The sequence below is a fragment of the Pseudoliparis swirei genome, chromosome 4 (assembly GCF_029220125.1).
Source record: "Pseudoliparis swirei isolate HS2019 ecotype Mariana Trench chromosome 4, NWPU_hadal_v1, whole genome shotgun sequence".
NCBI classification, from domain to species: domain Eukaryota; kingdom Metazoa; phylum Chordata; class Actinopteri; order Perciformes; family Liparidae; genus Pseudoliparis; species Pseudoliparis swirei.
Window position 1 is genome coordinate 10,186,901 of NC_079391.1, and position 121,896 is coordinate 10,308,796.

Below are 121,896 nucleotides of genomic sequence, written 5' to 3' on the forward strand. Positions count from 1 at the left end.
GCTGCACACTTAGCGGGTTATCGTTATGAGGTTTTTATTACGGACAAATAATCCCGTAGACGGCCTCAACTTCATGCGACTGTATAAAATTGGATCTCGACAGTGAAATCTGAAGGTGAAGTCAAAGAGCGAGGCATAGACGTGTCTGTGTGTAGTACATCACTCTGGCAGTCATGTGGTGAATATTGTGTTTCCTGTCTCCTCCTTAACTGTTTTGGTAATTGGCTTATGTTAACCCTGTGACCCAGTGACTGCAGGCCGAGGCCTGGCTTGTGTGTGTGTGTGTGCGCGTGTGTGTGTGGGTGTGTGTAACAGACGACTTAGTGAGTATGTTTTTCATACAAGCTATAATTTGATTACTGATAAGATAAGGGAGACAATTTGTGGTAACTAATAAACCGAGATTTGTGATTTGTGAGGTAATGCATGATTTACAGGTAACATGTTATATTTACTGTGTTGAGACATTTTATTGGATCTTACGTTGAACAGGTTTTTGTGTCATGTTGTTTCCTTAATCTGTGTGTTTCTTAACTTAAGTTCTGATTTACCTACATTTTTAATATACCACAAAATGAAGTTGTTGTTTCAGAACAAGGTAGATAATTTATTAAAAATAAGATTATATATCACTTATAATTTTAACAATAATTAGATGGTATTATATAATATAATAACACCACTTATTAGTCGCACATTAATTCATTATTTCATGTATTAGTTTTAACTTTTAATTCTATGTTTCCTTTACCATTGCCATGCAGCTGTGCTGTATGTGTATGAATGCGCTTTGCAAAAAGTGTAAAATCAAAAGTAAATAAATACAAATCTAACTATGGTGGATGGATGCCGCGCTACTTTGCAACATATATTCAAATATATTCGTAGTTCAATTCCACGAAGATAAGGTGTTTACATGACCGTCGCAATATTGGGAGTGTCGCTTTAATCTGGTGATAGTAGAAATATGAACTTGCCTGTAAAGACACTGATTCAGTAAATGAGAACACATGATAAAAAAAAAGAAGTGTCTTGGAGCAGATGTTGACATTGAGGTTGCATCAAGTCTTGGTTCTGTGAGCCGGGTGGCTGCATCCGCTCTTCCTTAGTGCTGAAGCTGCTGTCTGACTCAACTGAATCAAGTTAAAGCTACAACTTCCGGCCCTGACACTGGTCTCTGGGTTAGACTGAGAGTTTGCCTTTCTATAAAGAAGGTCAGGCTTAGTATCCTATACCTACTCACTCTCCATTGCTCGTTCTGCATACAGTGTCAGCTAAATGCATATTTGTAACTCTATAATAGCAAAATGTAATGTGGCTCCAAGATCCCTGGTCTGCAATGATTTGTATTTTCCATTTCATGTACACAAGGATATCAATTATTGTAACTAAATGCCATGATTACAAGTAAACATCTACTGTGTGGGCATGTGCGTGTGTGCATGCAGTTAGTCAGAGCATGGGAAAGCTGGGGGGCTGAGACTGGGGCCAGTTAGCGCTGCTGAGTGGTTGGAGAAACAGAACAAATGAGCAATTAGGGAGCTCCTCTGTACTCCTCTTTTGTCCTGGGAGGATGATTAGATTGTCTGCGACGTGCTAGCAGACAGAGGGCTTTCCTTCTCATCTCCACCCCTCTGTTCCATCTACTCTTGATCCGCATTCAAGCTTCCAAGACTTGTGGCTAAAAGGGTTTAATGCATGTTGAAATTGAGACAATAATGTGTCTAGATTGAGATATTAATTCAAATGCAAAGGAGATGCCCAATAATACAGGAGAATATGTTGTATTTCGACTGCTGACATGAAAGTGAAAGTTAATATAGAAGCCAGTCTGCAGTTACGTTAATACATTTGCTCATGAAACTTTTCAGACTTTTTTTTTAGAAGAGAATCAGTCTAGTTTCGTTAAAAAAGTAAATACATAACATTCTGCAATACATACAATAATCCAGTTCAAGATTCGCCTCATCACCTACAAAGCCCTTCGCAACCTCGTCCCTCCATACCTTTCTGACCTCCTGCACCAACACGCTCCCACCAGCAACCTCGGATCTTACAGTCGCCAACCTCCCCACCCACCGTCTCCATTGCTGCCCCCTCCCTCTGGAACTCTCTCCCCCATCACCTCAGATATTCTCCGTCATTCGCTACTTTCAAAACAGCACTTAAATCTATCTAATTAAATTTTCTTTTAATCTGTGATGCTATGTAAAATGTTTTTGTTGTTGTTGGTTATTACTGTTATGCAATCTCTTTTGAGCAAATTGTTATTGCTTCTATTCTTACAGTTTTTATGTAAAGTGCCTCGAGTACCTTTTAAGGAGCTACATAAATAAAATTTATCATTATTATTATTATTATTAATAATAATAAAACAACACGGTATATGTAAATATAGTAACTATGCATTAATACATTGCAAACACAGTGAAGAGATCATTCTTTAATTAAATCTCCTCCTCTTAAGTAAAAAACAATAGCATCAGTAGAAACAGCTCCTATTGGCACAAGATGTTTCCTAAGAGGGAACATTGGATGCATATGTATTTTGCAGGCACTGGTATTCAATGAAACAGCAGAGTGAGAATTACATCACAAGGAGCCAGCAGTCCAATCGTGTGACGTTTCAGTCAGTCTCCAATTAGGCGCACTCAGACATGGAGGCCAGGCCAAACACAACAACTCTTTGTTTCCTCTGGCACTGACCACTCAACAGCGCCGGCCTCTCATCAGCTCTGATCTGTAACACTCGGCCGTCCTGTGAAACTAATCTAAGACTGAGTGAGTCCATGTGTCTGAGTGTGTTTTAGGTGTAGCATTTGAGTGTTCTTATTTAGAGACTGTTGAGCTTCATGTTGCACACGACAAACCTCCACACTGTGAGAGACAGGAAACGTTTGCAATTGAGAAGAAAATCATATCAAAGTAAAAGGAAATGAAATGCAACAGTTTGAAATCCAACATCTGCTGAACGAATCACAGTCAGAGCAGCATCACATCCTGAATGACTGAAATCAACAATCTGCAGCAGGATTTTCAATTTCATCTGTGATCAGTGTCGTTTTATCTTTTCACATCACATGCCAGACGAAACAAAGCCACCTCCATGGAAAAAGCATTTCCCCACTGTCAGTTGATGAATCATTCTTCCGTGCTGTGTATGGCGTCGTTGCCATGGTAGTGCGGAGGTGAGCTATTATGGTCCATCCACTGGGAACAGGACACAGCAGAGAGATATGGCCATATCTGCATCCACAGAGTCCATGACCCCAGTGTGTAAACAGTAGGCTCAAGTGTTGTGTTGAGACAGGAGAGGACAGAAGAAAGTTGTTATTAGGCCCTAAAACACAACCAGAAATAGCATCCTATCACACCGCTCACTGTAGTAAAAAAAAAGAAAAAAAGAAGGAAAATCTTGATGATTTACAGACTCAGAAGTGACTAAGAGGATAACCCGACAAACCAAGCAAGAGAAGCCAGGGTGTGTCACTGCACTTCCTCACTGAATGCACCAATTATGCCAAATCAAGAGAACAATTCTTACAAAAATCCAATATCAGGTGTCCAGAAATCCCCCATCGGACAAATGAGGGTAAACTTCTTAATTTTTTTCTCAGAGGAAAAACAGATAAACTGGGAAAACCGCTCTTTTGTTCCACTGTTATTCATCTTCTTGTGATACTTTACCTATTTTTGGTTCTCATGAGAATTCAGTAATATCTAAGCTGACCTTGGCAATCATGAAGCGTTAACATGTATGCCAATAAAGCTGATTTGATTATAAGAAAGAGAGATGCCCCTTCACCATTCCAGAAGTAAGATAGTTACAAAGAAACAGGGGAAATCAGAGACAGAAATACTGAGAGACGGATAAAGCAATGGAAATAGAGAGAGAGAGAGGGAGATCAGTACGACTCGGCCGCTCTCCTGGGTGGTCTCAGTTCGGAGGAGGAGAGGACAGGCAAACAGGCAGATGTAAACTGTAAAGCAGCACTACTCTACAATAGCACAACATGCCGCTGGCATTGGCACCAGAAACAACATAAGACTACTGCACTGATATTTAAGGGAAGACACGGTGATGATGACATAAATTAAATAAAACGCCGAGCAAAGAAACAACACAAATGTGATGAGTCACAAGCGTCCAGGAAGAGGGGGAGGGAGGAGAGGACTTCATGAAAAGTCGAATAGTTCTTGTAGTAAACTCTGCATACGCAGGTCATATAATAGCCTGCAAGCCGTTGGCTGACGAAAGAGATCAGACTGCCACACGTGCACACATGCATACGGAGAACTACAGCAAGTAGGAAATGACACAATTTGCTTGTGATTCCAACTGTCAAACACGAGGACGTTGACCTCGGCTGAAAGGGAGCAGTGTAATCGTATAGCAATCAAAATTAAACAGAGCCACGGCCCAGCAGTTTACCTCTGCAGCATCACGGAGCTATGGGAAGGGGAGCTGGGGGCGGCTCAGAGTGTGTGTGGGGGGGCTTCGGTGACAAATCTTTTTGCCACCAAAATGACCTTTTGGGAAACATGGGTGTTTAGCTGTATCTTCTCTTGGAAGGAGACATGTTGAACGGGCTGGGAGAGATTTGGGAGCAGAGCTGGCTGGCAGGCTGGCAGGCAGGCACTCATCATCCTTTACCACAGGAAATTAAAGTAAACAATCAAGACCTCACATCCTGTCCATGAGACCACGCTACGCTCTGATCAGTTTGTGACCGTGTGTGAGCGAGTATTTCTGTGCATGTGTGCACCTATGAGAGAACCGGAGTTAACCAGTTCTAGCGGGTCCATGTGCCCTTTCTTCTTGTCACTTGAGGATCCGTGTGCTTTAGCATGTTGTCTTCTTCATGTAGGCTTTACTTTTTAATTCTCAGAGGGTTTGTTAACTTAATATATATGATTATAGATAGAATTGACTAGTTTTACTTGAAATGTATTATACTGATTATATCATAAAAGTATAATAATATGAATTATTGTGCACAACCACAAAGACTGCTTCCAAACTTGTCTATATTAGTAAAATAATTAATGTCCAGTAGTATAATATCTTCCCCTCTTTCCTACTTTGAAAATAATAACCTCAGTTAACCTAAGTTGCTCACTGAATTTAAATAATTCTCACTTGCATTGTAATTCAACTACATTCTTGAATTTACCAGCCAAGTTGGTTTTGTTATGTCACTATGATTTGATAAAGAAGATTTTTTTTTAACAATTGTCATTTCTAAAATCAAAATATAATTATGTTCAAATCCCAAAATGTAATTGGTACCCGGACCATTTCACGCTGCCTGTGTACGTGATAGACTTCAACAGATGTACCACCACTCTGATGTGATGAAGGTAAGTGGACTGCTTGTGTCCCCGTTGCTCGAAACGTATGTTCTGTGGATGATCCAGAGTGATGGATGCTTTATGAAAAAAGATATTGCTGCTGATTTAAAACAATGTTGAGTATTTTTCTGAGCACCAAACATGCAATCCTATTTACTACCATTTCTTTGAGGTGAATGCAGAAATTATAAGAGACGGATATCTCAAAACCTGGGTGCAAACAACGACTTTATGCATGCTTAAATGAGGACAGGCTGTATCTTATCAATTGGTATGACCATCCCTTGGTAAAAAGAAGGCGTAATATATTATGAATTAAACAAACAGAGAAAATAACATGACGCTCTGATAATCTGAATCCTTGGCCAGCAGTGCTGTAGAACTCAAAACAACGTATAGTTAACTTGATTGTGAAACTGCTGATGTTTGTCCAGCCTCACGTTTTGATGTCTCTCCTTTCCTCAGCTCTTCCTCCTCACCTTCACGTCCTGCCTTCTTACACCGCCTACTTCCCCTGGCTTCTTCTGTCCTCCCTCCTTCCTTGACTCTGCCTCCCTTGCCTCCCACTCAGGGGTTCTCAGGTTACCACGCGTCACTGATCCAGACAAGCTGGGGATTCTTTCATCGAGCAAATTACAGGCAATTAGGAGCCCAAAGGATAACATTTAGTGTGCAGGGGACGGCCGACGCAAGAGGAGAGAGGCTTGCACTGTGGAACACCCAGATCCTGCACAGGGAAGGGAGACAATTGTGTGTTTGTGTTGTATTAGGTGTGTGTGTGTGTAGATGCGTAGGCCATGTTCCTATAACCACCTCTCTGGTCCAGAAGACATAGTCATGCAACAACCCTCCCTTCTGCAGTGCTGGGACAGACACACAGCCACATACACTCCAGAGAAAGAAAGTCAATCCAGAGTGAGTAGTACTGAAGGGACAGAGACCGTCACAATGGGAGTGCCACACACACACACACACACAGGAGTGTTTAGAGTAGCAGCATGGTTAAGTGAACCACAGCCATATAAACTGAAGCATTCTTTAGGCCCTCTGCAGCTTCAATCCAATATGTCTCTCAGTTGTGTGTGTGTGTGTGTGTGTGTGTGTGTGTGTGTGAGAGGGAAGAGATTGAGTGTGAGTGCAGTATGTGCTGCCATCATGCATTTACCAATCTGAACCGACAGGCAGAGAAGACTGAGCAGATTAAATCTGAATTGGATGAATAAAGGGGAATGGAAAAATGTATCTCAGCATCTTCTCACGACCGGGTTTGATTTCTCAGAGTATCTCAAATAAGTCCAATTTGTGCTGCAGGGAGCTTTGTGCTAAATGCACATTTGGCTTGTGTTCTGTTTGAGTGGAGTTCAGAAGGTCAGCCTCATCTCACTGAGCACTGCTAATAAGCTGAGGTTTCATCAAACAATGAGGAGAATATTAGAAAGTGACTCCAGATGGTTATTTGACCATTTGTCACACAGGGAAAAGGCTGCATATGTCTTTGAAATCCACAACAAAGCCTCAGAGAAACAAAGTCTTGACGGATTTCTCACACAAACAAACTTTGTGACAACTTCAAGCACTGTGCTCTCTGGACAACCACTTGACACACATGGACACCACTCATTTGGCAACAAGATCTGGTACGTGCTCGATGAGGAACCAGCAAACTATCACAGCAAATTACTCCTCGCTAGAAAGAGGTGAGAAAGGAAGAGATAGAGAGAGAGAGAGAGAGCAAGAGAGGATGAGTGCACAAAGGATGGTGCACTCTCCAGCTGTGAACAAACCGGGACCTGGAAGAGCTAACATCATAATTCCAGACCTATCATTGTAATCACAGCTCCATCACAAAATGGATTTTGTCAGGGCACGCCAAGTCCACTAAGAGCTGCTCCAGTTAAACATTAAGCAGCTGGTCTCTCTCTTTCTCTCTCACTCTCTCTTACACACACACACACACACACATACACACATTATGCAAAGACACACAAAAACATGGCATGGCTTTTTTGTGTATTTGTGAAGGATAAGAAGCCTTTGCAGCAGAGTGAGTATCCTCGTTTGTGTGTGTGTGTGTGTGTGTGTGTGTGTGTGTGTGTGTGTGTGTGTGTGTGTGTGTGTGTGTGTGTGTGTGTGTGTGTGTGTGTGTGTGTGTGTGTGTGTGTGTGTGTGTGTGTGTGTGTGTGTGTGTGTGTGTGTGTGTGTGTTTCTAGTGAGGCCTGGAGCTGGTTTGGATTAGCTCTGTGTCTTGTTCAATCTGACAACAGTGGCGTGCGCCCTGGTGGCCTGCACTATTGCAGCAGTGAGTATGTGCATATATGGCTGCATGTGTGTGTGTGTGTGTGTGTGTGTGCGTACCGCATTTGCATGTGTGCTTGTGCGTGAACTTGCCAGCCGCGTCACCGCTGACTGGGAATGCAGGGAATGCTCCTGGCTCTTACCCCACCCCTTGTCCTGCTTGCCCGGCCCACTCCAGAGGGACATTGATGGGGAGTGATGGGGGTGCTCGTAGGGGGTGGGGGTAGTGACAGTTCAGTAACACTCACCAGAGCCCGCCGTCCCATGTCGCAGAGTGGCATCGCCCACCCTCAGTGCCAGAAGGGAGAGTTTATTTGTGTAGCTCCTGCTCTCCCTAGCACCGGCTACAGAGGACCACCGAGCGCGGGGTCTCTCGCTCCCTCCGCCCTAAGCCTCTTCTCCCTCGGCCGGAAAGAGATTTATTGGGGAGGGGGGAATGAGAGAAGAAAAAAAATGCTTGTGACCTCCACTTAGCTAGAAGTAAACATACGGCTATGGTAGTTTAATCAAAAGTGCACGCTCTTCTCTAACTGTCAGAACAGTGGGGTTACGGGGGTCCTCCACACAGCCAGGTTGTTGCTAAACTGGTGGCTTGTTGAGAGCAGTGGACGGGAAATTAACTTTACTGAGAACTGAATATAAAAAATAACATATACACTTGTGGCATCTGGTTTGAAAAGCGGTGATCTATTTTATGATTGAATCAAAAGTTTAAGATTAGAAATGTCATATCAGTTTACTGATTACAGCTGTGTGTAAGAGCGCAACTCTTTTTTGAGAATATCTGCAACTTAAATCACACCAATCTTCGGGGATAACCATTAAAACACACACCGCTACATCTGTTTGACATCATATTTATTTAGCATGGATTTACTCTTCACCACCTGTTTAGCTTTTTCAGTTCAGAGATGTTAGAGTCAATCTGTGGGTAAATGGCTTGACAGACTTTAAGGTTTATGATTAATATATTGCACTATGTATGCAGTGATGTTTGTATTTGAGCATGTAGTTGAGTTTGCAGCTCATATTTTGTATAGCATGCACATATAGATAATATTAAAAGCAGAATCATATTGACAGAAATTCTAGAAAAAATTGTTTATTTTGTTACTTTTCCAGACAATATATGATTTCTCTCTGGAGAAAGTGTTACTATTGATTTAAATATTAAAAGCTGAAGACAGACTATAATTTAGTGTGTTGTATACGTGCGTACAGTTTAATCATTTAGTTGTATGTTACACATAAATGTAATTATCAATTTCTGAATAATTTAATACAATATCACGAAACCCTGAATATTAAACATACAGCTGTTTGTTTTTCCAGTAAAATGTCTAAAACACAGGTGGATGACCCGGCTGATACAGAGCGGGAGTGAGACATCAGTGTACAAGGCCAGTGATTACACCACTGTGCACTGCACTGCCAACAATTACAATGCTTTTCATATATCAGGGAATAAGAAGTTTTTTCCATTGTGGCTGTACAGCCAACTCTTCTATCCTATTCACTCCAACACGGTAAAGTCACTGATCCATATATCTCAGCCCCTTTATCTCCATCCAGCAACTTCCAGTTCACAAATGAACAACAACAGCAACTTTACAACCAGCTTCCCCTTTCTGCTGTGTTGTGTGTATGCCGGCCTCCTCTGAGCTCCTCCCGTCTCCCTGTTTGTCTTTACTTTCTGACACTTTCTTGGTTATGAATTCCATCCGTGTGGTGCGATGTCCATGTGCATCTGCAAACCAAACTGCCTGTCTGAGAATGCACACCGCTCTGTACACCACCAGCACCGAATCAACAGGCTCCTGCGTCTCTGGGGAGCTGGTGGACGCAGATCCAGCTCTCCGACCAGATCCCCTCACAGGGCAGTGGTTGTGAGTGGCCTGAGCCTGGCCTTCCTGTCTAGACCAGTGGAGATGGGGTTAATGATGAAATGCTCAACGCCGTCTGTGAGCTGTCTGAACATCCATCTTCAACTTGAAGCAGACCATCACACCTCAACATACACCTCTGTTCCTTACATCCCTCCGCTCGCTTTCCCCCTACACCCCCTGTCTCCTTTTCCCCCACCCTCCATCCTTGACCGCTAATTTATATTCACGGACACCATGGAATTCTTCCTCCCCCGCCTGGCCCCCACGTCTCTTTTCCTCTCACGCATGCGCTCTGTCTTTTCACCGAGAAGAAACATTTATGAGACAGTCTTAGAATAAATGGTGGTCAGCAGTTCAGCATGTTGGCTTGTCCAGCTCTGTAAATATGGATGACTGAACCCAGCCAGAGGGAAAATGTGTGAGTGTCTAAAACAGCGGCTGAACGGCTCCGCCAGCAAGAGCACCTGGACGGTGTTAATCACAGTTTAACATAAACACAGCTTCAAAAGGGCTGCGCACGTACGACCAAGTGCACGTGCACACAAACCGTCTCCGTTCTGCGCGGGGACACGTACATGCAGAGCGCCACACAGACACTTGCTGATGTAATACACATTGCACCCACGCAAAAGCAACCATGATGTCGCTTTTGCTTTCTGGAGCCACCAATGAAGGCAGGACATCACAACCCACTCGCCTGACATTCATAGAGGCCTTTTCTTTACATTCAACGATTCATATTGTGTAGGCTACAGTTATAAAAACCATGCAACAAGTTACACAACGATATGCTATTGTCACAAATTATGAGTTCAAAATGACAATAATAATTAAATATGACATTTTCATCTCACTATAAATCATAGATTAACGCATTTAGTCATTGGAATCGGATATTATTTTTCTACTCTACAGTACACTCACACACATTTTAACACAGCATGCTTATTTCTTTGTCAAACTGATACCCTTTTGCACCAAAGAATTTTAAAAAAAAGGTCCCATGGAACTTGGCCATATAGTATCTATCTCTCTGGGACCTGGACTCATAACAGATCATCCACACTGTCACATACGACACAGTCAGCTCTGTAAGTAAACACATGGTGTCACACATCAGCCCATCGGCCAAAGCTCTGCAGGCTCTCCAGAGGAGGGGGCCCTCGGGCCAGCGTCTCTATCCAGCCGGGGTCTGTGTTTGTCGGGCAAACAGGAGTACACGGCTGGCCTGGGCGCTGAAAACGACCATGCTTTATTGCCTAGAGTCTAGGCTGAAATAAACACTGTTAGCATGCCACGAGACGGTTGTGTGTGTGTGTGAGGGTGTGCGTGCATGTGTGTGTGTGTGTGTGTGTGTGCTCAGTCAAAGATAAAGACATATTATCTGTTTAAACTCCCTCAGTGCAGCCAGGCCACACAGCAGGCCGGCTGCCTATTTTATTTCAGTTTACACAATCTGGCCTTTTCCTCATATCTGTAATACTTAACATTTTTGAAAGACTTCGACTTTAAATTTCCACTCCTATTTCAAGTATCCAAACTGTAGTAATATTAGAGTCGGATTAGTGCTGACAAATACACATTTCAAGTTAAAATGTAATTAATATTTTTCTAGACTTGGTGTGGCGTATTTCAGACACAACTGAAATGGATGGAAGTGCGTGAGGATAACATTTTGGATCAAAAACCTTCATTAGCGCTTCCTGTTCCTGTCATGTTGATCTGTTCTGCTCTCCTGTATTTTTCCTATCAGACTTACCAGATGACATTCTCTGAATTGTTTGCTTACCCTTCTTTGTAATAAGCCCACAATGTGGAAACCACAGTGTCCAAGCCTCAACCCAAACAGGCTTGTTTTTTAGGACCGGGTCTAGTTTCACTGGACAGGAGAGTGGCGGGTGCAGTCAGACCAGGTTTTAAGGCAGTGTTAAAATAAGAATTCAGACCCGTTTACGACTAAGTAAAAGTAGCGACACCACAGTGTCATAATACTCCATCAGTAGGAGTCCTGCATTCAAAGAAAAAGCACAGAAATATTCATCATCAAAATATACTCAAAGCATCAATATTAAAAATGACATTATTAAACCATTGCCACAACATTGTTTTTATTTGTACTGATGCATTAACACATAAGTAACACTCAAATGTCATATTAGTGTTGATAACAAAAAAATACTCTATATAACATTGGTTTGTTTAATCTAAAACGCTATATTCCAATTACCATATTGTTATCGTACATTTGTATACTTGAACTATTTAGCTTTAAAGTAATAGCTAACTAAAGCTGTGTCATAAATACAATGGAACGGAAGTATACAGTGGTATTAAATCAAAGTACCTAAGAATTATACTTATAATAAATGTACTTTCCACTTATGATTCCTGGTGATTCTTCGCATGTCTTTGCCTCTGCAAGTTTCACAGAGAAAACCAAATCCTTTTAATTTTTTTACAGTTTTAAGATGCTATCATATGTTATGTTTTTTCTAGTGCTGTGAAAAATAACGCGTTAACTCAGTTAATTAAATTACAGGTTTAACTAGTTTTGTTTTTTTAACGCATTTAACGCATGCGCAGAATGAGCTTCCAATCCGTCTGTTGTTGGTCGTCTCGAACCAGCAGCATGTCATTCTGTCTCAAGTGTCGCGTTAACACGACTCCGATCTCCGTCTCGCGCGCCGCAGAGCTCGGATGCCGGCGTGTGCGCGCACATCTTGACGAAAAAAAGTCACTTGCACCCCCACCCCCACCTCTTCAATCTGAACTATGTCCGCTCTCATGCAGACGGTCTGTTCATCGGTAATGATCCTTCCGCAGGTTCACCTACGGAAACCTTGTTACGACTTTTACTTCCTGTAGATCAGGGTCTCAACACGTCGATCGCGACCTGCCAGTCGATCGCGGCGTAGTGTTGGTAGATCGCATGACATTAAAAAGATTGGCCCGCCCCCTGACATGTTCTCTATAGCACGTCTTTGTTCTTTTATTCAACTAAACGTCTGTTGTTGATCGTATCTCCACAGCAGCATGTCATTTCTGTCTCTTCGCGTTGCGTTAACACTTATCGATCTCCGTCTCGCGCGCCGCAGAGCTCCGTGCGCGCGCATCGGAACCGAGCAAAAAAAAAGTCACTTGTCAATCTGTCCACCTGTCTGGGCCGGTGAGGTTTCAGCTTTGCAGCGTGTCCCCGCCGTCCCTTTCATCAGGCCCAGTTCATGAAGAAAACCCACACAGTCAGTTTGCCTCAGCAGCTGCTAAAGGAAGACTAGAGGCCTTTAGATTGTATTATGGTGGAGTTAATGGTTGACAAACAAGAGAAAAATGTTCTGTTTAACCCTCCTGTTACCTTTACATTTACTAACATATTTTACCCTCGGGGTCAATTTGACCCCAGTAATTAAAACCTCCAGAAAATTATTAGAATTAATATTGCTTCCCAAGTTTAAGTGTGAGGTACTTTATGTTTGTTTGTTGACTACCTAAATAGCCCTTTAAATAAATAAAAAAGTTGATATTTCTGATAAGAGTAGACTTAAGACCTTCCTCTTTGACAGAGCTTATAGTTATGGCTGAATCAGGTTTGCCCTGGTCCAGCCCCTTGATATGCTGCTATAGGCTTATAGCTGCCGGGGGACGTTTTAGGATGCACTGAGTACCTATCTCCTCTTTTTTCTCTCCTTAAGGATGAATTTTCATCTTTCAATCACACGTTACTAACTCTGCTTTCTCCCCGGAAGTCCTTTTGACTTTACGTCTCATGGGGTCATCGGACCCTATGAGACGGCATAGATCCTATCTGCCTGATGGATCGTCTGGGTCGTGGAATTCCTGCTCATGACTACGCCACTGTCCTGTTGAGACTCCGCCCACTCCTCCTCCCCACCGCCATCTGCCTGATGGATCGTGGAGGTCTCCATCGTGGAATATGCCTACTATGAACTATTCATACACTCTGTCATATTCATTGAATGTATTTTAACTCTAAATCTGTCCTTCTGTACACATTACATCTATTGCATCTGTCCATCCTAGGAGAGGGATCCTCCTCTGTTGCTCTCCTGCAGGTTTCTTCCCTTTTTTTCCCCCTGAAGGGTTATTTGGGAGTTTTTCCTGGTCCGATGTGAGGTTTTGGGGCAGGGATGTCTATGTGTACAGATTGTAAAGCACTCCGAGACAAATTTGTAATTTGTGAAATTGGGCTATACAAATAAACTGAATTGAATATGTTTGACACAGTGAAAAACAGCCTGGGGTCAAATTGACCGCAAAGAACACCGACATTAAACATTGAATGGGGTCAAATTGACCCGAAAGGTAACGGGAGGGTTAAACATTCTGTTTAGGATGAAGATGTATTAATGTTCCATATGGAAGAAAACTGCTAAATAACTGCTGAGTTGCAGCACCATTGTATAGAAGAATGTATAAATGTATATATCCGTCTTTTGTCATAAATCTCTATGTTCTCACAAAATATACCGAGAATATCGGTAATATGTGATTAATCATGATTAATCCACAGAAACCTGTGATTAACCCGATTAAAATTTTTAATCGTTTCACAGGCCTAGTTTTTTCTTGTATAGTAGGGACCATGTTTTATGCTCTCTTACAGAGAAACTCAGACTGAACCTGTGACCTTAACTTTATGGGGAGCCCTGTCGTGGTTTCACTTCTCCAGCTGGAGTCTCTTCCCTCCCAGCCCGTTAGCACTCTGTTCATCCAGCTGTGTCTCCGTCAGGCAACAGGCCTCATCCACAACACTTTACCAGCACCTCCCGCTTCGCTTCGCACATGAAGACCAACCACACAGGCAGAGAGCTAGTGAACTAGAAGGAATGAGTTAGACACCCTCACATGCATTGCAGACATGCACATTAGGTGACCCGTGTGGTTGTGAGGCCCGGACCTGCCCTGTCTACTCACACATTGATTAACCCGAATAGTGTTTGGCCATTAGAGGCGATCTGCAGAAATCAAAACAATATGTGAACTCTGTGATTAGTGTCAAAATTGTTACAATGCCTTTCACTCAGAAATCAGAGCTTGGTGGATTCCAGTCCTGCTCCCTATATCTCTGGTATGAAATACAAATACTCTACGATGAGGGAGAGAAGCACAGGAGAGATGCAGGCTGGGGGTTTTCGAGCAGCTACATTTTTTCCATGTCAATTCGGAGAACATGTCACCCTGCTGCTCCCTCCCTCCTACCTTCTCTCTCTTTCTCTCACAGATACACACACACAATCAGTTCTGAAAATATTTCTCTAGCGTCAAATATTCAGGGGCTACTGAGGGAACACAATCTCCCCGGCGGGAGGCAGATCGGAGGAGAAGTCTGCACTCTACCTGTTTTACTGTCAGACCTCCCTGAAATCCACTTGCTGCCTTTCACCTGTAAAGCCAGCCGCTCCGCATGGATACCATCCAATAACCCCACTGGGCAAAGGGCTGCTATACAACCGAGGCGTTCTGCCGGTGCAGACAGAGACCCCCAACTCTGAACATCAGCCAGAGACATAAATGCCTCCTGTATAATTTAAGGCATATAAAAAAAACAAAAGCCAAGGACAGGAAAGAAGGAGAGACCGTAGGGTTACAATGGCAGGGGTGATGGATGGATGGGCAGGTAACAGGAAGGACTACGACCACACTGCGTGGGTGATGAGGACACAGACATGGCACAATGGCGTATTTACACTGGGCGTGATTTCTCTGCCCCATCCCCACCTCTGACTCAACGACAATGTGCTGGAAACAGCAATAAGGTCACTTTCCATTTCATCTTGACCAGACGGCTCTCCTCACGGTCTAATACACATCACTTTAGAAGAGCCTCTGACCTTGAGTTGAATATTTGACTTGGAGCTGCCCCCCCCCCCTGGAGACTGACATTTATTGTGTAGCATAATAATCTAAATTGCAGAGTCACAATTGAGATATGATATCATGTAGCTCTCTCAGGGCTGACTGGCTGGCAAGAAGACAGAGGCCGAGCAGGAAGTTAGCGATAGGAACAAATTGTTAAGAGGAAGGAAATGTTTAAGTCCAGAGGGATGATAGCTGTTGATTCTGCCGTAACACACCTCTTGGGAGAAGTTAGGATAGCATCAAAGCAAACTGTGCTACCACTCTGAATTCAGTTTTTTTATTTTTTATTTTATTATCTTGGTAGGAAACATACCAACTGATGATACTTTGTGCTTAACTAAATCCTCTACTTTAACAACTGTGCACCACTTTGCTGTAATGTCACTTGAGTAACTACAGCTATATGACCAGAGCTCTGTTCCTTCATTCCTTCGTGGTTGTCAGGTTGGTATCTCCCAGCGAAGTTACAGATCCCGTTTACAAACAGCGTTTACTTGAATCATTCTGTTAAACTCTCCTTGCTCCTACTTTGCGCCTACAGTTCCTCTTCTTGTACTTTAATGTACAGAATCTGAACACGTCTGATGCACACATAATTGGAGGTCTAAAACGGATCTAATGGGGAGGAAAATCTGTGAAATTAGGAAAAGACATTGTCTGAAGAAGAACTGTATTATGCATCACAATTCATATTAACTGTCGACACTTCATTACAAAAGTTTTTTTGAATTATTGGTTGATGCTTTTATTTTTGTTGCAAAAACTCAAGGTAATGTACCTTGTTCTAAAACAAATTATATTGCTTTTTCGGCACATAATATTCACGATTTGTGTGAAAGTACTGACAAAAACAACGGTTCGGAAAATATATCTACAAGATATAAGAAAAGCCTTTACTGACAAGTTGTTGTTGCAAAAATACGGTGCTCAGGCTGGAAGGAGCCCATGTGGGCTGCAGCCCCACAGTGGAGGGCAGAGCCGATGGAGGTCTGGAGCTCTCCTCTCCACAGGTTTAGTCGACATGACGAGAACACGGCCACCATCAACGCCATCAGCACCAGCACGGTGCCGCGCCATGTGCACCCTCGTACCCGCCAAGGGTCACTAGAGGGCAACACCAACTTCAACAGGCCCAAATGGAGGCGTGAAGAGGCCGGAATACATTTCACTGGTTGCAGAACCAGGAGACACAACAAACACATAACATTTAATCTAATGAAGAAAATATGTTCTGTTTAATGTGAGTTTAATTTATGTTTCAATGCAGTAAAAGAAAGTACTGAAGTGACACTACGAAGTGAATGCACGTTGATGTTACTGACCGCTCCGACATAACGTATTACATTTATAAATGGTGACCGGTACTGTGCGTGTGGAGCATCATATGGACACCTGTTGTACTTTAGTTGGATTAGATTAGATTAGATATTCCTTTATTCGTCCCACAGTGGGGACATTTCAGAATCACAGCAACGGGTGCACATTAGAGCATTAAAAAAATAAAAAAATAAAACACAAAAACAATACTAAATACTAAATATACAGAGGAAACAAAATATATACACAAGGCAGTGACCAAAGTGAATTTCCAGCAGGTTTAAGTGTTACACATGTTACAAAGAACCCCGACATAAAAAGAGCACAAGAAATGTTCTGTGTCTGCGTCGTTCACTCGCTGCATATGGCATATTCATCTTTCACAGTTCAGAAGGGAGTGAAAACGCATACATGTGCACACACCGTATGTCTGTGTTTGTGTGTGTGAATGGTAGCAGCTATATTATGAGGAGCCTCACTAAGGTGTTAGGGGTTAAGAAACCGATATGGAGCAGAGCGGGCTCTTAAGGTCCACCTCCCAGCAGGCCACTCACAGTTCACTACACATGGCACACAGGGGTGCTCTTTCTCTTTATCACTTTCTGTCTTTCTATCTGTGTCTCACACACTCCGTCTCTTCCTCCACTCGGCCTCTGAAATATATCACGGGTAAGATCCAAGTTTCTCCAAATTCACCAGAATGTGCACACCTATTATCACGCCAGATGTTTCCACACACGCATACACACACATCTGGTGTCTGCACACCTCAGCCATAATTTAAGAGCCACTTGAAAAACACTATCTTTCTTTCCTTTTCATTCTCTCTGTCCTTTTGTGATTCACGTGGGAGAGCAGTGGCGTCCAAAGTCGCATGTAATGGTAGAATTCCAGCAGCCTCACTCGGATGTCCCCTCTTCCTGCTATTCTATAAATGTCACCAGGCCTTTTGGAAGGGGGCTCTGTTGGGAGCCTTGCTGGCGAGAGATTTGTCTTTGCACACTCACGCACACTTGGCGTGCACATATACATGCATATACACAAGTTGCACAGATGCCTGACACACACATACACACCCAAAGAGGGATACATGTCAGGGATCAGTTGCAGGGTCTGGGTATGACTGTGAGGAATGCCAGCCGAGGGCTGTGGTCTGACACCTCTCGCTGTCTGTGTCGCTGTCAGCCATGGGAAACACTGCGGCCCAGGAGAGCCCCGGCCAGAGGGTGACGTGATGGGGCAGGATGTGTTTCCAGTGCTGATGTTTAACCATGCATTATGGACATGCTCAGAGACCTGTGGAGGAAATTCTCAGCACCCCTTGACCTATTTGTCTCGTGGGTGTCGGGAGCAGTGTGGCCCAGCCGGCCACAAAAACACACACAGTATCCAAATATCAGGTCCTCCACCATGAAGTTTTATCTTCAACCTCTTATCTGTCATCTGTACCTGGAATCTTCTCATTTTTTTGGGATATTTACTGTGATTTTGTTAGGCTAATTACACTATAAGTGAAACTCCCCTCGGTGATGTGTACGGCTTAATAATTCATCCAGCTCTACAGTGTTATGACTGCTCCCTGATGCTCTATAGAAAGCCAAACCTGTGATAAAAGCATCACCGTCATTTACTTTTTCAAAAGCAATCTGGAATTTTGATTGTTCCCATCGCGCCGCGCGTTGATTTCGTCCGACAAGAACACGAATGGTTCCTGTCCTAAATAGACCGTGACAATCCTTCAGAGTCTCACAACACAGCCACACGTTTTCAATCACAATCTGTACCCTTTCCATTCATTTTCTTCTCTGACTCTCACACAGTGTAGATTATCACCCCCTCTCTCTAACCTATCCCCACTCTCTTCCCTGCCCCTGAACTCCTCTTTCTTGCCCTCTGATAGAATTAGGGAGTCCTTGAACCATGGTGATCATGCTTCCTGAAGCAATTACTATTAAGCAGCAGTGGCAGAGAACAAGGCAAGGGAGTGCATTACAGAGGCGGGAGGCTGTTTATAAGGAGCCAAGCCAGAGGTGCTTTCGGCAGGCTGGCAGAAAGAGGGTGGGGTCAGTCGGAGTGTGGGGGCAGAGGGCTTAGGGGGCACCAATTTGTTGGATCCAAGCTGTAAGGATTTAGCCACACGGTATGAAATGTTAGGACACGTTACATTACAGACAGATGTACCTCAGCTTCTCACGGAAAATCTGAGTTCTGGTTACACACATTGTATACAGAAAGACAAGGAATGAAGACAGATGGGTTGAACAATGGTTCCTCCAATTTACAGTATTTGAAAGTTGCATAAAAAATGGAGATGTTCTCTCATTTCATCTACTGGCATTGTAAGCATTTTCCCCCCAAGATTTCCAAAATCTAGGAAACATCAGATGCTTATTCAAACAGTTGTATAGCACCCTTGCATGTGTCAAAGGCCCACAGTCTAAAAATAAGTGATACCATTTCGTGCACTATAAATAATGCCGATTTATTTCTGAAAACCCCCAAAAAAGTTGTGCAACGTTTTTTCAAACAAAATTCAAAACCAGGCCATTATTCTCTCTCTTCTCTCCTGTCAATAAATCCACCTCATCCATCCCAGTCGTACACCATGGTGTTCAACATCATGGTCTTCAGGACAAATTCAAGCGTAAAGCAGCTGTTTATTTTTGGATTGGTCTTTGTTAAATCTAATTTGTGCAGGATGGGTGCTGGGAGACCCAGGAATCCCCTGCAGCCTTGGAGGAGGAAGAAGAGGAATGTGACCCGCAGAGGTCAGCAGTCCCCTCTCCTGGGTTATAGGGGCTCCTGCACAAGGGCTGGGCCAGGGTCACAGGTCAGTAGGCTTGCTCATTCGGCTCTTCCCTGGCGCCTGCCGGCACAGCCCTCAATTTGTAAAGCGGTAGAGGGTGACCCCAGAGGGCCTCTCCTGGCTTCCCTGACCAAACATAGTTCTTAAATACTACCAGCCTCCCCCTGATTCCCTTGTCTCCCCTTGACTCCCCTGTCCCAAAACCAGGACCTAGTCTAACACATAGGGCACACACACACACACACACACACACACGCACACACACAAACACACTCAACACCGATCCATCCTCAATAAGAGGAATTACCCCAGGCAAGGGCAGAAGAAAAGGGGGGGGGGGGGGAGCAGGTATGCTGCCATCTCCGCCTCATTACTCAGTGGATTTATGTAGGATCATATGCACTGTGTGTAGCGGCGCACTTGGGCGCTTAACTCCTTGACCTGCACTGTAAATAAGTAAATTAATAAATACAAAGTCAGGCTGTCCGGGGATAGAGGTCGATCAGAGAAACGTGAAAGGGTAACAGAGCAGAAGAGGTTGTCATTGACACCAGATCTAAGCTTCAAGGACAATTCTAACCATTGTATATCAATCAATAAATGTGTTTATTAAATTAAATGAAATAAAAATGTCCTTCATACTTAAATTTAAAAAGCTGTCAGAACAGCTACCCTCCATGATGTGCTGCAGTTTAAGCAAAAGTAACATCCAACGTCTGACTGTCTGCTTCTGAGTGAGTTGCCGCTCTGTCTGTTTCCACTGATGAGAGGGACTGAGCTGTTTCTGATACTGACTGTTACAGAGAGGCCAATTATCCTGGCCAATGAGGACAGGCCTCTGACAGCATAATTACAGGCAGCCTTTACTGGGAGCAACCATATGCCTGGGTATGGCTACCAGTCGCCCAACAGTTGGGAATAGGAGACGAGAGGAAGGCAGAATCGGGACATGGGGGTGGGTCTGAAGGTGTCTTAATCCACCAGGACCCAATGTCCTGTCTTGTCCCAGACTTTTGGGGCCTCTCCATGAGCTGCTGAAAGTCGGAGCTGGGGCCTGATTTGGCCCAGCTGGAGGAAGCGGGCGATCAGAGTTCAGTTGGTGCAGACAGAAGTAAAGTAAACAGCCGTGGTCACTGGGCAGGCCGTTAGCAGGCCTCGGACAGATGAGCAGGGGGCCGGGAAGACCACACACATGCACGTACAGCCAGACCACACAGGGGCCGGGGCTCAGGGGCCCACGCACGCAAGCACACACCCCATCAGCAGGGTTCCCCTGTGAGCAAAAGCATGCTGCAGGTCAGGGCGGAGCAACATGGAGCACAGAGGAACAACACACTGGCACAGAGCTGGCTTTGGACCCTCCGGTTGTGCGGAGGAACCTTTACATCGCCTGAGTATGAGCGAGGCGCTGACGGACCCCGACCCAGTGACTGGAGACGCAGTCCTGGAGTAGAGCTGCAAGAGAGAGTAAACACAAACACTGCTGTTCCTCGGCCAAATCTTAAAGTGCAGTTTGGAGAGTGTGTCTGCCTCCATGTTGGCGGCACGCACTCTCTTCCAGGGAAAACCCACACGTTCATTAGCTGGGAAATCACATCATGTTGAGAAAACAAAATTCAAATAAGCAATTGTCAACAAGATTTATTTTTTATTCCAATTATTTGCTTTACCAAATGTCCCAAAAGCTGAATTGAGGGATATTGTTTATCATTTCATCAATTATTGATATTTACATTCAGAGTATATTATGTTTCATATGAAAATAGTTCCATCCTTTCTATCAATAATTATTACAACTTAATCAAATATGGCAATATTTTTCTTTCAAAGCTCTTTAAATCCAAACTTACGTTTTATAGACTGAAAATGGGAACAAGAAAAAAGACACTGTGTAGGGGGATAAACACAAAGCAACTGTCCCGACCACATACATTAGACATTAATAAATCTATAAATATAGCATGCAATACAATGCTGTTTTATTGTACCTTCCCTCATATTTCTAATATAAAAAATCCAAAACACTGAAGAAAAGCTTATCACACGACAGAAAACTCTCTCTCTCTCTCACACACGCACACATACACACACACAGATACACGCACACACTCAGTTAGGACTTTGACACATTAACATGCAAAAGCTAGAAGAAAAAAAACATACGCACACTGTCTCTCCCTTTTTCTCTCCATATAACCATCAGTCTCTTTCTTTATCTGGACAGTGTCAGAATGACCCATGGGAGAGTCTGTATGTGTGTGTGTGTGTGTGTGTGTGTGTGTGTGTGTGTGTGTGTGTGTGTGTGTGTGTGTGTGTATAGGTATGTGTGTGTGTATAGGTATGTGTGTGTGTGTATGTGTGTGTGGGTGTATATTAGGGTGGAGTGAGGAGTAATGCGTTCAATCACAATTACTCCCCACGCCACCAGTCATGCCGCCTGCCTCACATCACCTGACCACTTACACATATGAACACACACACACGCACGCACACAGACACACACACACACTGAAACACAGGTCAGCATTTCTATTGGAAAGACATGATGTACTCTGAGTTGGTCAGTGGGTCCCAGCTCACCTCCACCGAGGATCGAGTGCAGCTGTCAGAGGGATCAGGCCGAGCGGGGCTGGGCTGCACCATCTGCCTGCTTACAACACACACCCTCCTCTGTGTCAGTAATCCTCAGCACCGTGCCTCCCTCTTCTTTCATCGCTTATCTCCACATTTAATATCGCATTTATGATAACGACTGACAGGTAGCTTGGGCTGCAATCCATCCATATCTGGCCTTTAGCTCATAATGGTACGAGTTGCATTCTTCCTTTCTCCTCAGGGCCCTGCTAGCCTTGATAAATCCTGATCACAGGGTGGGCTAACCACTTGCTAAAAGTTTTTCTGGCTGTAAACTAGGGCAGTTGAGAAACAAGTATGAGATATGGTGCTAATGAACTATGCAGGCCACGTTAGTCTGTGAGTGTATTGTGTGTTTGTATGAGAGGAGGCACACGCAGCAGTATTGTATTGTATTGTCGTCGTCGTTTAGCTGACCTATAAATGCTCTATGAAAAGGTCTTTTTAGGTAAAAGGAAGGACTCCTTCATAAAGTCTGATTGAACTCTGAAGCTGATGCTGACGTGAGCTATTCGGTGTTCTGCAGATAAGCAGAAGTTGACAGTTTGTGTCTGGGGGTCAAGCCTGACAAGGACGTGGGTTTAGTTTCTGGGCAGGAGTCTGGGGTCACCGGGGCAAGATATGGCTCTGATTTGAGGTCATGGATGCATGTTTGAGAAAAAAGTATCGGCTGTGGTCTATTGTGTCGCAGACCGAAGATTAAACGGTGTAGCGGTGAGATTAGGGTCAGGGTTGTGGGAAGTTTGGGGCGTCTGTGGTGCTGAGGAGCAGCGGCAGCGAGAGTCGGGAGGAGCTGGACACTTGTCTGCCGGGTAAGGAGCTGGTGAAGGTCACGCAGGAGTGAAATATGGCTGTCAGGTAGAGGGGAAGAATAACACAGACTCTGTCCTTCCTGCTTTGCCACAAGAGCGTCTGGGTCCCCGCCGGGTGACATAGTGGGGTCAAGCCCTGTACGCAGGCTGAGACCACGCTGTCTCTCACAAGTGCATACATGACTCACACTCGCGGACGAGACCATCATCCCATGAAAAAATATACAAAAAGGTTCTTTGAAGTGTCCCTGAGAAGGTTTGGTCAATAAGACAAAAGCTCTGCTGCAAGAAAGACACTGTGATCAAAATAACTATGTAATTGTATTTTTTAGAAAGAATGATAATAAAAAATACAGATAAAGTGGACATTAACTGACTTTCTAATCAGTCAATGAAAATGTGTTTTAAAATTTATAATACTTCCTGATAATCCAAGTAGTATGTCTTTATTTTATTATTACTATTATTATACATTATACATTATTCTATATTAAGCTTAAGATATTTTCCAGACTTTAACATTTTAAACTGAATTGGCAAAAGTAATATTTATTTTCTGAAAGCTATATGAGGGCTAGGTAGACATACAATAGACACTCTTCACAATTTACATGACATTTACACTTCATCTATTTTTTCTATTTATTAATGGAGCATACAGAAGCTTCAAACGTTTCAGATGACAAGGGAATAAGTCTTTTCTTTTTTTCAGACATGCTGTGGTGAGACTGAGCCTGATTGGTGGTGAGGGGTGTTGGCTCTGATTCCTCTATTGTTTGATCACAGGAGAAGTCCTCAGCTCACTAAATTGCTCATTAATGTGACTCGCACGTAGGCGACTTCCTTTTGACCCCGACATCCTCCTGCGTGTTCCTCTTTGGAGGACCGACTGGCGAGGAAACCTTGCTGAGGGAGTAGAGCTGCAGCACAGGAAGGCTCGAGAGAAAGAGAGAGAGAGAGAGGGAGGGAGAGAGAGAGAGAGAGAGGTGACTTTAATATTTCAAACATGGGCAGTTGGTCCTAAAATACAACAACACTTCCCGTGGATGCTGCCAAATGCTGCGTAGATGTAACGGGTCCTGTGTCCCATTGACACACCTTGATGCTGGCCTCTGAAAAATCCCACAATTCTTATTTAATTCTTATTCAAACATCATATTATGTAATTATCATCAGATTATATAATTATCATCAGGTGATGTAATTATGTGTGAATGTCACTGCAAAATAAGTGTCTGAATGTTTTTTTTGTCATTATTTTCCAAAAAAAGATTTAACGAGTAAATTTAAAAAAGAGTGATGAGCTTTGACAGCATGAAATATAAAATGATTCATATTGTTTTAAATATTATTATTAATACTGTAATTTTCTGTTGATATACAGTATTATACTCTGATATCAAATTGATCATTTATTGATATCAATACAAGTAAATATCATCTATTAGTAATAGTTGTTGTTGCAATATTTCTTCTGTAGTTTCTAAAAGTAATTATAAAATATTCATTTACGACTAGCAGTAATCCTCTTCATAATGGTTCAGGGGTAAAATCCATATTCTGAGTCATCATTTAGGTTTATCAGACGGATGGACTCAAACTCATGTGTCTGGTTTTGAGATGTGATGAAACGCGTCCAATGTATTGCTGTCTAAAATGTCCAGTATAGCAACAACGTTTTGCACGGGTCATAACCAACACATGACGCATGAAACATTTAAAGTCTGCTCTTAAAATAGCACCCGCGCTGGAGCTAAAAAACAGCCAGCTGTCTGTTTCACGGCCTTGTCAAATAAATAAATTAGCTGTAGGCCTTTGTGTGTTCTGAAAATGCATGGATTTATTTATTCATATTTTTATTCATCATCAAAATAGAAAAAAAACAAGCATGTTGCAATTATTTATGTGAACACAGAATAATACTGTTGCAGTGATCATTGACTCCTTCAGTTGTCAACATGTAAATTAACAAATTTAAAGACATTCAGACCAGACCATTTAAAAAAAAAATTATTCATCAATATATGAAATGTATTGAACCTGAATTAGAGTATTTACTCTTTAGGTCAAGGTCATCTTTACACTTTAAACAACAGTTAATTTAGCTCTCAGACAAATGTCCAGCCCATGTTCCAGCAAATCAAACAATAAACCCAATACTACAACAAAAAGATAAGCAAAATAGAAATGTCCATCTTGCACTTTGCAGTGGGTGGATGCTCTTTAAAAATAAATAAAACATGTTTTCTCTTTTAGTAAACAGACCACATTCATTCAGTGTGCTACTGTCTCACTTAACAGGGATTAAAATGTTTTAACCCAATAACTCTTCAAATAGAGCCCAGTTTAATTTCTTAGCTGGTTTCATTACTCATAATAGATCTGTCAGTAGTCTGTCTGTAAACTCTAAGACAGACGATATTGGACAAATAAAAGCAACAGTGACAACCGACTGTACGGCCCACTAAATGCCATCATGTGTGCGTATATGTATGCACATGATGGCGGTGAGTGTGCAACTGAGCGAGCAGTGAGTGAGTGTACGGTTTACTAATAGATCCCTCTAGATGGCGTTAACATGCTTTGAGGCTTGGTGGATTATGAAAACATACAGTTCACTGAGAAAGAAAATCCTAATTACTGCTCTGTTCTTTTTTATTTTTCAATTAAAAAAAATAGTAATGTGTGAAGAATGTGTTTGGCACAGGCAACAGCTGATAAGTTGCTTGTTGAAGAAGTTATTGTGAGGGCTCAAGTGCAGCATAGCATCAAAAAAGATATGATTAATAGGAAAACAATACTCAGCACTGTGAATTACATAGAAATTACATAAACAAAGACAATATAATAAATTCTATGACCATTTAGCACAATCTAGAGCATCTCTATATTTCTCTCTCTCACACCCACACACACAAACACACACATTGACCGGGTCATTGCTCGGAGACATTTTGTTGTGCCTGTTGCCCTTTCTCATATTTTCACATATCTTCCGCACTAAATGCTCATAATTGATGCATCTGTCGGTCAGCTGGCAGCCCATGATTGGGCTAAAACAGTCCTGCGAAGAGAGAGAAGGGGGGTGCGGTTCATGAAGTGGAGTCTCACAGACCCCTACCATCTAATGATTTGGGGTCCCAGGCTCCATGGCTGTGTGGTCCTGAACAGACACAGCAGGCTCAGTGAAAGCCGCCCCCCCCCCCCCATGGGACAGAAACAACATTCATTCTCTGGATCAAATAGCAGCATAACGCTCTAGTCGACATCAGATCTCATTGGGACACAAAAGCACTGTTGTGTCACTCAATATCAAACAGAGACGCGCATTTAGACAACATACAAGGTCGGTGTCACCACACTGTGGAAACACGTTGACTTTGAGAAAGCATTTCACCCAGTAGATCATATAGCCTATCTCCTTTTGGAATTTGAGGTAAATTAATATCAACTTTATACCTTTTTTTCAACGCTTATTTTTAATTTTTAAAATGTGTTAAATGCTGGTCTTTCTCATGTGTGCAAGATTCCTTTTTTCCTTCATCTATATATAGAAACAATAATGGACTAGAATCCTGAGGCATCCAGAGATGGAATAAAAGCCAAAGGGATCTGAGTGATTGCTACTATAAAACATCTCCCAGGCCTTGTAGAGCTGTAAAGGACAAAGAGAGATAGTCAGACAGGTCTGTTCTCAGCCTGCAAACAGGCGTCTGGTTGCCTTCAACACAGCTCTGTCTCTCTCCCTCTATTTTATTTTCTATCTTTCCCCAACTTTCTCTTTTTATCGTCTCTTTTTTTAACACGTAACTCCTTTTCTGAACTGTTTCTCCGTGTCTCTCTTGGTCTGTGTCTTTCCTTGTAGGAACCGTCCAGCATTGGTCTGGCAGGGCTATTTAAGGATATGCATATGTGTGTGTGTGTGTGTGTGTGTGTGTGTGTGTGTGTGCGTGGTGATTGGTGGGGGTTATTTCAGAAGTCCGGGGAAACAGTAACCAGAGAGTGTCCCTGATGTGTCAGATGGGGTCACAGAGAATCGGAGGTCTTCTGTGACCCATCACGGAGCGGAGCGGTCGACAGGGAGTTTTTATCACACCGCACTGCCATTCACAAATCACCTTCTCCACACGCACACACACTGACTGACACACACGCACATGCATGCATGTAAAGCAATGACAGGCGTTCCTCCTGGTTTTCTGTATAAACAGCTGTTGACACCACGTGTCACGGGCTAAAACTTTATAATTCAAGCTTCATTTGTTATTCATGGAGTTCCCCTTTCGAAGGGACACAAACCACACGCAAGCATGAGTAGCCACAAACACGCATGACTCAAACAACTACACAGATTGACGTCACGATCAGAAATGATGCGGCGTTAGCGTGCAGTTAAAATGAAGCTGAAAGTAAATGCAAGGCTCAAATGTGTGTTTGCCGCACGTCACGTCAATATCAAGGCACACGGAGGCAATTTCAGAGTTTCCAAATCAAAGTTTTTCTTCACATGCAAAAGCTGTCAAGAGTAATGAGAGTAGTGAGTCACAACCACACAATTTAAATGTACCCCACATTCTAGTGCACTCATTACGGACAGAAAGTGGATTAATTATTATGTGTGTGAGCGTCAAGTATTTTTATTGTAGTCTTGTATTTGTGTTTTGTGCGTGTGTCTGCCAATATGGTGTGTGTGTGTGTGTGTGTGTGTGTGTGTGTGTGTGTGTGTGTGTGTGTGTGTGTTTGGCTGTGTGCGGCGGTTGGGAGAGCGACACACTATGAGGAGAATTCATGTTAGTCAGCTCTCAGAAAGGTCTCAAATGTCTGTTTTCCTGACGTGTGATCCATAAATATTTGAAGTGGAAAGGGCTGCGCTGCGTTGTAGGACAAATCTAATTAACCCAGAACTTCCTAAAGGTCCCTTCGTCTGCAGGGCTGCGTGGGTGTCTCTTACACCGCCAATTCCCCTCCCTAAAAGGGTCTTTAAGCCACTCAAACCTGAATACATCAATCAATCACTTAAATTAAAGACATGGTTTTGGTGAAGGAGTTGAGGAAGCATGATTGAGAGGAAGAAATGCTGATTTCTTCTTTCCATGTTGCATGTTTTTAGCTTCTTTTTTTTAAATAATAAATATTCAACATATATTCTGAAATTGGTTTGAAAGCATTGTGGCTTTACACTCCAATTCAGGAATTTACTTGGACTAACAGAGACTGTTAATATAAACATGACATTATTAGAATATAGTGGAGAGAAAGCAACATGTTGCATTTTGACACAGCTGCCTGAAAGATGATAGCCTGTATTTAAAGAGTGTTGCCACTGTGGTGAGACAGAAAAGGAAGACAACCATATGACCAAACAAAACTCTTATTTTTGGCATTTATATCTGTTTATCACCTATAATTCCATATAAAGTTCAAATTCCAACTTGGCATTGTGATACACTCCATCCCAGTCTGTGTGTTTACTACACAACTACAGTAGCCTATGATTCAGTGCATTATGTATCTCTTCCCTGTCTGTTCTCAATCGGACCCGGCTCTGAAAAACTAAAGTGCCGCTGATTTCAAGATAGTCTGCCATCCTTTCATCCAGACGAGACACAAGGCCTCTTCTCCTTCAAACCGCTGCTGGAACGCCCAATTGAAAAGACGACTTGGGTGAGGATGTATAGGGAGCCAAACAAACGCTGTGCACGGATCTCATTCCTGAGGCCTGGGGTTCCTGATTTCATTAGAGCGCACCACACTATTAGAGCCGCCTCCGTTTGCTTTGCACTCGCTTCCGAGCCTGCCATTTCCAAAATGCAGCAGCGGATTCAGTTTCACACGAGAAGGGCCACGCTCAAACCATTTCCGTTCGTAAACCGCTCGCTTAAGTTATTATACATTTTCACAATAAATACAAAGAGAAATGCGGCCAGCGTCTCGTTAAAGGAGGTTAGCTAAAGCCACGTCAACCCACATGACGTTCCCGTTGCTACAGTGTCATGTGTCGACTGTTATAGAAATGCACTCATACTGTACTTCTTTACTATATGTTTCACACTTCTTAATCTTAATCCACAACACTGGCAGCCAGCGGAGGAGTGTCTGGCCACACAAGTTAAACAAGGTGAATGAAGGTGCTGCGTGCTGTAACAGGTTTGTCTTCAAGTCCATAAAAGATTATCAAACTCGACAAGAGTGACAGGCAACCAATAAGAACTGCTTGGGTCGGCGCTCTCAGAGGTGCCAGCAGTTGTTGGACCCTCGGCTGGAGGGCTCACGCCTGCTCCAGATGTTCCAGCACAAGCAGCAACAGGGAATTGGATGGGACCTTGAATTAAAGAGCATCACACACTGAGCATGTAGTGGACTTCCCCTGCGCCCCTTAGAAGTGCGATTACATTTCACTGCATACCACCAACAGTGGACCACTGAGGCGAGCCAATGAGAAGGGCCCCAATTAGGAGCTGGAGTTTTAGAACAAAACGGCCTTTATTATGATTCCTCAGTCGCGCGAGCAAAGACAGTTGGATCTTTCTTTGGAATACAGTCACCAATGTAACTTTAGTTTTTTTGCATGAAAATAGCGGGACACAAATGATCAACGTCTAGCTTTGTTAATGAAGTTGGATATGTGTTCTGCATAACTCAAGTGCAGTTTTGATGTATAGTTTCCATTTTTTGCTTATTCTCAGTTACATTTTAGAAGACGAAACGTACGTTTTAGTTACTCTCCGATCTTACATGCAAATCATATTATCAGCCTAACGCCCAAAGATATGACTCATGGCTATATGTAAAACGACCCACCATCATAAATAAGAAGCCCTAAGATAGAACACAGCATTCCAGATATTTAAAAAAGCATTTACTTTTTAAATCTAAGATACAGTTTGCTGAGAATCCTTTACTTTATTATACATGCTTTAATTTAAGTATTGTTTCAAAGGCAGATTTTTTCTTAATATTCTTACAAGGCAGCATCCACTATTGATCTGACATGTTCTCTCTCTCTCTCTTGCTCTCTCTCTCACTCTCACTTTCACACACACACAAATACATATACACGTGTACACACACACACACACACACACACACACTTGAGTGTCAGAGTTCAACCTACATATTTTCGAATCTATAGGTACAAACACCTGAGTTTGTGATCGTTTATGTATAAAAATGACCAAGACAGAAGAAGTGCAAGGACATTCATGCTTTTCTGAGCTGTGATGCTAATGAAAGGCTACTTCACATAACACATGAGACATTGCAAAGAGTTGTTTAGTCTCAGTGGCTGTTTAGTGCAGACCACCTCAGGCCCTGAATGACAGACAGAGAAAGATTTGGTTTGGGTGAGTGTTTTCTTATGCCTATACGGTCCCTTGTGGCAGCAATCAACCTTGTCATGTAAAGCAGTCTGATGGCTTGTCTCAGTATTTATTATTAATCTCATATGCGTCTTACAGTGAGACAGATCTACAGTATTTGCTCCACACACTGCAGCGTTACAGTAATATACAATACAAGTAAACGATTGGATGTGACATTGTTCTGCAAGTTAATACACTTTACAGACAGATTCTGGGTGAGTCATGATGTAAGTGTTTTGATTCTGTGTCCAAACCATTGCGACACTATTACTGTAACATCTGTGGAAAGGAAAGCCACATCAACTGATCCATCAACCACTGCAATTAATACACTCTGAAAAAGGAGAACATAGTCCATCTTAAGTGGTGCTGTACTTAAGGTAATTTGTCAGATAAAATAAGATGAAAAACATCATGTATGAACCGGATGAGCTGACAAGAATCGAAGAATGTCTTTGTAGATAATATAATTAGTGAACTAGTTGTTGAAAACTATACCCTAATGGGTAAAAAAAATATTTGCAGAGTTTAAAACCCAAAATAATAGCTCTCTTTCTCCCTCATCTGGTCTTATCTGGGTCGTATTGCTTGATGGTGAGACAGTGTTGGATCACGGAGGGAAATAGAGAACATGCACGCCATGTCGTCAAGTCAGATAAGAGACTACTCAGAGTGTGTGTCTCTGTTTTAAGTGCAAGTTTACGTGTGTGTGTGTGTGTGTGTGTTTTTGTGTGTGTGTGTGTGTGTATTTTTGTGTGTGTGTGTATGTGTATGTGAGTGTGGCGTAGAAGAGTCTGTGTCTCTGATTGCCTTTGCTAGGCTTCCCACATTAAAGTGGCCTCAGCCTCAGGGAAAAGATTCCTGGCTGCATGGCAAAATGAGTGGGGTGGGGAATACGGCGAGGAAAAGATATGGGAGAAGGCACTAAAGTGGGAGGGTAGGGGTATTTAGGTGAAAAGGAGCTGCCAAAACAACTCCCAGGCTTCATCTGGCCTGCATCCAACTGTCCGACACACACTTGTTCAATCTCTCTCTCTCTCTATCTCTCTCTCCCTCTCTCTCTTTCTCTCTCTCTCTCCCTCTCTCTCGCCCCCTCTCTCTCGTTCTCTCTTACAAACACACAAATACACGCAGCTTTGGCCCCGCCACATGTTCCTGAGTGCGGACCGCACAGGGGGTAGCCCCCTAACCTCCCTGCCCCCATATCCCGTTCCTCTCTTCCCCCTCTCAGCTTTAATTGAGAAGACAAATGGATCTTTCAGAGCCCACTACCACGCCACCATACATCAGTCATGACAATGTTAGCTTTATAACGGCGGGCTTGCCGTGAGCCGAACCATATGGTCGGCCCGCGCCACACGCACGAGCAAACACCTCAATACCATGCTAATGGTGCCCCAGTAATTGCCTGTTGTTTTATTATTAAAGGTAATTTAGGCTCTAATGGAATTCATTCAACATTGTGCGTCGGCCCCACCCAGATTGCCCGGTGGAGAGACCACTCTTTCGGTGTCGGACATCAAGAACCCCTTTTATCTCTCCCGTAATAAAAATATTATTCTACATCATGAAACATGCGAGAGCCTGATACCATGATTTCACCACTGACGGTTTCTTTCATCAGTCTCTGTTTTTCATATTAATAAATAAATTGAGCGTGCCTTTTTAGCATTCATCAATTACAGCTTCGGTAAGATTTGATAAAACGTGTGGCTGTGGAACTCATGGGAACATTAAATAACAAAGAAGTATTGTTTTTCATCAGAATGGTGCTCATATGTTATGCTCAGGCACTTTATGCATGAGGTTAAAATATAGACAGACAACAATACTGTCTTGTTTCAGCTTTTCCATTGCAGTAATGGAGGAAACTATCAATAGGAGAATATAGTGAGAGAAAGAGAACAAACTAGCATAACACAAACAAACACAAGTGTACCCTGCGGGCAATTATTTTTTCAACAAATCAGGTTTGACAAATTCCAAGCTTTCCGGTGACAGTAACTGGTGCTGACAGAACTTCAGAGATAAGACATGAGTCTGCATGTCATAGCGATGTTTACGGCATCTACCCAATGTTACCAACCTTTACATAGATCATTGCCTTGTCTCCTGCGTGCACAACCTTTATTTGTGTGTGTGTGTGTGTGTGTTTCACTCTAAAACAGGAAGCAAGATATATTTAAATATAGCAGAAAGGGTGGTCCTCACTTTCAATGTGAATTCATTCGGTCCTCAGTCTGAAGCCCATACGGGATGTGTGTGTGTGTGTGTTTGTGTGTGTGTGTGTGTGTGTGTGTGTTTCACTCTAAAACAGTAAGCAAGACAGGGAACAATGAGAGCCCTAGTTTTTGGGCAATGAGGAAATGCCGAGCAACATGAATCAGTTTCTGTGGCTAATCCTCAACTGTCTAACAAATAGTATCTCGACTTTGCAAGGAGTTGTCTCTGTCTCTTTAAATTCCGCACTGATATTCATTAAAGTTTGGAGAAACCAAACCAAAGGCAGAATTTAATAGTTCAGGGGGCATGTGGGTGTGAGCAGTCCCAGGACATATCTAATTAGAAAGCTAGAAACACATGAGCAACAGGCATGATTCGGTAAAAAAGTGACATGTATTTTGACCATCTCCACTGGAGTTTGACAAAATGCTTTTGGCCAGAGAAGTGTAAATGAAAGATATAATAATCAGCTGAAATGAAATGTTTATCTGAGCATGAGAAACTCTGCTGGCGGATGAGCTCGTCGGTTTGATGACGTTGTCTAAAGGGAGCTACCAGAATCTGCTCCGCATTAATGTGGGTGGGCAGGAATAAGCCACTGAAACCTGATTTATTAAAAGCATGATGCAGAGTTATGTGAATGTGATAACTCCGATTTACATGACAGCTGGAAAGGATTATAAAGGATTATATATGAAAGAAGCACATTTTAAAGACAAACATACTCCTCAGACGTGAGAAAATGTCACATAGACATCCACAAATTGAGAATCCGCCTGAAGATTTGCTATCAGGCTCCGACATGCTTTTTCAACCCCTGTCAGTGAAAGGTCATTGACAGACAAACACAGCTTTGTGCTTATCAGTTTATCTTCAGCATCTCTCCACGTTCTTCACTGAGATCTCCAGTGTGTGTTCAGTACTTTCATCTCGACTGAAACACTCCTCACCTCATCATTACCATGTACTGTATCTTGTCCTTCACTTGTTACACATTTCTACATCGCCTCGTCAATTTCTTTGTTTCCCAACACAGGAAGCTAGTGTGGTACCCTGGGATCATCTGAGGCTGTGTGATCACCATTGCTCCTCTTCCTGCGTCTAGCTCCCATGGTTTTTCATGCCTGGCGTCCAGCATGCCTATCCTCTGACTGGACTGACTCTCATCTGGGGCCAAAAACACCAAAATAACAATCTTCCCTCCCCTCATCTGCTCACTCTTACATTCTGGACTATTTTGCAGTGTCTTCAAGCTACGAAACATTATGTGAAGCCACATGTCATCACATAATTGTGTCTTTTTCTCTTTCTACCCATCACTGTTTCCCCCCTCCTCCTCTCTCTCTCTCTCTGTCTCTCTCTCTGTCTCTCGCTGTCTCTCTGTCTCTCTTGTTCCCAGCAGCATGTGAACATTAGCCAGGGTTTTTTATCAGAGAGCTTCCAGCAGAGCTCCAGCAGGCCTTCCCAGGAGAGGAGGCTACAGGAAGTCGTAGGATGATAAAACTGGGCCATTACAGGGCCAGCACAGGACCCCAGGGTTCATTACCCCCCTCCTCCTCCTAATCTCACTCTGTGACTGCAGCACAACATCATCCTGAACACACCTCAAACTCATTACATTATCTATCTTTGCCAGTTTATCATTTAAATGCAAGTTTTGGCTTGGAGGAAGCTGAAATTGTGTTTCTGATACTCACGTTAATACTGAAATTAGCCTGATAGTCTGACTGAGTTCCAATTGTGTTTCACTTTATTCAAAAAAAATCTGATGTGCATGGAAAGATTCAAATGACTGGAACCTGGCTGATGAAAATAGTTTAAAAAAATATATGAGAGAGATGGAAGTCCTGCAAGATTCGTCAAACTTAAGAGGATAATAGGAAGTAGAAAAAGTAGTCAGATAAATTACTTTTAACAAGTAAGAACTGCTATTACTCAGCACTCTGCCAAGACCTGAGAGTGGGTGCAAGGAGGACATAAGAATCAAAACAGCTGCGTCTGAGGTGACGTCACAGCCTTGAACACCGCTGATGTAGCTTCCAAGAATAGTACACAAAAACATGGAGCTGGAGCGTGGGGATGTAGAGAATTAATTGGCAGCGGATGGTCTTGTGGAAGTGATGACAGCTGATAGAAAGAGCAGGTGGAAATGACAGCAACATCAGAGCTCAGCACCATGTAGCAATCATCAGCTACACTGACGGCGAGCAGAACAAACCCCACCAACGAAGGTGTGAGAGACACGGAGGGAGAGAGAAGCGTCTTACTGAAATAACCAGGACGAGAATACATTATTAACGAGCAATCATTTAAGCATGTCATGTTTATTTGTCTGATTCGCCGATCAGGTTTGTGTTTTCTTGTCTTTTTAGAATCATTACTTTATAGTAATACTTAGATCTTTTTTAAGGGGTAGTACAATATGATTCTTCACTCTCTTTGCTGGGAGTTGAGTAGATTGATACCATACACAGTAAATATGTTGCTACTGCAAGCTGCTGGTTAACTTAGCAGGAAACAAAGGAATAGAGCTAGCCTGGCTCTGTGCAAAGGTAATGTCATGTGCCTACCAGTTCACTAGTTAACTTATTTCTCTGTTTATTTACACCGTACAAAAAACTAAGTGTTGACACATTGTGTTACTTTTGAACAGATCCAGCCGAGCTCTCTCCCCCTGCTCCTCGAAGCGAACCAGCTCTTGGCTGTAGCTTCTTATTTTGCGTACAAACACGACAGTGCTATCAATCTGACCTTCTTTTTCTTCTTCAATACAGTTAACCAGAATGACCCTTCTTTAGTAAGTACGTCTTCTGCTTCTGACATTCCACTGCCAATCGGGGGCAAGCAGCCAAATGACCCTGATGCTCTTGGGACCTCTGTGTTCCCCTCCCCGCTCATACCAGCAGATCAGCTCAGCTAGTTTTCTTATCTGTTCCCCACTCAATTACGCTGCGCTGCAGAGGGCATTTGAAGCCTCAGACAAGTGGCCTGGAGGTTACAGTGGGCTGAACTGGGAGGAGCACAAGCTGCTGATGTCCTTTTAACCCTCCTTTTACGGTGATAATAAATAACGGGATGGGATGTAGTGTTTCAAAGGTTCAGTGAGTTAACTCTACTGGTAATCATGTAAAACTGTTAGTTTGTTTAATATGCACGAACCAGATAGTACATTTTAATATTATTTAACCTGTTGGTCTCAAAAAGGATGGCATTTTATTGTAAAAGAAAAAATGTTAATGGAAATTCCACATTTCTGCTGCTTTGTTAAATGATGTTTGGGAGCACAGAGTTTGTGATTTGGTAGAAGTTTTGAGGGACGTTATTATTTCCAGTCCAGTGAAGGCTGACAAGTATTCAAGTTACATCAAATCAGTTGTTTCGCTGTAAATCTGTATCCTAGGTGGTAGCAAATACTTTTTTCTTTAACTTTTTGATTTAGCATCTGACATAAAACACACACACAAACATATATATAATATATATATTTATATATATATAAATTATACATAAATATTATATATATATACATATATATAAATATTATATTATATAATTTATATTATATATAAATATTATATATATACATATGTATATATATATATACAGGACTGTCTCAGAAAATTAGAATATTGTGATAAAGTTCTTTATTTTCTGTAATGCAAAAAAAAAAAAAAAAATTCTGATTCATTCTGGATCAATTGAAAATCAACTGAAATATTAAAAATTTATTATTCTTTTTTATGTTGCGATAGTAACTTATTTAAAACTCTAAATCATAAAATTTATCATAATAAAATTTTTCCAAGTTTAGAAAAAGTTAAAAAAAGGTTTAGGTGTTGCTCAGGAAACCAAAACCTTGCAGGTGTTGAGTTAATTAGACAATTCAGTTGGTGTAATAATACTACTTTTTTTCACTACTTTTATATTATACTTTTAGGATATTTATGTTTTCGTTTTTATAGGATAACCATAATCAGCAAAATAAAAACAAAAGGCAATAAATATTGAATATCCTATATGTGTGTGTGTGTGTGTGTTTTCTTGTCATGAAATATATATAAAATGTAACAGCTGATTATATTTTAAAATATACCGTTTTCGTGATGGGATTAGGTCCTCGTTGTCAGGTTACATCTCTCTATCTGATGATACAAGAATAGAAATACAAATATTGAATTTCATTATTGATATGGCACTCTCCAGCTGGACATTGTCAATAGTGGCTATGCTCCACCATCTCCATAAACATGTTGATGTTCAATCTAACAACATAATTAAAGTACATGAAAATTCATAGCGCTGGTCTGAAAATATCAGAATGCACCCTCCATATGTATGAATCAGGAACAGAGAACATTGCTCCACTCTGGGGGCTGATCAAGTCTCCAAACAGAGATGGAGAGTCTGAGAGAAATACAGAGATGGATACAGAGGTTGGATGAGAGGATGTGACTTTGGTGAACGGAGAGGGGAGTACAACACGGACAGCTACCATCTCTTGTCACGCCTGTGTCTCAGTGTCTGCAGGATGTTTCCCTCCTTTTAAGGCAGCGGTGAACTGCGGCTTTCTTCAGCAGTGCAGCCACATAGAGCAATGTAGCAGTCGGACATCCAAGCAGCCACATCTCAATTAGCCATCACTTAAATGTCCTTTCACAACATACACAAATCCTTTGCAATTCCTGCTGTTGATGACAATTATTTCTGCCGTTATCACTAAGTAACTTCTTTTTTTATGTTGATAAAAATCCCAAACGACTTTATTATCAATTAGACTCTCTTCCATTACTGTGTATCCCAAACACATAGAAAATTACCATTTATGTCTCTTTACAATTTCCGTTTCCTTCAACTTCTGTGAATCCCTCGATGCCATTTATTCGAAATGTCCATCGTGGTGCACGCATAAACTTTTTCATCGCTTTGCTTGCTCAGCTCACTTTGTCAGGGCCATTGACATGAGCGATCAGTTCAGATTGTGCCTTTCTGTCATGTTATCGATCATCCACACAACAAGACTTATCTCTCTGTCAGCACCCGGCTGCTCCATTTAAGCTATCACACTCTCGGTGACAAGGGTCTCCTCACCTGTCCATCCATCACAACCAAGACGCTCAGTGGCATCACAGGGTGTTTGTATGTTTATCAGTAATTACAGCGGAGGTGTTGAGACTGAAACCAGCTGTGTGCGACTGGAGCTCAGCATTCAGTCAGAATGACAAGAGATGGACACGGAGTCGACGACGGCGACCTCTTCCACGCGTCTGCAGGTCACACTGTCCTGTTTAATTTCACGCGAGCAATGCTAAGATTATATTCATGTCTGTTGAAGTAAAAATCACTGGCGCTGAATTGATGTGCACATGAGAAGTGTTTTATATGAAGCACATGGTCAGATGGAGCTGGAAGGATCCAATACTGTGATCAAGGACATTGCAGCAGAGCGGATTAGAACTGACACGAGGGTTTGCACCAGAAGCCCTTTGGTTGAAGGGTGGTCTCTCCGCTCACTGCACTACTGCCCGCACAAATGCTGTCAATACAGAAAGATTTAAGAAAGACTTTGTTGTAGGTTTGTGTATATGTGGGTCTCATGTGCATGTGTGCAGAAATCCGACTGGAGCGATGTTCGCCCTTCTCTCTTTTTCTTCATGTGTGTTCCACGTGTTCCAGCCACATTTCTGCAAATATTTATACCGGGTGTAAAACACTCTTGATCTCTCTCCCCTGTTTACTCTCCTGTTCTTTCTCTCGGCCGACTCTCACACTGACCTTTTTTCATCCTGACTGAGAGTGACAGGAGGGAGGGGACAAAGAGTCAGGGGGCAGAAAAAGAGCAAGTCAGTACAGACTGAGGTCAGGGAGCGAGAGAGCTGGAGCGAGGAGAAAAAAAACCTGGAGTGAGAGAGAAGCGAGCCGGGGAGTAGGGAGAGTGTTCAACGTGATGGATGACTTGTCATCTTATAAAAATCAAAAGCCCAATCTACCCAAGCCCTCTTTTAGCAAAAGCAAAAAAAGAGGCCCATTGGGCTAATTGTGAAGTCATTTGAAATCTGTTGACGTGTTAGCTATTACAGAGAGAGGGAGAGAGAGAGAGAGAGAGAAAGGGGGATAAAGAAAGAGTGGTGTTGTAATGATCCAACTTGATTTCTAAATGAAGCCCATGCCTCTGAAATGAACCCAGATCTCGTTACAGGAGAAAGTATCAGATTTGTGATCTTTGTCATCAGTTTAGCTCTATTCACAGCGCCTTGATAAATGTGTAATGGTATTTAACCTGAAACATGAAGTGATGTGTTCCTTAAGCTAATGAGCTGTGCAGCTGGCCTATTGGACACCACATAAATACATGTCTCTCACCTTACCAGCAGTAAGCAGGTATCAGTAAAACATATTTTCTAAAGTAATGCTCGCTTTTAGCCATGATAAAAAAATCCGTGGATACAAATGAGTTGTTCGGGATCAGTAAAGGATGTTATTTTACAACTATCAACAGCTGTGTGCCACAAAAGGCAACACATCAGTCATGTAATTATGTATTTTTGAGATAAATGTCATGGGAAAAACTGTTAAATGATTATACTCTCAGTAACAGAGAACACATTTCTGCTGTCAAGACTGGATTAGAAAAGCTAATTTGAGGATTATTTAAAAACAATTGACATTTGAAAGCAGGGTGCTAACATGTCTCCAGCTGTGACGAGTCCTTCAACTTTATACCTCTGCATTCCTTCCAGTGTAAAAAGCTGCTGTTCTGTGTCTGTGCAAGGGAACAGAGCTGGTAGCTGGATTCCTCTGCAGTGTGTTGGCAAAAGCTGTGGAAGAGGCTTTAGCATCATTAGTGAGGCTGGCATGAGAGGCTGGAGGAGATCTGCTAACACTCTGCCATTATTCAGCAAGAATGAAGACAGCTTTTGCCTAACTCTAATCACAGCGGCTGTTTTATTCTCTTTTAAATGGCAGCTGTCAAAATAGGTCTTTTAGCACAAAATAGTCAGGCACGTTCCAAGTCTCTGCCTATGAAAAAATTGCTGACCATGGGGTGCTGTAGACCTCTGTGTCCTTCCTCACACCCTGTGCACGACCTTGCAACAGATCTGCCAGACTGGCCTCGCTCTCTTCTGTGCAAAGTCTTGTTGAACACTTGATTTAAGAATAAAGGAGTTTAAGACAAACGGGAGAGGTAACACGAGCAGGAGGGATGCTGAAAGCAGCCAAAATGGGACGATGTTGGATCTAAATTAACAATCTAAGGCACCGCTAAAGGATGAGGGAAGAAAAGAAAACAGAGAAAAGCTGTCCTCTCCGTGCACCAGTGCATGACATCACAGCACTCGCAGCTTCCATTAAGGCCTAATAAATGAAGGGCTAACGAGGCAGAGTGGGTGGGAAATTTGGGAGGAGGGGATGGAGGGGGGGGGGGGTGTCCTGCCACTCCAAGTCTCTGTCAACCCCATCAGGAACACTTGAAGGAGGGGTGGGAGTAAAGAGAAGTTTGTAGCAAAGCAAGGGTGGATGGAGGCTAAAAAAACCTCTCGGCCCATTAGAGAAATCAGGCCGGGACTCTAAAAACACCCTGAGAGCAGAGAGGCCGAGTGGCCCTGGTGTAAACATACAGTGGGTGGCAGCCCCCAAGCGCTCTGACAGCCAACGGCGGCCATGATGGATCTTTGGAGTTATCTCATTTTCCACTGTTTTAATTAGAGGCCAGGCCGTGAGCCTCGGCAGCTGGCTCTGCTGTACTGACTCCTGCCGCCTGACAGAAAGAAATGTCCACCGATACTGCAGCCAAGTTCAGCCTGACCAGAGAGAGATTTTTTTTATAAATGATAGATAGATATATAGATATATACTGGGATAAATGGGATCCGTGATCCTATTTACTGAGCATCATCACACTCGGATCATTTGAGTTGATTCCTCTGCACATTTAGGAACTTTTTGGTTCTTTAACTCAATTAAAATGAGAGAGCACTATGTGCTGGATTTTGAGAAGAAGAAAAAAATGACCTACATTTACAACTAATTAGAGCCATGCATCTTAGATGTCAATGATAGGATGAGTTAAGGTATCAGATATCTGTCCACAAAATGGGTCTGGAGCACCCTGTTATTGGGTGGCACTCTCAGCCCTGTAATCTAGCGGAGCACCACAGTGATGAGCGACAATAGACTCAAACTACCTCACACAGGGGCACATGTTAAGTTTATATCTACATGTATGCAGTTATTTATTGTCAGTTATCGTGAGCTTGTTTGGTAAATAAAAAAAGAAATATCAAAAGTTATTCCAATCATTTTCAACAGTAACAATAGTGGAAGCAGTGGAAGCTGAAATGTAGTTTAAAAATCCCCCTTTTTTTTCAGATCTGTAATTTCGACCGATTTAATTTACAGTTTACAGAAATACAGAATTAAAGGCTGTGTATGGAGAGAGCTTAGTAGTGGTCATTTTGGTCAAATTCATTTTTCTCTAATCTAAAATCAATTAAGGATAGTTCAAAAACTTAAAATTGAACTGAGAAAGAAAAAAGTTCCCACAAACATAATTTGGAGCATTCTGCATCTGTGCACATTAATTCAGATGTTTTATATAAATATGGTCATGTCAATATAGGGACGGGAGTAAAGATTATAAAAGCCTGAAAAGAAGCATACATAATCCTAAATCATAAAAAGTTGCAGGTAAGTGAATGAATCTGTTATCTCCAAAACAGAGAAAATGTGGATAATAAACCTTTGATATCCTCCTTATACTTGTTGAAAAGAGGAGCAATGGAAAAAAAGTGCAAGCGTGAAGGCTGCTTTACTGAGCACTGGAAGAGAGGAAAATAAAATCATGTCATCCTTGTTTACACTGGACCCCCCAACTGAAGGCCTGTGTGTGCGAGTCTGTGTGTGTTCCACCATTTTCTCTGTTTAGGCTGTGTGTTGTTGTGGGTCGGCCTCAAAGAAATCTTTGAAATTCACCACCATCAGAGACCAATTACCTTTACTGTGGAGTATTTTTGTGTTCTGTGTTCACACGCAAATGCATCTTTATTTTATAAAACATTAAATTAATTTATACATGAATTTAATCAGATTTTAAATGTATGTTTCATGACAGCAAGGCCCAACAGCTTACAGATAAATGAGGCCTGTTAAAACGTTGATTTTATTTAATTTATGAATAGAATATTCAGATCTTTTTTTGAGGACAATAATCGTTGACGGGGAAACGAGGACAGTCTCACTGTACACGCTCAGTTAAACACTCCCTCCACCAAGAAGATACACACACAATACATGCTGCTGCTTTTATTTAAAACTTGTTTTAGGGTACAAAAGTAAATGTTTGTGTCATACTGCCTGAATCTTTTGTTTTAATTAAACAAAATTAAGATAGTTTGAGTCATTGTTTTGTTGGCTTGTAAGTTACATGGTTAGAATGTGTCACGGACATTAATTAAGTTATTGGAACAAGCGGCAAAACAGAATCAACAAGAAAAAGAAAATGTCATAAACAAATCCCTGTGTGCTACATAAAATGAGAAGTTAGCCCAAATGCAAATTTGTATAGTTTTGTTTTTTTCAAAAGTAGATTATAACGTATAGTTATAGTGAGCTACATACTTATTGGAGTTAATATTGTAATAACATTATCCTTTCATTAATGTAAGTTCATTACAAATAAGTTATTTATATTATTGTAATGGTAATTTAGAAAATGGTAAGCCATTACTTCCATAATCTTTAAAAGTAGGAATTGTGTTCTTGCAAATTGTTCCCTTCTTCCAGTCGAATACTGAAATAAGAACAGATTGATGAGCATGAACATCTGCACATTCACTCACGGTAGGCCTTTGTTCTACATAAACAAACACAACTAATTTTAGGATGTACACTTACACTTTTAGATATAACTAAATAATAAATTATACTAAAATGTTATTGCATAGATAAATAATAATATAATTTCATGGTAAAACAATACAATACATGTTCAGAATATGTTTGAGACTAAAGCTAGTTATTTATTAGTGAAATTAAACTTCTGATTAAACTCTTGGCATCATTCAATAACCTACCTCCAGCTCACAATAGAATTTGCGGCCTGGTTTCAACTCGTGTTTTCTGACTCAGACCTTATCTCTCCCTCTTCCCGTGCACACTCGTTTTGTGTCTCTCACCTAGCTGCCGCTGTGCCTTCAGCCCCCCTCGTCTTTCCTTGTTTCTCCAGAGGTTCTCCCTCTCTCCTCCTCTCTGCCTGTTTAAAATGAACAGCGGACTCCATTGTAGAATGGCAGCGTGTTATGACAGCAGGCTACTGTTAACTGTGTTTGGTTTGGGAGGACAGGGGAACACACACATGCAGACGCCCTGCAATGCATACGCATACACAAGGACATTGACATCTTCATCTTCTGTACCGCCATTGTACATGAGCATGCTCGCACACTTATACATATCTGGCATCAACTTCGCCAGATGGAGCTCATCCCCTGCCTGCCGGAGGCCATATTTTGACTGTTTACTCAGAATTTCTCTCTATCTGGCCATTGTTAAGCCTGCTTGGCTCTGTGGACACATTCAGAAACATGTTTGAAGTGGGTGTGTAGTATGTGTAGTATGTGTTTCACTTGCATGTGGATGGAGCTATGCAGTGTGTGTGTGTGTGTGTGTGTGTGTGTGTGTGTGTGTGTGTGTGTGTGTGTGTGTGTGTGTTTGTGTGTGTGAAAGCAAAATAATTTTAAATAAGCGTTAAGTCACGAATGTGCAAGTGTGTAAACATATTTGTACGGCCACTAACATGTGAACTATTGGACTGCAGGTGGGTGTGATTCTCCGAAATGCGTCCTGCCTCGTCAAGACATTTGTTTGTACACATGATGAGTTAGTGTAAGCTTCAGCAGGATGTTTGGGACCTGAATGTGTGTGTGTGGGTGTGTGTGTGTGTGTGTATGTGTGTGTGTGTACCCAGACGTTACCAAGAGAGTTTGAAATGCCCTTAAAAGTCGCGTTATACCTCTGAATTAAAGGCTTTCATCAGAAAGCTCCAAATCTGTCATTGTGCTAAATTGCATGCCTCCTATATTCGTGTGATGTACAGTACACCGTAGCTTCTGCAGAGTATACACATCTTACAGTGGGGAAAAGAAATGGTGGACAGAGTGGAGCCTCATCGCGCTATTGTCTTTCCTTTTTCCACATTCACTTTTTCCACATTTAGCATTGGCTGCTTTGATGCATGCTGAAGGAATGCAGGGTGAGTAATCACAGGGGGGAGAAGGGGGCGGGAGGCCGAGGTGGATTACACTTATGAACTGAAGAGGTGATGGAGACAATTAAAGAGGCCACAGGGTGAGAAAAGATGGACATCTAGGAAGAAAGAAAGTAACGGTGGGAGGACAGAGTGAGAGGGGCCTCCCTGGTCGTTGTTGCGCTGTGTGCGATGATTTGGGTTGATTTGAATTAATGCTTTAATTGGGAAACACACACAGACCGTTAACATCTGTATCCCATAGCAGTGGAGTGGCCGCCAACACAAGCCTGTGCTGCGTCACATTGATATATTCCCCCCCCAGTAACAAGAGCGCTCAAGCTAAAGCTGTGTGTGAGAGAGACGGGGATTTAATGGCAAAATATTACGTATTTAAGACTAGGAAGCTCTGCGTAATTAAACTGGCACTGCCAAGCAAGAGCTAAGAACAAACACACACACAAACACACACACACACACACACACACACACATTCAAAGAGCATATGTAGAAGAGGAGAGAGCTGCAGAATTACAGAATGACCTTTGGTGTCACAGTATTTTCACTCTCACCATCTTGCACTGCTCATACTAAAACCAGCTCCATAGTGCATCCCTCCATCTGAACTGTAACTTTACAAAAAGCCACACCGAAGAAAACAAATTAAAACAATTAATAATATGTGAAGCATACAATATGCATGAACAAAATGATGGTTATTGGGTATAGAGCATTGCAATTATTTTTCCTTGACTTCTACTGTAAGATGGTTTTATAGCTTTTTAATAATAATTCTGTTCTTGTATTTCTTTCTAAATACGACATTGAAACGGTATACTTCTCTGTCGAGGTTATGAGAAGTAAAACATGAGCGTACAATTCCTGAGCACACACAATCTTAAAGACAATTGTGAGAAAGAGTTCATCGTGACACATCGTCATTCATAAGAACAATGTAAGGCTACACACCCTGTCTGTGTGACGCTGTGACCTCTGGGACCCACGTGCCCCTGACTGCCTCTCCTACCCACACTGGATCCCGACTACACAACTCCAGCATTGACCCCCATTCATTTGGACCGACCCTTCTTATCAGGTCTGCCAGTTTGGGCTGATGCACACAGATGCATGTAACCAGCCCCCCCTTCTCCTCCCCCCTCTCACCTCCTCCGATCCACTCTCACTCAACCATACACATGTCAACTCTCTCTAGTTTCCTTCTTGTGCATTCACAAACATTTTGAAACTACATGCTGTGGGAAGCCATGCTGACTCGATGTTCATGGGCAGCGCAAAGAGCAGAGTCGGGTGTCGAGGCTTCAGCTTCAGAGCACAAGGCCAAAAAATCAGACCTTGCGGAGGGTGATTAATACAGCAGAAAGCCCGGGCTTAGTAAAAGGCCACAGCATCCAGAAAGCATTCCAGCCAGCAGCAGTGCTGCCACACACACACACTGACTGCCAAGACGGCTTTCGTGACTGCTTCCTCTGGTCCCTGTACGGTTTCACATGTTCTGCGTTTGATCATGAAGGCCTGCAACTCACATCACCGTACCTAATTAACAACGAATGGTGAGGGAAGACACTTACACGCATGCAAACACACAATGGCAAGTACAGTGCACTCACACACTCCTGAGCAACATGACCCCTTACACATGTATGGATTAACAGTGATGCCTGTCAAATACACACAGTTGCTCTTTAGCTGGGTACCACACACGGGGACCATTGGCTCAGTAGCAACTTACACACACTCTCTGTAAGAGAACACAGCACAGTCACAACTGTATTTGAGCAAAGGACATATGAATGAAATTAAAAAGAAACTAAAGAAAAAGTAGAACTGACAGAGCAGTGGAGGAAGATGTTTACAACTAAGATAACAACTACTGCAAGCTCTGATTTCATCTCGGAAAACCTGTTGCACCTAATGATTGGTTTCTATCAAAACAGCAATCTGACTTGGAGAAAAAACCACGGGGTGAGAAAGAGAGGGAGAGCTCTGACATCCTCCTGATGCTTTAATGACCGCCTGTCTTCACTGCAGCATGTTGACAAGTTTCAACTCAACAGACTACCTCGCTCTGTCTCTGGGCTTTGGGGCTTTGGGGCTTTGGCCAACCTCACCTCATAAGTGTTAAAATATAACATATACCATCCCAAGCCAGCTCTGGTCTAATGAGGTTTCGGAGCACCCAAGGAAATAGACTTGGCTTCATTAGCTCCTGTATGTGTGCCGCTGTTTTAAAAGAGATTCCGAAAAACTAAAATCATTCACACCAACTTTGTATAGCTGTAATGCTCAGAGCCAAGGCCATGCCTACTAGTAGGTTCCACCGGCAGGCTGGCACTGACTGGTTAGCTGGTTACCTGTCAACGTTTGGAGTGCAGGAGCAGCAGAAGGACTCAAATACAACAGCAGTTAAATGATTTATTCAACAAAAGGCATACAAGGAATATGTCCAAATGCCTGCAGGTAACTTCAGTAAGGTGACTGGCAAGGCAACCAAACTCCAAACTGTGAATTTTGATGAAAACAAAAGACAATGGGAGGTGTAGAGAGACGAATACACAAGGAACTAGAATGGGCACTCGGTAGAGCGCATACCTTCGCATATCACAAGATTGGGCATTGAATTATGAACATTTTGGCATTAGTTGCATGCCAATTGGACAAAAATGTATCGTGCTATGGTAAAAAAAAAGAGTTTGACCTTTCCTTGACCTTGACCTTTGACCCGATTGATCCCAAAATCTAATCAAATGGTCCCCGGATAATAACCAATCATCCCACCAAATTTCATGCGATTCAAGAACATTTTGACCTGTTCATGACCTTTGACCTTGACCTTTGACCCGATCGATCCCAAAATCTAATCAACTGGTCCCCGGATAATAAACAATCATCCCACCAAATTTTATGCGATTCGGTTCAATACTTTTTGAGTTCTGCGAAAGATTTTGACCTCTTCATGACCTTTGACCTTGACCTTTGACCCGATCGATCCCAAAATCTAATCAACTGGTCCCCGGATAATAAACAATCATCCCACCAAATTTCATACGATTCGGTTCAATACTTTTTTAGTTTTGCGAATAACACGCATACAAATAAATAAATAAATAAATACACGGCGATCAAAACATAACCTTCCGGCATTTTCAATGCGAAGGTAAAGATGGGAGATAACGAGGGACAGGTGACAGCAGCGCTAATGAGGAACAGGTGAAACTAATAGAGGCTGGGCCAACGATTACACAGGCAGGAAAACCAACTTTCCAACTAAAAGAGGAAACAAACTGCAATAAAAACAAAATGGCCATGACATAAATTTGATTAAGCTATTCCTGCCTCGCTACGATGAATTAATGTGGAGGAAAATGTTAATGTAAGAGAATATCTCTGTTTTTAAGCCTCTGTCACTCTGTCCAGTTTAGGGTGAGCACCTCATCATTTTAGCAGCAGGAATAACAAAAAGATCATGCAGGCCCAAGGGAGTATATACAAGGGGTGGACCAAATTATGGGTGCTAACGTGTGGCAGAGAAAGGTGGTTTCTTTGTGCCTATTTGCTGACTAAAAATACAGCAATGCCAATCCAAAAAGACTGCGTGCCCACAGAGGTATTCGTGCCAGCACCTTTTATTTAGAGCGTCATCTCCTGACTTGTGAAGCGTAATGAGCATCCTGAGACGTTCAATTACAGATTTTCTACTAACGAGGTAAACAAAGCATCAAACGCAGTTCAAAACAAAGATCTTGATGAGGAGTTTTTTAGTCACGTAATACTGGATGTGAATGTTTCTGAAGTTACGGGGGTAGGAAGGTGTTGACAGTGTTAGTGTTTTCCCCGAGAGAGCAGCACTGGTGCTTTCCTTTATTTACGTCAGTATTTACGCATGTGTGTACAGGTCCTTCGAGAGGTTTACATATTGAGGGTAATAGGATAACTCTGGACTCTGCCAGCAGAGAAACAGGTGCTTATCTTGTCAAAGTTGTTGTGCTAAGCCAACCTTTGACCCCTGGTTAAGAGCCAATTGAGAAATTAAAACAAGAAATGTGCACACCTCCGCCCCCCTCGTTTCTCAACCCTCCTCACTCTCACATATGCACTCACAGGCACAGAAAGTCATGCATGTGGAAAAGGTCAGCCAAATGATTAATTTTGCAGCTATTTCCCAATATGCTTTTCCTGGTAGTCTGCAACCCAGCTTGTTGAAGAGAGTGGTAAATGAGAAGAGAAAGGTACGTGAAACTGAAGAGAGTTTTACCCCAACACCGGACACACAGAACAGAGAGTTTGGGGTTTCTAGTGTAATGTGGAGGAAGGGAAGATCGGAGGGTGTGAGGGGGATTGGACAGCCAAAAGCTCACAGCTGTCTCGCGTGCAGCCACCACTGGGGTCATGATTTTTAGGCATTAAGCAGGAATATTGTATATGGTTTCACTTTGCTCTGCAGATCTTGCCGTGCTGGCCTGCTGTAAATACTCTCTCTCTGACAGATAGACTGACACAGTAACCTCATAAATATAACTGCAAACTGGCATATAAACGCAGCATGAGACCAGGCAACTTCGTAATCAACAACAGCAAGTTTGTTCATTGCACTTTCACAAATAAAAATAAATCACAGTTGTTCATATTGTTTTGCCAATGCTCAGACATTTTAGGTTGCTTCTATGTAAATACAATCTAAATGGTGTCTTGTGATTTTACAGTAATCGTGTCTTTGTTCCTAAGAATGTTGTATACAAACTATATATATATATACATATATATATATGTATATACAGTTTATATACATATATATATATATACATTCATTCATGTTAAATGCTACAACTACTTGCAACATTTCCAAAATGATGTCAAACATCAAATAACAACCTGGGCAATTACAAATTAAGAAATAAATGTGACTTTGATAACTTGTGAATGTAGCTTCAGTTTGCCACTCCAACAACTGATTAATCAATGAGTAATATCTTTAAAACATTTAGCATTAGAATATCTTTTTTGGTAAAAAAAAAATGTGATTTTAGTTTTCATTTTATTACTGTTTGTGTGAGATCACATATAATTAAACTATTGTCTCCCTGTTATCAGATTCTTAAATGTTGGTCTGGTTAATAGGCTGAGAGTATGCAGGTGACTGTTATGCTTCAGCTTCTGTCATGTCCCTCATCATAACCCTCACCCCACTCATGAAACTCAGACACAAGCGTCCTCACACTCCTTTGCATTTAAATAGATATGGATGCATAAACAGGCAGCTGAATAGCTGAGGAAAATGCTCAGGCAGACCAAAACACACACAATACATAAACGTTTTGGGTATCAGTTACATTGAAAAACAAAGTGAAACTCCTGCAGACAACTCCATTTCATTTAGGATCTGTCTTCTATACAATTTAAAAGAACATGCAAACACATAGTGCATCGCAATAAAAAGTATTTGGTTAATGTTCAAGACATCAATCTTCTGCCACTGATGGGACGGCGGTTCACTTCATAAAAACCCTCTTAGAGCGACATGAAAGTTAAACAAATGAAAACAGTCCAGTGTTTTGAGAACGGATGAAAAATGCGTGGTCTTGCAGCCGATACGGAGGGCCAGGAATAACAGCATGAGGTTAAAAAGCTCTCTTATTCATGTGTTACTATAACACTTCTCCTTGGCCTCAGCTACTTACTGCCTTCACTCCTAAAAAACAAAACTTGGATTGAGCAACAGCCTGGCCACCTGACAGCCTCAGCAGCCCCGTTGGTCAAGCGCCAGTCCAGACACGTGGCTCTGAAATTGATTCAACCTTTCACAATTAAGAAACAAATGATTCCTGAATTGATTTAATGATGTGTGGATGTCTCCCTCTGGGATAAGGGAAATACTAAAATGTAATGTTTGGCATCATGATGACAATATATGGGCAGGGTTTACCACATAAACAGATGACACATAAAAGTAAAATAAAATTCCTGTACTTTCTGATACTCCAAGTTATTCATAATAATATTAATAGTAATGTACACTTTTATTGATCCCACAGTGGGGAAAGTATTCTCTGCGTTTAGCCCATCCTTAGTTATTAATGAGCAGTGGGCTGCAGTGAAGTGACTAGGGAGCAACTCTGGGTTCAGTGTCTTGCTCAAGGACACTTCAACATGCAACTGAGAGCGGGGCTCGAACCAGGGGTCGAACCGAAGACCTTGTGGTTGTGGGACGGCCACTCTCCCCATGAGCTACAGTCAATTCAAATAGACATGAATTGTAAGTTTAAAGCTAGAAGAAAAATAAAATACAAATCGGATCATGATATAAATGTGTAATTGGTCATTATCTTCATAGATGAGCCCTTTGCCAATCAACCCAAAATAACTTTTTCTTTTGCAGTTGAGTACTACAAAATGTTTAATCCTGCCTCCAACAGAATGAAGCTGTCAAGTGTTTGGGGTTTACACAGACTGAGCCTGTGTGTCTCCCCATGTAATCTTCCGGCTGCAGAGGGCTATGGGCGGTGGAGAGGAGCCTCAGGGCTCTCGGCAGATCTGGGATTGAGGTTGATAATGAGCAGGGGGATAAAGTAGAGTTATGGAGGTCTTATCACCCTGAGCCCCGGGGTCACACGGCACTGCTGGTGGTCAGAAACACGTTAATCATTACAAAAGAATCACGGCTCTACTCGGCAAACAGGTATTAGTTGTACATGTTTGGCAACGAGTAACAGAAAATACCCTTCATGTGAGGATTGCAAACATATAAACTACAGTTTAAGCAGTTTTATTTTGCTTCTATTAACGTAATTCGTCCCAAATATTGCCATCAAATTGGCTGCACTTCTCAATGCAGCTGCAAGGAGTCTTGAGCACAGTGTGGCTTGACTCCCGGTCAGTTTAAGCTTTGAAAATGGCCCGTGGGTGATATCTGTGTTGTCCAGTCAGAGGGAGATGTGTGGGGGTCAGAGAGGGAGTCAGAGACGAGTGTGGTGTGTGGGGTTAGCCAGACCTCAGGCTGTGATTTGTTGAAGTGCATCAGACGGGAGTCAACCAGAATCTGAATAAATCACCTCAGTGGCACCAGTGACAAAACCTTGATAATATCCTTGTTTTAAGAGCATCTGTGCGCCGCCAAACAGGCATTAATTAATGTGAGCCAATAAATAGTCAAATTGCTTAACACTGTAAGAGTCACTTTTCATTGTCAAAAAGATTTTATGTGTACGTCTAAAACTGAGGTTCAAAGTCAGTACAGAGACACTTTTCCCTTCAGCAGATTCACAAACTTTATTCCAGTGTCAGACTCTCCACACACTGTATGCGTATGTACATCTTTCTGCACAGTGAGATCAAACCGCCAAGTGATATAAAGCACAACACATTTTGGAGTTAAGAAGATGCAGAGAGACAATTTAAAAAGCTTCCAAGCAAACGTGCAATGTTGCACGCTAAGAAGAGTGTGTGCTGGCACAATGGGGAAGAGGAGGTCAGTGTAACTTGTAGGAGTATCATGCAACTTCTCAGCCAGGATGAGACAAGCCAGTATTGTCTTACCATTACTATTCGTACTCCAGGTCGACCGCAGACACAGCAGCTGATGAAAAGATTGATTGGAGGAGGTTAAAAAGCCATTTGATACTTTTGAGTTTGATTTAATGATGTGCTTCAGGATTAAAACCGTATCAGCAGCAGTGGGCGAGCGGGCGGGCCGGGTGACAAGGAACAGAGCTGCGTTCACTTGTTAGATATGTTTCTATCAGCCTTTGAAAAGATTAGAGTATTCTTCTAGACACGGACATTCAGGACTAGCAGCAGTAGTTCATCAGTGTTTCCGTGGCAACAGTGGTGAAAACAGGAGCAGGCCTCCACTTCTTCCCTCCTGTCAGTATGTATCCCATTATGGTTGTACTGTGCGGACAGAGAGCTCTGCCTGCTCACCACAGCTTTATTTATTTTACTGTCTTTCATCTGCAAACCACTACCAATCTGCATCAGAGGGAAATCCACTCTGTGTATCCCATAGGTGTCATTTAGGATTGATTCCCTGGAATTAGCAGACGTCAAAGTGGAACCATGTGGCTGTCTGTCTGTCCATCTGTCTGTCCTTACCAACACCTGTGATAAGGCTGTTTGGACACAGAGAAATGGCATATCACTGCCTTTGGTTATCCACACATTAATTATGGCCGTGGGGATACACCGAAAGTTCACCACTTGAGTGTCTGTCACTATCGGTTAAATATTGAGGGCAGAAGTGATAATAAGCAAGAGAGAAAATTCACTACTATCCCAATCGGAGATAAATGCTTCAAAGACTCCTGCGTTAATGCCAGAGCAACTATTCCCCCCCTGACTAAAACATTCTCCAATGCTTATCCACTTACTAGAAAGACTCAACGTTTGAGATTGCTGCTGATTCAGTTTTAATATTATTTCCGTCTCTGTGGTACAAAACCAATAAAATCTCCAAATCCTGCCATAATAGACAGAAGTGGAAACACACTGATCAGCGTCACATTTTTCTGGAAGGGGAGATTTTTTTTAAGCATGCTTGAGCTCCTTTGGTTCTCATGACCTCCTCAGAAAAACTGATAAACCAATATGGACCCATGAATCCACTCTTAGCCAAGCCCAGGTCAAACAGAGATAACTCGGCTCCAGCAGCAGATCAGACACAGTTCATTATTGATTATCATTTCTGAGCCGTATTGGCCACTTATTTAGATACTATAGGCTTTATGACGAGAGATCCGTAAACCTTTTGGTTGTCGGAGGAAACAACAGGACCACCAACAGCTTCAAGAGTGCTGAATGTATACTCGCTGTGTTTATCATAGGAGTCTCAACACCACCACAGAAAAACAGGGAATTCATCTTCAGGTCCTTAAGTGGTTCTTGACTTGAATTTGGCAACGAGCGAGACTTTGAGCTTAAAAGGAACTCAAACACATCTTTTTGAGCAAAACAAGTGAGACTAGAGGAAAGAAAATCAGATACAACCACCAATTCCAACATTTTATTCCTGAAATGAAATTGGAAAACTAAATCCAATTATTACCGTTACGTCCAAAACACTGTGGCGCCCTGGAAATATTGACAAAACAATGTAAAAGTCATTATGTATAAGGGTTAGGGTTCGGATAAAAAAACATCACATAATGATAAAAAAGGATACAGTAGGATAGTAATAGGCAATATGGCACAAAACACCTTTATATACATAAACAACTCTACTACTAATAGGCTTAATAATACAATAGTTGTGAGGGATATGTAAAATGGTGCACATTATCTATTTCACTTTGAGGATAAATGCCTAAATCTGAATATCCAGGACATACACATAGGTATTTTTTTTAATAGAAATGTAACTTGTGTCCAATCATTTCTACAAATGAGTCGTGCAGCTCCTCATTGATAAGCACAGTATCCTGGCTGCCTGACTCTGAGGCGGTACACACACACAGTCTAGGAACAAGAGTGCCTACAGTGCGGCATTAATGAAATAAATATGATCACGGTCTGTCTCCTTGTTTGAGGATCCATCGGTTTTTGTATACAGTTCCTAAAATTGTTTTTGCCCATGTTTTTTTTTCAGCCCGCTGATGTTTTTGACGGAGTGATTTTAAACTTTCCTTTGATTGCTAAATGCAGTAATTCGAGCAATTCTTCCTTCATTTGGTTGAAAGAGACAGCAAGACAGAGTTGACTGATCCAACATGAAACATCTGCCACCTGATTGATTTCTGAATCAAATTGCCCATAGCAACGGCTCCAGCTCCGGCTTTTAAAAGAGCTAGTTCACCTTAATACATGGCCCATTACCAAATGGCCATTCATCACATTAACCCTGGCTCTAGCGAGCTGCCAGTGTCTCAGCCAGTACAGTGCCACAGTGCTCTCTGTCTCCAGTCAGGACACACTCAGCAGCATGTCCACTTTGCCATGACTGTGTTTACCTCAGAAATACACAAACGCAGGCTGCCACAGGCTATATTAACGAAGCGAGAGAGAACCTCTGCTGATACACAGAACATAGACTGATTGACCTTCTCGTGTCATATACGGACATACTGGACTGTACTTTGTGTACCTTATTGTCAATTTGCAGGTTTAACAGTCATGTAAAATAGTGTATAGATAGATGTTGACACTCCACTGTCCCTGTATCATCTTTCTGGTAAACATCAAAAAGTCTCGTACTAAATGTTACAATATATATATATATATATATATATATATGTATATATATATTCTCTTCTCTTTTTTTTTATTCACAAAAATATACTATTTCGCCAAACCCTTAATTAGCATGACGCCGTGTGCTTTAGCTTGAATTAAGGAGCTTCAGGCCTGGCTGTGGTGAGCCTGATTACTTAATAATATGGTGATAAACATAACTATCAATCAAAGCCTCTGACAGGACTTACAATTCAGGAGAGATCAGCCAAAATAAGAGCTGCAGACTCTCTCATTGTGGCGGTGTGTACGGGGGTGTGTAACAAGATACTCGCTACAGTCGGCGACGAAGTTACTTGCACCAATGTAATGACGGAAAGACATAAAGTGTCACTTTTATTTACAGAGCACAACTGCAGTAACTACAGCTGTCTCTTGAAAACAACAGTTGTGCCATTTAAAATGTAAAGTCTCTCCGTGTGCATGACGGCGATGGCACTGTGTTTGAATCACTGGCTGCAGCCGCAGTAAACACACCTGATGCTGCATTGAACATAAAGTCCTCCAGAGCACAAAGCAGTACGTGTCAGGTGTGCTTCACACAACAATGATACCGTAAGATCACATACGGGAATATGAATATATCATATAATATTCATATAAATGTATTTCATAATACAAATTGTACATTTGCATTATGACACTAGATTCTTGAGGCCATAAAGTGAACAGTAACATGCAGGCACAGCAGCTAGTGTCAAGATAAAACTTTGGATGATGCGGAAATTACTTTTAATATGTCAGTTCAAAATCTAAGGTGCCTGTTTTATTACAGTTCAAGACATAAAAATGACTTTCAGCATTTCTACTAACTTTAATGTACTTCTTTTTTTAATTATGAAATATTTTACTTAAACACAGATCTCACTTGACTTATTAGGGGTGACTATTGCTGCTTGCTTTCATCAAATCTACTTTGTTCCATCCCAATTTACAATAAAAGACTAATCATATTTCATGTGGTGTAACCTGTGATATACCTAGTGACATACACAATGTCAGACATAGCAGCTTTTGAATATCAAGAAAAAGAAACAAAGCACTGCATAATAATGTCTACGGGAGGTGTTGTTGTGGCCTTCAGTTGCTTTTCTATTGCAGGAAGTCCTTTTAAATTGTGTATAAAAGTAAAATGATTCAAATAGTTTTTTTCTTTGAATTTTAATATAACAATAGGATATACCAAAAATAAAATAAAGAAGATCTGAATAAGAATATCCTTTCGGTTTGGTGAATTTCTTCTAATAAATTGAGTAATTCGACGCTTTCTTTGTAGCTGAGAAGAAAACATTGCTGAAAACATTTCAAGTCGAAATACACAGGAAACATTTCATCGTCAAGCTGAACACAGTTTTTCTGGGATGTTTGGAGCGACGTATGTTTGATTAGAAAGCAACGGGATGCTATAGACACCGTCTTAAGACTGATATTTCTTTTTTTCCTAAAATGTATTTTACATTCACTGTTTATGCAACAACCCAAACACAAACCCCCTCTGGTTGCCTTTCCCTCGGCAGCGCTGCTAAAGTTTCTGTTTTCTGTTTTCTGTTGGTCTGAAGTCAGAGAACAGAATGTATTTCAAGTCATCTCTGCTGCGGAGAGGTAAATCACTGCAGCGCTGGGGGACTGCAGCTATTCTCTCTCACCTCCCCACTTTTAGCAGACCGTGGCTGATTTCCTTCCTTGCGTGACTCCGGAGTGTAAACACACAGCCAGAGTGACTCATCACTATTTCTCACTTCCATGGTCTGATATAAACACGTGAAGGGGTCAGGTGTCATTTTGGGGGTGGAGAGTGGGTGGGTGGAGGCCAGTATGTCTCCCCATAAGACATCTTCCATTCTCCGAAGAATTCGCGGCTTCCTGTGGCCAAAGCCGCACGCCTGCCCACTCCAGCCTGGAGGAAGGAGAAAGAGAAACACAGTTAGAAGTAAGGAGAGAGAAGGACAGACGGTCTGGGTGATGGATTACCTTCTCTGCCACTCTGCGCTCCAGCAAAATGGAAAGAATGCAGTCGTGATGAGCCTGTATCTCTTTACAACCCAGACAAGAACAAGACTGACAGCCGGAGAAAGGATGGACTGAATAAAGTTTGGTTCAAATGTACTTCTTCGAGAGGCAAATTGATATCAAAATCATGAAACCGTATTGCAAGCAGCTGCCAATTTTTCTTTACGGCATATTGGCACTTTGTTAAAATGGTATGTACAGTATAAGAAAGCCCTGCTCATCACGTGGCCCTCTGGAGCCCGGCGTTATTGCGTGGTCGTCGGAGTGGAAGGGAGGGACAGCCACTTCCTTTCAGGGCCAAATACAGTCCAACATCAATCACTGTGCACTCCACAGCTTTTCCCACTACCATTGTTATGGAGCAGATTGACGGAAAGAGGCCGGTAGCAGGTGGAAATAAAAAGCCCTTTGACAACTATATGGTCAAATTCCTCCCAAGATCATCACAACATTTACACAAGCTAAAGGGAGCAATGTCTGGCTGCCAGCTCCCATCTGGACACACACAAATATCTAGTCAGCAACATTCTCAGATGCTCTGGTGCATGAACACATGCAGCCATTGACAGCCATGAAAAAGGCACGCAAAACCAAAGCCAGAGACATTTTGCAATCTGCATGTAGACATGACGCAGCCGTGGTCGTGCACTCGTGCACAGACAGGTGCATGGATTACCGAACGGGCCTACAGGGCCCAAGGGTCAAAAGGGGTGTGTCTCCCCGGCCCAAATGACCACAAAGACACAATAAAGGAAACTACAAAGAGACACAGAATGACTACAAAGAAACAACCTCAAAGACGTTACAAATTAAATAATGACAAAAAGAGACACAACATTACTACAAAGAAATGCACAACAACAAAGAGGTGCGTACCAATTATGAAAAAGACACTAAACAACTAGAAAAACACGTGTTTCTTGTGGCAGAGATTGTCGCAGGTGGAGGGACACTAATACACACTCTCACCAACGTGATTACAGTTATTACTAATAAATAAACAAACAAACAAAGCAGTCCTCCTCACAATCATTTGTAATTGCGCTGTTAAACTGTCTTTAGAATTGTGGTTTATTATAGGAAGAGATTATGGTTTTTTTCTGTCCCCTGATTTGCCACAAACAAACCCTTTCCTCTCGAAGTCATAACTCACTTGAATCAAAACACAAAGACATCAAACACACTCCTGTCCTGATGTGTGTCTGTGCAGTGCGAACAGGAGCTGCCAGCGGCCCGATCAACACGACTTGTCATGATGCAGATTTTCCCAAAGTCTGACAAATAAGCTAATAAACAAGAGTAATTCCTTAGAAACTTTTTGAGTTTTAGTTGTGTGTCCAGGGTGAAGCTTGACCTAAGTTACACAGGTCTTATTTTTACCTCGTGGAAATAGATTTATGATATTGAATCCTGCCACCTTAAGCAATTTAAAATTAGATGGAGGTTAAAAGGTTCAGGCAAATTGGCTGAGGGAGTCTTCTACATTTCTTTTTCAGACCAACTGTATTTATTAACTTGGGTTCCTTAATTCTACATAATCGCTAGCTCTTGAGGAAAAACATGCAATATGACCCAATGGTGTGTGAAATAACCATATAAAGATTGCATTATAACAGCTCCTGTATGTGCGCCTGTCTTTCCTCGGCCCCTCCCTGCCTTCTCCTTTCCCTGGCACTGCCCACGGCTGTTCTCCTCTCTTCACTTGGGATCACAGGCTCAAACCTGGCAGCATCCCTGTCACATGATGCCGATGCGTGTGATGCTTCACTGGGACCCCCCTCCACTCAGGAAATGCTCTCGGCCTTTTTCCCACCCTAGTGTTCCACTGTGGAGAAGCGGGCATTACAACCGAATCCAGTTACCATCCCAAAGCATTCCTGACTGATTCCAACCACGGCCTGGCTATTCCCACATACAATGAGGATATACCCTCATTTCAAACCGGCTGCAGCACTGGGTATCGAGTTGTGAACTATAGCAAAGCTGCTTATGGCAGAACAGAGACGTTTGAGCTCCACAATAGGCAATTACCATGCCCACGCATCCCCCTCCCCTTCATTCAATTTGCGGTTCGTCTGTAGGTGGGTTTGGTTGTGCACAGATTAAAAATAGCCAAGCCATTCCAGACTAAATCTGCGAGGGACAAGGAACACGCATTGCCCAAATGATATCTCCCATTGTGGTGAACTGTTTGGGAATTCTTAATTGCTTTTACCGAAGCAGCTTGCCACAGGAAAATCCCCCTTCAGAGTAAAGAAGAAGAAAAAAGAATAAGTGGGCTGTGCGTAAACACCATAGATATTCTGTAAACGTGCATGTAAACACGTAAGTATAAACCCATGTCGCCCCATGTGCACCCATCAAACTGCCATTGAGGCTGAATCAAAGGAGCTGACCTGCATCAGAGCCGGTTGTGGCCCGCGTCGGCCCTCCCTCTCTCCTTTGTGTTCTCCACTGTGGTTTCGGCTTCAGCTCGTATTATTGATGTCTCTCCGTGCATCAGACAGGCCATGTTGGCCGGGCGCTGGGAGGTGTGCGGGGCTGCAGGGTGGGGCATCAAACAGGCTCCACTGCGTGGGACTCGATCTTCGTAGAAAGGCCGCAGTAGAGAAGAGAGCGATGGTGAAGTGGGCTAATGGAATATTTTGAGGTGTGTTCACTGGACGTGTTCTTGGAATAAGGAACTCGATAACAATGCACTATAAATAAATAAAAATATCCGTATTAATCATCAGTACTTGTACAGCAATAGTTTCACTGAAGCGACCATATAGGAGCAGAAGTAATTCAATTGAACATGCATTTTTGTTATAATTTCCGTTTAGTAAATAATGAAATTTGTATAGGATTTTTTTTTAAAGGAGGATTTACTTGATTTTGTGACATCAGTGAAATATAAAATAAACTTTGAGAAATAAGAAATTATGGAAAGGCATCATTCAAAATATCAGTAAGCCAAGTATAACAATCCAATAATGTTTGAGTTAAAATGCTCAATATAGATTTATATTAAAAATGTGCAATTCAATTTTAATATTCAATGTTTTACTTATGCACATTCTTCACTAAAACCGATTTGAAGACCACACAAAAACAACCGTGGAACAAGTGAATCCTAAAGCTATTAATGTTTTGTCATGCTGCCAATGTAACTTGTTGATGTTATATTTTGTAAATATCTAAGAATGTTGTTAATACGCCAAATATCGATGCTGAAGCAGCTAATGGAATGTAAACTTGAAAATATCCTGAAATAATAATATTTTTTGAGGGTTGAATACATACATGCTGTCTATCAACCAGACAAATAACAGCCCTAACCCAAAATCATATGATGTTCTTCATGCTTTAACATTGATGTTAACCTCGTTTTTTTATTGTTTCAACATGTTTTTGTTTATGCTTTGTTTTGTCCGGTTTCACACAGAACATAGCTTATCAAACTTGCTGAAATGACGATTTTCTACAAACAGGTATTCAAAATGATGGGAAACTTTCTCTCTATAAGGGCTAACCACATTTGGACAGTTTTTGATATGCAAGTCCTCTGGACCTGCCAAATCCTCCCCACTGCTGTCCTTCATGTCAAATGATGTGGTGCTGCCCACAAAATAAACAAGAAATAAGTGTATTATTCAAGCATTGTCTAAAAAGGCACGTTGTCTTTTCAACATCTGTCAGAACTAAATCTGCTTTAGCATGCGACCAAACTGGTGAATACTGAAATAAGGAAATGGAAATCTGATTATGTGTGGCTATATTAAATTTGACCAGACAGCACACTGGGGACTGCTGCGGGAAGTATAGGCCGGGGTTCTCACAATAACGACATGACTCATATCTGAACAACAAATAAATTGCTGTGTCGAATGCTCCAGAAAAAAAATGCCGAAGTCAGTTGACATAACGCATAAAGCATTCGCTGATCTTTGTATCATCTCTGCTGTAAATGGAGGTCTTTAATTGGTTCAAATTAATAGATAACGATCTACGCTAATATTCGATTGCATCTCCAATAATAGAGGAGAGTGTGGAATCAATTCCGTTAAAGGTCAGCAATATCCAAACATAATCGAGTACTCTCACGCCCTGCAGCATCAGCTGCCAATTGCTCCGCAGCTGATGCTGCAGGTGTGCAGTGGAGGCGGACAGGTGGGCGTTGACACGCGCGCGCGGTGCATTCTATGTCAAATGTTAAAATGTGATGGCGTATCACATCCTCCGCTTGAATCACGTGTGAGAGAGACAGCAGCGTGTCTGAAGCCTTCCCATCAGACCATAACCACACACGAGTCTATAATAAGAATTGATACTTCGTTGGCCGCTTTTAAAACTCCACTGAGTCAAACGGGTCCGAGCTGCCCGTGAAGCTGTCGCGGGCTCAGTGTCACGTTCAAGGACACGACTGCAGGGCGAATGTTTTCGACGCTTGAATGAGCAGTGACTTGTGAAAAGTAGCACACGCTTTTAATTAATCAGCCGTTTCTGTAAAATACTCTGTATCAAGGCACTATATATAGATAGATAGATAGATATAGAGATAGATAGATAGATATAGAGATAAATAGATATCTATATATATAGAGAGAGAGATATAAATGTATATTTTTTTCCAACAGAATTAAAAAGTCGTCGAGCGCACTACTGCTGCAGCTGATTACCGGAGAGGATGATGCCCATCAAATACACTTCAGATCCACGTAAGAGACGCAATGCGCGCAATCAGCGGTCTGCTAGCAATCCCGTCCTTTCTCGTTCACATAAACACCACTTGAACGAAAATATACACGGCCACCTACAGCGCGGGGAAAGTGATGAGGGGGTGCATGCCCACCTCGACATTATTACACTGTTTTCAATGAAAGCGACAATGCGGAGTGACCTGCAGGCGACACCACGGAGAGCCATGAAGAAAACACAAGGGATGCATATCTTTAAATGGGCTCATTAAAACAACTTTACTCTAAATGTGCATTTAAAATAATTTGTCATAAAATTAATGATTTCATCATGACAAAATTATTGATTAGCACATGTAAATATAATTCGAATATTTTGTATAGGTTCATATCTAAAAACGACCCATTGTTGTTGAGTATTTCTGTGAAGAACAGCGTGTCACTTGTATTTCTGCCGTATTGTTTGTCATTTTAGTTCTGCATAGCATGAGACAAAAGCGGTATTGATAATGGATGGATAGCATGAGACAAATATTAAATAAAATCAGACATATCTGTATGTTGATATCAGATAATCACATTATTGATATCCATGTGATATCTGAATCTAACTAAAATGTAGACAATATCTAATTTTGTAAAATATGCTGCCATTACATTTAACTTTTTGTTTTGAGATTATTCAATTATATGCATCTTTGAATTGATGTGAAAATATATTTCAAAAAAATTGTTTGCTTTTTTTTCTCTCGCCAAACCACCGGCTCTCAGTTCAAGACAACAGTTTACGAAATCAATTGCATGTGAAGAAGTGAAAACATTGAACAGGAAAGTCGTTTGCTCTAAACCCGATTCGCGGATTCAAGTTCAAGTCGCACGAGTTTTCGGCGGTTGATCGATCGCTCTGTCGCGCTGTGCTCCAAACAAAGGCCCGGCGGCCCCTCGGTGACCCTGCGCGGCCCTAGGAGGAGCAGAGCTGGCTTACTTCTCAGAGATGAGCGTTACAGAACATTTAATCTACAAGTTTTGGCACTTCAAATTCTCTGAATCCTTCTGGATCGGGCCTCGTCTCCTCAGGTCAAAATGTTTCTGTGAGGCCAAATTAAATAAGTACGTTGCTGTATGCTGCAGCAGTTCAATATATAGACCGGATTTGCCTATTTGGTATGAATAAGCAACACGTGTAACGTTTTGACTTGCTCACATCATAGGACAATGTATTATCGGGATGGGAGAACATCGTCAATAAGGCCAATATCAAGATTTTAATGAGCAATAATTAAACTAATCCTTAAAAAAAAAAAAAGAAGCCATGCAACACAAATCTAAACGAACTGTCAATATTCATCACAATGTTCATGGTGAACGAGAAAAAAAAGGCCCACATGATATATTTGGCCTGTTGATGTGTGCCATCGAGTTGACGGACGGGAGAATGTAGCCAATAAGAAACCATTTACTTTTTCTTTTCTTTTTTTTGTTGCAGAACGTTGCAACATTTTTAAGGGGTCCAAACAAATTGGTTTCATTGCACTAAATAACGGTAAGACCGTCCGGAAAGCCTGTCAGGCCGGTGCACTCTGCGGTGCACCTCCACCTAAGTGGCCGAGCATTCCTGAGGATGCAGCGCTGTCAAATATTTCATGATGGGACGTCATGGAAAAGTGCACGACTTCGTCTGCGATGGAGCAACAGAGAGGCTTCTGACCTCCAGCCTCCGTGATGATGACGAACATCATCGGCCACCGACGCTACAAGAGCAACATTCTCTTGCGAAATATATTCTGAAATTCTTCATAGAACATGATACGCATTATTCTATTATAAGAATACTTGCCATTTCGGTTTGATAACTATTAGCCTACCACTAAACTAGTATCTTAGGTAAAACAAAAATAAATACGGTTAGATATTTCTATATGGCTTATCACAATTCCACACTGGTTTGCATGCGTAAACATTGAACCGCGGTCACTGCCGTGGATGAACGTGCATGTTAGACACATGCACGTAGGCCTTATGTACAACAAAGAAAGAACAACATGACATGGGCCGAATGAGCGTGTGAGGGGGGAAAGGCGCCCTAATGGAATGAAGTCATCAGCGGTAATTAAATGCAGTGGGCAGAGAGAGAGAGAGAGCGAGAGCGAGAGAGAGAGCGAGAGAGAGAGGACGGGAGCGCGCCTGCCCCTGGTGCGCGCTGGGTGGTCTCGACTCCCCTGATAAATGTGTGGCCCTCACTCCAGGCGAGTGGCCGAGCAGGCATCGGTTAAAACAATACTTACATTCATTTATCCACGAGTTCAAATCTCCCCTGCAACAGGAAAAACTAACAGCGGCACGCCTGTCACCTTCGGGTTGAGCACGATACTTTTACAATTAATTGTTTTCTCGCCTGAAAACAAAAGATGGACTGGGACATATCCATAAACAATTGTATATTTGGGTTATTCAACGACATTTGATTTAAATGTACTTCCTGAAATTTAATTATAACGTAAACATGCTGCCAAATTATTTTTCAGAAACATAATATTAACAAAGATGCAGTGACCTTTATGCAGGCAACAAAGTCTCCAAACAGAGTTTTTACGCACAGAGCAAAGACATTTTCTCCGGTATACTTTTCCATTTCAAGGACCAGTCATCATAAGCAGAGGAACAGCAACGCGGCAGATATCAGAAGCCCAAGCAGCTCGACTAACTGAACCGGGGAGAAGCACAAGGTTACCGGCTGCCGCTATCCAGATCTCCAGGGAACAATAAGCAATCTACTGTCAACAGTTTTGCGTTATGGGTTGATCGTCTTTCAGTAGCTCTCGCCCACAGCTGCGTAGAAGGCAGTAAAACGAACTAAATCAAGCGTTTCAACAACAATTAAACCAACTGCGCATCTTATTCTGCGCGGATTACAATTCAGTTTCAGCCAAAACCTTGAGGCAGAGCAAGGCTTCGTTTTTCCTCATTATTCTATAGGATATAATGTCATATACAACCAACTCGACGCCCACCGTGGCCCTAAATTAAGGCGGCCACGGTTCTGCTGCTAACTTTCGGATTCGGAAGTGTTAATCCACTTTACCTTCATTCTGGATCTTTCGAGTAAAGTGCCTGCAGGAGTCGATCTCAAGTCCCCGTCCGAGTTTCTGCACTCACAGCTCGGCAGAGCTTCCACCTCACTCCTGCTGCGTCCCTGCGTAAATATTATGACTGCATTATACAAACAATATTCATGTGCAAAAATGTCCAACATTACCACAGGACGCCGCGACCAGGGCGGCATATCGCATCAGATTGAGTATTAGCTGATCTAACGGGGCTTTTGCTTGATTTCTTATTTAAAGAAGGCCTGCAGGGAAAATGTTTACGTGTTGCTGTCTAAACATCCTGCCCATGTCGCTGTCTATCTTTTACAGAAATCGAGAGGGTGGTTTTGAATAAGAGGGGCATGCTCTCATGTTAAATACTTTTCATCCAATAAAAAATATTTAATAAAATATGTAATACATGTAATACCAAGGGAAACATGACCTGGTTGCTATGCTGCGTGTGACATGCAAATGGCTATACACCGTTTTCACTGTAGGTTTATGAACCTTTATAGAACTAAGAAAAATCAATGAACAGAATAATATAAGTACAATACAATTACATTATAAAAAAGGGAGATCCGAATCTGCATTTAAGTGTTATTAGTATGTTATTATATAATACATGATAACCCATTTGAATTTATTATATTCAATAGCATACAGAATATATCTTATTAAAGAGTGTATATACAGTGTATTCCCTATTTCAAGGTAAAGAATGGAAAAACATTTCCCTGAAAAGGGAACGCATGCACGCAGATGTGCATGCTTTCAGCCCACCACTGGAGTAGGAGGGAACTGGGCGGGTCCCAACATTAGGATGGCCAAGACATCCAGCTTCCAATGCGCTGATGGCAACAGATAAGTAAAAAGTGAGCTCCTCGGACGCACGACAACACACCAACTGAAGTGGAAAGCGGCTCCTGTTCTGCTCCTTATTCCATTTCGGACGTTGCATTCAAGGCGGCACGGCACGGCACGGCTTCAGACTACTGCGGGACGCGATCCACAGGAAGAAGTCAGCGTTAAGAAGACAGTCTTTTGGCTCCTGCGTTACATTTACTTTGGTTTCTTTTCTCAGCTCTTTTTTTTGTCAGCGAATTAGTATCTGTCACTCGGTTTATAGCTGGAAAAGGTGGAAAGCAACGATCGAGTTTTGCCATCACGAAGACAAAATTGAACTAATGACGGCAGAGGTCCAGCAGCCCCCAGCGCAGACTCCTGGCCAGAGCAGCCCGATGTCCGCCCCGGAGAAGCCGCACGGACAGACCGCGGTGATGGAAACCGCCTCTTCCACGACGAAAACCAAAAAGACAAACGCAGGGATCCGCAGACCAGAGAAACCCCCGTATTCATACATCGCTTTGATAGTCATGGCGATCCAGAGCTCACCCACCAAGCGCCTGACGCTCAGTGAAATATACCAATTCCTCCAGAGCCGCTTCCCGTTTTTTAGGGGCTCCTACCAGGGATGGAAGAACTCCGTGCGTCACAACTTGTCCCTGAACGAGTGCTTCATTAAGCTGCCCAAAGGCCTCGGCCGGCCAGGGAAAGGCCACTACTGGACTATCGACCCGGCCAGTGAGTTTATGTTCGAGGAAGGCTCTTTCAGAAGGAGACCCCGGGGCTTTAGGCGCAAGTGCCAGGCGCTGAAGCCCATGTACAGCATGATGAACGGCCTGGGATTCAACCACATCCCCGAGTCCTACAACTTCCAGGGGGGCGGCGGTGGCCTATCATGTCCGCCCAACAGCTTGTCTCTGGACAGTGGGCTCGGGATGATGAATGGACACTTGGCAGGTAACATGGAAGGGATGGGTCTGTCCGGCCACACCATGTCACACTTGTCGAACAACAGTGGACATTCCTACATGGGAAATTGTACAGGATCCAACGGGAGTGATTATCCCCACCACGACAATTCTGCCTCTCCTCTGCTCACTAGCGGAGGAGTCATGGAGCCTCACCCCGTCTACTCGAGCTCAGCCTCGGCGTGGGCTCCGGCCCCCTCCGCCTCGCTGAATAACGGGGCCTCCTACATTAAGCAGCAGCCGCTGTCTCCTTGTAATCCAGGGGGCAACTCGCTGCAGCCGAGCTTGCCCACACATTCACTAGACCAATCGTACCTGCACCAGAACGGGCACAATACTACAGATCTACAAGGTAGGACACGTGATATATCCACCTCTAATGTATTACTTTAAAAATCTGTAACACGGTGCTTAAAACTGTGAAAATTAGTTAGAAAATGTAAATTATTGGAATTATATGATGCAGCAATATTTACTAATGCCAAACCATTTCATTATTAGAGGGTCTGAACAATATTTTGTGGCTGGCAGATGGTTATATAGTCTTATGACGAACGTGGGCCTAAAACCATTGATTTGGCATATTTGATCATCACTGCGCGTGCGTCACGGAACCAAGGCGAATATCTTACACAACGTAGGAAATAATGAAAACTCACAACCATTCAGGGAACAGATAGAACTAAAAGAAAAAACACGTATTTACTACCACGGAAATGTAAGTTTAATTACCAGTGTGCTCCAATCGAAAGACACTTTCCAAATGAATCCATATAGGCCCTATAGGCGTTTCCAACTCGCACGCTTTCAGTTTCTGGGAATCATAACAATTACAACAACAACAACAAAAAGACAGCATGGAGAGAGTTCGTGCCAATCTCCGGGCAAGAAAAACAAACGCGGTCAGGACAGGCTGCCTTACCCCGTGGCCACGACTCCTCCGGGACTGGCGTGCAAGAGGGCCACTGTCAATTAGCCCCGAAGCAGCCTCCACTTTGCTCTATCTTAATCGCGCTTGCTAAATGGACCTAATGGGCAATTTATCTTGGAAATATAATTATCAATCTTTGATAGAAGAATTCGATATTGTGATAGCTTTTACAAAATATGTGGTGTGGGAAACAGGAGTGCTAGATTCTCTTTTTTAAATTTGACAGTTATGTCTAACACAAATCTATTATATTACTTTATGCTTTACACTTTTATTTAAAAATTGATCCCTAAACTTAAAGTCAAGGCTTAGGCTGCTCTAAGAGGACACGTATATCATAAATAATTTACAATAAAAGTAGCTAAAAAACAAATCCTACAGAAAATATTTATCTAACTGTTATAATCATTCTATGATGTCTACATTTCTGTCATATTTAAACTTCAATAAACACTGAGACGTTGTCAAAGTCTAATTATACCAAGACTGTAGTAGTGACCTTCCATATTGTCATTGTTTTAATCCATATTGTTTATCTCCTAGGTATTCCACGGTACCATTCCCAGTCTCCGAGCATGTGTGACCGAAAGGAGTTCGTCTTTTCGTTCAACGCCATGACGTCCTCCACGATGCACTCGCCGAGCAGCAGCGCGTACTACCACCACCAGCAGGTCTCCTACCAGGACATCAAGCCCTGCGTCATGTGAGGATGCGCCCGCAGACCAGAGGACGGTGTCACAGACTTGCGCCGTGCAGCCGCGTGAACGCAGACCAGCGCAGACCAGCAAATAACCACTGAGAGACACGCAGGCATGCCCCGGCCCGCGGAGATGCACCCACTGCTTCAAGTAGAGCGGACTACTTTTTCTGTTTCACACAGCGACAAAGACGCGGAGACTCACAAAGCAAACCACATAATAATAATAATATATAATAATATTAATACAAATTTTAAATGCCATCAACATCGACCAGCGGGGTAACGACTGGGTGCATGAGCCCCTGCTGCTGTTTGGTACTTAGTCCTGCAGCGCGGATGACTACCACTTCACACTTGTGTTAATGTTTATTCTTCTTGTTAAAAGTGGGTCAATGTACAAATGTACACGTCAATTTTTCTTCGACTGACGTTTTTACTTTTCTTTTCTCTGATAAATTAGACTGGGGCTCCTTTTATTCTTTTGGACTTTTTTAAAGGAACAATTATGGACATTACATAAAACATGCCCATATATATTGTGTAAAAAACGATGAAGGCACTTTTGAATAGCCTAAGCGCATCTTTTTATTTATTCTGTCGGCCTACATATTTTAATTTCAGGCGAATTGGCCAAGGAGGTATATTCTTTATTGGCAATATTTGTCAGAACGCTTGTTATTGTTTTGAAATGAAAATGGAGGATATATTGTAAGCACTGTTGTTCATGTGTTAGAGATGTAGATTATTAATTTCAGCACTGTATATAATGTTAGGGAAATTAGCAAGGGTCCAATGAGGGCACCTTTTTAGGCTATATTGCAACAAATCATTTGTAAGAAATAAAATATATCTGTTGGGCTATTTAAGCCTAAATCCACCAAAACTAATTTGATTTCTTCACACACCCAGATATTGCAAAATGTTTTCACTGCAAACTAAATGCACCAAAACTGTAAATCTAACACTTTTGCACAAAACCAAATTAGCAGTATTACAATAGTGAATACATTTCTGCTTTTTCCTGAAGCATCACAATAATTATCACAATTGAACAGGACACACCATAAATGTATAGCCCTGCAATTAAATAATCAAATTAAAAAGGAAGGTAATCTGACTTCACTTGGCTTTAATCTTTAGTCTGAAGATTAAAGCATAATGGGGTTACAAGGTGTATACTATACTAAAGTAGTATACGCATGTTCATAGCAAAGTGGCGTCTTGTTATAATGCAGTTCATGACTGAGGCCAGAACCTGACCGTTTAAGTCTGTGTGTTTTCCCTGCAGCTACGCCTGTTCAGGAAAACTGATATTGAATGAACAAATCTGATTTTCCACAAAACCATGATTACGGATTTTAAATAAAGGCTTGCTGTAATGAATTGTTCACTATGTTACAAGATTGTAAGCGAAAATTAAGGCGTATTAACATCAGAGGCAAATAACTCAATGAGGTTTGGTTGTGAGAAACCTGCAGTACTGATACTGGTTAGTTGTCGTTTCCCTCAGAAACATTTTGCTCAAAGGGTGATGCTGTTGAATAAATCAAGAGGGGTCCAAAAAGCACTAACTTTAGAGAATTTACATAAAGAAATGTGCTTTAAAAAAAAATTACAATTCCAAACAAAAAGAGGTTAATTCAAGCTGGGATGCTATAGGCGAAAGTTGTTTTGATTCTTAAAATAAACTTTAGAAATTACCCAAATATGTTCAAAATATATATGAGAGGCATGCGAATAAGAACACAATGAATAAGTTTCTTACCAGGACATGCCACACAGCCATTAGTTGTATTACAAAAAGAACAAGCCCAAATGTTCTTCATTGGCTTCATTATTATTTGTTGATTATTGCAGTTGCAGAATGTGTAATTTTTTGTTTAACTGGCTACAATTTGTATTATATTTTTTCAATTTGTCAAAAAAGAAACTTGATATTAAGTTGGAAAATAACAGGTGTTTTAAACGTAGAACATGGCTGCCGCCATCTATTTTTGTAACCATCCAAATAGTTCACTCAGTCAAGTAACTGAATCGTAATTTAAGATATGTTAATTTGGGGCTTGAGTGTACACACATCTGAACTTCGGCCCGTAAGCATTCTGTGTATTAATGCTCGAGTTGCTTTGAAATGACCACTGACTGAACCCCACGAGCAACGCCATCGAGCTCAGGGAGTTGAACCTGGCATCAACAGACCGATGACATTTGCCGAGGGAGTGAGACGGGCTCCCAGCTGTCCCCTCAGCCGGCTGCATGACAGCTCCAGAAAAAGGCGGAGGCTGCTCAGTGCAGACAGACGTGCAGCAATACTCGGGATGCAGGTGTTTGGGGGGCTTTAGTCTGGAGGAGTCCTTGCATGCTTTTAATTCTTCGTATTTCAACTTAAATTAATCTCTCTATACCAGCACCTTTACCAAAACGAGTCACCAACTAATTATAAAACACAAACTGGATGCATAATGCAAACATAATAATGGGACTCATGGTCTGAGATTTCATGCTTTTAGTTTAACTTCCTCTATACAAGTATTGCCTCCTGAGCAGAGCCATCTGTAGAATAGTTTGAGGGGCAACACGTTTTGTGAAAATTGGACGAAAACCACATAGAAGTTCTTGTTTTACAGGTTTGCCGTTTAATCTCCAAAAAGCCGTCAGGTGCCAGTTCCTAAATGCCGCTAAACTATGTGAAGTCTCAACAGCCCTGAAGCGTTTGTCAAAATCAAAGTAAGATTATACAGTTGATGGAAAAAAAGAAACAGACACTTAGCCAGTAGAGTCAAACGCTTCAATGGAGAACGTTAGAATGGTTACAAACGGATGCATTAACACGAGAACAGTTCAGCCGGCACCGTAGCATCTCTTCACCGTGACATGGCGAGCCAGGCTTCAGACTCAAACCCAACAGAAAGCCATGAATGTGACATGTCTATGAACAAAAGATACAATTATCACTGTTTGAATGTACAATGTTAACTTCCAAAATATTCTGAAAAGAAACATAAGCAAGTAGAAACTGCAAGGAAGAAATCAAAAAGCATAACTCCAACAAGGCTACAGGAACCTCTAAATTAGTTATTTTCAAATAAAATAGTTTTAGATCTGTATAAATTAGCATCTAGATTCAGATACCAGTTTAAATACACAGAAGGATAAGGACTTCTTAAAAATACCTGAACCCTAGGCCGTATGAAAGGATGACTTGTTCAAAAATAATTCAACTTAGTCAGAATTCTCACGAGTCAATCATGACCGAGTTATGGTCTTCCAAACACAATGTGTTCCTGTAGTCTGTAATCAAAACGGCATAACAATTTTAAAACGTGCCCATTTGGTTGTAACTGCACAGCAATGTTGCATAACATAACAATGTATGCCAATAAAGTCAAATGGGTCTGTATTGTGCAATGGAAAATATAATAATGCTATGGTCATTCAAATACGACAGAGTTGAAAAACGTGTTTTAAAAGAATCAACTCCTGTGTAGTCAAACATGAGTGTGGCATCGTGTATATATATATATAGATAGAGAGATATAGATATGTAAATGTTGGACCAGGGAGTCTCTCCTTTTACTGGGAAGCTTCCGGGCTCAGGAATCACCAGGATGGTATAGATTGTTGAAATGACCACGCGGCTGCGCTATCTGCAACTAAAATTAAACGGCTCATCTTTGACCTTCGTAAATAGTTTTGAGTGCAACAAGCAGACAAACAGGTTTAAAAATAAGACTCCCTCGGAGGAAAGTATGATAACTGGTAATGGAAATAAAATGTACTGAACGCGTTACAACAATTTACTCTAGAATTGTATTATAACAAAGACTGTATACAGTCTCCAGTTCTAAAGTAAAATAACTCTCCTCCATCTTTAAGAACTACTCAAAAAAGAGCCTTTAAAAACTGAAGGCTCTGGAGACGCAGACCGCGAGGAGCGTGTGAATAAACAAGGCACATAGGTGTTTTGTTACGCATCGTGAAATGGTATATGTAGAAAATACCTTCTTAGTGAAATGCTTTTTGATTCAACTATTGCATATTCTATTCATATTTTTTAAAGCCCATTAGTCTTGGTCGTCAATTTAGACGTCTATGGTTCGAGTAACTGATGTCTTCTGGTAATAAACCCCAAAATATCCAAAAAACAAACTTATTTCTTCTCAAGGCAATTTTACGTTGCTCCACACTTAATACTTCTTGGGCTGAGTTTTGCTTATTGCTATTACGCCTCAGTCTTCTCAGTCGTGTCGCTCTCAGTATCGGCTGGCGGCGTATCAGATTTGGGGGGTGTTGATGGTCTTGGTCTCCGATTGGACTGTCCAGACCGCTTGCCTCCCCGCTGGCTCTTGGCCAGCTCAGCCTGCAGACTGTGACCATTCAGGTTGAGATCCTGCAGAGCCTCCAGGGCCAGCTCTGCAGCCTGAGGGTCACAGTAGTCCAGGAAGGCCCTGTGTTGAGCTCCCTGCCAGGTGAGCCTCAGCGGGGCGGCCTCCTTCTCCCTGAGGGCGGCTTTCAGCTCACTAACGCGCAGGCCGGCAGGGATCCCCCCCAGGTAAACCGTGGTCACACTCAGAGGGAGCTTACGCTGAGACGCGACTTCACTCCCCCCCTCCTCTGGGCCCTTCTCCTTCCCGTTCTCTCCACTTTTTCCCTTTCCTCTCTCGTAACCTCCCCCGCCTTCTCCTCGGCTTTCTTTCCTCACTCTCGCTGGGCGCTGTCTGCCTTTCCTTTCGGAGTCTACGTTCTCCTGTTTGGATTCTCCCATATCATCCGGGTGTACGTTCTGCCTTGGTCTCCGCCTGTTCTGCCTTTTGGGCGGACCGGTCTGACCAGGCTCGGCGGGTGGGGGGGCCTCCCCAAGTGTCACATCCTTTCCAGCCTGCTCCTCCAGAGCAAGCATCTTCTTCAGGATGGGGATCTTCTCCAGCTTTTCATTGTGCAGCTGAAGACCCAAAAATGGACAGGCTCAGTAAGGCTGAATGACGCGTATCACTCGCACATCAACAATGCACCATACCTACGGATTATGTAGATTAATAGAATGGCAGCTGACAAATTAATTGGTATTATTCCATCCTGCTCACAGCCCATGCTAGAGTAACCACCGCACTATACCAGCAGGATATATATAAATAAAGACTACAGTCTGGATTTGTTGAGCCTGTAAGTTGTTGGCAGCCTTTGATAGGGGCCAGTTCTGTAAAGGATGTACAGGTCTATTGTTTTTGGGCTGGCCTGTTTGACCCGTCGTTCTGTCTGGGCAGAGGAGCCTTTGATGATCAGACATGGCCTTCCTGCCAGTGAGGTCACTGGGTCCTGTTTACTTACATGCAAGTCTCAAGGAGCCCAGAAGACACACAGAAATTCGAGAAAGTTAAAAATAATGCCCGACATCATGTCTAATTAAAGACACATTATCAGGTGGAAAAACACTCCACATATGGTCCCGACTCATATTTAAATATAAACAGAAGATAAAAGGGTTGCTCTTGTCTTAGTATATACTGTATATGCTAAAACACTTATTATTTATTAAGAGTAAACAGAAAATGAGACAAAAACAATAATATCGTGAAAGTTATTAGCATTAGCGCAGATACATTAAATGCAGAGGGTTCCAATGAAAAAGTGAGACCTGATGAGATGTCACTAGATGCCCGTTAGAGGGCAGTGTCGCTGTGCAGGGACTAAACATGATGTTCATGCTAAGGATAGAGCGTCTCTATTTAATACACTATCTCTTGCCATTTTAAGAGTCACAACGATCAGAAAAGGCCACAGCTGAAATATTACAGCATAATGGGCCTTCAGATGTCTTACAACACATACAGTTAACCAAATAAGCCATCAACACATTTTACATTAATTGGAATGACACCCAATTTAAATTTAACATCATTGTGTTCATTAGGATGCATTTTATCATTGAAAATGTGTTTGTGATAATAATCTGTGGGATTCAAACCCGAGTGCTTAACATGCAGCACAACAGCGGTTCTGATTGTCGAAAGAATAATCATGTTTACCTCAACAACTGGTCAAACAATGAGCTGAACCATCTTGTTATGCATGTTAAATGCTCTTTTCCCCAGTCCGATGAGCCTTTTGCCACCATACAGTTTCTCATTAAATTTATTATGCAGCTCTTAAATGTGTTCCATTTTAAGATTAGATTATACAGGACTGAAACTCTAATAGGATGATTTTAATGAAACGTAAATTAAATGGATGTATTATTGTTTTCTATCCTCTTTGATGCAAAATTATCAAACAAACCTTAAAATAAACCAACCTAAACACCTGTATTGTAGACTTGCAATATCACTAGACAAAGAAAATGCATTTGAAATTACCTTATTCCAGAAGATCCCATGTGGTTTGGGGAACAGGCAACTGGTTTTAATGACTCTGGTAGGTGTGAGGATGTAGTCCACAGTCAGGTCATGGCTTTCAATTATCTCCTCTGGAATATCCACCACCTGAAAGCACACAGAAGCATCGAAAAGACAAGTCAGTAATCGGTTGTTTGTAGAGATGCACCCATCAGGTTTTTGGTGCCGATCACCGAAATCAGTATCTGCCGATCCGATAATACCGATCACGGTGTCGATTGAAGCATTCTATTTATTGTGTAGCATTATTGCCGAGGACTATGAGGAAATACATATATAAAGCAACTCAAACATTAAAGACATTACCGATTTCTTTAAACATTTAGGACTTTTACTTTGAAAAATGTCCTAATTGATACATTAAAATTGTTTGATTGCTATTGTAGGAGATTTCAGATATGTATGGAACACATCTGCATCATTCATTTCCTGGAACTCTTGGGGAAATCTATTTACAGGACTTTTCTTAACATACAAAAGTCTGACTAATTCTTATAAACTCTTCCTTGGTACAGTAAAAATGTTTTAATGTTAGCATAATTGAAGCTAAATCTCAGAAATGATCTATAAAGATACAAAATCAGTTCATGGTTTACTTGTATATGTTCGTGTATGATTTGTCGACATCTTATTTTGATAAACGGATGTTGTTCAACGTGGTTCTTTCCGCTAACTTTGCAAAACCGGATGTTGTCACTTAAATCCTTCCGCTAACTTTATCAAAACCCTCGCTCGCTCCCGATCGAATGTGTTTACCGTGAGCATCAGTCTCTAGGGGCAGACATGTGAGAGTCGGCTGAGTCGACCCAGTGATTCAACTCGGGGGACGGGGACGCCGCTCGGTGGTGAGGATCCCCTCGTGGACCTCTCACTCTGCGGCCCTCGCCGGGCGCATCGTCTCCGTTGCGGTGTGCGGCGATTGAAACGTCTGATAGTTCTCGCAGATGTTACGTCATCTGATCGGCCAAGTTTGATCGGCCGTTTTGAGAACGCCGATCAAAACCGATAATGGGAATATCGGCCGATATGGATCGGCGCCGATCAGATCGGTGCATCCCTAGTTGTTTGATCAACAATTATATAATATTTTGTGTTAGGGTTAGTTTTTGTAAATAATAAAAAGTCACTTGCTTGTTACAACTTATTAAATATGCGTGTACCTTATGCGAGACCGTCGGAATTTAGCATAGACTTCATGTTTGTTTAAGGGTTTTAATTTGAAAAAAGGGAGTTATACTGCAGGCCGCCATGACCGAACATCGTTAGAAAAGAAAGAGTAAACTAACCTGGCAGTCATGGACAATAGTAACCACCACAGTAGATGCATCCACAGCTCCCATGGAGGCCATCATGCCAAACTCCATGTCAGCAAAGCCCTCTCCTTTTCCAATCCGCAAGCCTGCAGAAAAACCATTAAAAAAAGGCAGATTCAGAATAGTGCGAAACAAATAAATAGAAATGTGCACTCAGTAGTCGCTGCAACAACCTCCACTGTTCCTATGACATTGCACAATCCATAAGTGTAGGACTGTTGATTTTGCTGCCTGTAGTTTTAAGTCATTAGTATTTTAACTGCAATAATGTGCACATTATCTAAATCTGCAACAATGCAGACAACACGTGGCTTTAACATTTTAATATTAATGGGGGAAGAGTGCATTTTGATCAGATTTATTTTATGGTGAAATTGGTCTTGGGCTCACAACACTGTTGATCCAACATCTTTTTTTGTTTTAAATCCATGAATACTCATCCGTTAGTGAGGAAAATGTGCATTATCTTTAGGCTATCAGTATGCAATTGATTTGGTAAGGTGAAGTGGCGAATCATTGGTCACCTTTCTCTGACACCGCCACAGAGCCGACCACCACCAGCTCCACCTTCACCTTCTCATCCAGGTCCATAGGCACACTGAAGTCCCTCACACCCTGATGGAAGAAGTTCAGACGACAGGCAGAGAAGATAAATTAGGAATACATTAGCTCTTGGGGGTTCATAAATGACAATACAATGCGTGGCCATTTAAATAAAAAAAAGTAAAATCAGCTAAATGAAACCTGTGAAGAAGAGCATATGCGTAGCTGTTCCTTGGTGGCCCCCTCGGGAGGAGTGATCTTATTGAAAAGGCCGGTACGAAGACGAGGAGTTGGGACCAGTAAAGTTTTCTGCGCCTGTGAAAGATTTCCCCAAAAAATTAGCCAACCGATACACTTAGTTACTTAATGATTAGCAGATGAATAATGGATTGCCATGAATTCAGTGAGAAATGACCCAAATAAAAAATGTTTAGATTCAAAAAGAGCAGATGCAAAGCATTGATGTGGATGAATTGTCCCTTCAAGAAGTGAATCAAGGCATGTAATACTTAAATCTAACTTAGCAAGTTCTGGAGTCTATTAACCCTTGTGTTGCCTGAGGGTCATTTTGACCCGAATCAATATTACACCCTCCCCCCGCCTTAGGATTAATTTGACCCCATTCAATGTTTAATGTCGGTGTTCTTTCGGTAGTCAACAAACAAACATAAAGTGCCTCACACTTAAACTTGGAAAACAATATTAATTCTAATAATTTTCTGGAGGTTTTAATTGCTGGTGTCAAATTGAACCCAAAGGGTAAAATATGTTAGTAAATATAAAGGTAACAGGAGGGTTAAACATTGAATCGGGTCAAAATGACCCTAAGGAAACACAAGGGTTAAAGGATTTATGATTAGGCATCTTGAATTTCTAAACACAATTTATAAAATAAATTCCCTTTATTTAACTCAAATTGACAATAACAAAATGGACAAAGGGAGAGAAAAAATTTGTAATATAGCGTGGGGCACTTTGGTTCTTTGTGTGTGTTTCTATAGTGAAGTGCTACCTGTAGCACTGCAAGCCGGGCACCCTCCAGAGGTTTGTCGGGATCCACCTTCACATCAGTCGCCTGGGTGAACACCTTAAGCTCAGACAGCTTGGTACAGGCTGTGAAAGCACCCTGGAGGAGAGGAGGATACAAGGACTGAGAACCACTTTATTTTTCCCAAAAAGCAAACTTCTGCTGAGGTCTGTCTGGGTTGACTTTGATTGTCTGACTGGACTTGAACTCCTGCAGGTCTACACGCCTGTTGCATGCTTGACTTGCACCCCGGCCATTAAGTACACAGTAAAAAAAACACAGCCATTATTCATTAACAAAAGTAAAGTGCTGCTGTGAAAACCCCATGGTGCATTATTGGAGCAATAATTTCACCTGTAGGCCTACATACGTTTAAAAAAAAAAAAAGTTATGTCCTAATATTTGTACTTTTACCTATGGAACACACAACGTAATGCACATTAATTTAGAAAAACATTCCTTGATTAAATCAAATTAGCTGCATCTATGAAATTGAGCTTAGAATTAATACAGTTGTATTATATTTAGTTAACATAAAAGCGATTCTACATGATAGGCTTCACTATGTTAATGTTTTCGCAACAATGTCGATTTTAATGCAACCGTATATTATAGTTTAGTCGTCGTATTCATGTTGTTCACAACTAACGTGAGTTATGGCTGGTCGTGCGCTGCAAGCTTCCGTCAGTTCGCGTTAGCTAACATGCTCCAACCTGCCTTGAAATTCGGGATTCTGTTGTGAACAGGCCTGGGGAAATTCGCCAGATTATTATCTTCGATGTAGTCCCACACTTTCTGACGAATGTCCCATTTCGTCGCTCCTGTAGAGAAAAATAACGGTACAAGATTTTAAAAAGTACTCTGGAGGAAAGTTCGGCCAACATTAGCCGCACGTTTACAACTGCTAGCTAACGACACATTAGCATGCGTTGGACATCATTCACAGCGACAAAACAAACCTCACGTACATTTGATGTACCGGATTAATTTCAATAACATGGTTAATTGTGATACTGGTGATATACATGAGAATCTTCGACCACTGAAGATGCTTAAAAAGAAGTAACGGTAAAGCAGGTCGAAGTAGCACTAGCCAAACATTTACACATGCTACACATTAGCATGCATCGACATTCATTTTTAAGGTCGAAACAACTATCACGAACATATAACCCACCAGGATTTATTTTTATGACGGGCTCCATTGTAGTATTGTCGATCCAAATGAGTCTCTGCTACAGCACTATACGCAGTAAAGTCTTACACGTGAGCTCTGTAACATAACACTGATGGAACAGCTGCTTGTCCGTGTTTTTCCTCACTACGGCGGCACAGAAAGGCCAAATTTAAGCAAACGCGAAGCCGAAAGCGTGTCGGCCTAGCTGCCAGAGAACCTTTACGTTACTATCGCGGAAGCACATTTAAAGGAGCAATAAAAGACATTGGACGCATAAATATAGCAGCAAACAACTATTTGTTATGTAGATATTTATTCGAGCAATGTCTACCCAGAAGATAATTATGTCACTCTCCCTCTGTGTGTGGTTATAGGACCTTATCTTTGCTTTATTGACATTGCCAGACTGCTGCACGTAATTCTAGTGCATGTTGGTGCACGTGAGCGTGTCCCACTGGCTGGGCCATGGCCGCAGCTCACCTTCCCGACCCACAGATTGGTCGCGGAAGCGGAGCGCCCACAGTCTGGTGCCCCATCAGGTAAACATCTGGTAACTTTGTCAGCATGCACCGTTAGCTCTCAGGCTCAGGCTTATCCATGTTGAGAGCTCTAAAGAGACAATTTAAACGATCTCAAACTCATATGTTGCACCTTTAACAAACAGTTGGATGACAGTCCAGTTTTGAAATACCTGCACTTTAAGTGAGTATTTGCATTTTTGATTAATGATTACTCTTCAACTTCTTGGCTGACTATAGGCAAGTGTATTTACCACCCTTCAACAACAAATTTAAAGTAATTTAGATAGCCTAAGTTACAAAAAGCAATAAAAGAAAGAGAAGACTTTATACAAAGACACACACAATGTGACTTTCCTCTTCGTAACATAAAAATATTCAAACATATTTTAAAGAGATATGATGTATTGCTTTGAACCTACTCAACAGCACACAAGTAGCAGTAGCCTAACGTAGGTATTTCTACATGCCCTACAACATTAAACGGATGTTAGTCAACCTATCAAAATACCATTATATAATGTAATAACTTCACTTTAGATAGTTTGCTAATATAATCACACTTTAATATAGGTAAACAAATGGAATGCAGAACTTTTTTCTACAGTTTCCTGAAACTACACCACACCACCACAGTTTTTTATAATTTAACTGTAACTCTAACTGTAAGTCAAACTATAGCACCAGCAGCAGGCCTTTAGGTGTCATGTGCCGATCAGCCTGATTCTTGAACTCCAGAGAAATATTATAAAAATTATAAGGTACACTTTAACTTTAATTTTTAATCTACAGATTCTCACTATCAACATTATGATGTGAGTATAATCTATACTGCATTCCCAAAGCCCCATGAAATAATCCCATCTCCCCACAGAGTACTTTACCTCCCTGACATTACCACATTAAACCTGATCATAAGAGCCTCTGTGATGTTCGGGTCGTGTTTCCCGCAATCAAACTGGTTCGGACTTTGTAGTGAAATTCCAGTGGATGGTTGTGTTTGTGGCGGTTTTGAAGCAGTTGCAGATGTTCTGAAGTATCCTGTTGAGGTATTTGACATTTTTTCCCTTGTATTGAGAAAATAAAAAATGAGGAGAGTACCCCTCTTCTGATGAGCACTCTTCTTACATTATACGTGTGTATAACTTATAAGGCCTCTTTGTAAAAATTGCACTTTTAATACATAACTGTCACAACTCTATATAATTGCATACACATTTAAATGTAATGTAACATAAGTACATGTGCAATCTAGCACTCAGAATAAACATATGGAAAATGTACTTTAATTTGGGTAACCTGTGGTTTGCAGTATTACAAAGTCAAAATAATAAAAAGTGCAAAAAGTTCAGTAATTAAAAGACATTGCAGGTACATAACAATAAAATACTTGGAAATGACATGTTCAAATTGATTTTGCTAGCATAATATCTGTGAAATAAAAATCCTGATCATCTCAGTGGCCCTTTTTATACCTGATATTCTGACTCATCTTGGTAGGGAAAGAGCAGGTGTTAACGACAGTCAGTCTGCAGTTGTTATTAATAACATTAGCAATACCTTTGTTCAATGATCTCACTGCATTACAATTTGCATACTTTTTTCTTTTTACTTTTAGTACATATACTGCAGCTGCTCTTATTAAAACTTTGGGACAAACTACTTCCATTCCACCATGAACTTTGACCCTCGTGCTCGTAGGTTCACTGAGCAGAGAGAGGATTGTGGCTCAGTATAGCCAGAAAAGCATGCTGGCTTGCATACTGCACAATGTGACCACATGTAGTAGGTCATCGTGGTATTTATAGTTATAGTACATTTCCATGTATTGGAACATACATAATCTTTTTCTGGCATACTGAATATTATGTTAGTATTGGTTTTGGAACACACAGTCAGAGTGTGCCAGGAAGTCATGACAGTCTGACAATAAACCAGCATGCACAATGCCAGAACCCTGTCACTAAATCAGTTAAATATAATTCAGCCATTGTTTATTTTATGATTTAAACCTTCACTTTTCCTTCTGTGACATGTCAAAGTATCTTAATGTGAAAAAGGTTTATAGTGAATATTCACAATTAAATCCTCACATATAAAGGACAGTGTATTAAGAACACTTCGTTTCTGTCTGTGATTTTACGAAATGAAAATAATATGTGTTTCTCTGTGCTGCAAGATATCCTAATGGGACACATGTGTAAACATGTATTTTATTTCTCTCTTTTTTTAATGCTTTATATTACAGCATGCACATTTGCAGAGTGTACAGTCATGGTAACAACAATGCTAACATGCTGATCACAGTCCTTGTTTAGATTATCATGCTAACATAGCAATAAACACAAAGTATATCTGAAGCTGATGGGAATGTCATTTGTTCAGGCAATTGGTCATAACCCAAAGTACGAGAAAAATATGATATGTACACTTTGAGTTGGCAGAAGACAAGAACATCTATTTACCATTACAAATCTGACCTGATGATAAAAAGTCAAGTGATTACCTTCATAGAGCTGCCAAATCTAAACTTGTGTTTTCTTAAATAGGATATACTCTTTGTTGTTTGTCACTGCTTCTTGTGGATGACTCTTGTCACAGAAGTAGAAGGAGGCTTTGACCCTGTTCCTGGTGGTTTTCTGTATCACACGTCGACACGAGGGTGTCAGATCCTGCCACTAGAGGGCGAGCTCTACCAATAGATTCCCCTCAGCAGACAAAAAACACCATTTCGGGCTTCTCTGAAGGTATGGGATTCAGACTTTCGTTCTGCAACCTATCACAGACTAGTAAAATAGTGTGTTATTGGTCATGTCAATTGTGTTTGAATGCTACACACGTCTTTAAATCATCAGCCTGTATCATCCATGCAGGCACTGTGCCTGAGCTGAGCATATCTCACAAGAACTGACCCAAAATAAATTGGCTTCTAGTACATTCACAAACTATTATGCCACAAGCATGCACATACACACAGGGATACTCATTCTCACTCAGACACAGACACAATTCCCCTCCTCCCGTGATGCATAGACCTCCCTCACACCCCATTCTCTCTCTCAGACTGGGCAGGCTGCCAGCTCAGCCCTCCCTCATCTCTTTCTCCCCCTCTTTTTGTTTTGTTTTTTCTTAAACCCTGGATCTCTCTCTGTGTGTGTATTCTGGACATACCATACCAAGCCAAGCATCACAATGCTGAATTTACTAAAATAAATGTTATAGAAATGTGCAGGGAATGTGTTGCTGTTCCCAGACCTCCCTCTCTGTGGTGGACTCGCTCTGAGAGGCAGTGCGGTACCCAGACGGCGCGAGGCATGTAGACTGAGAGAGGAGTCACTAACAGCACCTGTTTGAGAAAGCTAGAACAACGCAGGACGAACAAAGAAGGAGGAGTCTTTGGAGAGCGGAGGTCTACCCCACCCTTCTCTCTGTCACATGCACACACACACACAGACACGCTCTCCCTTCTTCCCTCCCGGTGCGTCTCCTCCGGTCTCCGATGCTGGTGTTGTGAACAGCATCCAGACACTCGGCTGAGCTGCATGGAGGCTCAGGGAGGGCCAGGGAGCCCAGGTAAGAGCCATTGTTGTTATTCTTCTTTCTTTTCTTTGTGCCACGGATTCTGTCTCATTAGCATGGTTGCTGCAGACTGTGTGTGTTCTGAATGACTTGTGCTATGTATGCTCTGCTGTAAGTAAGTAAGGGTCTCTCATATAACAGCATGTTCAAGATGTTTATACTTGTATGGACACTTTATGAATGATGGGACAGATTCATATTCGTCAGATGAGCTGGTTTAGATCATTTCAATACATCGCTGATTGTTTAAGCAAGATATAGTCACTAATATATGTTAGGTAATGTTCCTCTCCCTGGATCCTATTGTGGAGGATTCATCTCTACATCTAAAGCTTTATGCTAAATCTATTGCTTAGCAGTACATGTGTTATTATACACACTGTAGTCAACCATGCAAAAGCTGGACTGATGAAATACAAATTGCAGTACAGTAGTGGACTCGTATGGCCTTTGTGTTAGAGCCATCCAGAGAAGCCGGTGCTGTGTGGTAGCACTGCACAATGCCCCAGTGCATCTAAACAATCAAACATTCACAAAGAGCTGGTCATGTAACTGTCTCTATCTCAGGCTAATTATTGTAAGGAATTTAATTAATCAAAGATTTTAACATTAGCTTTGATAAATTACAAAATAATATACAAAGAGAGGCAAAGCTGGAGAAGGAGAGTTTATTTGTCAGTATATTAACTACATCTAAACTTACAGTGGGAATTAAACCACTATTACAATGTTGCTTTCTTACTCTTGTGTACATTAGAGTTAAACAAGGTCTCTGCAACCACGGTAAGATGTAATTTCAGCAGGTATTCTGGGATATTCTTTTGTTCCTGCCATGACCTTGTTCCACTTATCATTGGTTACAGGCAGTATCTGAGCACCACTTGTTCATGCTGATGGACAGAATGACCAGCTCATGAAGAATTGGGGTATTATTTGTTCATTTTGATGATCGAATTAGAGTGAACATCCTTATTATGATGTATCACAGGACAGGGTCATAATACCCGTGACTTATGGTGAGCAGTGTGCCACAACAGCCACAAAGTAATATTTCTAGCTTAATTTGAGACGATTATAATAAAATATTGATGAAAAAATGCACCAACAACACCATCACTTGACATTTGTATGGACATCACTCTTAATACAGAAGATGGAGAGCAATCAGCAAGCGAAATGACCTGTAAAAAAAGGGTGTTGAGGATATAAATGTGTCCTTCTTGCGCTACAAACAGCAATTGATTTATTGAACCCAGAGACTGAGTTTAATTAAACTTTTGCCCAATGTACTCTACATCCTGTCTTTTATTTCTTTCCATCTGTGGAGGGTCAGATGTTTCACAGCTGACAGCTCGAGGCAGGGTCAGCCATTGCTGGAAAAGACAACATTTCTGACAGCTGTCCGTCTTTCACCATCAGGAAAGACATTAACATTCTGGTTTTTATACGCTTCTTCTTTCTTCACAGCCGGCTTCGGCAGGTGGTTGCTCGATCAGTTCGTCTGTGGGGACTTGTCCTGCTTTACACACAGATAATACTCTGACTTCCTTGAAAGCTCTTTTCTTCTGTCTAACAAGACTCATCTTCCATAAAACGTCCAGTAAACATTTGGGCATATAAGAGCACATGTATGAGCACACAAAATTTGACATGCATACATTTCGTTGTAGAACACAAATGGCTCATTAAAACATGGGAAATGTGTGATTTTCTTTTTTTATAATGAATGCACATCAACAGCAACAAGCCCTCTATTACAATGACGTGGGAAAAGCTCATTTAGGGGGTAAATGGCTATGATTCGATGGCTGGAAGGATGGAGGATAAACTGCCTTAAAGCAATGGTAAAAAGGTTGGGGAACTGTTGTGTGAGAATGAGTGTTTGCTGAAGATGGTGATGGAAATTAAAACCCAAACTCCTAGTCTATATATTGAACGAACATTTCATTATAACAGCAGAGGTAACTTTATAGTCTCAGTTTCTGTGGCTCCTCACTGGGGACATCAATCAAATGCCAGCGATGAATGAACACTGCTTCTCAGTGTGAAACCAGAATCAATCATGTTCTAACTGTAAAACACTTTTAATCTGAAATGAGAAATGAAACCGTCTAGGAGCATACTGTGAGAAGAAATAGCTTCGCCAGCCATCTGGTCACACCCATCAGGAATCTGCTCTACTCCCACATGTCTTTCTATCAACTCTACACATAACTTGTTAGTAGCCCGTGTGGACTTGTTTTTCCTAATTTGAATGGATGTTTGAGAAACATTTTCATCGCAATGTAACTGTTAAATTAGACGTTTGACCAGTCAAGTTAACACATTTCCTTTCCAGTAATCACACATCTATAAAACCTTGGACAACGTGTATACACATAGATACACAACAGAAATTGATACGGGATAGAAAAAAGGCAGAGTGTGTAGACTGTTGTAAAGAATATGTTAGCGTTAAACAAACAGATATATGATATATATATATATATATATATATATATATATATATTTCAGTGGACACGTGTGATGTAGTTACCTGGCGAATCAGGTTTAGAAGTTTCTATTGAGTGGAAAAAATTATATTGGTCGGATAATTACCGAACAAGACTCAGACACTGACTTATTTCAGTACTTAGAAGTAATTTTGCCCCCTGTGTTACCCCAAGACATGTCTTTGTAGATTGTAATGCAGTTTCATGAGCCTTAAATTGTTCTAGGTTAAATGTAGACCTTAAATCTGTAAAAAAACATCTCTATGTAATCTTGAATTACAAATCTAACTCTGGTGAACATCTCCACCTTGTTACTCTCTTTGTTCCCTCACACTATCTGTTTCTGTGTCTCTGTGTCCTGATAGAGCCCAATAAAGACATCCAGAAGCTGCTGAAGCCCTACAGCTCAGGTGACCTATCCAAGGAGTTGTTTCACTGCCCAGCAGGGGAGGAGGATGAGGGCAGCCTGTCAGGGCACACCGCCAGCCTGCTGGACATCACCGAGAAGAGACGTGAGTACCGGGGGAGGTGGGTAAAGAGAAGGTAATTGTATTAAAAGTCGAAGAGTAACTAAAAGTCATGGATTGCAATGTTACAGGCTAATTATGGGTGAAAATGCTTCGTTTAACCCTCCTGATGCCTTCAGGTCAATTTGACCCGATTCAATGTTTAATGTCGGTGTTCTTTCGGTAGTCAACAAACAAACAAAGTACCTCACACTTAAACTTGGAAAACAATATTAATTCTAATAATTTTCCAGAGGTTTTAATTGCTGGGGTCAAATTGACCCCAAGGGTAAAATATGTCAGTAAATACAAAGGTAACAGGAGGGTTAAACATTGGATCGGGTCAAATTGACCCGAAGGCAACAGGAGGGTTAAACATTGAATCGGGTCAAATTGACCTGAAGGCAACAGGAGGGTTAAGACACCTGGCCAATAGCAAGTGAATACAAGGAAGGAGATGAGGAATGTTGATTAGGGAGGGCAGAGATATCCTATCTACATCCTCATCCAGTCCAGGTTCATCTTCTCTGATCTTTCAACCCACTGAATGATTGCAAAAATATTTTAGTTGCTCTGGTCCCACATTCTCATAAAGCACTGCAGCTTTGCCTTGGTTAAAAGGACTCATTGTGCATCAGTACCACCCAGAGGCTTCCCTGTGCATGCCAGACTCAGAGCCCAGAGCCCGGAGACAGATACAGGGGTGACAAGTCAACCTTTATCTGCTTCACTAACCAAACACTTTTTTCAGAAGAACAGCTCATCCAGAGGCTAATGACTGTGTCTCGATGATTTAACATGACCCGGTAACTAGCCATGCTATCTGGCATGTCAGTTTAGAATCTGGGGCAATGAAGAGAAAGAAACAAAAGTAAACATGCAACCAATGATCACCTCCCTTGTTATTGTACATTAATCCCGCAACAATAAAGAATCACATTAAAATGTAACTGCTCTGTAAATTGTATGATATTATTAATTCAGGTGAATGTCCTCAGAGGCCAGATGCAGCTTCATCTTGAATGTCACAGAAACAAATTATTGCCTTGTGCTGCAGTTTTATCTTCAGGGAGAACGACCACAGTTGCTTCTGAGTCGTCTGTAACATTTATATTTGGGCCTGGAGCAAAGAGAGGAGGAAGTAGTTCGGAGTTGAAAAACCACAAAATGCAGGAACAATAGATGCAATAATGCATTAAATAGCATAGACAACTGCAGTGCTGATACATTTCCCCTTTGTTAATGTGATTACAAATGTATGGTGACTGCTGTGCAGTGGCGCTAATGCCAAAACAGCTTTTATCCATTTGTATTGATCTATAGCACAAAAAAAGAAGTCAGGATATTGTTTAAAAAAAACAAATTTCTTAAATATATACGATCTCAATACTTTAGCTTTTTCTCAATCAAATATCTTTACTCCATTAGAGGCCAGTCATCCTTACCAGCTGCTCAGGCTTGACTGATGACCTCAGAGCACTGATGAGCCAGTATAGGATCCCCTCTACTCCCTTATCCCTCCTGCCGCATGTCAACTCCTACCTCTACCCATCCTCACTGTTCTTTACCTTTCTACATTGAAGGAGAAGAAACGAGAAAGACAATGAACGAGATTTTGTACCCAACATCAAAACAACAGCATGCAAACAATTCATTGTGTTCAGTTTACTTTCGAGTAAATCAAAGGAACATTTATTTCACACCCATTAACTTCAAAGTCCTGAATGTTGAGTGTGAGCTTAAGGGCAAGCAAAAAAAAAAAAATACATCCGAGGAAGGAGAATGAATTAGAAGACACACATTTGACTTTACTGGCCGCCGGGCTGCATGCTTGCTGTAAGAAGAAGCAGTGGTCTTTTACATCATCCATCTGCTTCAGGCACAATGTCATTTCTTTAGTCTCAGCGTGAAACCTCTATTGTCAGTGCTCCTCACTGGCGTCTTAAAGCTCGCCTGATTGGCTTTTGAGCTATTTCAGTGCGTCTGCCTGGGAGAGAAAACGCATTGATCAATTATTCAAGGTGAAAGGGTGTGGGAGAGGAGAAAGGAGATGGGGAAGAGGTGGTTAAAATACAAGCGCAGCAGACTGGCAATAACCTTGTAGCCTATTGAAAATAATAGCAGGAAATAATGCAGGGGGTCTTTTATTTTAAATCGTGCCTTCATCTAGTTCCTCTCGCTTTCATTTCCTTCTTATTCTTTAACATCAACCTTCTTAACTAGCTTCATCTCCATCTCTTCTCCCACCATTCTGCTACTCCCTCGTTTCTCTTTATCTTCTCCTCCACAATTTTTTAACTCCCTGCTTCGCTGCCTCAAGTTTCTTCACTCCTCCAGAAAGGGGGAGGGGGGGAGGGCAAAAAGACTGATAGCTGTCAGTGGGCACCTTCCAGTCTGAAGGGAAAGTCGAAATGTTTTTACAAACGTAGCCAAGAAGCTAGAAATGACAAATATGAAGGAAAAAAACCAGCTTCTGTTCGATTTTTGTCAACAAATAATTACATAATTCAGTGTTTCTCCACCGAATGTAATCAACCACTATGAGACAGTAGACACACACTTTCTTAATTCTGATCTTTTAATGCTGCTTTTACATTGCTGTTGTTTAAACATTTGGTGCAGTGGTTAACGGTGGAGCATGAGAGACCCGGTGGCTTTATGAAGTGTCTTTTAGAAACAAATTTATTATTTTGCTGTATGGGAGTAATTTGAAGTCAAGCGTATATATTAGCAATATATTATGATGGCAAGCTAAGCCTCAAGTGTGTTCAATAAAAACTTTAAATCATTCTGTATTTAAGTGGTAGCTTAAGCAGGAAAGTGGCATATGGTCTTCTTTGGCAGTAAAACCTTCGATGATCTATAAAGAACTGGGGAATAGCATGACAGATTAAACCTAATAGGATTATTACCAGCCACAACAGTGAAATACAGTGTGTAATAGCCCCTTTCAAAGCAGACATGTCATAGCATAATAATCAGATTAATTACAGTCCCTTTATTAAGTCCAGTGAGCCGGCATTAACAATACCTTAGCCCGGGCACAGCGAAATGTCCATAATCATTTTATTGTTCACACCTGCGATGTAATGTCATGTATTTTGGTCATCTTGTGAGTCTGTATAGGAGTTGCTAGATGTTTACATTTCTGTCTGTGTTTAAATCTTTTCACTGTGATAGTGTCCCAAGATGCAGTTGAAAAACAATATCAAGCCCTCCCCAAATACACATGAGTATGCCCCCACATTATTTACCGTGGAGCTTTTTTATATGCGACCCACATTGTCCCTGCCTTTGTGAATAATTGTGCATAACATATCCAGCTGGGTCATGACTGGCATGTCACCCAGTCCTGCTAATGAATACGGGTTAGACCTCTGGAGGAAAGCAGATGGTTTGCGGTGGAATAAAGGACAGGCGAGGACACCTTTAGACTTCAAACTCTAAAGTCTCACCTCTTATTTGCATTCTCTCATAGTCACCGCTTCCATATTTCTTCTCCTGGCTTTTTTGGTGTTGAATTGTTTGAATATATCTGAAACATGACACAATGACCAGCCACTGCTTCAGCATGATAAGCAGTCTTCTTTAAATCAATAGTTGCTGAAGGATGGTGCAGGAGAGTGGGCTTTGCCTCCTCAACTTGATGCATTGTCTTAAACAGCCTGGAAAACCGAAGGCGAACAATACGGGATAATAACAGCTTTCAACCTGTCACTTAAGCCATCATGTCTCCACAAAGTCAAACCCACAAACAATCAGTGAAATGTTTCAGACTTGATGTTGCATGGCATCCACTGATTCATAAGGAAATGCAAACACCTACATCTGCTTCAGTGACGTCTCCAAACATCTTTCTCACTATAATGGTAGATTAGTTCCGCTCTATTACACACTTGATTTAACTTGAGAGATGTTGAGACAAGCAGCTGTCTCGGACCCTTGCTTTATGTAGTACAGAGTCTTTGAATAGATTTCACTTTACATACATCGCATTCAAATTTCAGCCTGATTGGAATGCAGATCCGAGCACGCTGATGCACGCCTCATGTGCATTTGACCCTTTGGTGTGCAGCAGTAGTGACTCCTGTCTGCTGAGGAATCTTGTGCTGAGATGAACAGGTGCAACACACTCAGGGAAAAGGTGGAATTCCCAATGTGTTAAAGAACGGGCTATTTCCATCTCCTCTGACGAGCTCTTGTTTCAGTTCTCCTGTGAACTCGTTCCTACCGTGGCATGCTCAGACGCAGATTCAAGGTATCTACCTTGTGTTTGAATTTATTTCTGAAGTAGAGAGCACTTAGCTTCGCAAGAGATGTTCAGACAAAAATAAATAAATACATACATTTTACAATAGTGCTGAAGGAGCCAGCAATTTATCTGATTTTCAGTACAATGGAGGTTTAAGTAGTACAAGATAGGCGGAGGAGCTCTGTGTTCTAAGTAAATGTAGTCCATCCCCCACTTCTTTTTAAAGAGACACTCTTTTTATTTTCTTCCAGACTAAAAAGTATGCTGTTTTCTCTCCCGGTCTCATAGAACCACTGAGTAGTGTGTCCTCTCTGGAGGTGCACTTTGACCTCCTGGATCTGACAGAGCTGACTGACATGTCCGACCAGGAACTGGCTGAAGTTTTTGCTGACTCTGATGAGGAGAACCACAACGAGTCCCCAGCAGGTAAGGTCTGCTGAAACAGAACTACAACAAACACAAATAATTGAAAAATGAAGGGCAGGGGAGCCTCTTCCTGCCAATGCACATACTTGAATGTATGCAAATACAAACCCACAAAACCACTTCCTGTAATTGTTTGCACACTTTTGCCCTCTAGCTTTATATTTAAAAGATCTTGTATGTGTCCGTGTGTTACTTGTATCATGTATCATTTGATTGGTGGGGGAAGTATTTCCAGCCCTCTACCTTAACTCTACTTAGGGGTGAAGATGTCACAGGGGGATTAGGGTGGACCCAAATGCACAACTCAGGAGACAGATAATGCAAATAAAGATCCTTTACTGAGAGTGTCGTCAAGAACGGAACAGACAGAATAATGAAACACACTGTGGAACGCTCGAGGGATTGGTCGGAAAAACACAAGACAATCTGGACAAGTGCAAGTGAAGGAACCTAAGTAGACAGGGACTAATTCGGGAATGGGCAACAGGTGAGATGGGCATGAAGACCAGGTGAAGGTAATGAGGGTCTAACGAGGGAGTGATCAGAGGCAGGTGAAGGGAGTTGGACTGACGAGATGGGAAGCAGGATCTGGAATGACATGATAGTTCGTGAGACAGGATGAAAACAACCAAAACAAAAAGGAAGGTGTGGCGCTAAACTGTTACAGAAGATGCCTGGAAAAGGAAACATAAAACAGTACTTGTAGTGTGGTATTACTCAGTGACCTGGGGAGGAGAGAGTTTCACATCATTATGGCCTGGCAGGGTCCTAAAAGGGCCTGCTGAGTCATTATGATTTAATATGAAACATATTTCACAGTGTCTGGAATAAATGCCCTTAAGATTAAACTTCCATTATTTTAAAAATGGCCTCACACTGTTTGATGCTTATGAGAAACATTTTTAATAAGATTCTATCAAATTGGCATTTTGAGTCTTCACAAAACAGGAAATTAGGAATGAAGAAAAAACAATGAGCGTTGTGCACAAACAGTCAGCAGCTACTCCACAGGGTAAATCAAGGCTGCCACGTCTTTCTCTCAATTCGCACCAGGAATGCACACATGTTTTATTCATGACCTGTGAGCCTCATCACGCATGCGGACAGTGAACGCTCTCCTCCTCTGACACTCCTGCCTCTCAGTATGCACACAGGATTTCATGCCAGCTTGAGTTTTAAAGGTCCACCGCAACAGTTGAGACAATGTCTTACATATATTGTCTACATACAAACATCACATTTTTCTTGATAAAAATGTTGGGTTTTTACTAGAGACCGACTAGGAGTGTCCCCCATTCTCATGCTTTGACTGAGAATACGCAATAGGTTAAATAGATATTCATCATTCTGGCGACAGTGACTTTAGTTTGAATCTACTGAAACACATTGCTGTAAAACATTCTTCACTTGTGGAGACACAGTTATCTTAAGACTTTATAAATCCAATCTAGGCTTCTATCGCTCTTATTTTCTTTTCCTGTTTTTATCCACTCCTTCTTTAACAACAGTGGTATCTCCCTTCCTTCTCTTTCCTGTTTATTACTAATGTTCCATATCATGGAACAGCCTGTTATGTGTGAGTTATGGTCGCAGTGGGCCATCTGTGCTATGCTGCTGTCTGCAGCACAACAGATAATTATTTAAATTTAAGTGCAGGGGCCCTTCTTTATGATCAAGAAAAAACCCACGTTCTTAGTGTTGTATTAAAACCTGTGCATTGTTGAGTGTCAAGTAGCCTACTGTCAAGTAAAATGCTTTATTAAAATGTAAACAATGTTTTAGTTTATTATATTCACGGGATTCTTAATTATGTCACACCCAGTTTATTTCTCACTGCTGCCTGTGCAAAGATAACTTTAGAGTAAGACAGCTTTGTGGATGTCTAGATAATCACCATCTGGAGGCTAAACCAACCGAACTACGACGGATGCTCCATGTGTTCACGAGCTAGTCGCTAACGGTGTCTGTCTGCTGAAGTCTGTTCATTTTAAGATGTGAACACTTGCAGGTGAGTTGGTAGTCTGGGGTGCAATAGAATAATCACATTGAATCCTTTCTGTTAAAATAATAAAACATAAATAAGCTCCTTTATAGAGGAATGATGGGATTCATAACATTGGTTTATTCATGAATTGATTTCATACACAATGAATGAATCCAAGAGTAATTACATTCAGGTTTCTATTTCATATCTGATGCTTCATTAAATAACACATTTTGCCATGTTTTTAATTCCCTTTAGTTCAGTTGTAATAATATTGATGGCTGATGATTTTGCAGCTTCTCAAATGTAAGTTTGAAAATATTAAAACATGTACGCCAATGCAACCCAAAGATCTGTACTGGCTTAAACAACATGTCAGATTTATACTAATATATGACATACAGAATTATTTTAACCCATGTTCCTAAAGCTGAGCAGACTAAAATGTTGTAGCTTGTCCATCCTTCCCAGCTGTGTTCTCCAACACCACCACACCCAGCTCCCTCAGGCTCTCGTTAATCGCAGGCCACAGCTGCTTCTCAGTAGCCGGATGCAGGACATGCAACAGCCAAGAGGTTTTAAGTCCAAGGCCTCACATCCGCTCCCCTGCTAATCAAGATGACGTCCTGCTGTCAGGAGACGTGCAGCTGTATACCACTCTTATGATAAACATTTTTTTTACACAGTATCAGATCTGTGAGGAAAAAACTACAAATCTCAACCAGAATGACATGTTTGCACCCTCAGATTGACACATTCAGAGAATCTGAACCTCACAATGAGCAGGTTGTGTCGTTCCCTCTCGTATTTTCACCTGCAAAAACGTGACTAAAAATAGATCAGCCATCTAAGAATGCGATAAAGATTTCTTCTTTAACCTTTTAACCTGAGATGTATCATTTTGTGCAGGGCCGCTCCCTTCTACCTGTTTGCTGTATCTGTCTCACACCCACCACAGACACACTACTCCTCTCCTTCACCCTCGCTCAGCTCGTCTTTATCTTTATCTTTCATCTCTTTTTTCTATCTCTGCCTCAGATCCAGCTTTAACAGAGACGTTATAAACGTACCTCTTCATCATGGCTAATCATTTCATGTAAGCCAACTTTTAAGTTGTACTATGTGGGTTTATGTGTCCATAAAGTCATCATTGGGTTCATTGTGGGGGAGAAAGAGTTTGATTTAATTTCTATGTGTCAGAGGTTGTGCTACAAAAGTGTTGAGCTGTGCTTTGTGAGCATTAGTCTCTACAAAAAACTGCTGAGTAAGCGCAGGTGTGTTGAGTGCACCTAGGAGTTGAGGGAGAGGTTAAAGGAAGATAATAGAGAAAGATGAGGAAGCCAGTTCATGCTAAATGTAGGTTATTCTTGAATAATTCACTTCTCTCTGCTGGAAACACAGCCTGGTTCTTCAAAGCCATTTAAACAGTAATCATAATCCGAGTTATCACACAAGTACATTGTTTATAGATGCTTCTGTTTGTTTGTTTACTTTACTCTGCTGTGTGTCTCCTGTGTTCCTCTCTCTCACCGTCTGCTGTGTGGTCGCCTGATTCAAGTTGCATTGTTCATGGACAGTTCAGAGTTAGTTAACATTATAAGTTGTGCTTCATAGCGAGATAGACGAGAACATTCAGAACTTAGTGTTTCATCAAGCGTCTCTTTCTTCAGCAGCCAGAGGCACAGAACAAAAGGTTTCCTCCTGTTGCTTTGGTTGTTGTTTTATACTCAAATAAGTCTCATGAAAGACAGAGTTTACCCACTGAAAAACTACGACAGGCATATCTTTGGCCTCCTGTTCTTTGTCGTTGGAGCAGTAACACGGTTTTAACTGATGACATTGCGAACTATGACATATTGTGTTTTTGTCTCGTGGACTTCTTTCATATTCAAATAATATGAGCCGTGTTGTAGAATGAGCTTTTTTTATTTCTTTTTATGGATTTGGGCAAGTAGATAGTAGACATGCAAAGGGACGCAGTGATGCAACAAATACAGAACAGAAACAGAAAATCATCGTCCATTCATTCAGTTTTTAGACCAGCAATGTCTCCCGAGAGGGTCGCATCTCTGCCAGTTCATGCTCAGTGTTTGTGGTGGAGGACAGAAACAAAACAAAGCAAACACCCTAACGCCGAAACAGGTGTTTCCAATCTGCTGTCAAACACCTGCATTAATATCATTGCTCAAGGTGTAGCCACATGGGACGCCTGTTGTACCGCTGCCCACGGGCAGTGGTTATATATCATTCATCCTTTAAGACCAGAGCCGCTTCAGGCTGTTAAGCACATTATTGTTTTGTCATAGAATTACGATGCAAATAGAATTAGTATGCAGAAATAAAAGTGTTGTTTCCTATAAATCGGTTGAATGAGAAGGGCATTGTCACACACTGTGCACATGCACTTCCATACACAAGTGTAACAGTTGTTTTCCCAGTGTTTCCTGTCTCTGAGAGAGGCTAGTGTCTCATAATCATTACGTTTGGCAGCAACATGCTGACTGAAGAATCTAATGGCGGCTTGCAGCACAGAAGGAAGACAGTGCAGCCCCCCCCCCCCCCCCCCCTGTAGCTTCATGGCGCTTTCTGCAGCAGACTCCTGAGGACGTTGTTGTCCCCTCTCACTCATTAAAATCCAAGACGCCATCAATCTTCTGAGATCAATGCCTCCTGTGTATCTCCCCCTTTCTCTCTCTTTCTTTTCGTCTCTCAGTATCTTATGTGTGTGTGTGTGTGTGTGTGTGGGGCGGGGGGGGGGGGGGGGGGTATGGATGTGGCTTTGGGGGGATGTACAAACCATACGTAGTTTGACCTTCACTTAAGAGATCTAGCATGTGACCGATACAGGCAGTGCCAGGCAAAGCATGGTCCAGCTCTCCATCAGTCTTTACGCCTCTTGCCTTTGTGTCCTCTGACAGGTTGGACATCACCACCAAGTGGTACAAAGAGGCAATGGCAACGGATCTGAAAAACAATCTATGGTTGGCAAAATTGAATAAAATAGCAAAATAAATAATTGCTTTGAGATTATTATATTTAGGAAATACTTTATTACTTGTATATACAAATATAAAGCAACGTTTTGTGTGATTAATGCTCTTGCAGATCATTTCCGATCTCTTAAATAGTTTCTTATCCCATCTTAGCTGGTCATCATCTCACTTTACATGGAAGAATCCTTAAAAATGTAATCAGTGTGATCCCAGTGCCATCCCATCTTGAATGAACAACAATCTGTGGCCTGTGCAGAAATGGCTGGTATATATGTGTGAATGCAGGTATGCAATAGGCTGTATAGGCTTTTAATGGCTGAGAGGAAAGCAACCGTATCGAGCACAAATGATGTTGCATTCAAATAGTTGAGCTCTGGAAATAGTTCGAGAGGTTTCTGTACCGACGCCAATAAACATCAAAACAATTGTATTTCAAGTTTAAAGTGATTTCCTTTTGTCTGTTTCCATTTTTATATCTACCAAGACTCTGTATTCCTGTTGTTTACAAGTCATGGTGTGTTCCCAGGTTCCCACCAGCCTTTGCTGCCCAGAGGCGGGTACTTGCGCTCCCCCTCGTGGACACGCAGCAAAGCCGAGCCCCAGCGAGAGCGGAAGCACCACAGCGACTCGGACACCGCAGAGCCCTTAATGAAGCTGGAGAGGCCGAAGCCGCTGTGAAATCTGGTGGGAAACACAGGCTGACTGCAGAGAGATAAAACCCAGAGACACGGAGCGGGACCCCAAAGTAGACCAAGAGCCCCCCCCCCCCATCTGCCACTGTGCACTCACATAAGATAACCATGGGGCTGACCAGGACCTAGTTGTCTGGAGTCCAGACAACTAGGTCTGTCCCCTAACTATAGATGTTGAGATGTGCAATACACACCTCTCTCTCTCTCTCTCTCTCCCTCTCTCTCTCCCTCTCTCTCTCTCCACACACACACACACAATCATTGTGTTGTTCATGCAAGGAGTTCTTAATGCACTCTGGGCGGCCACATGGTTTTAAGCTCCGTTGTGAATGGCAGACAGGGTCTGAGGTCAGCAGAATAAGATCACCTCCATCCTTACAGCCTCTCAGGGTGGGAAATAGCTTGAACAGTGAAATTGATTCCTCGATTGTTTCCACAGCTTGTGGCCAGACCTTCTATGTCAAGTTCAGACACTGGGACTCAAATTGAATGACCAGGATATAATTTGAAACATAAATCAATAGAGCTGTTCAAAATAAAATATCCCTCTGAGGCTATTACTTAATGTATTGGCTTGAAAACGGAACAGGTTTTTTTCTTCTTCTGTTGCCTGCAATAATGGTAACTTGATCAGTAGAAGTGGATGTCAGTGAGGCCATGCTACTTATTCCCATCATACTTTCTCCATCGTATTGAATAATGTGAGTTGTTATTATAATTGCCTCAACAAAAATGTTTGCACTTCTCTCACTGAGTTGTATTTAAAGAGCCCGTGTCCTCCCAGAATTATTGGCATTTGTTGTAGATGACACAAAGGTAAACAGACCAAGTAGCAAGCTATGTGCAATACACTTTTCCATTAAACTTTGTTTAGATAAATGTACTCCGTTATCCTTTTTTTTTAAACGATGGCTGCCAGAGTTGCTGCTGCTGGTAATTCAAGATGCATGGACTGTCGGTGATACTTGAAGCAGTTGGAATTAAAGGGAGAATCACATTACAGTCAGTTTGACTTTAGTAAGCTTTGCATAAATGCCAAACACCCAACAAAGTGCCAACAATTTTGTCATCTTTGAAAAGATTTATTCAACTCATGATGCAACATTTCACATATTTCTAAGAAAAGGTTGTAGCTGATTACTGGATTCATTTATCTCACGTTTAGCTCGTCTATACCGAGGGTGCCAATAATTCTGAATGCTGTGACACAACGGCTCAAAAGTGACACTGGGATGAAGAAAGAATAAATAAAAAGTCTTGGTGTATTTTATCGCATAATTCATAAGCTACACTTTGGAAATGCAGCCACATTCTGTACTGCACATGTTTTAAGTATCATTATATTAATTAGCATTATTTCAAAATGTGGCCTTTCTTGTATACAATAAATTGGTAGAGTATTAAAAATAGGCTGAGGGTGGTGAGTTAAGCTGATGAAATTACAAACTGATAATAGTTCAACATCACTTTTGTAGGTGCAGTTTTCACGTCAATGTCAATTAAAACTAAGTCTAAAGAAAGTGCCCTGCAGAAGAGAAATCACACTGGTTGCTCAACCCCTGAGTAACGCAATGTCCTTCACATATCTCTATTCTAATTATGGCTTGATCACACAGTGTGCACATTTATTTGAACTTTATATATATTAACCAAGTTAATCAATCAGTGTAATATCTCAGGCTTAATACTTTTTTGCGTAATATTGTCGTCTTATTTGACAACACCACACATGCAGGACTCACACTAATGTTGGAATAAAAATATTATTTAAAAAACATCACAATAGAATTCTGACATTTTCAGAAATGATATCTCAAATGAGAAACAGAGCTGATAAAAACGAAAACAAATTTAGTAGGAATAACATTGAAAAAAGACAAACCAGCTGTGGTATAAAAGTTGTTTAATATCAGTGTGTGAGCAACAAAAGCTCACATTTCATTTGTCGTCGCATCTCAATGAAAAATCACTCACTGACTGAAATATTCAGCAGAAAACACATAATACATTTAATTGACACTAACATTTACAACCAGCTTGATCATCAATGTTCCCGCTATTGAAAGAAAAAGGGCATTTACTTAAAGTGTTATGTTTAACTATGCTTAACTTTCAACTATTAGCACTAACAGTGTGTAACTAAACCTTGAAGTGGTTCTCAAATACAGTAAATGAGAATGCTACATGAACGGTTATCGAGCTTAGCTCGGTTGCCTCACAATTATGGAACACAAGCCACAATTGACTGAATGATGATTTCCTGAGAAACAGCAATTTGTTATCATGCAACAGCTGCTGGACGAGTGTGTCCTAGGTCAGCCAATTCATCAATGGAAAAGCCAATTAATCCTTTCTTTGAGCACTTTGAGCCCTCACATGAACTGCAGTAAAGCATCAGTTTCCATTCCATTATCCATACCGCTTATCCTCATTAGGGTAGCGGGGCGCTGGAGCTGACATTGGGCGAAGGCAAGGTTCACCAGTCCATCCAGGGCACACAGAGACAGACAACCATTCACACCTATGGGCAATTTAGAGATCAATTAACCTGACTGCATGTCTTAGTACTGTGGGAGGAAGCCGGAGAACCCGGAGGGAACCCACGCTGCCGCGGGGAGAACATGCAAACTCCACACAGAAGGACCGCCCTGACCGGGAATTGAACCCACGGCCCTCTTGCTGTGAGGCGACAGTGCTAGCCGACTAGACCAACGTGCAGCCCCTGTAATTGTCAGGTTCTTGTGACGGGGTGAGGCTCAGGCGCAGAGAGACAGGCTGGACGCAATATGAATAACAAAAAAAAGCACTCTTTAATGAGGCAAACCAGTTTACAAAAAACAAGGTCCAAAAGGGGCAGGCAAAAAATCCAGGTTCAGGGCAGGCAGGGTCAACAGGCAGAACCAGGAAGACGGACAGGACGACGGGAAAAGGACACGGAACTATAGACGACAATCCGACAGGAGACAAGGGAAAGACTGACACAATATATAGGGGGGGAAACAGGTGTATGACATCAGACAGTAACGAGACAAGAGTGGCTGAGGGCAGGTGCAGGGAATTAAACAATTAAGACAGAGAAGACACAGGAGACACGGAACACAGGAGAAACAGAACAGGGTGTTACAGTAATTGCTTGTGATTAACCAAAAAAGCATAACCAGAGTGTAGTGTGAATATTGTGACCAATACATTTCTGAGGGATTAATGTTATTTTAAGAGGCAGTTAAGAGTACAGAGACTCAGAGGTAGTGTACGTGAGTGAAGAATGTGCATATGTTTTTATTGTAAAATGGTGTGAAGAAAGATTTTAAAAAGTTAAAAGAACAGTGAAAATACCTTTAAAAACTTAAATATCAAATAAACAAGAGAAGAATCTGGTTGCTCCACTCAGGGAAAATACCTTTTAAAAGTGGAATTACTAACAGAATAAAGTGGTGGCCAAGATTAGAAGCAGCCTTACACAATAATAATAATGATAATAATAATAATAATAAATAAATGTATAGATGTATGGTAGGATAAGGGCAATAGCCTCCAGAATAAACTTTATAATATAATAATATTTTGAATGTTAAAAACATCTCTTTTATTATTCTGTTGTATGTGTGTCGGTCTGAGTGTGGGAATAAGGGCCCTCCAGGGAACTGTAAATCACAAACTGCATTATTCCCAGAAGCCTCAGCTTCCTGATCTAAAAGTAAAAAGAGTCATTTTTGGGGAATTTCACTGCAGAGTACACAATCTACAAGTTTGTATTATCCAAGCCATTTAAGACCTGTTCAACACAGCAGCATCTCTCCCTCTGAAGCTGTCAGTGAGCTGAACGAGGGATGTCTGACATCTGGACCAGATGCTGCTGAACTATATTCAACTGAATACAGTGGAGTATTTAACTTGAGGCTGTGCAACCACCCACAGTTAAAGTGCTGCTTTGCTTTGTCCGTTCTGTGGGTGTCTTTACTCCTCTTTGTTCTTGTTCCAGTTCTTCAGCCCTTCGGGGAGAGAGGTGTCCTCCTCAAAGTCCCCCAGCCCGTCAACAAACTCCTCATATGAGGACTTCTCCTGAAAAGGACGAGTTCCCAGCAGCTCCACCATGTCGGCTTTGTCTAAAATCTCTTTTTCCAGAAGACGTTTTGCCACCTGCGACACATGACCAATTATAGTAAACAACTACAACATTTCTCAATACATTTAGATGGTGTGGCTTCTACCGAGAGTTGCATAGAGAGAGCGCAGGGGTGTGAGATATAGAGAGAGCGTGGGGGGGTGGACAGACAGAGAGCGCGAGGGGTTGAGACATAGAGAGAGCGTGGGGGGTTTCTTGCCATTTTTTTAGCATTTTGGGAGTTAAGCACCGGTCCGATCTTTTAGAAAAGTAATTCCCGACTATTCTCAATCAGACCGCATGGTTTTATGTATTTTGACGCATTTGTGAGGTACGCTCTGGGACCTTTTTTTCTCTTCTCCCATAGGCTTTGCGAATTTGTTGAAGTTTTTCTCGATTTTCAAAGAATTAGCCGGCCGGATCTTTTTGAGACCTAAATGCACACGATTCCCGATCAGGCCGCACGTTTTGATGTATTTTTTACGCATAGGCAACCTACGCTGCGAGCTGTACGCTTGGACAAAGTTATGGCGTAAGTGGGAGAATTGGAAGATCAAGCAAGTCGAATAGCAGTCAGTGCGGCTTCGCAAACCACACCCAACAAGTGCTATAATGCCAATAGTAGAAGTCGTAGTAATTATTTATACAGGTATAATACCACAACTAGATGCTTAACAGAAGGTAGTTGCAGTTTTCCGATTTCATAGCAGTTCTTCCAACCAGTTTGTAAAAATATGAATTCAAACAAACAATAAATGAGCTGTAAAGGTGCTGCATCATATTGGTCATTGTTCTGCTCTTTATCTTTACTTCTCTCTTGCCATCAGAGATAATGGTCCTCACCTTCTCCACCATTTCTTTCTTGTTAGTGACAAGCTGAAGTGTTCGTTGGAAGGCAGAATCAATGAGCAGGCGGACCTCCTGGTCTATAAACTGGGCTGTGGATTCACTGTAGGGCTTCTCAGTTACGACATCGCCCGGCTGAGGCAGGTCAAAGGACACCTGGCCCACCGCCTCGTTCATTCCAAACTGTACAACCTGAATTATGAGGAAAAATGAGCCATGTTAATCAAAAGGCACATAAGATACTTCTTGACAACATCATTCCCTCACTTCTAATTGTGCACCTGCAGAAATAGTCTGGGCAGTTAAAAAAACTACCTTCAATTTGGTACTGTAAGTAAGTAAGTACGGTTTATTTATATTGCACATATTACAGACAAAGAGTCAAAGTGCAGTTCAGGAGTCAACATTTTTTTTTTTACAATGACATGGTCCAAAATATGTTAACAGTAAAAAGAGCAAAGTAAAATACAAAGTAAAAGATGGTGCAGTAAAAAACACAATAAAACCAATAGGACTAATAAATAAACAAAACGGATAGAAGGCAGGCGGATAATTAACCAAATGCCAGTTTAAACAGGAATGCCTTTAGTTGGTGTTTAAATGACACGATGGAATCAGCCAACCTTAGGGGTGCAGGCAGAGCATTCCACGGCTTTGGTGCTACTGCCTCAAACGCTCGGTCACCACGGGTTTTAAGGCGAGTATGTGGGACTGACAGAAAATGTTGGAGGTTGTATCTGAGATTGCGTGCTCTTGAATATGGGCGAAGTAGTTCAGCCACATATGAAGGAGTCTGGCCACTGCAGCAGTGTGTCTGCATGAAGCTACTCGTGAGCAGAGCTCAACATAAATGATAATAGCTTGCAGTGATACAGGACCTGCTGTTTCACATGGTCTGTGATTGACCCGTCACGAGATTTTGAGAAAATCAATCTTGAAAACAACTTAAAATACCGAGCAAAAAACTGTGTAAGCGTGAATACGAGTCACTGCAACGTTTCTTCAAACATCTATTCCAGCATATGAGAGTGTATGACACAACACTGACTCCCGATTGCATAACAGGCCTTGTGTATCTGTAAACATGCTTGATGTAAAATGTGGTGATCACCTGTGCATACGCAGACTGCGTGACTTTCCTGAGGTCGTCCTGCGCCGCGGTTGTAATGCTTCGAAAGAAAACCTGCTCAGCCACTCGACCCCCGAGCATCATGCACATTCGGTCAAACAGCTGCTCCCGGGTGAACAGGTACTGTTCCTTCGGAAGATACTGTGCATAACCCAAACCTTTCCCTCTGGGAACAATGGACACCTGAAGGAGTACATTATAAATATTCAAACTTCTAATATAATTGTAACGTATAAATAAGACATGCAGATAGTGAAGCAGCAGTGTGAGGGAAAGGAGGTAGAAAGTAGTCTGACTACCTTAAGAAGCGGGTCTGCATGTTCTAGGAACCAGCCCGCTACAGCATGTCCGGCCTCATGATACGCCACGGTAGTTTTCTCCGGAAGCTGCAGTACCTGACTCTTTTTCTCTAGACCTGAGCAAGGAGGATGTCTTATTAAACTGCAGTTTGGGATTTTTACAAGCAATAAGTAATCTGGTTTGACGTTGATTTGCCCTTCAAGCATAGAGTAAAGAAAGTTGAGGGATGTCTTTAAATACGGCAATAAATCACACAGTAAGTACTGTGGAATCGAATTCATGAGATATATTGCAATATAATGCAAGTTACTATATTAAAGGCCCTATGTATAAAATGTAATCCCAAAGTTCACATTTATAAAATTGTTTAAATTATTATTTAAATTGTGAACCAATAAGAAATTACATAAAATTAAATTCATCATAATACCAAAATGTCTTGACATTTCTTTTACTATAAACTAACTTGATTAAGGTGTACACATCATATCCAATATTCATTCTAAATATTATCACAACCACAAATGAAAGTCAACGTACCTCCAATAACTCTCTCGACAGCTTGTTCAAAGTGCTTGGTGTTGACATGGCGGTCGAGGTGCCGTGCAGCTATTAGAGCCGCCTCGTTACACACATTCGCAATATCAGCCCCTGAGAAATGAAAAAGAAGTGACAACAACCAAGTTAGATTATGGTGTAATTTTGTATAACTTTTAAATAAAGTGAGAGACAATGATCATTGTATATTAATCCAAAGACTGAGCTAAATGCACACGAACATTACCACACATCTCTTATGCTTACCAGTGAAACCTGGGGTCAGTGCAGCGAGCTTTCTGGCCAAAGCATCCACTTGTATACTAATGTCCAACTTCAGAGGTCTTAAATGCACCTTAAAGATGGATGCCCTGCCTTTAATATCTGGTGGGCCTGTAGAAAAAAAAAAGAAGAAAAAATATATATCGGGAATTTTCAGGGAATATTTCTTTGAAATACAAAACGGAATGATATGCACAAAATAGGATGAAAATAAGGGATCCTGCAGAATAAACAGGATCATGTTTATGACACAACAGCCAGACGACTCGTTCAAACTGCTCAGCAAGGAAACTCAAGTGTGCCTCAGATTTTGGGGCTAAAAAACACTTTTCTCTTTTCTTGCTTTAGAGATGTTCTTGTCATACAGTTCTCAAGATGACACTGACGAATGGTTACCGGCCAATACATAGCTGATAACAAGGGTGTTTAAACACTTTGGAGTATGTTACGTCCCGTGACTTAGACAGCCCTCTTTCAGGAAGAGGGTGGAGCTATCTCTTTCAGGTTTGGTAGCCTGGAGCAACACCAGCTGAGAGGGATCAGCTAATCAGTGTTTCTCGCTCTCTCTCTCTCGACCTCTGATTTCTTTGGTATGGTGCCGAAGTGTAGGCCACCATTTGTGTCTCTGCGGGTGAAGCTGGGTAGGGGTTCTCTGCCATTTTTGTTGTGTCCATTTTCTCCTGTTTTGTGGTCAGACAGGGAGCTCAGTATTGTTTTTCTTTCTTCTATGGCAGGTCAGTGGGATCTTTTGTTTTCTAATTAGCATGGGGGTTTTGTTTGTTGTGTTGGCCTTGGAGACCCTGACACCTTTTTATTTTGCTTCTGTGTTATTCTACCCTTTGTTAAGCCCTAACTCTGTGAAATAAATATCTCTTATTTGCGTATGTATTTAACTTTATTGTTTCCCCCTTGCTGTATCCCTTCTTTGTATGTTGCGACCGGTGCACCCTTAGACAACCGAGAGGCCGTAACAGAGTACTTCAAGTCAAATTACAGAAGCACAAAAGAGAAAATAAAGGACACCAGCCACAGAAAGTCAAATTAGAAAAGCATCACCTTCATATGGTTATTGTCAAAGTTCTGGGCTATGACACATCCTGGATGTTTCTCTACTTTGGTAATATGACAAGAGACTGTGTTAGGGGAAGACATGTATCTGCTGAAAATTCTGCTAGCAGCTTGTAAAAAAGCTATTACGAAGAGATGGCACACAATAGTACCACCATCACAAGATGGATAGTTGAAAATCATGACTGATATATATGATATGGACGTGTTAACTCACAGAATAAGAGCTCAAGAGGAGCAATTTGGTGAGAAGTGGGAGAAATGGACGATGTTTACGCGTCAACGATAACACAAGAACAATTGATTGTTTCTCAGGATGTATCATGCTTTTGAGAGGACAGAGCAAACCAGACCCCTTTATACTCATTTATTTTGCTCTTGTTATTATTATTTTTGTTCTATCTGTGGTGAAAAGACAAACAATAAAGGGTTAAAAAAAGTAAAGAGTAAAGTGGGCAATAAAGACAACATTGAAAGCCACATCCATGAAGCAGCTTTACACCTTACAGGGAAAACAACTTTCACAGGCAAGCAAAGTTCATAAAGTCAATAATGCTCATCTTGAAGACAGCCTTTTTAAAATGGGAATATTCTGCAGGTTATATCTGGAGGTCTGTTCTTTAAGAGGCAGCTGACCATGACACAAAGGTAGTTGCGTTTGTGTGAAGGAGCATTTAGATCCTTAAGAGTCCTTAAACAATGGCTGAACATGTACAAATAGTACTTAGTAGTCAGAAGACATTACCACAACCAATTATTCATGAAGGTTAAAGCCACACTGATTTTGTTTAAAGGTTAGAGACATGATGACCATAACATATTACTGATCAAACACAAATTAGTATTGTTAATGTTATCGGCAACTTTATTTAATTAATATGGTTTACATGTAACAGCTCAAAGACCAAAAGGAAAGGTTTGTGCTATATTCCTCATGTTGGCCTCCAGTCGTCTAATCCTTCTTTTATAGAGACCAAGCTCTGTCATTGTGACTCCGTTTTCTTTGTTACAGAGTAAACTGCCCCGACCGCTATTATTCAGCAGTGCTGGCGTAAATTAAATCAGATCCTTGCAGGCAGAAACCGATCAATGACTTTAACGACAAAGATAAAAGCACCCACTGTGCAACACACGCTGTTAATTACATAACATGTAAACAGGTGCAGAACAGAAAATCTAATTTATTTCTATTTAAACCACACAGGAAGTATTTCAAGGTTAGCATGTTGTCTGAAGCAGGCAACAAAAAACTAATGAGGTAAACGATAAAGTGCAATTTGAATTGATCTTAGCTGAATTCAAATAGATTTACAAGAATGTTGAAAGCAAACCCGGTGATGAATGATGATGTCGATAAAAGATGGGGATGAATTATAAATGTCATGAACTGAAGCCAGTGCTCATGCATCATGGGGAGAGCGGGGCATTATGAAGCAGGAGCGGAGCCTGACCTCAGGTACTTTACCTATGTGTATATGTCGATCAAAGCGCCCCGGTCTCATCAAAGCTGGATCCAAGATATCGACTCGGTTGGTGCCAGCTAGAACCACCACGTTAGTGCTACTGTTGAATCCTGTGATGTCAGAAACACAGAGCGGACAAAGAGCTTGGACATTTGGCACCAAGAAAGGCCGAAAGGCTGAAACACCGAAAGAGATGACATATTTGCCTACCGTCCATTTCCACGAGCAACTGGTTGAGGGTGTTTTCCTGCTCGTTCTGGTTGCCAAAGTTTCCATTCCCTCTCTTTTTGCCAACCGCGTCGATCTCATCAATGAAAAGGATGCACGGGGCATTTTTCCGAGCTGTGGCAAACGTATCCCTTATCTTACATCGGGCAAAGAAAAGAGAAATCACTTAAATCATCTTAACAGATGAATGAATTAGAATTCATTACTACTATAGTTCGCCATGTTATTATTGGAACACTGGGAGCATTGCAAAGCTAGATTGTGCTCTTCAGTATATTTGTATCTCTAACATGACAATCCAAAGAACCATTGTGTTTACAGATGTCCTGGCCCAACAGCAGTAACTCTGCATTTAGCCCAGTACTGACCCGCGCTGGGCCCACGCCAACAAACATCTCCTGGAACTCTGAGCCGTTGACGGTGATGAAAGGGACGTTGGCCTCTCCTGCTGTGGCCTTTGCTAACAGCGTCTTGCCAGTACCAGGTGGGCCCGATAACATCGCGCCCTGAAAACAAAGGTGTCGCTTCATGATCAATACCAATGCCTTAATGAATGGTTCAATAAAAGGGGAGATTTCTCCCTTTAAAACTTAATTCTCAGCCCTTACTATTTTCATACATCTATTAAAATGTCCCCCTCAGCCACAAGTTGTGATACACAGAATGGCACACCTTTGGGATCTTGGCTCCGAGGTCTTGGTACTGCTTCGGGTTCTTCAAGAAGTTGACAAACTCCATAATCTCCACTTTAGCCTCCTCACAGCCAGCGACATCTTTGAACCGAATGCTAATGTTGTCTGTAATGATCTTTGCTTTGGATTCACTCATACTGAAGGGGTTTCCTTGCCCTCTACCCCCACGACCTCCTGCCATGGGTCCGCCCCGCATAACAAAAAGTAAAAAGCCGACTAGGAGTAAAGTGGGGAGCAGAGTAAAAAGCAGTGTCCTGTAGGAAAGAGAAAGAAGAACCATTAGGACAGCATCAACATGAGCAAATATAATATGCATAAAAGTCCCTTTGATAATAATGTTCAAAGTATTTTTTTTACCCGTCACTCTCACTGCTGTAGAACACAGGTACTTTCTCTGAGTCCAAACCCATTTCTTGCTGGGCCATTTCCAGGTTATGCTCAAATGAGTCAACACTGCCAATGTTGAACCACAAGTAGCTCTGAAACACACACACAACAGAAAACAGACAACTTGCAGTTTACAGTTCCATTAATATCAACTTAAACTTCCAAGGAAGACTACACTTGTTTAAGTAAGAAATAACAAGTATAAGACCAAAATTATTCTATGTACAAATGGAAATAATAACAGTTTATGGTGACTTGCGTTAAAAAAAGCTTGTGTATGAAAGTTCATTTTTTGACCATGGAAATTGCTGTTTGACCTTATTATCTTATAATCCACTTAATAGCTTTACCAACTACACGTTGTGAACCTAATCAGTGGATTGGAATGTTTATGGATTTTGGTCAGTTGACAGTAGCGATTGAAAGTTCAGGAAAAAGTAAGAGGGTATTGAGTTAAGATTATGTTGCTAAATGTGTTACTCTTCTCTGCCTGTTACTGTGGAACTATATTTCAAAATACCACTAACACTGAGCGACAGAGGGACCGATGTGAAAAGCAAAAGGTTATTTTCATGCAACTAACCACTTCTGATGTCTGCATTCCATTGGCAGGAAGTACTTTGACATATTGTTTATTGACCACCTCCAGGTGATCCACCTGTGAAAAGAGCACTTAGTTGTTATTTTTGCTCACACGGTTGAAACAATAAACTGATAAAAGACGGATGATGCCAGAACTAGAACACTCTCCACCTCTTACCAAGCCTCTGTTCAAGTAATGATGCACAAAGTCCTTCCAGGAGATCTGCATCCCCGTCTCTCGAAAGTAAAAGTACCAAAACGCGCAGGCCATGCCTGCTGCAACAATTGCAGAGTACTGAACTGCTTTTTCATCGAAGGGAAAACTATCCTGGTAGATGAGGAAATGTTGTAAGAGAGGAGAAAAGTTGATTAAAGGAGAGACAGCAGGTGTGTCAGCAGCCACTGAAAAACAATCCACTATGCAGCGTCTCAGAACTACGAGCACCTATTTAACAATAGACGAGTGACGTTTGGTGCTATATGTTTTTTTAAATGTTCAACATTTGAAAGTTTAGAAGGTCTGGCAAAAATATATCAGCTTATTTCAATTGAACACATAAATATAACAAATAAAATAAAAAAGAATCAATTCAATTTAACTGATGGAAAATATGACCAGATGCACATTTTACAGTGGAAACAGAACAATTATATTATAGACCTGCATATTCATGTATGTGACATATTTATGCCAAAGTAATTTCATTAATTATTACCATTTTGTGTTATTACTGTCTGGGTAGTGCATTTTCTTGAGCATTAAAGACAGTTATCACAAAAAAATGTCTCGCACCTGAAAACGCGTCCACCAGTGCGATTCTTCTTTTTTTCTTCCTCTTCGTCTTTCATCTTCATCATCACATGTGTCCCGTTTTTTGGTATTTCCATCTAAATAGTATTAGAACATCAGTCACACCGTGCAGTGGAATGACAACAGAGGATCCACAAATGCTGCTTTGATGATGACTCCTTCACCTTCAGCTGATTTTTTGACGCCAGTGCTTTCTTCCCTCTTTGGAAAAAACTTTTCAAAACCTAAACCAGTTAAACACACACAAACAAAGAATGAAGTACAAATGGCTCATATTGACCAAAAGGACGCCGGTCATTATGTTCACTCATTTAGCTCCATTACTGTGACAGTATTAGGAGGTACACTACCTCTCGGGGGTTTGTTTGAGCTAAGTAGCCGAGCAAGCAGAAAACTGTGTTGATGTAACCCTCCACATCTCCTTTGGAACAGTGACGCCTTCTGGAATAAAAAGTATGTATGTTAAACATGTTTGCTACTTACTTTCTGATGAAGATTTTGAAAGGCGCCATTGATACTTGAGAATAATAAAAAAATATTTCAGGTAGTCTGATTTTTTACATACACACATAACATAAACTTACATTTTGTTAACATAAAAATATACATCTGAATTATACTATGTTATTATTGAATATGAATGATACCAACAACTGAGATATTAAGTATAAGTATTTCAATATAAAGTATGAATAAAAACATTAACAAAAAACTTAATTATAGATGAATTAAGAAAACGTTTGGTCAAATAAACTGCAAATATGCAATAAACACATTAAAGTGGTACACAAATATATGAAAAGCAGTGCCATATATGTGCAATAACACAGTTATTGTTTCATTGGAATCAGTGGAAATCATTACTCATGTGACATTAACAATAGGTCTCTAAAATAAATGTACATTTATAAAACACAGTTTCAAGCATAATGTTTGATGTTGAAGTGCAGCTCGTCAACTATTTATCGTCAACTACTTAAGCAAAATAAAGTGAAACGTCTACGTTTCTCAAGTGTTTGTTCTACATCAATAGAAAAGCAGAAAGTCTAGTGAAGAAAGTCAGCAACGGTTAAGATAGCAGCCTCAATTACATCTTATTTTGAAGGAAAGACAATTACAAAAAACATCCTTTTTGCTAATTTTTCACTAATTTTAGATTCCAACTAACGCTCACTTCAACCAAAACAGACTATCAGACATAATCGCACGGGTTGTTTGTTTCCAGGCTTGGGGGTCGGCAGCCTGCACCGGGGAACAGCCTGTTCCTTCCCACGACCCAGCCACAGGGGGCTCCTCCAGAAACACGCTGTGCTCCAAGCAGCTGTTGCAAAAAAAATCGTGTTGCACTCATCTATTTTGAGAGTAGCAACTTAGATGAAAAGAAGAAGAATTCAAAATAAAAACAATGTCACGTACCGACGCGAGTGCGCCGCCGCTCCGGAGAGAGGCGGACAGAGTGGACACGTCTCGGCTCCAAGTCCGAACCGCGCAGATTCGGCTCCGAAAGGGACCGACACTCGCAGAGAGAAGCCCCATCGTCCCGGGCTGGACTTTCACTGGGCTTCACTGGAGTGGTAGACGTGCGAGAAGTACCGTACACACTCCGACAACTCGTCATCTCGCGAGATTTCCGTTAGAAAACAGCAGTAGTGGTCCTGTCAGATGTGAGACAGTCGACAGCCCAGTGGCCAACGTTTGTATTGTCCCCCCTCGATGGACTCACGCTGCACTCACCATGCAGCAAACTATTGCATGCACATGTACGTATACAATCTGTTTGCAACCAGAATTCCTGTTAATAGAGGTGCTATAGCTTATTTACCTATATATTACATACATCTTGTATTTTAAATTCTAACATCATTGGATTTGAAAGATTTTGTTTTAAAAGGACATACATCATTATTGCCGGAAATCCAAGTGCCTCACCCACTCTTTATGTAGGTCACTAAATGGAGCCAAATTACTTTTTATCTATAAGCTATAGATAAATCTTTAGTCAAACATTAGGCTGTTTGACTAAAGATTGTTTCAAATGTTGTTATCTGTGTTCTGATTGATGGTGTCATCCAGTGTTTCACAGATTACAGCACAGACGCACACCAACGCACACACTCTTTCATAAGGAAGTATTGGTCTCCATAACACAATAAAAAGGTTGCACGCACTAGTAAAACGCCAATACAGCACCTACTCAACCCTCCTGCCCCCTCCAGTGGGTGGTGTCTCTAAGCTGGTTTACAAAACGCCAATAAACACGGATGTCCTGGACTGATGTGCAGAAACTGATAACAAATGAACATAAGAGTGGTCCCTATTAAGTTAGTTTATATATTCACGATTCTGTCCTGTAATACACTCTCTGTTTACTGTACACAATACAATGGACTGCATTAAGTCGGTCTAACTTGTTGACTCTTGTTGCATATTATACTGTAACAATTGTATTTTTTTCTGCATTTATTACATTTTGTAGATTATTTTGGGACATTAATATCTTCATGACATTTTCATTGCAAACAATACAATGATAGTTTTATATGTGAATGTCTTTATGAATCATAAATCAATACTATTGTTTTGTACTTTTATGGCATACTATACTTTGACTATTTTAATGATATTAGTCTTTTTGACAAATTATTTTCCCTTTATTTGTTATGTTCATGTCATCTCATAATATGTTGATATATTTTTTAAATATACCTTTTTATATTTTGATGACATACCATACTATATGTTTAGGAAAATGTAATGGCACTTTAATGCAATATTATACAATTATGTTGTATGATGTATCTATGACTTGTTTGTGACACTACACTTTGACTTATTCATAACTATGACATTATTACTTTTTCTGACATTTATTTGGCAAACTATATATTTAATTTGTTATTACATACAATATTCTTTAATAACATACTACAGATTAATGAATGAAATGTTTATGGCATAATATTATAATCTTTATGACTCGTATATGGCATACACTGCTGCAACACTTTAATCACATTTTCATTTCCTATCATAATTGTGTAGCTGGTTTGCTTGTAAACGTGTACAGATCTGTCCCAATGGGACCCACTATACAATAACTCATCGATGAACAAACACTGCAGTTTTAATATATTTAATAACTTTATTCATGCACTACTCCACGTTTTACAAGTCATGGCTTTTACCAACGTTTGGCTATTTATGTCTCTTAGTTTGAAATCATGCTGAAAGATAAGACAGCCAAAACTCATTAGTTTAGAATAAATACCTTAGGTCAACATGTACTCATTACCAAATATGCCTCTTTACATCTCTGGACATGTGTCTATCCATGAAGACTGAAAGCATTAACATGATGCAAAGTGTAATAAGACGTTTGGGTAACAGCTGTGACCAGCTTAGGCACCGATGTTTATGAGGATTTATCAATGTGTTACACGCTGCACCAAACTGAACCAGACACACATCACACGGTCGAAAATGAGTTTTTTGCATAAAAGGAAAGTACATTTAACTTAAATATTCTTAAGTTAAACAATTCTCCCTCCTAGAATATGTACTAGTGATGCATGCTTCGATTACATTTCTGTTGCCAATACTGTATATATTTCAAATAATGGTGTCAATGATTGTATAGATACAACCCTTCTTGTCAAAAAACTTGCCAGCAATATAATTATTTTTCCATTATCCAGGTTGATGAATTGACTATAAACAAACTCAAAGAAGGTCTATGCTAAAAAGAAATATTGTTGCAATATTGCCTGGAAATATTTTCTCAAGTCCTTCTGAAATGTTTAACAGATGAATTATGACCGAGATGAAAATAGCCATGTTATATAAGTGGAGGACGAGTGTGAACCACTTGAGGACTTGTGCTGAGAGTGACGATGGAATATGAGTAAACATCAAAGTCTCATATATTAAATTGGTTTCTTATCGTCAACTAGTTAGACACTGCATTTTTTGTTCTTTCATACTAATTTAATACCTTCATAAATGACATCCCAGTGCACTTAACTTTCAAAAGCATCTTTACAAGATTTTGTGAATACAATTTAAAAAATATACAACGAGAAGCTGAAAGGCAATTTGAGTCTTTGGAATCTGGAGTTATCGTGATTGAAATTCAAAACCACTCTTTGTATACGGCAACCTTAAAGTGAAGTAAAATTGGCAGTGTAGGTTAATTCAGTCCCGGTTTGCTACAGTTAATATACAACAACTCCTGCATGCTGAGGTGGCGTTTCTCAGCATGTACTTTATACATTTATACAAGCAGATTCACACACTAATGCAAAGCACTCACACAAACAGTGTTCAATACATCCAATTTCAGTATGAATTCATAAGTTGGGTAAAAAAAAAAAAAAAAAATTGTAATTTCCAGATAGGTTTCCAAGTACCCTGCTCATGACGTTAAAGACACTACAGTATAAACAAGTACATAAAACCAACCGAGGACAAAAACTAAAAGCCAGTCTTCTGTCGGACGTTGTTCGTCGAGGCAAAGTTCAGCTCTCCAGTCGCTTCTTACGCATCTTTCACAACTGGCACCTCGTCCTGCTTCCGCTCGGTCATCCGGGCACATCGTGGACAAGTTGTTGAGTTGTCATAGTAACAATCTCTGAAGAGACAGAAAACGCCAACATTTTACATTATAATAATGGTGTACATTTGAGTAATTTGTTTGTTTTTCCATTTAAAAAAAAAAGAGGATAGTTTAGTGTTTGCAATTGTACTGTTTTGCTATCTACAATAAGTTGAGTGGGACACGCGTGTCTTTGGTGTTTCTCCGTATGCAGTTTGAAGGAGTGTTAACTGGTGATCTTAGATGAGAATACACAACACGACTGGATGTCTTTGGGGTTAGTAGTAGCTCGACTCAAAACGAGTTAAAGACAAGTCTAGAGACATTTTGTACCCGATACCTCAACGCTACATTCACATTGTCTGCTGTATATTTCGGTTTGACGAGTTGGTGGTGACTCACCTGTGGAACACAGCAGAGCAGTCATGGCAGACAGAGGTATGGCTGTCAAAAGGGAACAGTATGTCTCCTTCCTTACACAGCTCACACACAAATCCTTTGGCCTGACAACGCTACACAAAAGCGTGCGCACACACACACACACACACACACACACACACAAACAAACAGAATGGGACAGAAACTCAGAGTTTATGGGAAGTTACAAGTTCTCAACTCCTGAAGCAAAGAATAAAATTGTCAATAAATGAGTATTGCCTTATAGTATACATTACAATATTATGGTATGTGTGATACATGCACAATAAACACGCTTACTAACCAATAGAAGTCATTAGCATTGTTCTTTGTGCTTCATGTAAGAGCTCACCTCACAGTCTAGTTTGATGTGCTTAGCAAACGTGGTGTGGACCTCTGTGAGGGAACAGCTGAGTCTGCCACTGGAGATGTCGATCAAATCCTGTAGTGAGTACATATCGTCGTTCTCCACAAAATGTTGTCGATCTTGAAGCTGGGGAACACAAATACAAAATAAAATATTTAAAATACATTTAATGTAAATTGTATTTCAGCAATGGAAAAGTTGTGATTTACAGCTTACTCCTTGATGAGACATACTAGATCCAAGCTGGGATCTTCACATACCATTTATTTGTGTTCATTTCAGAAACTAATATCACTGTGCAGCTGACGATGCTTGTGATTAAAGTTTCTGTCCTACAACAAAGTAAAGAGTTACTCCACCTGGTGGCTCAGTGCTCTCTGATACACAGTCAATCTAGTCCACACAAGACACTTTACCCTGAGCTGCTCCCTGTCGCTGTGTGGACGGTGTATGAATGTAACATGACTGCAAGTTGCTTTGGATAAAAGTGTCAGCTAAATGAAATGTAATGTAATATACAGTAACACTGAACATAGTGATAACATTTCAGAGTTAATGCAACTCTGGTAAGAGTTATTTCTCTCCACTGAGAAGTGTATAAATAACACTACAAGTGTTATTTATATTTGACACTCGGAGTAAAGAAAATAATAACTCTTACCAGAGTTGCGTTAACTCTGAAATGTTAACACTATGTTCAGTGTTACTTTAACACAAATTGAGACTGCCAATTTTACTATGTGGGAGTCCAATGCACATCATCCAGCTTTTCATAAAGGGTCAAAGTCCCAACACAAATTCTAAAAAGTATTTTAGCCGATACTAAACCTCTACCAACAACAGTCACGTTTTTATTTGTATCGATTTTTATCACACTTTTCTCGCCACAACACATCCACGTTGTTTGATGACACCTCAAAGCTTTTATAACTACGGCCTTTTGATTGTTCTGACTGCAAATTTAAATAATAACAAACATTTTACAAAAAAAGGTCCTCTAAATAATTCAGTCATCGGGCCCTAATAATAGTAATAACAACTTTACATTGTCATTATATATAATATGGTTAAAGTCATTCATGAACCAACTTCCTTTTTTTTTATTATCGTGTGCTCTGCTGAGCTTTGAGTCTGTTCCATGATTCTGTTCCATGATTCTGTTCCATGAGTCTGTTCCATGAGTCTGTTCCATGAGTCTGTTCCATGAGTCTGTTCCATGAGTCTGTTCCATGATTCTGTTCCATGAGTCTGTTCCATGAGTCTGTTCCATGAGTCTGTTCCATGATTCTGTTCCATGAGTCTGTTCCTTCCTCTACCTGGTTGTCATGATCCTAAAATTATAACTTCTATAGATATCTGCCATAAATATCATGATACCCGATACCAGAATTCAATACAATAAATACTGGTATATTTATGTACAGTAATAATAAAATAAAAAACATTGTTTAAAGCCGAAGACGGTCTCAAAAGCTCTGCAATTTACCGCCACTCGCTGTGAGAGCACTGTGCGGCGCATTGCGTGCAGACAGCATCACTCCAATCTCAGAAACGCCGGCCGGCCAGTTGACCCCCCCCCCCCCCTACCCCAAAACAAAAACTCTTCGGATCCACACTATTCACGTGGATGACCTATTTTGATTTCAAAACGGCGAATTTCGCCAAAAGGTGACAAGTTCGCAGGTATGTGGTTACATATTATGCCACTAAATATTACTTTGAACTCCGCCATGAAAAGTCCATTTGCAAAAAAAGAAGTAGCTCACCTGTAGTAATATCCGAGCCTCCATGGCCTCCTTACAGGTAATAAAATAAGGTTTCATCAACAAAATATCCTGACGGAGTTTCTGTGAAGGAAAAAACCCAAACACACAATACACATTACTGTCAGTCTCACTTCATGAACAGAGATGCAGAGGGTTTTACTTCTCAGTGCTAGCAGTCTCAGCATAAAATCAACTGATGCAAAACGATGACATTGTGTTTTTAATGTAACAGCAACTAACTATAGTCAAAGCGTTACATTATTTTAGAAGTGGTTCTGGGATTAAATTTATTTCGATTGACATACACTGAGATCTTTCATTTACAAACTCTGCAGATTCCTGCGAGGGGTTAACTCGTGCCTTGAAAACAGCTACCCACCCTGATCTCGACCAGTTCCTCCACAAAGTTGAAGAGCAGCGGGTTGATTTCTTTGAGCTTCAGCACAGGTCGTGAGATCATCAGAGCCAGGTAGCGCATTGAGGAGCGACACACCTGAAACAGAGAACCTGTCAGAACACAGACGGCCCTGACTCCCGTGAGCATAGATGTTGGACTGGAAAAGCCTCTCTATAGCCGCAGAAGACACAGTGGGACTACTTTTAAAGGCTGTATAAAAATCCTCGTGACTATTAAAGTGACCGTGACATGTAAAAGCTAATGTGAATCTTATTTGATGATTCTGTAATAAAAACCTGTGCGGTTCAGATATTCATAAGTATTAAGTTTAGGCGTACAGTTGCCTATTTGAATCTCTTCACAATAACAATAACATTGTTTGTCAAATGAATACAGACCCCTATCTCCCAAATTAAATTATACTTTGATAGAGTCAGAAATTGATGACTGGATATTCCAAAAAGTTCTGTTGTAGAGGTCGAGGGTAACCTTGCGCGATTCAAACTCCCAGTTGTGGATGACACGGGCTGGGACGATGGCCGTGTCATTCCAGTGGCATGTGCTGCAGTAATACTGGCCTGTGTAGTCACACTGTCGGGCTTCACTCGGCACGCCCCCTACAAGATCAATATTGCACACAGTACAGTCAAACACACAGAAAAGCAACATATATACATTTAAAATGTTATGATTAGATATGATTTAAATGTCAAAGAGGGTAAAGATTCCCTCAAAATTATGGTTTGTGTCAATTAGTATATTTTTGACACTCAGTATTTTCAATTATAGCAATATGTCGATGGCTATAAAGTAACTTTATTTACATCTGTGTGCAAATACCTATCAAGCAAACATATGTTCAAGTAGTCTAGATGTTGCTTTTAGATCCTCCGTTTCCCCATTTCAACTTACTAGACATAAATCAACACAATCAATGTGTACTCACTTAGTGAAATAGGTGTGCGACATTCTGCACAGCGGTAGTCTTGTCGGTCTAGTCCAATCTCAGGGCAGATGCTGAGCTCGAACTCCGACAGGTGGCTGACCTTTGACCTGACACAGGGCTTGGTGATCAAGTTCATACACTTACTATGGCAACGATAATAGCAACCTGAAACAAGAGAGGGATAATCACATGGCACACAATGTCACTACCCCAATACACAATGGGTTTGCTATCAATGGCAGGTTGACGAGTTAAAAGGTCTACAAAGATCCTCCCACTGAGTCCACCATTCAGGAAATATATTCTGAGAAAATTAAATGGACCTGACAATATAATATGAAAAATACATTTAACACAAAGTGAAAATAAATGTCTGCTTCTTCAAGAATTCTGATTATAAGGTCAGAACCTTTTGCCATCTCTGATTGGTTCTGATATGTTGTGCAGCAGCTTTGATAGATACAAAATATATATATATTTTCAGATAGAGATCTTGTATGGAGGACTGAGGTTTAAAAAATCTTCCCTCTTAAACCACCCTATTCAATGCACAATGGGATGTTTTATAATTTTGGGAATACAATATCTCCACAGTGCTATGCTATATCAGACTGATGCATTGTATACTGTGTCTCACCTGTGCAGGTATACCAAGTCTGGATAAGGCCCCAGATGATAGTGCTACATTTGTCACAGGTCTGTTTCACGCTCTTGCTCTTTTCCTTGGCAAAGCGGTGCTCCAGTAGGATTCTCAGATTAGGCTCATCCTCCCCAGGCTCCTTTTCAGGGTAGAAACACAATTCCAAGATCACGAACACAGCATCTCTTGATGCATTGATGCAGTGCGGTTGTTCACTGTGGACGAGCTAAATCACTTTTTTGTATGTTTATAGTAATCAGTAAAAAATATTACCAGCATGCCATCTGGGTAGTGTGATCAGTGATACTGCAGGTTTTGTGAAGATGGAGAAATGAATGAGCCATTCAGACAGAGAGAGAGTTGCTCCTCAAGAAGATATATTTATGGCTTGGTCTGGCTGTAAAAATTGGGCCATTTGAAGATTGAGCAGTTTTTTTGCAGGAAGTTGTTCTCCACAAACTTGTTCTCCATCCTATCAGGCTCCAAGAATGTCTGTAATGTCTGCTCTTATGTATCACTCACAGTAATGGCTATAAAGGCCAAAAGGAACAGTGAAGAACCTCTGACAGGCACCACCTCTAAACTACAGGCCAACTGCAGATTTAAACTTTCCCCCAAAACTATAGCACCTCCAGATGATGGGATTAATTTTCATGCAATCATCAAAATGCACTTCAATATAGCATTAGTTTCAGGAAATGCGTTGCCAGAAATACAGTAAAAAAAATTGGTCAATTATTATGAAGTTCTACTCATTGCCCCCCAGCTTCAACAACTACATGATGATGTTATGCACTTCTCCTTTCACTCCTCAGGTCCAACCTTAAGTTCCTGTAGCTTGAGACGAAGGTGGATAAGTTTAACTACAGTGTCCTTTTGTCTCTCAGAGTGTTCTGGCAGCTCCAGAATCAGCTTTTTACACTCCTCTATGGCCATCTTCAGCTGTTCAATGTCGGGAGCCACAATCGAACCCTGAAACAGGTGAATAAGAGCAAAAGCATGGACATAAAATAAAATAGGTTGTCCTGAAATAAAGTACTCTATGTTTAACAATAAAAAGGTACTTTGGACTTGAGGAACAATACTTTACTTACCATAGGCCTTGAGAAGTGGTCCTCAGCTAGACCGAGGTCCATTGTTCGGTCTGAAATGTGGGTTCTGGTCCCAGGGAACAGTTCAGGCCTTGATTCTAAAGAAAGGGAAACATGTTATTAATCTCTGTTCTTCTTGTGAGCAGAGACACTTTGGTGTGGTAAATGCACTCGGTCATGCGTGGCAATGTCACAGGACTGAGGCCCCTCATAACAAACCTACGCTCTGACTCTCCACTCAGGAAACATGGACAGAGGACAAAAGCTTGAAATGGACAACTGAAGAAATCCCATTGTCATCCCCTTACGATTCCTGGCAATGTGTAACTCATGCAGGTGACAAGACAGACTCCTACTGTGTCTGTGAATCTGCACATCAGCTCGATGAATGAACTTTGGAGCGCTGATGACATTTGCAGCTAAATAGTTTACAATCTGTAACGTAACTATTGACATGGTATGCTTACAGATCAATTAAACCACAGCGCTAAGAAGCAAGGCTTCCTGTGGTCACTTCAAGTCCTGACAAATGTGAAATTAATCGATCTCCATTAGTCACATGACTTTAACAATTGGCCTAACCTTTTTGTTTGTCCTTGTGTGCAATTATTTACAAATATCTGTAAGAGTTTAAATTTCCATAAATATCATTAAGTGATGAAAATATTACTTGCATGTTATAAGTATTATGACTTGCATTTCGATTTTCACAAAAAGAAAAAAATGTAACTGAGAAATCAAAAAATTAAAGAAAACATATCTGAAAAGGCTTTTCTTTGAATTATAATCTTTCGAATGATACAGAGTAAACCACGCTAATCACATATTCTGACAAACACTCCTTCATACTGAAAAAGTGCAGACTTGTGAAAAAGGAAGTTGGAAATACGATAGCTGAAACAGAGGAAACAAAAAACAAGTGTAAGCAGTACTTCAGTGACACTTCCTGTATTCTGGGATTTGGGAATTAAAGACATTTGTACGACAATCATTTTGAAAGACAAGCCTGACACACTTCATTGTCTTTACTCTGTCACTGAGAAACTGAATTCACCTAAGATGTTTTTTTCTGAGGTGTATTCAGGTAACAACAATTTACTCACACCAGTCCTGTGTGTTTTTTTCTATCCGTGTAAGGATCCATTCTAAACTAGCTTCAAACTTTTTAACCTGCGTAAATATCTGAGAAATAATTTGTTAAAGTGAGTTTCACTAGGGAGTCACTGCCCCAGTCAGTGATCGTAGCACATAGTGGCCTCACTGCATTTGGCACTGTAAGGGAAGCAAACCTACATCTGCAAGTAGATGACAATTAAAAAAGCAAAAAACAAAGATTGGAGACTGCAGCACCCATATACTCATGACAGGCCAGTCAAGGAACATTTGATAATTTGCACGACAATGACTAAAAATGATTCCTAATGAACTGGCCTCTTGCCAGTCTACCAAAACAAACGTCATTTAAGAGCAAAACAAAATACTGAAACGGCTAAAAAACAGTTTCGATATTCTGCTAGGAGCTCACCCTCACCATTTTATCACCTGCACTTATACATGTCAGAACATATTTTCTGCTATTTCGGTGGAAAGTGAAACAGGTCAAATAGCGTTGTGTTGTGCTTGTATTTTTCTATTTCTCTACAGTGAAATGTAGCATGCGACATAAATGGTCTGGTTGCAGCATGGACTAATGTATACTGGATTTATTCTTTCTAACGTCTGTGTGACCTGTGAAGTGCAGTATGAGTTGCCGCAGTCACCAGAATAGATTTTGGTTTCATTTCAACCATGTTTTCCCGGTTTCTATTTTTCAATTAGTGTAGCACTGATGCTGCAGGACCAAAACTATCCAATGATGAGGTTCAATAAATGATGTCCATATGACTTCACGTTTACAACACTATTTATTTTCCCCAAGCAGGTATGAAAGTGACCTTAAAGTGAGGTCTTATTCTACACTTGAGACAGTTGTGTTGTGATTTTCCTGCAAAGAACTTTACCGTGCAGTGGGGGTGTCTTGCCTCCTTGGAGAACATCTTCATCATCTCCACGATCAAAGGGATTGAGGCGGGTTTGTCGGAAGATTGCAAGTTTATCATCATACGCCATTTCATCGGCTACATCTGAAGAAGAGAAAGTACATTAGTCACACTGAATGGTTGATTGGTTTATTTTCTCTTGTGTTTATGAATTAAAGAAAGACGGCAATACATTTGGCATCCTCTCATGGCAGCCAGATAACTAATGTGTTTGCATTGGTATTGTGTGTGATACTATTCAGATCCAATTATGCCACTTCTAACCAGTAAACCTCTTTCAACCTGGTCATAACTCAGACTCTTAAACCGTGGTAGTCTTCATCAGGGTTACCTCAAACTTTACTTGTAAATAGGCTCTTTTTGCTACAATTGGAAAATGTACTGCTATGTCAAAACGTTTAGAAAGTGGTCCACAGTTATTTTACAAACAAAAATATCCCGACTTAAACATGATCTGCTTTCAATAACCAACAAGGAATGGAGGCTTTTTAGAGCCATTAATGGTAAATCTTAATACATCTAATAAAGTAGCTAACTGATAATTAGAAACCTTCCTGTGACTGTATTCAAATTTAATCTGGGAATTAAATTACTAGTGTTTTTGGGATGCTTATTAAAATAGCATTCAAATTAAAACCACAGCCAAAAGTAAAGTGCACAATTCAGATAGCTGTTAGATAACAACATGACTGTCACGTGGAAGTTGCATAGCGGGTTAGCAGGAAGTCACTTCTCAATAAGTATCCAAAAACAGACATTTAATTCACCATTTATACATTTAATCGCCGAGCTTGTTCACCTTGTATTGAGTCAAGCATGAAAACACAGCAAAGCCTGAGAAGCGTCATGAACACACATTGAAGGCTCACCTCACCGACTGTTACCAATCAGGCAATCAGGGTTGTTGTTGTCAGCCAGACTCCCAATAAAGCGGTAACAGCAGCTTTTGTGTTTCAAGCATTAATGGTAAACATGTTAGATATTCATTGTGAATAAGTTATATGTTACCAATATAAAAAGGGCACGTCAACATTAATGCATAGATATCAGATAGCAGACAGGCTAACGTTAGCTAACGAGCTTGAAAAACAAAACAAACATCTTCTGGGACGCAAGTGGGTTCTCGGTCTGGTCAAAAGCGTACCCCGTTGTCCACCATATTTATCACTAAGTACTCGGCAGCTGTAAAATATGTGTAACGGTCGACGCTTGCGCTATCGATGAACAGTTCTACCACGAGTGCAACCAGTGTTGTGTTCCTGTCCGCAACATTATAGGGATTAAAGCGTCAAGTCATCCATTGTTTAAAAAAATTCAACTTCCGGTTTGTATTTTCAAAATAAACTAGTTTATACAATTGTATCAATTGGCCAGCGTTGCAAGATAGAGCATATTCAGTATGGTTTTAAGGAAATTCCATGAATTCACGTAGCTTGTCATCTTGTCTGTAAACATACTGCAATGAGCGCTTAAAATGTACTGAAAATGTACAACACAGTTTACGTTATACATTTATATTTGATCTGGAATATAGCCGACTAACTTGAAATGTAAATGCGTGTGTAGAATGGCATTATAACCTCTATTCTTTAACTGGGCTTTGCTAATTATTTATTTGTATTTATTCTGCAACATTGCATGTGTAAATAACTAAAGCAACCTCGAGTAATATAAGTTGTAAAGCATATGTATATAATAAAGTCATCCATATTATTAAGTGTATTGTCATCAGCCATGAAGTCTTCTGGGGTAAAAGACTGCTTCCTGGTCTTTATAATTAATTTTTAGAAATATTTGAACATTTCCATGCTCTGTTTTTTTATTAGATTGTATATATTGAGCATTTCTTCATACTTAATATGTTATGTTTACTCTACAACCTTCCTTGCTGCTGCAAACAATTTTCCTGATGAATAAAGTATATCTATATCCATCCATCATCCAAACCACTTCTCCTTTTTTAGGGTCGCAGGGCGCTGGAGCCGATCCCAGCTGACATTAGCTGACATTGGGCAAAGGCAGGGTTCACCATGGAGAGGTCGCCAGTCCATCTC

General features: G+C 41.1%; 5 protein-coding genes and 1 long non-coding RNA gene across 13 annotated transcripts; 2 read left to right on the forward strand and 4 right to left on the reverse strand.

Moving 5' to 3' along the window:
- Positions 1 to 52,805: 52,805 nt before the first annotated feature.
- Positions 52,806 to 64,411, reverse strand: LOC130192259 (uncharacterized). The gene is made up of 2 exons (XR_008831357.1): positions 63,813 to 64,411; positions 52,806 to 55,938 (listed from the first exon to the last, which is right to left on the reverse strand). It is a non-coding gene; the product is annotated as an uncharacterized LOC130192259 (long non-coding RNA).
- Positions 64,412 to 64,675: 264 nt separating this feature from the next.
- On the forward strand, positions 64,676 to 68,652 carry foxf1 (forkhead box F1). Its single transcript, XM_056412054.1, has 2 exons — positions 64,676 to 65,985; positions 67,108 to 68,652. The coding sequence occupies exons 1-2, from the start codon at positions 65,007 to 65,009 to the stop codon at positions 67,269 to 67,271; spliced, it is 1,143 nt and encodes a 380-aa protein (XP_056268029.1). The 5' UTR covers positions 64,676 to 65,006; the 3' UTR covers positions 67,272 to 68,652.
- A 1,386-nt stretch (positions 68,653 to 70,038) lies between these two features.
- Positions 70,039 to 77,991, reverse strand: mthfsd (methenyltetrahydrofolate synthetase domain containing). The gene is made up of 8 exons (XM_056412050.1): positions 77,717 to 77,991; positions 77,257 to 77,360; positions 76,525 to 76,638; positions 75,714 to 75,827; positions 75,494 to 75,584; positions 74,943 to 75,055; positions 73,618 to 73,743; positions 70,039 to 72,206 (listed from the first exon to the last, which is right to left on the reverse strand). Exons 1-8 carry the CDS (start codon positions 77,742 to 77,744, stop codon positions 71,487 to 71,489), a joined length of 1,410 nt encoding a protein of 469 aa, XP_056268025.1. The 5' UTR covers positions 77,745 to 77,991; the 3' UTR covers positions 70,039 to 71,486.
- A 259-nt stretch (positions 77,992 to 78,250) lies between these two features.
- Positions 78,251 to 96,041, forward strand: dbndd1 (dysbindin domain containing 1). 4 transcript variants are annotated; one of them, XR_008831356.1, is made up of 6 exons: positions 78,251 to 79,283; positions 81,753 to 81,807; positions 84,671 to 84,817; positions 89,352 to 89,489; positions 91,376 to 91,497; positions 91,945 to 94,986. XR_008831356.1 is itself a non-coding variant. In XM_056412063.1 (5 exons), exons 1-5 carry the CDS (start codon positions 79,164 to 79,166, stop codon positions 91,438 to 91,440), a joined length of 525 nt encoding a protein of 174 aa, XP_056268038.1. In that variant the 5' UTR covers positions 78,251 to 79,163; the 3' UTR covers positions 91,441 to 94,986. The 4 variants fall into 4 exon arrangements, 3 of the variants coding, with proteins under 3 accessions (XP_056268038.1, XP_056268037.1, XP_056268039.1); XM_056412063.1 differs by having other exon boundaries at positions 91,376 to 94,986; XM_056412062.1 differs by lacking the exons at positions 91,376 to 91,497; positions 91,945 to 94,986 and adding an exon at positions 94,993 to 96,041 and having other exon boundaries at positions 78,302 to 79,283.
- Positions 96,042 to 97,044: 1,003 nt separating this feature from the next.
- On the reverse strand, positions 97,045 to 109,137 carry LOC130192244 (AFG3-like protein 1). 4 transcript variants are annotated; one of them, XM_056412047.1, is made up of 18 exons: positions 109,005 to 109,086; positions 108,763 to 108,909; positions 107,939 to 108,029; positions 107,753 to 107,812; positions 107,571 to 107,665; positions 106,956 to 107,100; positions 106,779 to 106,853; positions 106,166 to 106,287; positions 105,789 to 106,062; positions 105,485 to 105,622; positions 105,099 to 105,252; positions 104,891 to 104,998; positions 102,343 to 102,468; positions 102,079 to 102,189; positions 101,538 to 101,653; positions 101,221 to 101,421; positions 100,107 to 100,301; positions 97,045 to 99,298 (listed from the first exon to the last, which is right to left on the reverse strand). In XM_056412047.1, the coding sequence occupies exons 2-18, from the start codon at positions 108,786 to 108,788 to the stop codon at positions 99,116 to 99,118; spliced, it is 2,220 nt and encodes a 739-aa protein (XP_056268022.1). In that variant the 5' UTR covers positions 108,789 to 108,909; positions 109,005 to 109,086; the 3' UTR covers positions 97,045 to 99,115. The 4 variants fall into 4 exon arrangements, with proteins under 4 accessions (XP_056268022.1, XP_056268020.1, XP_056268019.1 ...); XM_056412045.1 differs by lacking the exon at positions 108,763 to 108,909 and having other exon boundaries at positions 106,956 to 107,105; positions 107,939 to 108,026; positions 109,005 to 109,137; XM_056412044.1 differs by lacking the exon at positions 108,763 to 108,909 and having other exon boundaries at positions 106,956 to 107,105; positions 109,005 to 109,137.
- A 1,568-nt stretch (positions 109,138 to 110,705) lies between these two features.
- def8 (differentially expressed in FDCP 8 homolog) lies at positions 110,706 to 121,098 on the reverse strand. Of its 2 annotated transcripts, XM_056413395.1 has the most exons (12): positions 120,712 to 121,098; positions 119,804 to 119,926; positions 117,807 to 117,901; positions 117,535 to 117,684; positions 116,710 to 116,851; positions 116,073 to 116,237; positions 115,616 to 115,743; positions 115,109 to 115,222; positions 114,730 to 114,810; positions 112,949 to 113,089; positions 112,582 to 112,691; positions 110,706 to 112,215 (listed from the first exon to the last, which is right to left on the reverse strand). In XM_056413395.1, exons 2-12 carry the CDS (start codon positions 119,910 to 119,912, stop codon positions 112,122 to 112,124), a joined length of 1,329 nt encoding a protein of 442 aa, XP_056269370.1. In that variant the 5' UTR covers positions 119,913 to 119,926; positions 120,712 to 121,098; the 3' UTR covers positions 110,706 to 112,121. The 2 variants fall into 2 exon arrangements, with proteins under 2 accessions (XP_056269370.1, XP_056269371.1); XM_056413396.1 differs by lacking the exon at positions 110,706 to 112,215 and having other exon boundaries at positions 112,954 to 113,089.
- Between the last annotated feature and the right edge of the window lie 798 nt (positions 121,099 to 121,896).

Bases quoted from the DNA above. Each gene is read 5' to 3' on its own strand.
- foxf1 (XM_056412054.1), top strand. From the start codon at position 65,007: ATGACGGCAGAGGTCCAGCAGCCCCCAGCGCAGACTCCTGGCCAGAGC. The intron at 65,986-67,107 runs GTAGGACACGTG...TTTATCTCCTAG, and splicing joins CAATACTACAGATCTACAAG to GTATTCCACGGTACCATTCC.
- mthfsd (XM_056412050.1), bottom strand. From the start codon at position 77,744: ATGGAGCCCGTCATAAAAATAAATCCTG. The intron at 77,361-77,716 runs GTGGGTTATATG...TTTTCTCTACAG, and splicing joins CGTCATAAAAATAAATCCTG to GAGCGACGAAATGGGACATT. The intron at 75,585-75,713 runs GTTTCATTTAGC...TTCTTCCATCAG, and splicing joins GCATATGCTCTTCTTCACAG to GGTGTGAGGGACTTCAGTGT.
- dbndd1 (XM_056412062.1), top strand. From the start codon at position 79,164: ATGTTCGGGTCGTGTTTCCCGCAATCAAACTGGTTCGGACTTTGTAGT. The intron at 81,808-84,670 runs GTAAGAGCCATT...GTGTCCTGATAG, and splicing joins GGGAGGGCCAGGGAGCCCAG to AGCCCAATAAAGACATCCAG. The intron at 84,818-89,351 runs GTGAGTACCGGG...CCGGTCTCATAG, and splicing joins GGACATCACCGAGAAGAGAC to AACCACTGAGTAGTGTGTCC.
- LOC130192244 (XM_056412044.1), bottom strand. From the start codon at position 109,124: ATGGGGCTTCTCTCTGCGAGTGTCGGTCCCTTTCGGAGCCGAATCTGC. The intron at 105,253-105,484 runs GTCAGTACTGGG...GCCCGATGTAAG, and splicing joins TTGGCGTGGGCCCAGCGCGG to ATAAGGGATACGTTTGCCAC. The intron at 101,654-102,078 runs GTACGTTGACTT...CTCCTTGCTCAG, and splicing joins TGTCGAGAGAGTTATTGGAG to GTCTAGAGAAAAAGAGTCAG.
- def8 (XM_056413395.1), bottom strand. From the start codon at position 119,912: ATGGCGTATGATGATAAACTTGCAATCTTCCGACAAACCCGCCTCAAT. The intron at 117,902-119,803 runs GTAAAGTTCTTT...CCCTTTCTTTAG, and splicing joins CAAGACACCCCCACTGCACG to AATCAAGGCCTGAACTGTTC. The intron at 117,685-117,806 runs GTAAGTAAAGTA...CACCTGTTTCAG, and splicing joins ACCACTTCTCAAGGCCTATG to GGTTCGATTGTGGCTCCCGA.